We start from the raw sequence: 144,179 nt of genomic DNA, 5'->3' as shown, positions 1-144,179 counted from the left end.
GTTGTAATAGTAGATTGTACAACAAGGGCATAAAGTGACCCACCTTTACCCGAGGCAATTTTTTGGTCTGAGCGAAGCGAAGACCAAAATAGTAGACGGGGGTAAAAATGGACATTTATATAAATAAATTATATTTTTCACGGCAATTTACAACACGAAATTGTCGTAAAGCGAAAGAACATAATACATAACCAATTCCCGCCAACTAACTTTTTAATTTTTTTTTTATTTTCAACATGTGATCAGAGTTTCAGTCGCTTGGTTTTCTGCCAAGTCAAACATTTCGGAGCATTTTTGAACGATAATCGACTCCATGGACTCCTATTTTATGTGATTTCTGATTTACTAAATTTAATGACAGAAAATTCGGATTTCTAATAAATTGTAGCATAAATAAAATAATTTAACAAGTTTTGTCATCTACACAATTTTATTGCTCAGTAAAATTGTGCAATATGTTTTAACTGTTTGGCTATTGAGACCTTAGCCTTAGAAGAAAATTTTACTTTTATGCTCTAGAGCATAAAATGCGATTTTATGTCGTCTACGCACGACATTAAGGTGCACTTTTTGAGCATGAGAAGTGAAAATACATTTTCAATGCAATAAGCACTATTGTTTTGATTGTCAATAAACATAACGTTCCATTTAATCCGCACAGTGTCGCTTTAGTCGGCTCAGTGCTGCCCCCTATAGTTCATGCACGTTCCCTTTAATACTTAACGTAAAAATAGCCATGTCAGATTAACGTCATTCCATATACAACGTAACCATTGGCCGCCTATTTTCGACAGACAGATCGCCTGTTAATGGCTACTTCGTTTGGTTATATCCTCTAAGTTTGAATGGCACAAATGGATAACGTCGGACCAAGAAAAGTCTGCAGCGGATATGATAACCTACGCAGTGCAAATGTTATTAATACTTACGTCATAATTTCATAGAAGTTTGTCATTTAAAATAACACTTTTACTGCGTGGCTATCAAGTCCGCTGCAGACTTTTCTTGGTCTGACTTTGAGTCAGCCCAAGACGAAGAGAGAGATACACGGTTAGTCGTGTCATGTATTCACACGCGCTTTTTTATCGAGCACTGTTGGATTTTCAGCGTTAAGCGTTAGGCGTTAATGAAATTGAGCATACTTATGGAATGGAACTCCGTGATTCTGTTCTGACAAGCGTTAAAAAAGCGTCGGAGCTAGTATTTGAGGGCTTACTATTGCCAAAAAGAATAGATAGTATAGAGGGGTCCTGTCATTGTCAATTTTGTAGTCACGGTACATTTACTGCCATCTATCGACACACGATTAAAACTTAAAATAAAATTTAAAAAGTATAAAATAATCAAAATATGTTTACGGATAAATGATTCTTAATTTTTATTGTTCCATACTGACCCATGTTCTTTCACTGATATGTGTTAAAATTGTTAAATACCAAACGGTGGCGTTAACGCCATCTAGCCGAGAATAGGCCAAAGGTAATGGCGCCATCTAGAGTCTGTGCGGAAAGAGAAGAGTCGTGGCAGAAACGGGAACTAACATTTTAAATTTTATATGGCAATCAAACCTTTGACACCTGTCTTGTAAAAAGTAAACAAACTTCTGTCAATGTATATTTTTATTAACAAAAACCGCAAGTTTTATGTATACAATATTTTCAAAACACGATAAAACCGTACATAAAACCACAAGGAAAATTATATTTAACATTGTTCGGTTTTGTCAGCGAGAAGAAAACGGCTAAAAGCCGACTATCGACTTACAAAAAGTCGCGGAACGTGTTTCCGCTATTCGCGGGTGTTGATGTTGTATTTAATATTAAATAATTACCTATTTAATAAGCCCCCTAAGTAACTTGTCTCCGGTACATAATCGGTAAGTATATTCATTCAAAATATATAAATTTTCATAAATATGCAGGTCATTCATGATCTTTAAAATAACTGACAAATAGTCTTGATACTTGCCATTTTATGCATATTTATATGTTATTTCTTTTTCAGGATTGTGTAAAAGTACCTACGGTATCTCGAATAAAAGACCGCTAAGTAGGTGATATGCAAGAATTCGTAATCTACGTGCCGGATTCAAGCACATCCAGTTCAGATGAAGATAGTTCTATGAGTGTCCCTGGTTGTTTTGAAGCTAGCTCAAACATAAGTGACATTGAATATTTTAATTCAGACTTCGATTACAAAGAATAAACTTTTTCTAATAAAATATTTCTTTATTTGTAAGTTCGTTTACTAGGTTCTGAATAAAACTTTTTCTAATAAAATATTTCTTTATTTGTAGGTTCTGTTAGTTACGAAATTATATTTCATATTTAGCAGTGACTTTTCGACGAAGTAAAATATCGTGAGATGAGAGAACCGGACATATCCCAATAAGGCCTACCTACTTATGCACTATTTTTATTCATATTCATATTTATTATTAATAATGTACACATACATTTCAAGCCAAGTTTACAATAGGTGAAATATATCCCAGATAAAATTACAGTTCTATTGCCCAATTTCTACCCGATCTACCCGGTTTTAATAACTGTTGGACTGCACAGATTAGACAGTACATAAATGAGACTCTATCTTGTTTGGTACTAAAATTACAGTTTTGTTGGGCAGATTCTTAACTAGTTTTAGCAGTTTTGTCAATCGCAGTCACTTTTTAGTATCTGAGACATAAAAACAAGTGTGTTAAAAAAAACTAGTGCCTGCGCTAAATCAGAGGATTGAGTTGACGAGCCGACACCACCACCAGGCTCCGTTTAGTAAGCCGTGGTAAAAAACCGGAACAAAAGGGATTCAAGTATCATGACCTTTAGTGTCGTACTATAATCACGTGACCAGTGTTGTCAGCATATCAAAAACCATAAAATAGCACTGGCGCGCCCTCAAATCCCACGACTCTTCTCTTTCCGCACAGACTCTATTCGAGAATGACTTTTTCTTGGCCGTCCGAGGCACGTTTTTTTCTTAGACTTTATTTATCTTATACGGAGTTATATATATCTCTGCTATTGCCAACATTTCATCATAATACCTATGCTTATTACGATGCGGTTTTTTACGTGAAAGCGAGTGCGGTCCTTGCGTTGGTACAGTTAGCGTCGTAGTAGGTAGCATCCAAAGTATTCAAATAGTTCGGTACACCATATAATATCTATCATAGCTAAGTATAGTCAGCGTCATATTCATATAGTAGGTGGCATCTACCTAAATAAATAGTTCGGTAAACCACATAATATTTATGGCGTACCGAACTATTTGAATACTTTGCATGCTATCTACTGACGCTGACTGTACTTAGCCAGGCGTGTCTCACTCCGCGATTTCGTCGCTTTGCTACAGGTAGCTAAAACTACATCCGTTCGGCCCCAATTTTGGGGTTTGCCATAAGCCGCGCGTGGCGCTGTCGGCACCTAGCGGCCATATCTGTGCTGATCGTAACAGAGGCGTTTTGTTAGAGAGTGAGTCTTCTGTACTTAGTACTATTATTTATTCTGTGACTTAGCTATGATAGATTTACGTGTAGATAGATTCAGTAATTTGAAGAATATCAGCCCTTTTCCAAATTAATGTAAGGAATTTGGCTTAAAATTGTCATCGGCTTAATTTGCCTGGGTTATTTACTTGGTAGAAAAATAGAGTAAAACGAAAGATAGCCATATTATAAACTCTATTATAAAATAAACAAATATATAAGTGAGTGAAAACAATGACATCAAGTCACAACAGTAGTCAACAGACAGCACGCCACCATAACCTCTCAAACGATATCTTTTTAAAGCTTGTTTTATTTACACGAAGTTTATTTATTTATTATGGTTTAGTTTTATTTTTCTAGTATTATTCCTAAATATTTTAGTTTTATGACTGAATGTACTCGTTCACTCTCTTGACCAGAACATTGAACTCAACCGTAGAACATCACTTTTAAAAATAAAAGGCGTTATTTGGACAAACTGCAGATAGAAAAACTATTAGTTTTTACCGTTGCAGGCATATTTATATGCAGTGATACTATGCTAATAGTTTTTCTGTCTGTACCTAGCATCGAAATAACTAAGACTTTTGTATTCAGTAGTTGAATTCATTTTGCATTGCAACATTGACGCTGATTAACTCGCTTTAAACATACATAAGGGTCACAATTAATACTCTTACCAAGACTTCCCTTACCTCCGGCGGCCGGTGAACCGAATACAAGTTTACGGGTCGGCTGGAGGGTGTTTGTTTTTTGACAGGTGTGAGAATTTGTTTTTTTTACTGGTTTTGTATTCTTCAATATTACATGGGCGAAACCCTTTTTTATAAGAGGCGCCTCAACGCACTTATTACATTTTTGACATCTTTTTCTAGGCTTGCACTTTTTCTGAGCCATGAAGTATGTCAATGCCTTTTTAATAATGGGTTCTCGAGCTGGGCACGGTGTCTTTGTTGGACAGCAAATATTGCCTCCCTCTGGAATGGCGCTTTTCGTAGGTAACTCGGCGTAAGGAACGTACCTTGGTGGGGGGGCTGGAGGGGCTGACCTTGTGCCAGGACAGGTTGGAACATTCTTCGGTGGGGGCGCACCTTTGTAAAACTCAAGACAAAAGCTACAATTCGATCCAAGACGCACTGCACTTCGGTCAGAATCCTTCTGCGAAGCAGGGCAAGCAGTTTCACAGTCTTTCATTGTTAATGGTTTAGATCTTGGACACTCCACGCCTTGATTTCTACAGACTGTTTCTCTCCCTGCTCTTTCATCAGGTCCGACCCTCCCGATGTGCTGTATACCGGCTTCGCATTGATTCCGAGGATTAAAAGCAGTGTAATGCATTCTAGTACAACATTTCTCTGGATTAATTAATATCGACACAAGTCTTTTCAATTTCAAGCCATCGCCCTGGCTCCCGTCCGGTACTCGAGCGCAACGACAAGGCGGGACTTTACGGTAATCCTCTTCGCCGGTTCCAATGGTTCTTGAGTTTTGATCATACGTCACTCCTGAACAGCATATTGGTCTTGGTGGTACGGTATTATATAATAACAATCTGCCAAACATTTTTCTTTTTTTATTGGCACCTTCGATGCATCCACACTGTTGCGCTTTAGTCAGCTGGGGAGGTGGTTCGGGAACCACCAATTGAGAGCTATAAAACTTTTTCATAATAGTATCACCACATAAACATCGTTTCGCTTTGGCTTTCTCACTCATATTTATTCTTTCCTCCACTTTTTTGTAATCAAATTCTCCGCTGTTATTGCAACATTTGCAAGTTGTACTCTTTTTGGCAAGGTTACATCTGTTACCAATTTTCTGTAAAAGCATACTCATTGGTTGAACTATACTTCTAAGTTTAGTCTGTGAAGTGATATTGCAACAACAACTTGTATCGTATTTATCCTTAGCGTCAGAGGTTTTACAGTGACAACAACCACCTTTTCTTTGTTCTTGAAATAACGTACTCAATGTTCGACAAATCTTAAAAATTGTCGGTTGTTTCTTACAACGACATTTTATTCTTCTTGCACCACAACATTTACTCGTTTTTTCAATACAACATTTGCTACTTTTTTTAACACAACATTTGCTACATTTTTCACAACAACATTCGCAACATTTTTTACTCCCACATTTGCGACTTTTCTTTCTACAACATTTGCTACATCTGTTTCTTAATTTTTTTTTGCACGGAGCAAGGTAGCTTTCAGGTTCACAATTACACCCAGAATGCTTTACATTGTTAGATTTTCGTCCCGTTGATGCAGATTGATCTGATGTTCTTCGAGAACAAATAATTCCTACGCTGCTCTGCTGATCGGTACATCCTACTAACTTTGGTTTTTTGGAGCAGCGGCAACGTACGGCTTTAGTCTTTTTAGGTTTACAGTGTGACATAGGTAGATTATTACAACATAAATCATTTCTTTCGAATTGAGATTTTATAAACTGACTGAAAGATGACGATTGTGATTGTGAACAACAGTCAATTTGGGCTGGCCTCTGCATGCCCCCACCGAGGCCTGGCCTCTGCGTGCCGCTACACTTGACCTCAATTTTTGGTGCACGATTTCTGAGCAGAACACTGAATACGGACGCTGACTTGGGTTCACGATACGAAGAAGCGTCGCTACAACTAAAGCTACAAGCATCTATGCACGGTTGCACGCTTTGCATGTACGGGTCATAGGCAGGAATATTATTATTAAAAGAATAATTATTATTTGGATTTGGGTTACTGTAGCGCGCAGGCGCAGGTTGGTTATCGAGACATCTTTTGTAAAGACCCACTTGAAAACTAAAGTTTGATCCAATATTAACAGCATCCTTGTCAGGCATTCCTTTCGTTTGGCCATTTGGGTAGTTTGCAGTGTTACAAAAAGGGTTAGTAGGGTTGCTTTGTACTCCTGGACACTTGGGAACACAACAAGTGGTTCCTCTATTTTTACAAAATATATCTCTATCTAGTCTGTGCTGTCGCCTTTCTTTACATCTGCATTGACATGATACATCGTTTCCATGAAAATTGTTACCGGCGTTATTATACCTGTGCTGATAATTCATATTGGTTGGTGGAATATAGTTAGCACTGTTGCTCGCGTATTTATATGGCTTGGGCTTGGAACGCGCTCTACAACATCTTTTGTGTTCCGTCAGCAATGTGCGGAAGTATCTTTTCAAAAATCCTTCGCATTCACAGGCATTACCATTACCCATTTGGAAACGTTCATAATCTGGTTGCTGGGGAATATACGTACAGATACAACCATCTTCATCACGTCCCATTCTTGCCATATTGGTAGGGGAGCAATTTCTTGGTATAGGGACACGCGGAGCATAATTTCCGCACATTTGTAGTCCGTCACCGCCCGTCATTTTACGGTAAAATTTTATATTAAAAGAAGCATTTGATCCCAAAGTATTTCGTGGCTGTGTCTTAGTAAGCTTTTGGTTAAATACAATGTATACAGTTACCGTTTTCGCGTAGGGTGTACTATTGGTTTCTGGAGCTGGAAGGCGACGTGTATGGGTCTGTCTAACTTTATCATAAGGGCTTTGAATTACAAAGTCAGAAATCGAGTTTGGTTTTCGGTGTAACTTCTTTTTTTGTAGCTTTTGTTGTTTATATCTTCTTTTTTTGTCCATATAACTTATCGGAACTTGGTGGAAATTTTGATCTAAGTGCAGATCTAAAAATGAGTTGTTTATAATCGATACCTGTGAGACAAGTTTGTAGGTTGTATTTGGTTGTGCTGTTTTAATTGTATAATTGTCATGCAAGGAAAGCGATCGGGCACCGCTTATTGAATATGGTTTATCACTGTCTGTTACTGAATACATTGGGAAAGGGTTGACAGAATAGGACTCACATGATCTTATAGGAGTAAAAATACGCAACAGATTAGATGAGTCAGTTGTAGAGAACCTAGGTGTAACTGTACTAGAAGGCATGAATGACTGATGTCTTAAAAATTCCATCTCAGCTGCTTTTTGCAACCATTTCGTGATAACTTTATTTTTACTTTTATGGTGTATTAATTCTGGTTGGCGTTTCTTCGTTGACAAGGTGAACGGTACCGATTGAATGGATTCAGATTTCAATCTTTTGATGTGCCCTCTCGTGTCTCCGACTGTATAGTGAACTCCTTGAGAACAGCTTTCTCGATGTTGCTGCCATTTCTTATATAAAATTATCTCTTTGGAATGACAAACGCCTAACCCAACAGGTTGTATTTCTTCTCGATTGAAAATAAGTTTTCTAGAGTATAGAGATTCTTCAAAAAGCTCTTTTTCGCGTGCATGTTCATCACGTGATTGGGAAAATTCTGGCATTATACTGTAAATAAAAAGAATTATTATAAGTGGAAACTACAGAAATACCTAAGTGCTTAACTAAGTTTAAGGTACTACTTGTTTTGTTTTAATGTAACGAAATAATCTTCGTGCGCAACCAGGTGTATGCGTACCAGTGACGAAAGTACCTACTATAGAACTCGATTCCTAGCGGCTTTTCTAATTGTGTTGATTTTTACTGTGGCTCATGCGTAAAAGGTAAGCGCAATCAGCTCCGGCTTCCTCATGACTTATCTATAATTAGATTCATTGAACATAATATTAATTACCAAACGGCGCTGGATAACACTTCCTCATGCGGTCATCCAAAGTCAAGGAACGCTCACCAAATTTTAACTATTGAATAATATGACTCACATTGATTCTAACTTTATAATCAAAATATGGGTTTATAACACAGTTACATGTTAATACTTTTACAATGTTTTAGGAGTTTTGAAGGATATTACGGCATTAATTTAATCATAGTAGTAAACACGGATTGTGGATGATGTCAAGTTGTCACACTTGACTGTGACTTGCCTGCCAAAGAAAAGTTTTGCCTGCCATCAATTTGACAGCACACCGGCCAGCTAAAAAATATCACCGGTAGAGATATTTTTTATTAATGTAGAGTTTTAAAGCGACGTAGAAACCTCTACGTAGTTATCCATGACGCGGAACCGGAACACCTCCATTTCATGTCTAGAATACTATTCTAACCATAGACCTATAATAGGATTCGCTCACGCTTGACAGACAGCTTAAGTGTGCGAAAAGGAAGCCATCACGTATATGAACATCCCATGAGTGTGAAAGAGTCAGACTACCAATGAGAAAACGTAACCACTTTTGAGTTTGACGACGGCCGCGGACGGCCAAGAGCGTATCACGGTATTTTTCAAATTGAAAAATATACACGGATTAGGACGAAAAGTATTAAATAAAGTAATTCAGTGAAGATGGTGTCTTGTAGTGTGCCGGATTGCGGTGTCACAGGTCCAAATAATCCAAGCAAATACTCATTTCTGAGGATTTATGATATTCCGAGCGAAATTTTCATAGCGATATTTTGTCAAATTAACAGCGTAAAAAGTGTAAGAAGCCGGTTTATACAGTTCATTATAAGTTTTTCTACCGTTCCGCGCTAATATTTTATCATATTAGTCAATAATTTAGAATATTTTGTGTAAAAACATAAACTGTTAGTTCACGCTAGGGCTTGACAAAATGTTCATATGACAGTATCGATAACTTGTCGGTATATTAATAGCTATGTAATTATTTCTTCACATGACATCATTAAGATATTATCTTTTATAACCGACTTCAAATAATAACGATTGTTATACTTTTTTGAAGGTGTTCATGTTTAGCGTGTCATGATAACTTCACTTTCCAACACAGTAAGAGTTACATTAAGATAAGTCTGCAACGATTTTTATGGCAAACGCAGTGCAAGTGTTATTTATACGTCATAATGTCATAGAATTTTAGTGTTTAAAATAACACATTTGAAAAAGTAGTCGATAAAGCAATCAAACATCGACAGATTATTAATATGTTGTAACATGACATCACTATTTTTGATCTCACATAGACAATTTACGCATACACTTGCATTTAATTTTTGGTCACACTTTTGAAGATTGACAGTTGTTCTTATTCTAACAGTACTAAGGTACCTACTAACACACTTGTTTATTCTCGCTCCGTACTTAATACCCTTAAAAATAGGACTCGTCAGAAAGCCCTATCCAACTTCTGGCTCCATTATCCTCGGAGTAATTAACAATGGAGCCGCCATTAACAGGCGTTCCCCTCTTTCGAAAATAGGCGGCCAATGTATGGAGTGTAGGCCAATGGCCAACCACATGTCAACCATATGTATGGACTGACGTTTATCTGACATGACGTACCTATACATTTGATGTGCCCCTCCCAGTGAACGCATATATTTAGTATGGAAACCGCCTTTAGGAACATTACCGTTCAAATTCTCGGGCCAAATTAGCACACACACACAATTACGCCTACATTCAAATAGGACGACGCGTTTACAGAGCCTGTAATCAAAGCTGGTAAACAAAATAAGAGTCATCTTTATTACTCTAATGGTACATAGCTAAGTGTAGATGAAATGCATATAATGTCAATAACTACCAATCAGCGACATTAATCCGCTAATAACCTTCTTGCTGTACGTACTGGCCGCTTAGAGTTCGCGGTTCATATTTGATTAGAATATGACTTGGACAGGGATATGCCATACAGTGAAGAACCAGTCAAATAATTCACGTATAATAATTTAATGCAGATTAAAAGATAACTAGTTAAAATGTTGTTATGACATGACAGACTAACTCAACATAAGTAAATATATATCATTGTTGTATAAATGTATTCCGCTATAATAAGTATTTTGTATATTTTATTATCTATCTGTATGGCAGTGCGAAGTCACGTTCAGGTATAGTCTGTCCGTTTTTCTAAGATCAAGTACGCCACAGTAAATGTATGGCGAACTTGATCTTAGAAATCGGACTGGCTATACAGTCTGCAAAATTTACATGGGTACAAGAATCGGGTCAAAAATATTTGAACAGGCGGAGTCACAATAAATCCCCACTTTCAGTTCAGAATATTTTATATGTATATAGCCGGTCAAGCAAGTTTGTCAGTAGAAAAAGGTGCAAAATGAAAATTTTGTATGGGACCACAGCCGTTCGCGCGCTTACTTTTTCTAAATTTGCCGCTCTTTTCTATGTACATTTGTTAAATTAATTCAGTGAAAGCATGATAGGAAAAATGTATTTACATATAGGAGACCGGGTATGATTACCTCACGGGTTATATCTCATGAATAGAACATATTCTAGACGGTTTACTAACGAATGGCCCAAAAACGTTTCCCAAAGTATCACATCCCAAACTATGTTTCCCAAATTATCATTTCCCAAAAAAATGTTCGGCAAAACAACTTATCGCATATTTTCAGTTAGCAATAGTCTTTTTTGGCAAGTTATTGTTTAGCAAATAATTACTTGGACAAGTTTCATTTTACCAAATATTATTTAGTCAAATGTATCATTAACTTACATGTCCCAAAATATTGCATGGCATACAATTTACATAGGTACCAATAGAGAGGAGGCTGCGGAATTTATTTGTCTGGTATTTAGCCGATCATTACATATATGTACATAGTAAAATGTAACGTCAAAAAACATTCCTCAAAAATATGTAGTAAATTATCACTAAAATTAAAACTCCATTTTAATATAAAATGATAACCAAATTTGTTACATCTTGCTATTATATTAAAGCAAATAACACCAAAGTAATAATTGTAACCCAAAAATTGTAAATAACTACCAATTTTTAAACCACATTTTAGTCTAAAATGACATGCAATTTTTTTTACATCTCGTTATTCTATTAAATTAATTAATCCACTTCGATGACCTTTTTCTAGTACACAGTATTTCGTTTCTGTATGGACGGCAGTTCTAACCTAACCCACTTTTCTAATAGCATTTCGATTTTGTGAGGGTCACAGTTCTACTAACCTAACCCACTTTTCTGATAGTGGTTCCGTTTTGTGAGGATCGCAGTTCAAACCTAACCCAACCCACCCAAATTACGTAGAATTTAACGTACCTATATTAACATAACAAAAATTACTTTAAATAGATATGCTTATTTGTCAAATTTGCGAAGTGACAATTTTGACCAAACATCTTTTTGGAATATAATCATCAACTGAAAAATAATAAATAATTATAATTATAATTTAATTTGTTCAAATACTTCATTGTAATATAATCATCATTCTCTTGCCCTTGTTCCATTCACTTGGGGTCGGCGCAGCATGTCTTTTTGGAATATAATATTAGACAATAAAAAACGTTTGCTAAATAAGTTTTTGTCCTAATAACATTTGACAAAGTAAAATCATGCCAAATGATAATTTGACCAAATAAATTATATGCGAAGTGTAACTTTGCTAAAGGTTTCTTTGGGAAATGAAACTATTGCGATAAGTTTGTTGGGAAGTGAAATTTGGCGAAATGTATTTGGCCCAAACGAAAGTACACCATTCTAGATATCTTGCCAGGCATCCACTCAATTTCATGTCTCTCTAATTGGACGCTTTTTTCCATAGTTCTCTGCGAATAGCATCTTGTGGGAATCTGAATGGAAAGTAATGTAAAATGGCAATACCAAATTTGATTATTAATTTGAAATAACTAGGTAGTTTTTTTATAGCTCCATCTCATGAAATAAAAAAGTAAAATACAAATCTGTAAGAAGGAATTTATTTATAATTATATAGAAAATACCTAAACCAAACACAAGTTAATAAAATAGTCTACTTCATTTGGCATAACACCATCCCTATTATCCTCGCAATTTAAAAAGTCGTATGTTGTTATGAAAGTCGTATGCAGTTGTTACGTTTTAGCTTAGCACGGTAGTATTGAAAACAAATCGTCATGTTTTTTCCAAATTTTACTGAAGCTATCTGTTTACTACAAGTAAAAAGTGATTCCATTGTCCTTGGTATGAACTAAAATAACTTCTGCACCACTTCACGACACATGAATATAATTTTATTACAAAAACGTTGTTTTTATAAATCAATTTAGCCATTTGTCGCTGACTGTCATCTCGGTCGCGTACTGAGATTGCCAATCGAGCAGTTTGTAAGTACCGCCTATCGCGGGGTAGTTTGCGTTGGGTCATAATTGAGCGGACAGAATACTTCCATGTATATCATTTCGCTGGCCCCTCCCCCGCAAAAAACGGCAGACTATTTTGTACCGAAAATTTTAGACATGGCGTCTCCGGCCATTATCAGATCAGCTCGATGGTACTTAACAAATTATCGTATTATAATATTAATATTAAGTTAAAAGTACATACATACCTACTTGCAAAGTTTCAAATCGAGTACAAGTGATGTTAGTAGTTATAGTTTCATCTAGCGTTCTGTGTTTGAATTGTGATTGACATAGTAATGCTCATATTTTGATGAATAATAGGTAAAAATTATTACTCCTGTGTACTCAGTTCCTGAAATAGCCGTTTCATTGAAAGACACAACGAAGTAAGTAGACTAGAGTCTAGATAATTAGTTGTTGTTATTAATGGAGTTTGACTTTTATATCTAATATAAAACAAGTAGGTAACTTAACTACGCAGTAAGAGATATTGTACAATCAGTAGGTGTCTGGAAACAGTGGAAACTTTCTTGGAAACTGTTCTACGCATAAAATAAGTTGAAGTGCAATTTAGTTCCACAAAAATGGTTCGTATTCTTGGAATGACAGCTCGATCATGCTTACCTCATACAAAATAGTCGTCACAGGCGTGGGGTCGCCAGTGGGTCAGGCAGCCGCGATAAACAAATTGTGGCAAGGTCATGATCAAACATGAAAATAATTGAGACGCGCTGTCGTAACACACATTACTTGATTGCGTCAATCTAATTTCTAAGAAGGCGATAGGCCTAAGCATCACTCACACAAACAAGCAACGGGGCAAAATTTTACTAATTTTCAAAGGCTTTTTACTTAATAATATTAATCAATTTCTAGAACTTTTTTACTTTGGCGCAGTCAGAAATAAATATACTACCCAAACATTACATATTTAAGTAAAGAAACACTATATAATAGGAGTTCCTAGCCAAGAAAGTTTGTATGAAATTCGAGCAAGTAGAACCACCTTAATGCGTGTCTAACCTGTTACAGCAAGTTACACCTAAATGACAGTAATGACATTTGTAATGGCAATAGGATCGTGTATGTGTATGTGTATGTTTACCTTCGACCGTGACTTCGTCCGGGTAGAAGTCGTCCAATGTGAAAAATTTATACGAAATAGTTCTTCCGCAGTTTGATCTTTTGATCTTTCTCTACAACATTTAAAGTATGTATTAATGTTTAAGATTTCACAGTCCTATCCTATAGTTCGTTTTTTTAGCATTAGAAAGAACTCCACAGAAGCAAGCATGCAGTTATTATCAGGCTCTTTAATTGTTAATAATTATTGAATTATCTAATGTTGCATGGCCAATACATATAATTTACTTTAAATTATTACCGCTAAAAGTGCCGGATTTGGAACCACAAGCTTACTTCTGCGAAGTTCTTTCTAATGCTAAAAAAAAACTATTAAAGGGTTAAGATTGTATACATCCGTTACTTAAAGTTTTACAGATAATGCACAGTCTTAACGTCATGCTCTCCAGCGCCCCACATTGCGATTTGGCATTTATTATTATATCAGGCTTTAGTACACAGTGTTGGCCGTAATGGTTAATTCTAATTAACAATTAATCAATTGCATTAACCATTAATTCCGCAATTAATCAATTGCATTACGCATCAATTTAATTAAAGTTAGTTAGAATTGAATCTTGAGACGTTTAATTACATTGATTGTCAATCTAATTGCCTATTTAATGGCTTTAAATTTTCAAAAAATTAATTAGAATTACTCTCAATTGCATTAACGTTTAATGGAATTAAATATTTTTTTCATAAACTAATAATTAATGTTAATTTTGCTTGAAACTATTAAATGGGAATACACTCATTATTGGTGTATTTTTATTTGTCCCTGTCATATGTGAGTTGGAGACAAATGGGAAACGGGGACAAATGGGATTTATTCATTTATATGAAGCGCTTATTCGATTTGCTCCAGGCGGGGACAAATGGGAAAATATCGGATAATGATGTGTTCCCATTTGTCCCCACACCAATAAAGTGGGGAAAAATGGGAATAATTTATATGCAAACTGCACATATATTTCCTATATGTTCCCCGTGGGAACAAATGGGAATACACCCATTATTGTTATAATGGGTGCTCATAAAATAAATAAAATAAATAAAATAAATAAAATAAATAAAATAAATAAAATAAATAAAATAAATAAAATAAATAAAATAAATAAAATAAATAAAATAAATAAAATAAATAAAATAAATAAAATAAATAAAATAAATAAAATAAATAAAATAAATAAAATAAATAAAATAAATAAAATAAATAAAATAAATAAAATAAATAAAATAAATAAAATAAATAAAATAAATAAAATAAATAAAATAAATAAAATAAATAAAATAAATAAAATAAATAAAATAAATAAAATAAATAAAATAAATAAAATAAATAAAATAAATAAAATAAATAAAATAAATAAAATAAATAAAATAAATAAAATAAATAAAATAAATAAAATAAATAAAATAAATAAAATAAATAAAATAAATAAAATAAATAAAATAAATAAAATAAATAAAATAAATAAAATAAATAAAATAAATAAAATAAATAAAATAAATAAAATAAATAAAATAAATAAAATAAATAAAATAAATAAAATAAATAAAATAAATAAAATAAATAAAATAAATAAAATAAATAAAATAAATAAAATAAATAAAATAAATAAAATAAATAAAATAAATAAAATAAATAAAATAAATAAAATAAATAAAATAAATAAAATAAATAAAATAAATAAAATAAATAAAATAAATAAAATAAATAAAATAAATAAAATAAATAAAATAAATAAAATAAATAAAATAAATAAAATAAATAAAATAAATAAAATAAATAAAATAAATAAAATAAATAAAATAAATAAAATAAATAAAATAAATAAAATAAATAAAATAAATAAAATAAATAAAATAAATAAAATAAATAAAATAAATAAAATAAATAAAATAAATAAAATAAATAAAATAAATAAAATAAATAAAATAAATAAAATAAATAAAATAAATAAAATAAATAAAATAAATAAAATAAATAAAATAAATAAAATAAATAAAATAAATAAAATAAATAAAATAAATAAAATAAATAAAATAAATAAAATAAATAAAATAAATAAAATAAATAAAATAAATAAAATAAATAAAATAAATAAAATAAATAAAATAAATAAAATAAATAAAATAAATAAAATAAATAAAATAAATAAAATAAATAAAATAAATAAAATAAATAAAATAAATAAAATAAATAAAATAAATAAAATAAACAAAATAAATAAAATAAACAAAATAAATGGTGACGCGTACTTTGTTGATATTTATGACTTTATGAGACATTATCGGTTGTCACTATTACATACAAAATAGCCAAGGCGGCACTCGGGCCGCAAGTGATAGGTTCACGAGCCGCATGCGGCCCGCGGGCCGCAGGTTGCCGACCGCTGCACTAGACCTTTGATCCCTTGGACGTCTTTATAAAATTACGATATTTATTCTTGTTAATTGTTAATTATCAATCACATGTTTAATTTTCATTAAAAATTGTTTTAGTTTTTAATGGTTTGTAAAGCAATAACCATTAATTATTTTTAATTGTTAGTGGTTCGTAATAAATTAACATTAATGCAAATTGATGTTCAATGCAATTGATAATTAATTTTCCTTCAATGGTTAATGGCTAATGGCAATTAACCTTTTCAATGGTTAATTTTTAATGGTCAATTGCATTAACGTTCGGCCAACACTGTTAGTACACAATAAAATTGGTACCGGATATACAGGACGTCCCAAAACTATGGGACATCAAGGGAAAGTACCTACCTTAAATATCGTACATAGAATATTTTACTGAAAGAAGACATTATTTATACTTACTTGAAAAAAAGTACCTCTATAGTTTGGGAGTACCAGCTGAAGTTAGAAATGCTGTAGAACATCTCTCCAGTAACTCCTTCTGATTGTGCATTTACTGTAAAACTTTAAGTAGCGGATGTAAGTATATCAAAGGTCCTTAATTTTGTCATACAGTTACATCAAGAAGACCTAGGCTTGAACCAAATTAGTAGGCACATATTAAAACTATAAAGCAAGAAAAACTACTGGCACCAATCAAAGTAACTTTAAAATCTTAAACAAAACGCGATCCCCAAAAGGTGGCCTATTCGCCGGTCCCTATCCATTTTAAAAACTTTTGGAGAAATCGGTATACCTAAGTACATTACTTGTACTTATACCATTTAAATTTTGTAGTAGGTAGAACATAAATCCCTGAAAGTATACCAACATTTTGAAAAAAATCCGGTGTCCGATCGCTACCCAACATACCTTATATTACTTATACACTGCGTCGCGTGTAATCACAGCAACACTAAGGCCCACTTGCACCATCCCACTAACCCGGGTTAACCGGTTAAATCTGCAATTACCATGGTTACCAGAACCATTTGACAATAAGTTAACGCTTTAACCGCTTAACCCCGGGTTAGTGGGATGGTGCAAGTGTCCCTAAATACACCATGGGTGGGCCTTATATCGTTGTAGGAAGGATTACAAATCGTCAGTTAATAGAGTCACCGATAGTGTATTTGTTTACACGCTTTAGCGATTCTTTTATCGCGTAGGTATGTTTAAAAATTTGCCAGCGGTACGTGTAGTGTCCTTCGGAGATCAGGAGGGCAAGGGTATTTAGATTCATATGTGATGTCCCACGGGTAAAGGTACCTTATGACGGTTGCCGCTTACGCTATTATTAACGCCGCTCCAATATTATTGCAGGGCTATGCGACGTAAGCGCCAGCCGCCATAAGGTACCTTTTGCCGTGGAACGTCACATATGCTTATTAGATACGATTTATTGTGAAAAATACTTAGTGTGATAAATCGAGCCAACTATTCTAGTTAAATTACGCGTAATTGTAACGGAAAGATTTTAAAAACGCTATGCGTTACATACTCGTATCTTGGGCTTATATAAAAACAAGGCATACATACCTACCTATACCTTCCGGAATAAATAATAAATTAATCAATCAGCGTTATCTATTTGAGATTAACTTGAATATGGATCGACTGAATTTGATGTAATTTTATGATATGTTTGGAAGTTTTATGGTTGGTATGTTTGGAAGTTTTATGGTTGGTATGTTTGGAAGTTTTATGGTTGGTATGTTAGGAGTTTTATTTAATTTTATGGAAAACTCTGATGATATAGAGCTGGCCTGGTTCTTTACTGTTCGAGTCTAGGACGGTGCGTAAAGATATATTAAATCCCTAAGGCAGGGCTGATTCCCCTAAATTCATGCGTGCAGGATTCCCCACATTATGTAACCGTGTTGTTGTTTTATACTTGGCATGTCTGGTTACTCGTGACCGGCGCGTACGTTTATCAATAATCACGCACTGGTATTTAAGCGTCGATCCCCGCCGCTCCGGTCGAATCTTACGAGAACCCGCGTACTGTCACATCGCACCCGGACTTATTTCTACAAAATTGTAAACATTAAGCAAACATGTATCTGAAAGCTCTAGTGCTCTGTGCTCTCCTTCTGGTTACTGTGACGCCAACACCTGTGGCGAAACCGGCGAATATAGTTATTTTTGGTAAGTAACTATGTTTCCACTTTGAGAATATTTCATTCATTTATTGCATGCACATATTCATACATTACCTACCACTGCACAGTTGGCATGTATGTGTACTTCTTACTTGGCCATGTTTTGTGACTGCAATGTATAGGGGGTGGAATTTCATTAGGAGAAAAGTTTCCTAAACATATGCTGCTCTGCATTACCTTAAACGTACCCAGTATACCTATCAATTATGGTATATTACGCGTCATTAATATAAGAACTGAATGACCGGTAAAATGTACTTATTTTGTCAATGAAGATCTGTATCTGTATTAGTTATATAAAGACAAGACAAGACAAATTATTTATTTGTAAACATAGGTCACAGTTTAAATTAGGTGCTAGCTTCTGCTCCCGAATTCGTCCGCGTATATGTCCATTTACCAGTTCCATAATAATTCCCAACCCAGTTTTACCCTTAAGGGATGGTTTCCGGGATGAAAACTATCTCCATACGAAATTTCATTTAAATCGTTTCAGCAGTTCAAGCGTAAATTAGGTAATATACAGGAAGTTACCTTCGTATTCATAATAATTATAGTATGGACAAAACGCTAACATAGTAATAGTTAACTATTTGTCTAGGTAAGTACTAAAACATATTGGGACTAATAAATTGTTCTTAAACGTATCCAACATTAGTACACATATTTTTGCGGCCCTAGTTGTGTAAGATACTATTGCTGATGACTGTACATTTATACGTACTTATGTGAGTGAATGCGCAAAAGCGAATAACCGAAAAGGAATGCAGAATACAAGAAAAAATATTTATAATATTATCAGTGGTTAATTTTATAGCTCTACAATAATAATGAAGGTCAAGCAAAGCACCAATTAATGTAATTCTACTTGTAATGTATATCAAATTAGCGACATTATATAAAGGTCTTTTATTTGATGAATAGTTCCAACTACGAAGGTGAAAGATTACTACGTAGCACATTTTTAGAAAAACAGAAGTAATTGAATGATTAATATAATAATTTGTATCTGTAATTTAATTGGAACATAATATAATTGTATTTTATTCGTAACAGACAATACGATTACTGAGAGCCTACCGCGAACCACGTTCGACGTGTTGCCTCCTTGTCGCACTTGTAAATTCGTACGTAAGTGTGAGAGAGAGAGGCAACACGTCGAACGTGGTTCGCGGTAGGCCCTCTGTATAGTCGCCATCGGATTAGAGTTAAAAATATTACAATTTTAAAACCTGTTTATCGACAGAATCTCTGGAAGAACCGTGCGCCCGGCAAGGGGGTCTGTGCCGCCCGACCAGCGAATGCGACCCCGAGAACTTGTCACAACTGCCGAATCTGTGTCCAAATCGACAACACCTGGGCTATAAATGCTGTTACTTCATTTGGTAAAATTGACGCTACTTTCTCTCTCTCTCTTCCTTCCTTGCCGTATCCGGCAATGGCGACTCTATCAACAATTCTTAACCGGATTATGAAATGCCCTGATATGGCTCGCAAAACCAAACTTTGTCTTGAAAATGCGGACGCTATTTGAATATACTGCTTTAATATATATTTATAAATATATATTAAAGGAGCATTCGACGGACTGTCCCGTACAAACGCATTCTATTTCCTGTGTTGCGACTTTTTTTTGGGCATTTAAAGCAGGCGATTATTTTTCTGCCCATATTTTTGACCATTTGTCATTGAAAAGGAAACTCTTATACCTGAAAATCTTCAGAAAATTCGCGTTTGTACGGGACAAACCGTAGACAATTTCATGGAATGCTCCTAAAGCAGCTGCATAAATGCAGCGTCCTAGACTTAATGCTATTGTTCGTTTTTTTTAGCATTAGAAAGAACTCCGCAGAAGCAAGCGTGCAGTTTTTATCAGGCTCTTTAATTGTTAATAATTATTGAATTATCTAATGTAGCATGGTCAATACATATAATTTACTTCTAATTATTACCACTAAAAGTGCCGTATTTGGAACCACAAGCTTAATCTGCGAAGTTCTTTCTAATGCTAAAAAAACGGATTATAAACTTGAACAGAACAATTTTTTTTTCATAAGTATGATAAGATTGATGCGTCAGTGGAATATATGCACGTTCGGTGCCCAACTTAGTGGATACTTATGTTAGGGAACCGATTGCACTCTACACCGTTATACCTACCTACATTTTTGAGAAGAGTAGGTAAACATAGAGAAAAGTTTACTTAGCCTTTTACTTACGATGCATTTCTATATAGGTACATACCTATATAGGGGTACCTAATGATTCTCCGAAAAACTTTTAGCAGATCATCGATTCGCCGACAACGATTCGCCGAACATCGTTTCGCAGAGTCATTTATTTGTCAGTGTAACTTTTGGTCGACTAACGTTACGTAGACTCTTGGTTCACATACCGTTCAGTTCGCTTCTGTGTAAATTAGCAGTAACTATTATTGGACGATTTCCATTTAGCAGAGTAATCGTTTCGTTTAAGCAATGTTTAGTCGAATAACGTTTCACATTTTATACATAAGTCGTTATTTTCGAAACAAAAACTTTTTGCAGAAATAAAGAAAACCCATATCCAAAAGGATGAAATAAAATATTATCCTTTTTTAAGTAAATTATGGTTTATAAGAATTATTATATTTATATGGTTTAGCTTTGTTTTGCCGGCAATTTTTCTATAGATTTTTGTTTCACAGAAAATTATTCAAGTGATTTCAAATGGCAAAATCTTTACTTCAAATAATTTTACTTCGGATTAGTTATGGTTTACCAAAAAAATTTAACATTGGTTTAGTTTCAAGGACAATTTGTTCATGTAATTTCATTTCACAGGTTCATGGACCTGTAGAAAAGTTACTTCTTATAAATACGGTTTTTACCAAAATTTTTATTTATTGAGTCGTTATTCGTCAATTAACGCAATCTACTTTTCTGGAAAGAATAAATTTTATAGGGGTCGCAGTTCTAATCTAACCTAACCAACTTTTCTGGAAAATGTTCTTTTTTTTCGGGGTCGTAGTTCTAACCTAAGCCAATTTTCTGGCAACAGTTCTTGGGGGTCGCAGTTCTAACCCAACCTAACCCACTTTTCCAGCAACGGTTCATTTTCTTAAGGGTGCAGCTCTAAACTAACCTAAACTGCTTTTTTAGCAATTTCAATGAATACTGCGAGTATGTGAAAGTTAATTTAGTAAAGTAATAAATTAGAGAGAAGTTTTTCTAGTCAATATTAATGCCAAATGAACATTCGACCTATTGTGTTTCGACCAATGGTTTCTCGGGTAATTATGACAATTACTAAATGATTATTCTACGAATAGTAAATATGCGTATCAATGTTCTGCTTATTGACTACTCTCGCAAACGACTATTATGCGTAATGAGATTCGGCCAATCGTTACTCTGCCAAAGAACCCGTCGGTGAATCGTTGTCGGCGAAACAAAAATCGGCGTATTTTTTTTCGGAATATCAATAGGGCACCCCTATATAGAAATGCATGCAAATCTACATTTACAAAATATTCCAAAGTATTTTTATAAAATGTTTCGTTAACAGTTTTCTCATAGATGATATTTTATGACATTTTTTGTCTGTTTCAGATTCTACAGCAGCGGAGAGTAAATTAAGTTTATTATTTAATGAATATTAAGATAATTAGCATGTTTAAAACTCCATTGGTTACGAACGATAGATTGCTTGGGACAAATAATAAGTAATAAAGAATGAATGATCCATTCCAAGAATCCCCCTTTTGCATAAAAAGTTTTCTAAGTTGATATAGGCCATTGTCATGAAAATAAGGGGTCATCCTTTAATTACATCACCCGAATTTCAAAGTTTTTTTGACCCCTCTCCCCTCGTCACATTTGGCAAACCCGTTTCCCCTGGAGTGACGTCACATTTTTTCAACGTAATCGGCAAATCGAATTGAGTACGTATCATACATTTTTACACGAAATATTTTTTAAATATATATTAGTAAATTCACTATCCAAAACTGATTATGAAAGAAAATTAAACTAATAATAAGTGTTCCGTGAACAAAGTTTTGTACGGAACACTAAAAACGATTATCGTTCCAAAAACTTGTTTTTTTACTCTACAGTAAATAAACAAATTAAAATAAATTTTCAATTACTGATCAAGTTATGGTGACGTCACAAGGTTTGTGACTCCCCCCTCCCCGTTGTCACAACATGTCACATTTTCTTGGCCCCCTCCCACCCTAAACGTGTGATGTAATTATGGATGACCTCAGTTCTCAGCTATAGGTAACTGTTAAAAATCGATTTGTTTATGTTTTTTTTTACAAAATTGAACCGGAATGGGCATTTTAGTAAAATGACATATTGCAAACCAGACCACATTTCTAAACGGGACGTTAATGTAATGTCAAAACTACTGTACCGATTTTGATAAATAAAGTGTCAACTACACATGCTCCATTGTTACATTGCAAAAAAGAAATAATCCGGTCTCCGGTTACGTTTACAAAGGCATTGAATAATTTATTAAAATCAGGTCTTAATAACTGAATTATTTTTAATAAAGCCAGAAGTGAGTTACCGGCCGCCTACTGTACTGTCACTGTTGCCGTTATTAATAAAAAGGCATTCTGTACCATGAGTGTACTGTAAATAAAGTAATTATTATTATAATATTTATAATATATTGTTAATATAGTAAAACAAAATTAGATACCTATACGTATTTTCATTTTATTTTGTTCGAGATCTTAACCACTACAAGACTGCTCTACACTGTAAGTATCTTGTTTTTATATCCCACATAATAAATGAGTTAGTTATTTTTTTGTGAAGTTTCCGAAATGTGAAATGTCAATTATAGCCTACAGTCATCATCATCATCATCATCTCAGCCATAAGACGTCCACTGCTGAACATAGGCCTCCTCCTTCATGATGGGGGGTGAATGCCATAATCGCCACGCTTGGCAGGCGGGTTGGCGATCGCAGTCGAGTACACCGAATTTGAGGGACGCTGCTGCCCGTCCATCGGTGGTCTTGGACGTAGTTTAAGGACATACCCGGGTCCATAGTCTACAGTGTCTACACCTATATATTTAAGTGCCTCTCCATCAATGAGGGTTTTCCGTGATCGAGTTTTTCACTAGATGACAGCACCGTGGCGAGAGGTCTAGCTGTCATAACCAGGCGTGGCTCACTCCTCGATTTCGTCGATTTGCTACAGGTAGCTAAAATTACATCCGTTCCACACCAATTTTGGTGGCTAGCCATGAGCCGCGCGTGGCGCTGTCGCCACCTAGCGCTAGCGGCCATATCTGTCCTGATCGCAACAGACGCGTTTTGTTAGAGAGTGAGTCTTCTGTACCTAGTACTATTATTTATTCTATAACTCATAATCCACCAATCATGTTTAACCATGTTTTTTTTTTATTGTTGAACTTTGACAGCAGCTGTCAAAAAGACCTCTCGTTACGGTACTGCCATCTAGTGCAAATCATCGCGGAAACCCTCATTCTACTTAACACACTGAACAGTCTACGTAACGGTCGTTTCAGTAAAAGTTATTTTATTTGTAACTGGCTATGAACTTTTTCCAGTAATATTACCGTCGCTTTTTTCCACCATGCCCGCGGCAAACAAGCGTACGAGCCGTCCAAAAAATGCAAAGAACCGTAGTTCATTAACGTTTTTAACGGATGTTACCGGTCTGTAAAAGGTGTAGGGACACTCACTCCTTTCTTGAAGGATTATTTGAATATGATAAATGAGGCGAGGGCTCATTTTAAAATTTAAGTACTTTTGAAAAGATACTCCTTAAATGTTCTGGGATTTGAAACAATATCGCTAAGCAGAATAAGTGTATAAGGGCATGCTAACTTGTTTTGGTATTATTGGACATTTACCTAACTACCTATAATAATGTTGTTACCTAACAAGCGTTGCATTATTTTAGTGATGGCTAGTGACATTCAACACTACAGATATTATGTACCTACCAAATTTGAGGAAAGTTTCCTAAAAGTTCTAGGTTTTTTACAGGAAACTTTCATTTTCGTAATGGAAAATTTCAATTCTCATACAAAAAAAGGTAAATACCCGAGTTTATCCGTATAATTATGGGAATAACTGTTCAAGAAGAGGTTTATTTTATTTTAATAATTTAATGCACTTACCTATAACATTAAAACATTATTTATAAATTACCTAGGTACTGACATGAGTACGCCACGCGCCACCAAAAAAACTGGTCAAGTGCGAGTTCGGACTCGCGATTCAAGGGTTCCGTACATCACACAATTTTCAACAATTTTTTTTTGTACATGAAACGTGACGTGAGTTTGGACGTGAGTGAAACGTCTTGAAAAACCCGAATGGGTCAATCAAAAACCAGATGTAACATGAAGTTTTCTGGCGTGGTGGCTTATATCTCTGCAACTATGCAAAGTAGCTTAGATAGGAAAATTAAATGCCGAACAGTAGTACAAGTGTCCAAATGCGAAGACTGAAGACCGAGCTCCGCCTAGGGCTGATAGCTCGGAGCGTCCGACGGGTCGCGCTTCCTACAACTTCCGCAAGTGTTTCAAAAGCGAAGGCCGAAGAGAGATAATACCTACAGGGTGGCCAAAAAATAAGTGCATTCCCGTAGCCGGGGAGGTTTTCAGATTATACTGAGCTTTACAACTTTTACTATGGGACCAACCCCGAAATCTCGAAAAAAAATTTATCCTCCCATAGAAAACGGACCAGCCAAGATGTACGAAACAGCCAAAGTTTTCCTCGCAATTTCGGGGCTGCACGTTGGCAACGGGAATACACTTAGTTGATTTTTTGGTCACCCTGTATAGTGCTTTTTAAAACACGTAACAATAGTAACCTAATCAATCAGTACTACACTTGTACGAATGCTTCTGTGTGCCAGATACAGCCTATAGTCACACCAATAAAAGTATGCAGCGGATTTGATAGCCCACGCAGTGTAAGTGTTATTAATACGTCATAATTTCATAGAAGTTTGACGGTTAATATGACACTTGCACTGCGTGGGTTATCAAAATCGCTGCAGACTTTTTACGATCTAAAGACTATAGTCTCATTTTTTGTCGTCATTCCGACTCACGCTTGAAGTTAGCTTTAAGCGTGAGTCGGAATGGCACGCCTCTTCGGGACGCTTCGGGCCTTCGGGCCTAAGCGGATATCAGCCTAGGGCCTTCGCAATACCTGTCTACATCACGTTTCACTTAAACCGCAATGGTTGTGTCCCTAAAAAACCTAAACCGCATTTTTGGTCTTAAATCCGACTCACGCTTAACTGTAGATTTCTAATAGGTTTTCCTGTCATCTTTAGGTAAAGGACTATTTTGTGTATTTTTTTTCAGAATTTTAGACCCTGTACTTTCGGAGATAGAGGGGGGGGGGGTGTCATTTTTTGTCTATTTTCTTGGATAACTTCTAAACTTTTTATCGTAAATTCATAAAAAAAAATATTTTAGATTCTCACAATGAGCTCTTTCGCTTGATATGTAACACGATATAGTTTGCAAAACTTTGTTTTTAAATTTTATCTTTTACCCCCCAAAAGTAGCCCTTATGGTTAAGATTCATTTGTTGACGTTACATATTCGTCTTTGGGTCACAGACTTACACATGTGTGCCAAATTTCAACTTAATTGACAGACGGACGGACAGACAGACGCACGTGATCCTATAAGGGTTCCGTTTTTTCCTTTGTAGGTACGGAACCCTAAAAACAATAACCATTGAGGAAACTATGGCGTTCGCGTTGGCAACACCATGCAAAAGCTCAGAAGGGGTTGGCGCGAACGCGAAGTGAGAAGGTCCCGAGTTCCGAGTTAGTACATTCGCCAGTCCCGTGCCGTGTGGTCGCGCGATTGCCGTGCCGATTGTACTGCCGTCGTGCGTGTTACCGGACTTCAAACGACCGCCACAAACAAGGTAACCGGCTAACTAATTTATTATTTTCACTTATAACCTTAGCTTATTTTTAAAATAGGTACTTAGATAATTGAGGCAGCTTATTATCGAGATAAAATTTAATTATTTACCTACCTACCTACTTCAAGTTTTATATTAATCCAAAAGTACGAATATCTTATAGCGAATATCATATGGCGTTTTGATTATTATATCCATTTTTTTGGCTACAATTGTAATTTTAAATTAAAATTCATATTAAGCTCTTGACAGCCACCGACCGTAAATAGTATTTAACGACAAACCTGTGTCCCTAGTGAAAAAAGGTATAAGTCTCGGGCAGCGCGGTTGTAAATGGGTATAAGTTCCAAGTAACACCTATGCCCTTTTACTCCTAAGCTGCGTGAGACTTGTACCCTTTTTCACTAGGCCCACAGTATTTAACCTATTATACATCAAAATTGAATATTCGTAGCGTTGACAAGTACATTTGTATCTCGTAATTACCTATAACAATTTGCTATTGCATATAATTCTGTGCGACTGTATTTATTTGTCATTTAATTATCCCCCCATAATGTAGGGTGTCGTGTTCTAGTATTTGAATACCGTTTTCGCTTAAACATGTAGCTCATATTGTATAAGATCATTTTGATCGCGATCTGACGATATGCAATAGGCGTTTCTCTTATTGTAGGATTAAATGCAATATATATTATGCTACTTCTTTTTTTTAAGGATATTACATATTTATTTAATAACATTTTTAAAACATGCTACTTCTCAAATTATAAATAATAAGAATGCAGTATTTAATAAATCGTCCCCAACCATTTAAATTAAGGGATGGAAGTTTGAATGGGTTTTCACAGAACATACCTACTTAATTTCATGCTAGATAAAATAATAGATGACATGCAAAATATAGAGAGTGTACAAGAAATACACCCCAAAAAGATAAAGCAAACATGAACAAAAAAAATAAAAAATATTGTCCTAAACAACTTTAATCCCAGCGAAAACAATTTCATGTAAAATGTTGCCAAGACGAGAATATAATAATTATATACGGCTCGCAATGTCAAAAAGTTATCAGATCTCAGGTAGAGCCAAGATCTTCTAACTCTACATGCCCTAATTTCACTTCTAACTCTACATGCCCTAACTTCATTACTTTTTTCTTAGGTATACAATATTCTTGTAGTAACGAATAATTATATAAATTATGGCGGTTAAATCAATAAGTTCTATCGTGGTACCGAGCTGTCAAAATACTACCCTTTTTAATCGACTTTTCAAGAAGGAGGGATATTATATGTGTTTGATTGTACAGTTAAGTTAATCAGAAACTGCTAACCAGTCGTTATTTTTACAATAACATGGACACCACTGTTTCGTTAAAAATTAGAGCGAGTGTGTACATCTGTAATTTATGGACAGCTGGCCCGTATAGCAACTTCTGTTGCTAGTAGTATTATTATATCTATTCGTGACCAAAATCATATCAGGATATCTAATAAATTTTTTTTTATTATTAAGTTAAGTACTGGCATAAGGAAGTAAGCGTGGGAAGATCAAATGCTTTCTCGGATTTCTGCGATAAACACCTTCGTAATATCGTGGCAATGGCAACGGAATAATGATAAGCCACGGCGTAAAGTTTTAGGTGAAGCTACCTGCCTAAGGGGATAACAAATATTTTTCGAAATGATTGTTCTGTAGATGAGAGCCCGTCGGGGTAGCCCGAGGTAGCGAGCGTTAGGTGTGCCATAATATCGTCGGCGAGCGCCCGAGGCGGCGGCGCCGCGCTGCGGGCTACGCCGCCCGCGCCCACTCGCGTACCTACCTAGCGAAACTCCCTTAACTCTTGGCGGAGCCGCCTACATTTAACTACGGCAAACCCTTATTCTTAAGACGTTAACAGGGGGAAAACATTTACCTTAAAAAACTAATTTCGTCGTCACACTGTTAAATAATAAAAAAAACTATAAATATGTTCCTGTATGTATTTAATATTTATGCCAAAAATCAGTTGGAGTTAATATGCAATATTCCAGTAATATGATAAAGGTACATGGGCAATAAATAGCACTTCGAAATTAATGTTATAATTTTAATACAGTGTGTTTTCTGTAACAGGAGCAATAAATTAAACTGTGGGCTGTACTCCTCAAACTGACCAACATTTGTTCAGCAACTTTTGAAAATAACTCATGGTTTGATTTTTATTATACACTTTAAAGTTTATTCTAAGACGCAATATATTGCAAATTTTGTCATGTTTACAGCACGTGACAAGCAACGTCAAACACACTGATGTCAGCGTACATTGAAGGCAATATTTATTTTGTATGAAAAAGAAGAAGTCTAAACAATTCATAATTTTTAAAAGTTGCTGAATAAATGTTGGTCAGTTTGAGGAGTACAGCCTTTAGTTTAATTTATTGCTCCTGTTACAGGAAGCATCCTGAATAATATATTATATTAGTGTAGGTATATGAAACCTTATGCCCAGGTAGTTTCTGTGGGGTAAAACATCTGATTATAGTCGCCAAGAAATTGCTTTATCGGCGTCTCTGTCGCGTCCCAACTCGTTCGTTATACCACCACGTTAAGATCATGTTACATCGAACAGAATTAGATTTAAATGAAGGGTACAAGTACCTATATCGATATTGAATCGAAACTCTTATAATAATTATTTGTATGTATCGTGTAAGCATTGTAGCTAAATCATAATTTATGACCTCTCAACGTTCGGATGTATTTACATAAGGTACTGTTGACATCAAAGATTCTGTTGAGGCGTTTGTGCCTTACTCCATGGTTATAAGAATGAAAGACGTATACATCTTTGACTTCGGTTGTACATCCGTGCAGTATTCGTATAGAGGCCCACGGCGATCGTGATGTAGCACATGGCCCATGGTCTTCGCTTCATTTATTGCGTTTAAGTATTAAGCGAGAATTTTTTCGTAATCTTATAACGGAATGCATGTAAAAAACTGTAGGTAAATGATTCATAAAGCTCATATTTGCTTGTTATAATTTAACTACAAATAATTTCTTCAAAGAACCAGCAGGCGTGGCTCACTCCGTGATTTCGTCGCTTTGCTACAGGTCGCTAAAAGTACATCCGTTCGACCCCAATTTTGGGGTTTGCCATAAGCCGCGCGTGGCGCTGTCGCCACATGGGCGGCCATATCTGTGCTGATCGTGACAGTCGCGTTTTGTTAGAGAGTGAGTCTTCTGTACCTAGTACTATTAATTATTCTGTGAAAGAACTATAAACGGAGTTCAGGTTAGAACATACGAGTAGCTACCTACTACGGAACCCAATCAAGATTTTTGTGTCCAAACATACGATGTACCGACGCTTTTATTCTGTCAGTACTTTACCAACTTCCTCGCTTTTGAACGTTCAATTCTAACCGTTTCTGTAAATGACATAAATCAATTCAAAAAATTGGCTCCGTGTAGCATTGTGAAATTTTAATACCGGCACGGTTTTGCGCGATTGTACAGTTGCCACAACTATATCAAGTATGACACAGGTTGGTTTAAAATATATGAATCAATATGAATATTCACCCTGACGCCGCGACAACAGAGTCCTATTTTATGTACATCTTCTTTGTGACGGTTTATCTCAATACTACTGTACCTGTAGATACGGTAATGCTTAGTAACTAATATCAAATAAGTGATTGGCTCTTTTGTTCATTAATCTGCATGTATACACCTCAGCCGGGGATTGTGCAAACTCGGCTTATACAAATTTAGGCCCAAATGGAGGTATTAAAACGGTTTCCAGCTTGCTGGGAAGTAATACCTCAAAACTCTTTTTTTTTATTCAAATGGGTTGGCCTAGTAGCTGACAAGTATGGTGCAGGGGGGCCATTTCAAATGCGGGGTTATTCAAATAATCGAAATATGTTCCATGTTTTACATTATTACCTAGAGTGCACCTCTGAGTCGCAACCATTTCGTGACCATTATGTTATTGTGTTACTTGTTGTTTTATTTTTTGTGACGAATAAACGCTCTCTATTCTCTATTCTCCAGATAGCAAAAATAGATGTGTTGTTTGTGTAGTGTGTGTAGTGTGTAACTCTAGTTGATAATGTAAAACATGGAAGATATTTTGATTAGTTGAAATTATCCCGCAGTCTAAATTGTCCCCCTGCACCTTAAATTAATTTCAAAGCCCTCAGCGCTAATACAATACTAAATCCAATTGAGAATACATCTATCAGCAGCGTTATTAACGTATACGTATATAGTGTTTCTATAAGTACTTACCTATATACATATCATATACCCGATCGTATCTAGATACGTTGGCAGTGTTGGTACACGGAACAAAAACTAAAGTCGGGTGAGCCCGCTCCAACAGCCACGCTCGAGGCGCCGCCGCGGGCGCGAACCTTCCAGGCATCCATTCAAATTCGTAATTACTGGCTCCGGGCGCCAAGCACACAGATACACTCCGCTCTAGAAATATATACGCAATTTTGTATTTTATACCACTGCTAGAAGCTCAAAAATAAAACCGTGACTTTATGTCTGCATGATTAATAGGCGCCTTTGAGACACATATAAAAGTGTAACTACAATTTACTTCTTTTCTAAAATGTAACAACTCTTGTGTTATTTCGACTCAGAATCATAAGGGCCACTGATTAAAAGAAAGAAAAAAGTGTTCAGTTAAAGCAAGGTAACTTATGTAAATAAAATATACTCACCTGTGACGCTTAAAAATAGTGAGTACAATGGAAATTTCAGCTACAAGCACAGAATTAATAATAGTACTAGGTACAGAAGACTCACTCTCTAACAAAACGAGTCTGTCACAATCAGGGCAGATATGGCCGCCAGGTGGCGATAGCGCCACGCGCGGCTTATGGCAAACCCCAAAATTGGGGTCGAACGGATGTACTTTTAGCTACCTGTAGCAAAGCGACGAAATCGCGGAGTGAGCCACGCCTGCTACAAGCGGAAAGTAAACCTACAACAGAAAGCCCATTGAATTCGTGAAAAGTCAGAGGGCTTACCGCAAACGCTGAAGTTCGCAAATTGCCGGCATCTTTCTCTAATTAAGCCGTAATTGGAGGGACAGAGAAAGATGCCCGCAATTTGCGAACTTCGGTGTTCGTGGTAGGCCCTCAGAACTGGGTGCCTAGCCAAGATGGCAATCGCTTGCGCTACGATAGCGAATCGCTTTGTGTTTCTCTAGCCTCCCAAGTCCTGGGTTCCTTTAAAAAGAACAAATTAAAATCGAATTTTGAACCAAACAACGGAATAAAAGAAGGTTTTAAATTCAAAACTGCAAAAAAGACTTTCGGTCTTAGGAGGCTATCACTCTGCGACAGTGACAGTTGCGTTTCGTTTGCTACAGAGCGTAAACGATTGGCATGTTGGCTACGAACCCAGGTCCCAGGACTTTAAAACTCTTAAGGCCCCAGTACACAATGGGCCATTGCCGGCCACTCCAAGGGACGCATTTATGCGTTAGAGGGAGCAAGTGATATTGCTATCTCATTCTACCGCAAGGCTGCGTCCCTTGGAGTGGCCGGCGATGGCCCATTGTGTACTGGGGCCTTTATAGGTTGAATTTAATTTTATTCACATAGTACACAATTGAATTGGTACACAATTTAATTAATTTCATTGTGTGAGGCGCATTTATTTGGGTTGGGTAAATCTGTTGGAGAATGAACGTCTCAACAATATATATATTTTTAGGGTTCCGTAGTCTAAGTGGCGAAGACAGAGTCCTTAGTATGTATAGTTCGTTTTTTTTAGCATTAGAAAGATCTTCGCAGAAGTAAGCTTGTGGTTCCAAATCCGGCACTTTTAGCGGTAATAATTTGAAGTAAATTATATGTATTGACCATGCTACATTAGATAATTCAATAAATATTAACAATTAACGAGCCTGATTAAAACTGTACGCTTACTTCTGTGGAATTCATTCTAATGCTAAAAAAAACGAACTCTAGTAGGTATGTCCGTCCGCCAGCCTCTATGTCACAGCCATTGCGAATTTTAACAATTTCAACTAGAGTCGGACCAAAAAAAGTCTTCAGGGGATTTCATAGCCCACGCAGTGCAAGTGTTATTTACACGTCATAATTTCATAGAAGTTTGACGTTTAAAATAACACTTGCACTGCGTGGGCTATCAAACCCGCTGCAGACTATTCTTGGTCTGACTCTAGAGGTGTGCCCATAGAAAACTGGCGTTTAGGGGATTCAGAAATAAATTAAATGTTTTCATCTCCTAGTGCAGTGGTTCTCAAACTTTTTTGGTGATGGAACCCTTTTGGAAAGCGAAATATTTGACGGAACCCCAAATTAAAAATTTTCCTTCGTCACTGTGGACCAGATATACCTATAGAAGTGCTGGTTTTTTTCTTATTATTACAAGTATTTTCGCGGAACCCCAACAGAGGCTTTGCTGAACCCTAGGATTCCGCGTAACACACTTTGAGAATGGCTGTCCTAGTGGAAAACGCACAGAAAAATCAAATAATTTTAGCCGTCCACAAATTTCTAATAGGTAGATCGGTACAGTTAAATTGTAAACGAATAAGACAACAACCATAGTGAAAACTGGCATAACACCATAACGTGCTTCATTCTAGAAATTTGGCATTTAGATTTTTTTAATAGTATACGTTCGTGGTCGTAGAAGGCTAGTATTACGGCGGGCACAATAGAGGGCGGCCGACACAATGTGCGGCCGGCGGCGCGGCCCGCGGCGCTGAGCGCCCTTTCCGTTTTATCAATAGTTTATGAACGGGCCTGAGGCCCCAGCGTCCCAGGGACCTTTACACTATATGTATGTGTAAGTGCTACATATGTATGTCTTGTCTATAATGCATCAGAATGCTTGCCTTGCATTTCTAGAAGGAAATGAGTTCGAATATACAGTGTACCTAAACTAAAATTACGAAAAATTGGAATAGAAGTTGCGGTATCAATTTCAGTGTGTAAGCTTCTCTATGTATTTGTGCAGTCGACATTCATATTATCATTGTAACATTCATTCATTTAATGCCTGATAGTCTGATTTTTAGTGACTACCTCGGCTTCGGAAGCCGGTGTTGCTCGTAGACCTCGGCAAACAAACTCGGCAGTTTATATCTAAGTCATATTTCATTTATTCATAAAACCAATTTATGTACACGTTATATATAGAACATATTTACAATATGCCGTGAAGAAACAAAAACTCAATTTGAGATAAATCTAACATCACATCATTACATTATTTGTAATAATTTAACACTAAGAGTTACTTGACATCCCTTTTATGAAAATCTATTGAATCAAGTTAGTCCGACTTATGGTTGTGTCGTCGTCGCTTTGTCGACACCTCCGACTCCTTTGAGATCGACACGGAGAATAGAATAGAAAATAATCCTATGAAATATGAAGTGTCACAAAATAAGATTTCGTAGATTGTCTGTTCATGGTGTTCACACTTCACAATATTATCAAATAGGTAATTAAGTCTATACACGAAAATATCGAAATAAATATTTATTGTTTGCATAGGTATAAGTAGGTACATCATATACCTACATGTAATGCATTTTTTGTTTGAAAGTACCTCTAAACTTATGATAGCTTAGTCTAGATGAATTTCAAGCAAGAAATGCGTTACATGTAGGTATATGATCCGTGTAACCTAAGTCTACAGTACGCATTTTCAGGTAAAAAGGCCTCGCAAATGTTTTCTCGCGGGATGTTCGTCCACAATGTCACTAGTACACGCAACTGTTGCAGGTGCTCTCAGAAAGCCCTTAACAGCTAGGCTTGTACTTTATGTGAAGGGAATAAGCCACAGTCCCCCCTCGTTTATCGTTGGAGACTGCATTGCCAAGCCTCGAGCCCCGAGGGCCTTTGCCGGACAAAGTCCAACTTCAATAATTTTTTATCTCTCGAATGCATCTCCCGCGCAGCCGCCTGGCGGCGGGCTATCTCCCTGGATTCACACCTGAGGTCTTTTCACGTGTAGATTTATGCATTTGTAAGGCGAACAGGCACTTCTATATGCTGTTTGTCAACTGAGAAGATGTAATGTCATATTTAGTAGAGTTATGTGGTCTTACATACCTATACATACAGTATGTAACTGAACAAAAAGCAATTACTCAAACCCGTTAATGTTTAGGTCATACTGAGCAACTTTTACTATGGGACCAGCCATCTCTTCCACACCTGCAGGGTGGAAGAGATTAATCAAGAGTTGGAATTACCATTGCACGTAGGAAACAGTTTTATTTTCCTATAAGAAGGATTAAGGTTGGCTCACGCTAGTCACGCTAGACAGGGCCGGAGATTCCGGCGCGTCGTTTTCTATGGAAAGCACCACGTGACCGATCAGCCGTCATAGAAAATGAGATGTTCGACGCATCGGCCCGGCCACGGGCCACGTCGCGGTCTGGCGTGAGTAGGGTTTCTGCTCGAGCATTCCCGAGGCGAGAAATCTCGAGAAATTTGTCATAAGTCGAGACGGGAAAAAAATATTCAATGCCTCGAGAACTCGAGAAATAAATCTCTTGTGATAAATAAAAAGAAAACACGCGTTTAACACATGATATGTCTATAATGTATTTCTTTAGGTAGTTAAATAAATATGAACAATGTTTTTTTTACATTTTCTGGTAGGAACGTACTTAAAACATTTATTACCAACCAAATAAAAAACTACCTTGATCCGTCCCCTATCGTTCTAGCTTTAACCGGTTTTCATGTTTTGAAACTTTTGAACTATCATGATTCATGATTTTCATGTAGTGTCTTTTTATTGAAAAACGCTATAAAAATTTGTAATGAATTATAAGACCATGTAATAAGTGTAATAACAAATATTACAAAAGTAAATTACTATGATAAATCAAATCATCCCGATATATTCCTTATTTTAGCAGCTTATTTATTTATTTTTCTTCTTAGGCTAGGTCATTTATAACATGAATATAAAAGTAAAATACAAAAACAGCAGCTTTATTGTTACGTTGAGTAAGTACGAGTAATTAATATTACGTAGTAAAACTTCTGTAAGTTTTGTCACATCGAGTTAAATTTATTGACTTGAATCATCATCATCATCATCATCATCATCAGCCTACTCTCGTCCACTGCTGGACATAGGCCTCTCCTATTGCACGCCATTGAGCACGATTTGCGGCAACTCAAATCGTGCTCAATGGTTGGATTGACTTGAATATTGCTGCCTAATAAAATACCATGTTATGGTTTGTTTACATTTTGTTGAATACCTAAAGAAATACACTATAGCATATAGTTTTTGTTGTTGTTGTATTTTTGATTATTAAGTGCAATTTATGGTGACTAAAAATGTACCATATGTTTGATTATTGATCTCACCTACGCTTCCTACGAGTCTCATTTGTAAAAAAGCAAAAAAAAATTTAATAACATAGTATTTTTCTCGAGATACTCGAGAAACTCGAGAAATCTTGGTCGAGAATTCCCGTGCCTCGAGAAATTAAAACCAGAAACCCTAGGCGTGAGTCATCCTTTACTGCACCCCCGGTTTGTGTAAATAATGTCTGGAAAATATGTACAGTCGCCATCAGATATATCGGGGCGGCCAAAGTGCTCACAAATATCTGAACACGCCTCTATTGTCAAGGCGTTAGAGTGCGTGTTCAGATATTGTGAACACCTCGGCCGCTCCGATATATCTGACAAGGACCGGAAAACCCCTCTTTACGCTTAATCCTTTCAATTCGGTAACCCAATCGATTCGGTTACCTTATCATTCGGTAACCCTATCATACTGTTACCTGATTGTAATGGTACCTTATTGAAACGGTAACCCTATCTTTGTTAAGGGTTTTTAACAGGTTTTCATTCAGTTAAGGTAACCTTTATTATCGGTTGCTTGGTTTGCTACATTTAATAGTACATTATTGTCGAGGCTCGGAAGTAGCTACTTGCGGGCTGAGGATTAGTTTTAAACGGACGACCTTGGGACCTTTACTTTATTTATTAATTTTATTAATTTTATTAATTTTATTAATTTTATTAATTTTATTAACTTTATTAATTTTATTAATTTTATTAATTTTACTAATTTTATTAATTTTATTAATTTTTTTAAATTTATTAATTTTATTAATTTTATTAATTTTATTAATTTTATTAATTTTCTTAATTTTATTAATTTTATTAATTTTATTAATTTTATTAGTTTTATTAATTTTATTCATTTTATTCATTTTATTAATTTTATTCATTGTATTCATTTTTTTTTTCTTAGTTTAATTTTTTTTTCTTATTACTTTAATTTTTTTATTTATTTTATGATTTTATCTATTTTATTTTAATATAAACTAAATAAATTAAAACTAAAACTAATAAAATAAATAAATAAAACTTACCCACCTACCTTAGGTCCCCCAGATCTGATAATAAGATTTATAATAAGAACACACCACACAGGTAGGTATAAAGATAAACAAAGGAACGGCAAAAAACTTGTTTGTGCTGGCTTCATAGACCGCCCATGCCAACCTCGGTTATTCAATAACAAGTTGAATTTAAGTGTGCGTAAAGATTACAATCGTTTGAACTGGTCAAAAACCTTATAATATATAATAATAATATAATAAATCATTTATTTCAAGTAAGTTACACTCATATCTTGGTTAGTAAAAAATATTCTAAAATAATAATGTATTAGTACAGTACTTAAAAACTACGAATTAATATTATATACATCTATATTTATAAACTATGAACTACATATTACATATTTTTCTTATCCGCTGAGTACGGCACATGTAGCCGACTGCAACGCAGCAAATAAGGGGAGTCCAGCCTGTCCCCTATCATCTTCATGATGATGTTGGGGCTGGCGCGAGTCCGGCGCACCAGAGATGCGGCCCTCTTGCGGATTGTGGCATAGAAGCAATCCACCCTGGCTTCGGCGAACATCCCTGATGCGCTACAGAAGCGCGGCAGCCCCATCATCACCCGGAACGCATTATTATACTGGACGCGGTATTATAATGAGGTAACCGTAAGACTGGGTTTTTATTTCGGTTACCGGTAACAGAGGTTAACCGTATCTGATACGGTTACCGAATCAAAGTGTTACCTTTTCAGACGGTTACCGTTATGGTAGGGGTTTTTATAACCGCTTCTAAATTAACCCTATGAAAAACCCCGGTTAAGGTAACCGGTTCCTGTCCCTGATATCTGATGGCGACTGTACAGTCATTTTCCCATTAAGAATCAGAAAGATAGTCGTGTAGTCTTTTTCTAATGCTAAAGTATCCGAGATCCGAGTCATAAACTTTGTCTTTATTATTTGGGTTTGTAATACGTAAACGTATAACGTACAACTTATTGTCAAGGTGCTGTTTTATTTGTATTTTAATCCATTAAAAGTAGCAATAAATACGAGTACCTACTATTATGTTCCGTGTAAAACTTCAATATCAGCGTTAGAAAATTAGAAACAAGCACCGACCGTAAACATACGACGTAAGGTACCTAAACGTATTTTTTTATACTAGTGCTTGACATGCTAATGCCCAATAACACCTTGCTGTCACCTCTATTGACAAAGACTTAAGTTTCAAGATGTCATGTATTGGGACCGCGTCGAGCACCAGTACGTTTACCTTACCTTTTTAATATTCTATGAAAACATTCGTAAAAGCTCTGATAATCGGCGAATACGAATATTCGGCAGGAAAATGGGGCAGCTTTAAGGTTATTGTCTGTTTAGCAGCTTATAAAAGCGTTAACAGTGACGTGCGGCGTATCTGGCACGATCTGCAAGCTGCGTGTGATTGTCGCGGCTGAGTCGGCATTCCTGGTGGGTATTTAGTCGACGGCGCTAGCCACACAGCCGGCGGCGTGTTTATAATGAAACCAGACGGGTGCGTCCTTCCGCTACCGACTTCAACGCGTATTTAAACCTGCATGCGACCTGCTACTGGGTTCCGCTGTTAACGGTTTTCTTAAGGGGCCCACTGATTACCAGTTCGCCGGACGATATCAGTCTGTTAGTTGTTCGGAGCTGTCAAATTTTGCGTTTAACTGACAGGCTGATATCGTACGGCGAACTGGTAATCAGTGGGCCCCTTTATCGATATGAATAAAATAAGGGTACTTAGTGTGGACCCTAATGAACATATGTGAATATGTGAATGTGAGCGTATGTACGTTGCGTAAATTATTGAAATACTGAAGTCAAATAAGGCAACCGACACATACTAAGCTTATTTCTCTACGGTTAAATGAAAGACTTTTGTATATAATAATTATGTACAGGATGTGAATGTGTTTGTTAAGTGTTTAAACATAATAATGTTCTATAATAAATAGGTACTCGTAAAACAACGGAAATGTTCAACATTATTCTGAACTTCGTTAATTTCAAGTGTGCATTTCCTGAGTTTCAATTAAGATGATTCCTCAAAGACACCCGTATTCTAATTAACTCCATTTTGAAGACAGTCATTTGAGTCAATAATTTAATTTTATCTGATAAAGAGTTACGAGCATTTAAACTTGCCTAAGGGCTTGTTTACGTATTGATTAGTGTGTTTGACTTCAGGGAGTTAAAGGAAAATGTCGTAATTAATTAACATTATAAAGAAAAACGACAACCCATTTACATTTATTAAAAATACAAAAGGTAATTAGTTAATTGAGGTCAAGTTATATTCCTAAGTTGGCGGACATTCTTCTCATTTTATTACGAGGGTTAGTTGTAGATGAGTGCTGCGAATAAGCATAAAGGATGACTCACGTTAGACCGGGCCGTGTTTTATATTGAAAGCATCACGTGACCACCTGTGATGTCATAAAAGTAAGCGCCGGAAGCTCCGGCCCGGACACGGCCCGGTCTAACGTGAGTCATCCTTTATTCGCCTAGAAAGTCCCAGAAGTGTGTCGTCGCAGCAATACTATTGGTTCCAGCGTTTTCCCCAAGATAGCTGTAGGTACCTATTTGAAGTTAGGTACCTACTTAGTGCAACCAGTGGGGAGATATTGCTGATTTCGGACAAATTGATCGGCTCCGTACGGCTCAACATTGCTCCTAGCAATTATTAGGGTTGACACAACTACCCGTCCCTTTGCATGCTCGACCACAGATAAGATAATGACTTGAATTTTGACAACCCTAAATAGCCGAAAGGGATACTACCATAAGTTAGAAAGGGATATCATTATTCGACCCCGAATCGCTGTCAGACTTCGGTTTTGTAGGAAGTGTCCTTTCTGTACGGTAGTACTATTACTTATTCTGTGATGTTTTGTAAAATTAGTTTTTGTTCTCCAGTCTAAGATGCTACCCGTGAAGCCGGGGAGCCCCGCGCCGGACGGCAGCTCCATGGACAAGAAGCCGATCGCCGGCATCCCGCGCGTGGCGCCCACCACCAAGTTTAACGCGCCTGTGCACATCGACGTCGGCGGCACCATCTACACCTCCTCGCTGGAAACCCTCACCGCGTACGTGCACGACTTACTTACCGCCGCGAGCGCTTTTTTACTTTTTTAGTGACACTTCGTCACCTGTGGCGGATTTATTGTCCAGTCTAGGATGCTACCCGTGAGGCGGGCAGCCCCGCGCCGGTCGGCAGCTCCATGGACAAGAAGCCGATCGCCGGCATCCCAATCAAATCAAATCATCAAATGTTAAATTTCGCTCTTGCGCTCTCTCGACAGTCGCATCTGATCGTAGTTTCCTTTCGCCTGCTGTGAAATTCAAGTGAAGTCACGTTGTACATGTTTTATATAGAGGTATGTGCGTGGGTAGGTCTGATAGTAAATAAGCACGTTTTATCTGCGGGGAGTGTTGTTTCTGCGAGCGAGCGAGCGAGGAGCCGGCGGCGCCGCCGCGGGCGTTGGGCCCCGCTCCGGCCGTGCCGCCGCCCGCAGCCCGCCCCCGTTCGGTTCTTTTAATCAACTCACTTGAGGGCACAAAAATAAATATCCTGCCAATTGTATATCTGAGACCGTTACTCATGTTTTCGCTTCGACAAAATCAATCTAACAATAAATTTACAAGCTGAACGGCCAAATCACCTCCCTCTCGCAGTAATGGAAGTAAGCACCAAAGAATATATTGGACATTCAATAAATGAAGGGATGTGTTTTCACTCGTAATACCTAGGTAAATTATTAGTCAATGTAATCCTTTTCACGAGTTCAAAACAGATAGATAGTGACGTAATAATTGTTGATGATATTAGTTGGCTCACGATATTATTTAAGATTATACCTTAAGATGAAAAACAATTTACTAGTGCTTATCAACAGCCTGTAACCTACATTATTGCTTTTCAATTTTGCTATCTATTGATGCCAATAGTTCGTACAGGTTCGTTGAGTCGATTCGATCCAATGCTATCTGTGTTGTTAATACTTTATAACTAATATTGGACGGACACAACATATTTATCTAGACGTATAGTTTAATAATAAACCTTTACATAACTAAATACCACTTAACTTCATGGTATGTCTAGCTTTGAAACGAATGAATAAATAGATAGTCTAACAAACGAAAGCGAAAGAAATTTAATTCAATAGTAGCTTAAATGTGTAATTTATAAAATGTGGTAATACAAAATTAAAAGTAAAGTTATAACTAGAAAAAAAAACTAGAAAATATACTTACCTACAAAAAACCAAACCAATTACAAAAAGAACACCACCCCGTCCGGTCGGACTTTTAGTAGCGCGTAAGTTAAATTTCACCTGATATTTCCGACATAATTTTAAAATTGTTATAGAATATAAACTATCTTATCTTAATGTTATTCCTTTATCCATTACAGTTACCCCGAATCGCGTCTCGGAAAGATGTTCAACGGAACCATCCCCATAGTCCTGGACACGTTGAAGCAGCACTACTTCATCGACCGCGACGGCGGCATGTTCCGGCACATCCTCAACTTTCTGCGCAACAAGAAACTGTTGCTGCCCGATGACTTCTCCAACTTGGATTTGCTGCTACACGAAGCATTGTACTTCGAGCTGGACCGTAAGGGCTGATTTAGACGGCGCGCGAACTCGCATGCGAGTTTAGTTACATTGCGGACTGTTTTTTTTTTCGATGTGGCGCGCGTACAGCTCTTGTGAGCAAGGACCCCGCTAAGGATACGGGCGAGCCTTGCTCATATGCATATCTGTCGCCAGTTTTCCCTTAGTCGCCTTATACGACACCCACGGGACGAGATGGGGTGGTGCTATTCTTTTCTGATGCCGGCACCACACGGCACCATTGCGGACTGTTGGTTACGTCCAATTTAACCGACCGATCAAAAACCGCAATGTAATGAAACTCGCATGCGAGTTCGCGCGCCGTCTAAATAGGGCTTAAGTTAATCGTCATTGACATAGATATCTAGGGACTGGCTTTACGGGCAATAATAATGAGGCATGACAGGGCCAGTACAGCCGTGTGACACCGCTACAACGCGATTGGTTGATGTGTTCGCATGACGCGCGCGATTGTTTGATGAGTTCGCATTACGCGCGCTATTGGTCGCAACTAGTTGCGTTAGACTGCACGATTGGCTGGAATTCGTGAGTAACACCGCTGAACTAGTACCATTTTTAGTGCCCGTATTGCCCGTCCTTATGTCAATGGTTATCGTAGTCAAGTCAGACACATTTTATAGAAAACTCGTTCGCGTCTTTCCAGTATACATCACAAATTTAGGGAATCTAAAGCTAATTTTTACGCTGCACCTTTACAGGCGGATTACAATAATTAAATGACCTGTAAAATACTAAATTTTAGTAATAAATATCTGAATCTGAATCTGAATTACATTTTTTCAGTACTTGAGACTCAAATAAGAATATCGGGATCTATGTGTACCGCAGTCGTTAACTTTTATGGTATTGTCAACAGAAGTGATGAAGAATCATTTTCTAAAATGTGTGTTGACATTAATGCATGGCGTGCAAGAAGTTGCGCTGGTGGTAAAATTAATGAAGTCTATCGACCAATAATCGACTAGCGCAAGTAGTGCACATTTAGAAATTGCATTAAATAGGTCTACTCTCCCGGCGATACGTGGTAAACCCTGATTTAAACTTTCACGATTATTAAACATTATCAAACTGCACAACGGGACTTAATCGCGTATTTAAGTTTTAAGATTTACCTCCGACGTTTCGAGGACGGCGTTGTCCCCGTGGTCTCGGAGAAGACTGGCTCAAGTTGACATTAACATCTTCTAGCCGCGCGAGTTTTTCGAACTACCCGCACTTGGTCTTGTTTATCAGTTTGAACGTTTTGCGCACTAGGGATGTCACTCTGTCGACACACAACACTAACGATATTCGATTTATCGACTGTCGATATTCGTTTCCGCTTACATTTACTAATGACTGGATTCCATGTGGATGAGATCTTAAAACCCTCGTCCCGATTAAAATTGCAATGTTTTTTGATTTCAATGGCTTCCCGCACTTTTCTACTGTAGAAATGGCGATCCGTGGAGAGGATTTTAGGGTTATGCAGCTCAATCCAGTGGTTTGGTCCTGACTCCAGCAAATGCTCAGCCACCGCAGACTTGTTGACCTGACGATTTTTGACAGCTGCGATATGTTCCTTAACTCTTTCTGCTATGGTGCGCTTAGTTTCTCCGATATAGGAACTACCACAACTGCAATCTATTTTATAAACGCCAGGTGACTGGAACGGAATAACGTCCTTCGGTGACCTTAGGCTCCCTGCTACTTTGGATAAAGGTGTGTACGTCGGAGGTAAATCTTAAAACTTAAATACGCGATTAAGTCCCGTTGTGCAGTTTGATAATGATACGTGGTAACTTGGTAATTAATTAAAAAGGATAATAATTAATTTATTGATTTTACTACAACTTATTACAGAGTGTGCCACCTTTTTCAGTAATAATGTTTTTGCTATATGTATAAATAAAGGTACTAATAAGTTTTAGTGGTGACGTTAAACTAAACAGGAACATTTTTTTCATCACATCACTTTGTTCATAAAAGGAGTAGGTAGGTATATAATGGGTAAACGCTTTCCACAATTTGAATATTTCATTCCTCTTCCTTTTTATTTTCCAGCTGTGTTATTGTTATTTTAGCAAGAAACTACATTTTAATTGTAGTCTATGAAACGCAGCGACGGATATATGTATTTATTTCATGAATACCTAACTGTCGCGGTTACCAAAGACAATATTAACTACCTATAGTTTGCTATAGTTAAGTCTTATGGTTATACACTGAGAGAAAAGTACAGCAAAAACACACTTAGAATTACAAAAATAAACTTAATCCGGGGACAAGGAGAGTTAACTAATAGGAACAAATTGACTTTTGCAATTTCTATTAGTTCTTGCAATTTCTATTATCTGTTTGTTGAAATTATATTTGGGATTACTGAGCTGTTTGTAGAAATAAATAAACTTTACAGAAATAGTAAAACATCCATAATTATTACTAAAACTTCATTTTTTCCCCCAGTACAGAACTGTTTTTTAATTCCTGGTGATGATTTTTCTCTCAGTGTATCGGTTAATTTTTAGTTGTATCCAGTAAAATGGCCGAATGCCGATTAACATTAATTATATTTAGTCGTTAATTAACATACGACAGGCTTTCCGCAAGTTACCACCATCGCTACCTTGTCTGGTCATTTAATGAATTACCATTCTCAAAGTACCTTACAAATGTTACAATTATACCTTGCCCGTAAGGTTGAAATATTTCAGTAAGCTATATTAAATATGCACCTGCAACGCGAGTGAGCTGGTAAATTTGCATAGCGATTTGTAAAATTAGCGCAGCGAAAGCGAGCTCCTGCGATACGCGCGTCTTGCTTAATAGTTATTCATTCATACCCACAGATTATACCCATCAGATCCTTTAATATCAGGCATATATGACGGCTCGAGGTTTTTTCGGGTAGTTCTCTTGTGACGATCAGTCATGACCTCAGTCGTGCGTTTTGGGTACTATAAGATAGATATGCGAGAGGCCTGAGTATACTGCGCAGAGTACCGTGCCACCACCAAACCAATGGCAGAAAAACTAGGTTAAACAGGGAATGTGTTGTATCTACAAATCATAACAGTGTGGGACGCAACGACATGGCTCGCGGTGTGGTATTCTGTCGCGCACATAAGGATTTCATGCTAGAACGGCCCGGGTCTGGGCCGAGGCGTTCAATACTTCTGTTTTCTAAAGAAAACACCACGTAATCACTGATCACCCTTCATAGAAAACGATCATCCTTTGCCGGCTAGATGAGCCATCCTTTTTGGATAGAAAGCAAGAAACAAACAATAACTTAAAATACATAGTTATTGCTTCATCTAACTAGAAAGCATCGAGCTGTGTTCATACCGTTGCCAACGAAGAGAAACTTGTAACCTATTTAGGTGGTTTGGTCCTTATAGTATCCAAGTAACTTACACTTGTCAGGTTATGCTAAACAATTTGAATGACATTATGCAACGTAGAGAAGCTGCAATATGCTCGGTCTTTGCGAAAAAGCATTTCCTATTATTGGACGCACTCTACATAAGAATCGATACTTTATTATGTACCGTTGCTTTAAGTGGTTGCTCATTTTTATGAAATTAAATCCTTCACTCGAATTGGAAAATTATTACGTGTGAAAATCCTACCTATAAAGTTGTACATTCTAATCAATAACCATATAAATGGCCAATAATTAAAGCAAAGTAAAAACGCTATGAAAATTAGATGCAAGACTTTGTAAGAATTAAAGATTCCTGCTCAAATTACATATTATTTACATGTAAATAAATCGCACAATTTTTAACAAATTATTACCGAATCTAGTGACTGGTTGCTAAAAATATAATAAATATTTTAATTCCACAAGATGAATATCTACCTACATATGACTTTAAATAAATTTCAGATATGGTGTTCGTCCTGACGAAGATGAAGAATAACAAAGAGGGCGTGAAGCAGGACCGCGTGTGGCTGAGCGAGGCCACCGAGCGACTCAAGCAGGAGTCGGAGCTGCTCACGCAGGAGCGCGAGCGCCTGCAGCAGCGGTGGTCGTGAACTGAGGTAACTGCCGCTGTTTCTTACATAACAACAAAGAGGGCGTGAAGCAGGACCGCGTGTGGCTGAGCGAGGCCACCGAGCGGCTCAAGCGGGAGTCGGAGCTGCTCACGCAGGAGCGCGAGCGTCTGCAGCAGCGGTGGTCGTGAACTGAGGTAACTGCCGTTGTTTCTTACATAACAACAAAGAGGGCATGAAGCAGGACCGCGTGTGGCTGAGCGAGGCCACCGAGCGGCTCAAGCAGGAGTCGGACTTCTCATGCAGGATCGTGAACGCCGGCAGCAGCGGTGGTCGTGAACAGAGGTAACTGCCGCTATTTGTTGCCACAGTTGATATAATCCTTTTTCCATCCACTAACCAATGTAACCATGGCAGTAGCCTTTAATTACAAAAAAACTTTTTTTCACCTTTTCCAGGTTAGCTGTACAGATGCTGAAATAAAACGGCGACGCACTACGTAAACGTTATTTGTTTGAAAAGTCATTGTTTTTATTTCAATTTTGAGTAGTTTATGAATGAGTTAACTATAGTATTTAAGCTATTTTAATTTATCGTAGAATCGGTTATTAGTAGGTACTATAAGGTACGATCCGAGGCCATCAACCCAATTACCAAGGGTTTTCCTATTTCAAAACAGTTACTAGTGTTTAAAGTTTAAGTGTGTTCTAAACAAGTACTAGTTTTTGAAAAGTGAGTACCTATACTATAGCTTATGCACAAAAAACTATTGCGGTAGTGGCACTAGTATCTATCGTATCGTATAGATACGTTAGTCGCTACAATTTTGCTCTTTTTTCCTCACATTTTATTTGATGATTATAAGGAATATTATACTTTCTTAACTCAGATATTTTCAAGGTTATTAATTTTGTAAATACATTATACATTATTTAAAAATGTAGATATTTATTAAGTAGGTAGGTATTACCTCCTAAGATAAACTTTATACATATAGGTATTACATACAGTGTTACGCTTTATTTTAGACAAAAGAGTATGATTCCTATGACTTTGTGATTGACTATGTTTTGTGAAAGGCTTTCTTCACATGTATCCCTCATAAGGCCTACCATGCATAATTTTCCCATTATTAATTTGAAATAGTTGTTTGAGAAAGAAATAATATAGACCTTTTGTTTGCGCACTATGGTTCTAATGTATTAGTATATATTTCAATCGAACTGCACGTTAGCCGAATGGGCAACGCTTGAGAGAAGCCGGTAATAGTTGCAACTGAGAATAGGGTCAGTGCGGCCAATTCCGTTATAGGGACAATTCCGTACACGAGCGTTTTATTTAAACAATGATACACAATTGATAATTTCATCACAATCATCACAAAGGAGCGATTGCTTTTAGGTTCAGCAATCAAAAGCATATGGGTTATTTTATGACGGAATTAGCCATATCGACCTTTCGTTGGAACACTAGCAGTTAAAATCAAGGTGCTCAAAAATAATTAACTAAGTATCAAAATCCTACATTTGTAAGGCATTTGTAGTAAAATTAGAAATATGGACTTACTAGTCGGAAATAAGCTCGATATCTTGATGTTTTGTCAGTTATATGCGATCACTGGTTGTCAGATAGTCGATAAAATAATAATTAAAAAATAAAACTAATTTGTTTTTCTCTCATTTGTTTTATTACATCAATCAAAATTATAACACCTGTAAACATTAATTATCGTTGATACATAGGTCACTTAATATGATTTTAAGATTTTCAACAAATATTTATTAAGCTACTATATAAAATGTGCGGAAAGAGAAGAGTCTTGGAATGTAAGGGGCCCAATACAATACATTCTACGTCTCTTCTCTTTCCGAACAGACTCTACCTCTTTTTTTCAACTTTGGCTGCCCCTGTAATATAGGTACACGACATGTTTTTTTAATCATTTAATCTACTTTTCCGGGTTCCATTTTCAACTACGAACCCTTATATTTTTACCATGTCCGTCTGCGTATGCCCGAGACTTTGCCCTGTGATCGTAAGTGCTAGAAAGCTGCAATTTAATATGAATATAATTATAAATCAATCAATCTGAAAAAGTGGTGATATAAATTCTAAAATAAAAATGTTTCTAGGGTGCCTCCCCTACACGTAAAGCAGGGATGAATTGTTTTTTCGCTTCTGTATGTATTCCTAACTTTATCAAAAAGGGCGCTCGTCACTAATGATGGAAAATAAACAACCAGTCACAAATAAAGCCAATATATTAAAAATAATTCCCAACCCTTATATACAATCCCAATAAAAAAGTCGTTAGCGCGATGTAGGAATCGCCGCTTTTGGTACAGCGCCATCTCGCGTGATATTTGGTAAACGTGTTTAGTATAAAAGTTACTTCACGGAAGTATGGACGCGAACAGCTTCAACCCTATGGTGTGGGGATGGGGTGTCGTTGGATAGCCGTTTTTTGAGAGAAGCAGCTTTTGCACATCATATTTAGTGATCCACATATAGTTTGATAAGTTTTTGCATGCATGGGCCAGTTGCACCAACCATATTTAACGGACTGATTAATGTCAATCAACAGTGTAGTATGAAACTTCTCATACAAAAAAAATAGCGAACGCTTTAACGGTGACAGGCGGTTTGGTGCAACCGACCCTAAATGTAATAAATAATGTTCGGAATCTAGGATTAGGAAATAGACGAGTCCGTATAGTTTACGTGGTGTTACACTGGCGTTCAAAAGTACATGGACCTGTTTCAATCGTAATATTAACCTTTTGAACGCCAAACGGCGCATCCATTTGCCATGCCACTGACGCCACGGTGGTAAAATTTAGTTTTGTGAATAAATAATGTTAACTTAAAAGTGGGGTGTTTTTCAGTAGATTTTCATCAAAAAACGATCGACGTCAAATGCCGTCTTTGGCGTCGTTGTCACGATTTTACGTTGACGTCAATTGCCGTCTGTGGCGTTCAAAAGGTTAAGACATTACGTTCGACATCTATCCATGCACTTTTGAACGCCGCTATACTTTAGACGCGGATCCGCGTCCCGCTCCGGTACGATGTCGCGTTCACTCATCTGAGCGACGTCCGAATAAACGCGTATGCCAATATCTTCCGTACGTACGAGTATGCCAATACTTAACCGTAATGGATAGGCGTTTATTTTTATCCATAATATGCATAGTTAGTTATAATATATACATATCTAGTTGAAGAACATCAGACGGACCGGCCCAGGCTACTCGAATAATCAAGTCTGTAGATCCACTTTAAATGACCTGACTGGGATTGCGACAGTATTTTTATATTACAGAAACTACAATCTTAATACACATACACACATAGTAACCTACACACTAGAACTAATAACAAGTATAGGTATTAATGGCAACATTGACTACGAAGCAGTTCTGCACCTACTTGCATATCACTAAATATTATATCCGTACACGGCGGGAAAAAGTTGATAACTCCCGGGAAAAAATGGAAGAAACTTGAACCTTATGCAGTTTTATTTTAAGTTCAAATTTCTTCAACAAATATCCCGAGATATCAACTTCTTACCGCCGTGTACCGATATATTTTCAACTGATTTAACGTGCTTCGAACGGCCAATAAGGCGATCAAATACGTAGCGTAGCATAATAATAACATATACACTACCTCTTAGGTATTTGTCCATTTGAGGCATTTCTAATTTAAATCTAAGTAATAAATGGCACAGTTAGTAAAGTACCATTTAAAATACCTACTTTACATGCCTATAGAACATTTTTTGCCGATTTTTGAATTTCGATCACTCGATTTCGTCACTCGAAAATCGGTGGAAAACGGCGAAATGCAAATTTTTGAAATACGAGCGATCGAATTTTGGAATCTAGTGGTATTGACCACTCGATTTCAATTCTATTAGTAGAATTTAAACGCCTAGTAGTGGAGATATCATTTAACAAAATACACGAAATCGAGTGGTCGAATTTCAAAAATCGGCCCCCTGAGTCGGTATTATAATAAAACTGGCAAATACTCGTAAGTGGTAGTGCAGGTAGGAAAAGGTATGTAAACATCATAAAAAAAAAGATAAAAATTTCAGTCCATAAATACATGTTGTTTTATAGAGATACATATTTTTCTATATTTATTCAGTAGAAAATATAAAACTACATAACTAGTACCTACCTATGTTGCGGCTTTCACGTACAGTCGACGTCAAATATATATTTACACTTTTGCACCTTACCTCACTTCTGTAATAAGGCGAAAAATGTAAAAACATATCTTTAACGTTGATTTTACGACACCGTAAAAAGGTGTGAGGAAGACTCACGTAATGTTAAGACAACCCAAACCACGCTCGGCACGAGTGTTGTGCTACTTATTAGAATTAAGGGCTCATTTAGACGACGCGAGAATTCGCATGCGAGTTTCATTACATTGCGGTTTTTGTTCGGTCGGTTGAATTAGACGTCACCATCAGTCCGCAATGTAACTGTAATCGCATGAGAGTTCGCGCGCCGCGCCGTCTAAATCAGCCCTTAGTTTAATTATTTCACATTCGGCTTGACCTTGACGTCCAATTGCATGGTGCAACTAGTGCAAGCAAGAAAATGGTGCGACTATAATAGTCATAATCACGACGTACACACAACATTAAAAATATCTGCGATGTGTGTGACTTGGGCTGCCGCTATTTTCAATTTATATTAGGCGATATCTTACGAAACGAGAAAAAATGAGAGGAAATCGTAACGTGAGTCAACCTATAAATTTAGGTACTTATAAAAAACCTCATTCAAGACTTAGTAGAAAAAATAACTTTAGTTACCTCACCTAGAGAGTACAAAAGTCTTTATTTACTTAATTTTAATAATAATTTTCAAGGATTAAATAACGGCCCCAGAGGGAACTCTAGCTGCTAAACTTATAGAACATATCCACTAAAATACTCAGTCTCACGATATGCATATTTTATTTTTCATGCACGTCATCTACTATATAATGTAATTTGTGACATTTGGCATCGTGAACGATTTATGTCAATAAAATAAAATCAAAAATACCTAAAAACCAAATTATTTTTAGGCATTTAACATTTTTGTGACGCATTTGACCAAGCATTGTTAGCGGGTACGTTGTTATAATTCGGATTCTGATATTTTTTGTTATGTTTAAGACTAGATTTTACCTTCTGACGTGCATGAAATATTTGGCACCGTTTTAATATAGATCCAAAACAATAATGTCAACATAATTATACAGGGTGCTCTTGGAGACGTGAGCAGAATCAACCCTACAGATAAAGTACGAGTAAATTATAAGTTACTGTTTCGTACCAGTGTTAGTGATATTAACGTTTATTTTTTAGTGCTCCGTACAAAACTTTGTTCACAGCAGTATGGGATCACTATATATGGTCTTGAAAATCGGTTAAATGCGTTTTTTAAGTTAGCGTAGTTGTTTATGTTTAACCTAATTGCGATGGTACAGTCACCTGCAATAATATGTTACACAACATAGGCCGCAAAAATATCTGACACGATCTTATTTATAGAGCCGTAAGAGCGTGTCACATATTTTTGCGGCCTTCGAAGAGTAACATATTATTGCAGGTGACTGTACACGATTCATTAACTCGTTGGTCTTGCTCATCTCTCCCGAATTCCCCTGTAGAACGTTAGATACTACTTATTTATTATGCTTGTATAGTTCCGTTTGGAAAGTCGGCCCGACTCCTGTACGTAGCCAGAAATAAGAAAGCACATATAAACTTCTTATTTTAGGCATTTTAACCAGTTATTGTGCATATCTATAACACCTAAGATTAGCGGTTACGACTAAAAAAATGCTTTTAATAAGCCACCGGAGTCAGCCTCACTTCCCAATCGGAATTATACCCCTCAGTATGGAAACAACATAAAGTTCAAGCCCCTACAAATAAGGACATGCAAAAAACCTTACTAAATAATCTTTAAAGTGATCCTAACGCACTCATTTTCTGCTTTTATACATTTTGGGGTAGTATCAGCTGAAACAACGTAGTGGTATATGTACGAGTATGTAGAGTTTTGGCCCCCCCCACATCTGGCGTCTTTCGAGCGTCGGCGTCTGTCGGCGTCGATCCAGCGCTATGGAAAATGACGTCGCTGCGCAGTTGCGTCGACGCTGCGTCGACGTCGGCCATAGAATTGTAGACGCCGACGCTCGAAAGACGCCAGATGTGGGGGGGGGGGGGGGCCTTTGATGCAACTCATCAACACAATGGGACCATGTAAATAGAGAATTAATTAATGTGTAGAATAGTACACAACCCTTGTATTCGTACTGTACGGCTACCACCAGTTTTGACATTGACATATGCCCTCACGTCTACGTAACTTATACTTTATATGCATCTCGCTCATACTGGCATATTAGTGCAAGCGAGATATACAGAAAGTAAATTACGTAGACGTGAGCGTTATATCAACGTCAAAACTGATGGTAGCCGTACTGAACGTAACGTACTTTTACTGTATAAAAGAGGTAAATCTATTTATTCAGACAAATTTTTAAAACTAGATGGCACTTTTGTTAAACAATTTACTCCTGGACTGGGTTATAGAAGTGGCTAATTAACACGTCAATAAATATTAAACACCTAGTTGTATAAAATTCATTTAAAAGTTATAAAACAATATTGAATCCTTAATCTATTGTATGTGGTTATAAGAATGTCAAAAAGGGTGACGGAAAACTGCGCACAAAAATATTTTTGCAGCCATGTAAAGCTCATATATACTTCTCAATAGTTAACACCTATCTTATACCTACGAACAACTTTGCTTTTCAGATAACGTGTATGGTATGTACAGTCGCCACACGATATTGTTATACCATTCGAGGTTCTTGCTAAATTGGAAATTCTATAGCGTATTCAACAACCAATTTAGCTAGGACACTGAATGGCGCAACAACGCGGAGCGTGATGGTACCTATTGATTCAAAATAAATTGCAACTAATCAAAAATCGTAATGCATAGGTACTAACCTTATTTGCTACAAGTGGTACAATGCTATACCGGGTGTGGCCTGTAATACGCGCAAAAAATTAAACTGTAGGCTGTACTCCTCATACTGACCAACATTTGTTCAGCAACTTTTAAAAATAACTCGTGGTTTGATTTTTAATACACTTTAAAGTTTATTCTAAGACGCAATGTATTGCGAATTTTGTTATGTTTAAGGCATGACAAGCAACGCCAATCACAAATAATATGGCATGGCGATGGCGTCCATTGAAGATTATATTTATTTTGTATGAAAAATAGGAAGTTTAAATAGGTACTTCATCATTTTTTTAAAGTTGTTGAACAAAAGTGTCACCGTTTGAGGAGTACAATCTATGTTTTAAGTATTTGCTCGTGTTACAGGCCACACCCAGTATAGCAAATTTAACATCGTTCGGCAACTGATATACATGTTCGAAAATAAATTCACTCATACGAATTTAAAGGCAAAACGTTTATATATAACCATATGATATATTATAACCAGTGTTTGATAACGGTGTTCGATTTTGACTGCACTGTCAACTTCAATAAATAGTAGCGGATAACACAACTTGCCAAAACTATTCTGCAACCATAAACTATAGCTTGGCAAAAAAGAGTAGAAATTAAAAAGTGGCAACATTGTAGTGTCGTTCCTTTCAAATCAATTTATATAAGAGAATGGGACGACACTACAGTGTTGCCACTTTTTAATTTCTACTCTTTGTTGCCAGGCCTTTTACATATATATAATTACAAATAATTATATCTCTTCAGTTCGAGTTCAAAAGTATCTGCTCCACATTAATGGTTCTTTTTTTAAACTATTAGATAAAAAAACATAATCTACTTAAATGAATACACCCCCTTCCTTAAACACGTAAATACCCTATACTTACCTATAGCTGTGTATTTTAAAGAAGATGGGGAGAATTTGAAATAAATAATTTAAATTAGACATTAATGATGACATTGCCAAACTTCATTTCATAACTTGTAGAGTAACTATTTTTATTTACGTGCTTGCTACACTTCTAAATTATAGTTTTTTTTATTTGTTGCTATACTTCTAATTTACTTTAGTAAATAATTTTAGCTTTCTGCCTATAATTATTAACTTTTTTCTATTGAATGCTACAAAAACGAAGTATTCAATTTACTCTTTCTAATTCTGGATATTAGTATAAACATGAAGGTAAAGTTTCTGTACGTATAGGATTTTATTTCACGAGACTGTGTACTTCAAAATATACATAGCTTTTAATAATGTTCCCCAATTATAAAATAATGTCCCCCCTCTATTAAAAAAAAAGATAATTTGTTGTACACTGGAAGGTTTGAGATCATATTATGTCGATACTAAGTGTTACTAAATAGTAACCTACTTACGTTCGGCTACACTTCACCTTAAACCGCTCGCAGATTCGATTATCTAAGTACCTACATGCTTGTGTAAATAAAGAGTATTAATTTTTTTTTAAGTTCAATTAGACTCGCACGTGTTTTACTTAGAAAATAATTTCGTTGTGTTATTTGGACACATTACCGAGTGGAAGTTTACTTTTTTGGCGTAACTTTTAAGAGCCCTTCAACGTGCACACTAGCGCCACAGCTAAATAATCGTGATTATTTTAATTTAACGAAAGATATTGAAAAAAAGGGGCCGCTACGGACTGTATTGTGTATTTAAGTACCTTTTGAACACATTAGACTAGTTTTTATGTTGCTGGATTCATCAATCTATGGGTCCAAAGTTAAAACGGCTGTTTTTGTTTTGAGGTCCTAGCTAGATCGACGAAACCAGCAACATAAAAGGTACTTAAATACACAATACAGTCCGTAGCGGCCCCCTTTTTTCAATATCTTTCGTTAAATTGAAATAATCACGATTATTTATTAAGCTGTGGCGCTAGTGTGAACGTTGAAGGGCTCTTAAGCCCCTATCTCTTTTCCGAGGCAAAAGGCACCCATTCTGACTTCGTTTGAGCGCCAAAATAACTCATCAGCATTGGGTGTCCTTCGTCCCTTGGTTAACAACCTACATTTACTCATAAATAGCGCACGCAACTCGCGCAGGTTATGTTATAAGTTACCAACAAAGGTATGTAAAGTATTGTGTGGGTCTACGAACGTTTAAGCATGTACGCGAGTTATCTACACGCACAAATAATCCACGTCACCAGCGTGGCTGAAATAAGTAAAAACGCGGGTGAATATTAACAGCGTGCGCGTACCATTTGCGCAAGTAACTTGCGCCATGCTTGCACCAGTTATGTATATGCATGATATACCTTTGTAGGAATATCATGTATATACGAGTACATAACGCATAGGCGAGTAAATGAAGAATGCTGTTTGCGTACGTAGCCCGGGCTTCAACTAGTGTGGGTTACTTGCGCCATGTGCGAGCCATAAGGGAAATTGGGTTTTGCGTATCGTCCCTACAACGTACGAGTAGTATTAGGTAAGTAGCATTGGTATCGAGATTTTTATTTACATCACAATGCAAGGAAGTTTTCATTTTCACATTATCAAAAAGCTATTAACAAATGTTATTGTAACCTACATACGCAATACTTACAAAACTAATGTAATTAAAGTAATCAAGACTTTCTTTCATAACTATGAACTCATTCATCAAAATCAATTAGACACCTACATAAAATTATATAACTTGCTGTGTACATGCCAAGAAAATGGAATTAGTATCCATACTATGCGTAAATTGGACATTAAGTTACGATTACAATTATAATAACAAGTACTTTAGCACAGTGTAAGTATTTAATGTGTGTGTCATGATACAGTCGTCCATATCCTATATAAGTGTGTATGTGCAAAGTTCACTCATGGGTTGTCGAAATACTTAAGGCTAACCTTATGGCAAAGTATACCCGTTCACGAAGTTATGCTACTAACGGATTCCGGGGAACTACATTACTACTACACATTCACTTTACTCTTTATATCAAAAACTACTCAACATTTAGATTAAAAATATACTCTTTCACATTCAAATTCATACTTACTTATTTATATATACGTTCAGTAGAAAATATGAGTTCCATACATAATTTACACCTAGACTACTTACTCTTCAACTACGTACTTTATACTATACAATTTTAGATATTGTTTCTTTGTATTACATACACGCCTCGTCAGGTTACGTTCTTCCAAAGTTTGGTATCGTGTGGGTGCCGTAAAGGTATTCAATATCCAAGCTCCACTCATTAATTGGTTTCTGAAAGGAGGTGAATATATTTAACTCCCCATTTATAATATTACTACGACATCAAGTTTATAGATTTATTTCATTCAGAAGCAATTATTTACAGATACACATAAACTTTTCACTTATTTTCTGTCCCAAACTCTCTCGGAAACACTCGCATTTATTACCTAAATGAAAATCAATTTTTCTTTGCTACGATAAACTTCTCTCGAAAATTATGTAAACAGAACAGACAAGATAATGGAACAACTTGTATAGCCATGCATAATATATTACACATAAAAATAAACAATACACTGTACATTTACGTGTGCCTATATAAAAATAAATTAGCATATCAAGAATATAGATGTCTACGTAATTAAAATATTTATTTCTACCCGATAAACTGGGGCTCATAACACCGTACTCTAGAAATTATCTTACACTTACTAAGTATTCGAATAATATAAATCGTATATATATACATAATATATAACCTCAGACAATAAACATAATATTGATATTACTTAATAAACACAATAAAGAAGATCATGGTTGAAATTCTAGAGATCTCCGACTAAAAACTACGTAAAACAAATACACTACTTCGCTAAAAATTCGCATAAAAGCACATCATTTATACAACGCACAAAAAAGCCCACTTAATTATGTAAAGTATATATATACATTATATGTGTCCCTTAACTTCAAACTCGGGTAAATCCATTCGACCCTCTCAACAAATATCTACCTTTTTACCTTGTCTTACTACCTAAATCGTATAATCTGACAGATGGATTTTTTTACCCGAGTTTTGAAGTTAAGCGACTAATATGAGCAGATTATATACGGAATTTCCCAAGTCGCAATGCTTAGTTGTGTTTATTCGTGATTTTTAGGCCATTCCTTATTTAGGTACATATTATACGTTTATTTAGAATAATTCTTAGTTCGTGTTATCGTTTCTGGAGGATTCCACGGGACCATCAAATGCATGTTTTTAATTTTGTGATTTGTCACAGATAGAGCAATTCGTTCGCATGGGTATGAACTCCTATGAATCATGGGGTCTCTAGAAAAATCTTGTTTATATGGGACATTACCTTTGAATGCTCCTTCTACAGTATACGTACTCGCTGTAAAATATTATTCACTCATGGAATGTAAGTACGGCCAGCTACAGAGAAATGTTTACCTTTTCATAAAATCTGTTATACTGACTACTTTTTCCTGCAGAAAACTGTACATTCAATACAAAAATAGCATATTAACATAAGTTTAAGAAAAACATTATTATGAATAGCATTGTTACCGAACTCAGAAGCTATGTAATCGTAGGTAGGTGCATTAGGCGCGTGGCGTTTCAGAGAATCCTAATTATATATGATAAATGATTATGTCAGGTCTTGATAAGTAGCAAGATACTGTATAAGAAACAGAGTATGTCTGGGAAAAAATGTTATTGCGCCCTAGTTGTTTCAAAACCATTTTGAACTCACAATTATGATTATAATGAATTAGGTATAAAATATAAGTAGGTACACTTATCAAGACCTAGCTAAACGTTTAAATACATAGACGACAGATTTACCATACCATTTTTTACATGTACGATACCTGTGGCCTATTTTATAAAGCTACAAGTTACAATTTACAAGCGGAAGTCTCTTTCTAACCCTATGTGTTAGAACGAGACTTCCGCTTGTAAATTGTAACTTGTAGCTTTATAAAATAGGCCACTGGTATAATGGATATCGAGTGCGTGGCAGCAAACTACATACTTAATCGAGATATTATCATAATGGCTTGCTCTAAAGTCAAGATTATCAATTTGCATTACCTTTCACGGAAAATATGATTTCACGTGTAACTGGCGTCATATTTACAGGAGATCCGGTTGGTGCCGCAACTTGGCTGAACGGTTTATTGTTAATTTGGCTCAGGCTGCTCGTCCGGGTCTAGGCCACCTAATATATCTTGCACGTCCTGAGATATCTGCAAGTCACAACATTTCAATTTAATGTAAATATAAAACATCCTTAGAGTCATAAACATACATAGAGTCATAAATATATATCTTATACGTTTGAACGAGCAATATTTGTTTGTTTATTTATTTTATTATTTATATATTTCGGTTAAATTTGCTATATGGGGGTTTTCGGGGACGAAAAATCGATCTAGCTAGGTCTTATCTCTGGGGAAAATTAATAACAAACTTGTATAGGTATACATATAGGTCAAAGAAATAAGGGGTGTAATTTTACGCTATTTTAGTATGAGATAAACGCTACGCGAGAAGAAAATCTCACTTCCTGGCCAAGGCAAGACGTAAAACTTTAGACAAACCACGGATGGTAATTCGTAAAGCCCCAGATCGCATATATATTACACAAACACCTGTGATCTGGAACATTTACGAATTCACCTCCCTAGGTATGTAACTATTTTGAATCGAAGGTAAATTTTTCTATTAAAGAATATTATATTATTTATTTATTAACTTTTCAGGAACTCACCAAAAGATCGGGGAATGGATCGATTGTATCTTCCAAAGATATCAGGGCATCATCAAGCTGGGAAATTTGTGTGTTTAGAACTAAAACAGAAATAGTTTAGCAATATTATTAAATGTCAGAACAATTATAAATACAATGACCTAATCTTTTGTTTTAAATTTAATCGACATTTCGTGCAATAGTCCACTTATCCGCTAAAATGCATACTCGTAAACAATTGAAGTCAGGCGTAGAACAGATTTTTTTAAGCTTGTCGGCAAACTGGACATTTTTTATAATATAAGAGTATGGATTTGAAATCCTTGTATGTATTTGAATTCGAAACTATGGCACTCAGCGTATCAACGTAACAACAACGTAAAAATAGCGTTCGGAGCTGGAATGATACTTACTGGCATCATTGAAGAAACTCTCTAACGTTGGAGAGCTGCGGCCGTTTACTGCTTCCTCGGGTTCGTTCTGAGCAGACTTCTTTTTCGAAAAATCGGCTTCAGCTGAAAAATCCATAGAGCGTTTCGTTCCAATGACGCTAAAACTAGAACCGGGCTCTTCCAGGTTTACAATTTCGCAAACTTTTCCCGTTTTTGTAAAATTAAACTTGGTCTGTTTGTTAGGTTGTTTAACTATATATTCAGCGAAGGACGTTGGTGTTTTTACTTCACGGCTTTCTTCTTTTGGCAGAGCAGGTTTAAGGTTCTGAAATATTTCTCCAAAGTCGTTCAAGTTTGATTGTGTGCGGTAATGTTTATTGGTGATGGTCGAGATTGTAGGAAGCGTCGCGGGGGCGTTTTCCGGGGATGCATCCTGAGTATCATGGGAAGGCGTGGTTGCCTCTACGCTAGAAGCTCTTATACGCTTAACGTCAACATGTTCGTCAATGTTGGGATTGTTGAAATTTTTAATGACGGTGTATATTTTCTCTATACCCATTACGATGCGCTCTTTGCGGGGCGGTATTATGGCCAAGTGAACGTGGGGCCCGTCTCTCTCGGGCGACAAGCTGTGGTCCTTCTCGTCGGACTGGGGCGAAGGTAAGTTGGTCACCAGGTGGAGGATGACTTTCTCGAGCTGTTTTGGATCTTCAACCGGTATTGAATCGTCGTTTGTCTGCAATGGTAGAGTATTGTTGTCAACTCCTGCAAGCTTTTTAAGAATGATTGAACATAACATTCATATGCAGTTAATTATGGCCAATGGCCAAGGGGAGTGGGAGGGGCATACATCTAGTTAGGGCATTACTTTAGTTTAGGGAGGAATAGAAGGGGTGGGGGGGGGGAGCTGCCTCTTGGTGAAGCCCCTGAGAAAGTAAATAATTAATGATGTTAATTTTTGTGGCCTTTTAATACTTACTATCAAAAGTAACCTCAATATTCTAAAGTAACCATTTTACGAGTTTACTTGAAATTCTATTCCTATAAGAGCTCTTTCCCACTGACGGGTCGTTTTTTTGTGGGAACGGTTTACTGTGTAAGTATTCGTGCTAATATAGTAACGTTCATACGAGCATTCTGTTACGGGATACTGCACGCATACTACTTACAGAAAAAGGGATTCTGCAGAAAACCGTACCCGCAAAAAACTGTAGGTACGATAGCGGGAAAGAGCTCTATAGACCGACCGATTAAATGAGTCCTCGCCTGTGCTACACGCGGGGGGTGGGCGGCAGGCGTACGGCGGCGCCCGCACCTTCCCCGCCGCCCTTGGTCGCCCGCCCCCGTACCGCACAGGCGAGGACTCATTTTTAGGGTTCCGTACCCAAAGGGTAAAACGGGACCCTATTACTAAGACTTCGCTGTCCGTCCGTCCGTCCGTTTGTCCGTCTGTCTGTCACCAGGCTGTATCTCACGAACCGTGATAGCTAGACAGTTGAAATTTTCACAGTTGATGTATTTCTGTTGCCGCTATAACAACAAATACTAAAAACAGAATAAAATAAAGATTTAAGTGGGGCTCCCATACAGCAAACGTAATTTTTGACAAAAGTTAAGCAACGTCGGGCGTGGTCAGTACTTGGATGGGTGACCGTTTTATTTTTGCATTTTTTTCCGTTTTTTTTTTGCTTTATGGTACGGAACCCTTCGTGCGCGAGTCCGACTCGCACTTGCCCGGTTTTTTTTTAAGCGGTCGGTCTATAATCCTATTAATGTTAGAACTCACCTCAGTGACCTCAGGCTCCTGCGGCGGCTCCTGGTTGTTATTGACGAGCATGGTGAACTTCATCTTCATCATCTTGATGAGGTGCTGGCCCTCGTCCGGGTTCATCATGGTGTTCGTGCATACAAAGCTGGTCACCGCCTTAGTGCCGGTCTCCACCTAGAAATTATTAAAAATATCTGTTTAAACATGGCAGCAAATCAAATTATTTTATTTAATAAATATGTTTTCGCTTGTGGTCATGACGTCTGCCGCTAATGCAAAAGAAGCTGGTTTTACATATTGAATTACACAAACGGGTCTATCGCGATATAATTTCATTGTTTTTACCTTTAATTCCGACGTTTAAGCTGAGTTGCACCAGCTGTGGCCACGGAAAGACTCTGTATGTCTTTCACGATCAAATTAAAACAATGACATTATATCGCGGTAGACCCGTTTGTGTAATCAAATATGTGTACAAAACGCGAGAGTTTAAAGTGGTTTTATCCCAGCCCTGGCCACCGGAGGTGACGCTAATAATCAGGACTAAGTAATGTATGTAATTAGTAGTAATGTAACTTTAGCATATAATTGTTATGGTCATAGCCGAGGGATTTGACTATATAGTCAAGCTTTAAACGGAAGTATAGGTACCTACTTTCATCTTCAGTCACAAATATGGCTCGGTGCGCTATATCTTTTGTTCCTTTCTAATTTCCAGTCTGTAAACCCCCGCTTAGCAAGTGTATTATACATATGTTTACCTCGAGAGCGCCCCTGGTCCTCATGTAGATGAACTGGCCGTTCTTCATCATGAGACGATAACACGACTCGCCGTAGAGGCGGTGCTGGTCATACACTGAAATCAAAAGATTGTACATACATGTAATGTAAAATATAATATACCTAAGGATCACGTTAACAGTAAAGTTAGATTTAAACAAAACATAAAAGAACGAATATGAAATTAGATATTTTTGATCGCATTTTGTTTATGCGTTTAATTTCATCGCATTGCGTCCCGTCCCTTACGGGCGCACGCGCTGCATATAGAAAATATACTAAAAATATGCACTAAAGTGATTATTTATGAACGCAAATGCACGGTTTACTAAAAATCACAAAAGAGGTGCCTTTAATATTTGAAGATCCCTTTGATTTTCACCTTTCATCCAATCTTGAAAACGGCATAAAAAAACCTCAAAATGTACCCAGCCTTTAGGGTCAAACAGATCACTGTGTTACGTTCTTTCCTGTGGACATACACAAAGTTAAGGGCTATAAAGATTAATTATCTTATTTAACCCTTATCCACGTAAAAAGGTCCTCCTTTTATTTACAGAACTATGATAAAATCATTACTTACATGCCCACAAGCTGTTAACTATTGCCCACAGGAGAGAAAACTAGCGTGTTCGCGCGAGCTGTACATTTTTCTCCCCTGTGAGCAATAGTTAACAGCTTGTGGGCATGTAAGTAATGATTTTATCATAGTTCTGTAAATAAAAGGAGGACCTTTTTACGTGGGTTAGGGTTAAATAAGAAAATTAACCTTTATAGCCCTTAACTTTGTGTATGTCCACAGGAAAGAACGTAACACAGTGATCGGTTTGACCCTTTAAGAAATCGAGAAGTTCCTAATTTTTGGGTTCGGTTCGTTTAGTTTAGTGATGGTTCGCTTAAAATTTCAATAGGCCTGATGACAAATTTTGAAATCCCTTGTATTATTGTCGGTACACCTGTATTGGTTCCGAAAAACACAATATTTCAGCTATACACATAAGATTTAACATAGATGATTGCATTTTATTATAGCTAGTTTAAACTTCGCGCGAAAACGCCTCGCATGCCATTTGTGACGTCATAATTTAGTTGGTGGTAGGGTGGTAGACAATGTTTACATACTTACAGTTACGAATTTCCCTTGAATCCGAATGATATTGTTAATTCAGCACCATATATTACGATTAGGGATGACAAATACATTACAATAATTTATCACAATAACTTATTTTACACAAAAAACTCTCACACGGTTGCAGTTTAAAATGAATTATTTAGATACATGTAAATTTTGAGTGAAAATCACCGAGCGCTGGTTTACTTTTTAATTTTTCACTTTTTCTAGTTACGACAGCCAACATGGCAATGATAGTTCCATTCAGCCAAATAATTAAAAAAGTTTGTTGTTGAAATATCGTATTATTTAGCATTTTATTTAAATAATAACAAATAGATATCTACTTTATATCGTGTAATAATATTTTTTGGACGTAATAAATGTTTAGTGGCGAAATAATATTTTTTTTTGCACCTTTCGAACTCTTTGGTGAGGACGTATAGATTTCGGTCAATGAGGTTGTGTATGTTGCTCTAAGAAATATGTTATGGATTGATGACGTCACTGTTTAGAACGCTTCTGATTGGCGTTTCAGTAATAATGGCCGATTGGAGAATTTTGCACTTTTATTTTATTGAATATCTTAATAATCCTTCAGTTTATACTGAGATTGGGCCATTTTTTAGAATCATATTAACATAGATGTTTCTTTGAAACCATTATTTCCACTTCCACTTCTTTGTTACTTGCAACAGGCCTATTCTTTTTCTACATTTTTTATTTTAGAGAACCGAAACGTTCACTCCAAAAATCGGTTGTGAGGCTTAACATAGCATTGAAAAAGAAAAAGTTATGTTTTAACAAAGCCACATCGTAACGATTATACTCAGGTTCACGACTATACCAGTGCATAACATGATATCCGCGTAGGCGGCCACGCGTGATACTACAAAAGGATTTTTAAGACATTATTGGAAAATATTATTAACGTGTATTATACCGCAACATATCGGCATTAGGTATTTCTCTAAGATTCCCACGTTACAGGCTGAGCTTAGGCACTGCTTCTCTTGGAATGAAAATTTATTGAAATCTTTGCTCTAAGCTTGAAATAAAAATTAGATGTTTGTTTTATATGTTACTGGCAAAGTGCATAATGCAGCGTTGCAAGTATAGAATACTTAAGCATTATACACATACAATAAAGCAATAAGACAAAGCATACACAATAAAAATCCATAAAACAAACAATGAATATAAAAAAAAATTAAGAAATCCGACAGAGTATTTTTAGCTTTAATTACGTTTTTATTGGTCCTAAATGGTAATTCGAAAAGAAAATTTATAAAGAGAATTTACAAAACGCTAAAAATTATACTCCAGCATATAATAAATATAGTCCGTCGTTAATTCCTTTATTCACTGAGAGAAAAGTACAACAAAAATACACTCAGAATTACAAAAATAAACTTAATCCGGGGACAAGGAGAGTTAACTAATAGGAACAAATTGTTTTTTGCAATTTCTATTAGTTCTTGCAATTTCTATTATCTGTTTGTTGAAATTATATTTGGGATTACTGAGCTGTTTGTAGAAATAAATAAACTTTACAGAAATAGTGAAACGTCCATAATTATTACTAAAACTTCATTTTTTCCCCCAGTACAGAACTGTTTTTTAATTCCTGGTGATGATTTTTCTCTGTGTTCCTTTTCATTATTATGACGTGACCACGGACGTGACGAATTGTGACCATATTTATTGTTTATTTTTCACTGACTTCAAAATTCCAAAAGGAAGTTGTGTATATATTTATGTGCTAGAAAATACATATTAGAAGAAATTCGGATTTATATAAAAATTAATAAAAATAATAAATTTATTCTAATTTATTTATTTCCAAGAGTATTTTTTTTAAATGTACATATACTTAGGATGATTTTGCTTTACCTAATTAAGTATTATTATTTAATAGCAAATAAATCAGTTACGGTCAACTTTAGTCCGGTTTTTAATCCTTGCTCCCAGTTTTAAATACGTCCGCGTAAAATAACGCCCGTTACGAGTAAAAGTAATACGATGATAAAATTTTGTTTTGTAATTCGTAGGTTTTTTTTATGTAAGACTACAAGTTTAGGGCCACCCCACATTTAGCGTTTTACGAGCGTCGGCGTCTACAACTCTATGGCCGCTGCTCGACGCAACGTCGACGCAACTGCGCAGCGACGTCATTTTCCATAGCGCTGACCAGACGCCGACGCTCGAAAGACGCTAAATGTGGGGTGGCCCTTAGTCGTAGGTTAAATAAATGTTTAAGTAACGTCACGACTTAATGTACTATCCCAGTACTTATGACATGTCAGGGGTTAGACATAGAAATGATAAAGTGAATTGTAGGTATGTACCTATGTACCTACTTATAATTTGTCGTTATGCAAAGCAATGGAAATGTAGAAAATGTTTATCAAAAGTAATTACCATGAAGTGATAACATGCCAGATGCACAGACAGTAAACAAGTGGTATCTATGAATAGATACTTGTTAGTTGTGTTGATGATAACTGTTCTACACCGTGTTTTTTTTTGTTTTTCGTTAATTTCAAGGGTGCATTCCTGACCTTAAATTAAGTAACTTTCTCAAAGACACCGATATTCTAATTAACTCCATTTCGGAGATAATCAATATTTTATTTTTTTCCTATAAGACCTCTACAAGCGTGTACACTTGCCTTAAGGCCGGTTTACATATTGATTAGTGTTCAGAATGACTTCATACATTTGCTACTAAACTTAAGTACAATCTCGGTCGATCGATGTTCGAAATGACATTGATATGTCACAGATTTCAATTGTTTGGTTGAGTTAAATGTAATGCCCGTCTTACAACGCTACATGCTACATTTAATTACTTTTTAAACTTAATTTTTCTGTTTAAAAGCAAAAAAAATTTTTTTTTTTAAATTAACTATGCCATTTAGTTCTCTTAAACGTACTTAACCATACCCCGAAGTTAACGGAATTCAATAAAAACACGGTGTACTTATATAACAACTTTTTTTACATACTTATGTAGGCACCATCTAATGGCTCTCGTTGTGTTAGTAGAAACAATAAACATAAGGTTTTGTCAAAACATGGTTCCCAGGAAAAGCCTTTATATGGTAAAAGGTATAATTGATACCCTGCACCAGTAGCACGGTCGCATTTTTATCGCTTATCACCATTACTGTCACGTTCTAACAACTAACAAGTATGTAAGTGCGAAAGTAACGGACATAGTGACAGGCGATAAAAATGGAACCATGCTGCGCCCGCTGCTCCTGTTTTTGAAGTCGGTTAAAATACTCGAATCAAAGAGAATACAACCACATACTGCCGTAATCGAACTTCAAGATATTCACAAGAGACGACACGTACTAGATCCATTCTAGATACGTTATAGTTTAGATATCAACTAGTTCTCTTTTGCAGCGCAATTCGGGCAACCAATGTCACTTTTACGTTAGATAGAGTAAGATATCTATTAGGTGTGAATTGGATCTCTAAGTCATATCCTATGGAAATCGTTCAAGAGTATCCCCAGAATCGCGCAAATGTCAAATTTGACAGGTTACTTAGATCTTAAACATATCGTTATCGTATCTTGGTGATGTCTAATAGATGTCTATTTCAAAATCCGAGTCGGGCCCATAGTTACGCACAAATCGATTGAGCGTAGTACGGTCACTTGAAAATCATCAATAACATAAAGGTAGTATCCGTATAGATATACAAAATTAGATGGCGTTGTAGTTGAAGCTTATAATAACAGGCAATTCAACTGATTACTTAATTTATTTTGAATATTAGGTAAAAAAATAAAAAATACGACATAAACTATTTTTAATTAGAAAAAAAATTACAGTACACCGACTGACTGAACTTAATTAAAAACGTTTTTTAATACACTTAACTGGGTATATTTAATAGCCCCTGTGTACACAGTGTACCATAGCGTCAATACCTACTTAGAATGAACTGAAGAGATTAGAGAGTGTACATGATATACATAGTATGTAGTTATAATAATTAATTTCAATCCATCATAATAATCGATAAGTAACTTAACCTACAGAACACCAGGTCAATGTAGCATCTGTTGAGGTCAAATCGATACAAGTTTAGTTAATATATTAAAATAAGACTATCCTCCAGGTAACTACTAAAAATTGAGTCTTTTAAGAGCGATTTCAGAAGACAAGTCGAAATAATGCAAAATTGATACTTAATACAAAATTACATGATGAAATTCAGGACGTTACACGTAAGACAGACATTCCAGTAAGAGCGTCTTCTTGTCTTTAGAAATACAGTGTGTGTCTGACCATGGGGCTTTAAATCCAGGGCTTGATTCTACTCGCTAAACTGAGCTAGTTTTACTATGGCACCAACCTCGAAATCCCGATTTTTTTTTACTTTTTCTTTTGATTAAATGTCGTCGTTTTCTATGATAAAGCTAAAAAAAATTCCCCGATTTGAGGGTTGGTGAAATAGTAAAAGTAGCTTAGTTTAGCGAGTAAAATCAAGCCCTGGATTTAAGCCCCATGGTCAGACACACCATGTATAGTTTTAAATATTAGTAAACCACCACGATCCTATCTGCCGCCATATAATAGAAGTTACGTAAGTTATTGATTCGTCGGGTACGAGCGTCAAAAAAAAGGAATTATCATAATAAAATATTCTCATGTTTGACAAAAGTTTTAGATGTTTTTCTAGTATCAAATATTGATACAAATAACTTGGTAAAATAATTTTGGACGGAGGAATTACTCGGTTCAATATATAAACTGATTTGTATTTTTACGTATAAATACCTAAGTTAGGAGTGTTTTTTTTTTGGATATTTATATTATTTATATGTTAATTTCGGCTCATACTATACAATAACCAAGCAAAATTTCATCGACTGAGAAAGTAATGCATGGGTCTCCATACAACAACTTGCTTCATTTCCTACACTAGGGAGTCCATTTCAGAATTCGTTCCCTCATCCGTCTGTTTTCTCTTACAAACACTAAGTATCTAGTTTTTTTCTTTTTAAAACCACTGGGTGAACCAGCCGTGGTACGGTAATCGAGTTTATGTGCACACGATACGTCTGAGACGCATCAATGTATGTTTTTTTTGTGCCGTTGAAAATACTAGCCTAATATGACGGTCATTGGATGGTCAGTTTTGTAATGGCTCCTCTACACTATCGGCGATGATAGACGATAATGTAGAGGGCATACTCGGCAATCTCCGCCAGTGTTCGTCTATCATTGCCTGCAACCCGTGATTTGTCGTTTTTTGGGCACACATCAAAGAGAATCGTCAGGCTGTTGCTACTACGGGCGATAGTGTGGTTGCTCGCACGATGATACTATCAACGATCATCGCCGATAGTGTAGAGGTGGCATAATAAAAAAAAACAAACATCTTTCACTCACTTTCCCGCAGAGCTATGATGACCCAGCGCACGTCATCACGGTGCATGAAGTTCATAGCATTGACGCCCTGCACCTCGTCGGTCATGTACCCGGTCACCAGGCCAATGCGCTGCTCACACTGTATGATCTGCCCGTCTATGGAGTGACGAGTGCGGTACTCCATGCGGAACTGCTCGAGTTGTTGCTCCTTCTTGAATGTCTCCACTGTGGGACGCACGATGCCGATGAATACCTGGAGGTTGATTACCGATTTGCTATATGAGTGTCTGGGAACTGTACAAAATAAACAAATTAGGGTTGTATTTGGTTAGGACAAATTTAATGCTATTATATTAACCCTTTGTATGTCTAAGCACTGATCAGTGCGAGTGAATTTAAACCTATTGTATTAAACAAAGAATTTAACATACGAAAGGTTAAAGGATGACTCACGTTAGACCGGGCCGTGTCCGGGCCGGAGCTTCAGGCGCATCATTTTCTATGGAAAGTATCACGTAATCGCATGTTATGTCATAGAAAAGTAAGCGCTGGAAGCTCCGGCCCGGACACGGCCCGGTCTAACGTGAGTCATCCTTAAACCGACGTGTACACTACGTACACCGTACACCCTTCCCCACACACCATTCTCCGAAAAAACAACGGATCAATTAAGAAAAAGAAATGATAAAGCCAAAGGCTGATGGTTTTGATGTTCAAGAATATTTTAAAAACCACATCGTATAATCGCGAAACACCTTTCATTTAAAATTTTATACAGGTTTAGTAGTAATGGAGAAAGCGTGGGTAACAAATATGTCTTCACATTATTCTCATATAAATAGATGATGTGTAACTTAGCTTGTTTGTCTGAGTAGATATAGCATTGATGGGCTTTAAAATGCGTGACGTGGGGGAACTACGAACTATGATAGACTCAACGGTTAGTCAATCTTTAAAGCAATTTCACCGAACGCGTAAATTTAAATATACTTGCCAAATGTAACTTTATTTGTAAGAATAAAGGCTCATGGGAAGAAATGTTTAAAATAAAATTAAACTCTCTCAGGGCACATATCTATTCGAATTGTTCTATATATGCTATTTTTAAGACAGTAGTGTGTTGGTTGCAGGTGCATTGGAACTAAACAGTTGAAAAGCGTGGATTTAAATAGGTAGACATTTTGTGACGTTCCACGGCAAAAGGTACCTTATGGCGGCTGGCGCTTAAGTCGCATAGCGCCGCAGTAATATTGGAGCGGCGTTAATAATAGCGTAAGCGTCAACCGCCATAAGGTACCTTTACCCGTGAGACGTCACTTTTTATCTCATTTGCGACGTGCCTAATCTCAAAATTATTAAGTACAAACCCAACAGCGAAATTCGCTAACGATGTCTTAAGTTCTAACATGACTCTGAAAAACTTGTCTCTCAAATTTCATAAGTATTCTGATGAAACGCTCGGTAGTTCGTTGTAAACTTTACCGGAATGAAAACGCTTTGACTTGCGCGCCTGAGAGCTTGAGTGCATTCGATGTAGTTTACGTTTTGTGCAATTAACTCGGCGTTTTACATCACTTTGACCTAAATTATAAAGGCGACATGCATTTGCAAGTGATTATATAACATGTCATATTATTTCGCACTGAAAACACATATTTTATTGTCTAACAAATTAGGTACTATTTTTACTTAAAGACTTGCTAAAAAAATAGCACTGACTGTTAGGTCTATGTAGGTAAGATCTGCAGTATTTTTTCCAGCGTCTATCTCAAACTTGGTACCAGCTTCAACGAGCAGCACCTATCCGGTGTCCGCACCGTCTGGCAACAGAGGTTGCCACGTCAGACTCGAGGGGTACTCACGACGTCATTGCCGCTGGAGCACGGGTTGTCGCCCCTGGCGTGCGCGCGGCGCACCATCTGGCAACAGCGGTTGCCACGTCAGACTCGAACATGGACAGGGCACTAACTTCAATATGGGGCACTCACGACGTCATTGCCGCTGGAGCACGGGTTGTCGCCCCTGGCGCGCGCGCGGCGCACCATCTGGCAACAGCGGTTGCCACGTCAGACTCGAACATGGACAGGGCACTAACTTCAATAAGGGGCACTCACGACGTCATTGCCGCTGGAGCACGGGTTGTCGCCCCTGGCGCGCGCGCGGCGCACCATCTGGCAACAGCGGTTGCCATGTCAGACTCGAACATGGACAGGGCACTAACTTCAATAAGGGGCACTCACGACGTCATTGCCACTGGAGCACGGATTGTCGCCCCTGGCGCGCGCGCGGCGCACCATCTGGCAACAGCGGTTGCCACGTCAGACTCGAACATGGACAGGGCACTAACTTCAATAAGGGGCACTCACGACGTCATTGCCACTGGAGCACGGGTTGTCGCCCCTGGCGCGCGCGCGGCGCACCATCTGGCAACAGCGGTTGTTGCCGCGGCAGGCGCCATCCGACTTGCGCAGGGAACCCTCCACTAAGCACGCGACGTACTGAGTTGGCTCTGAACGCTGCGTGTGCTTCTTAAACCTGTGTCGTGCGAAAATTTAATAATATAACAGTGTTCTTACGTGTATGTTTTTTTCTATACACACACTTTTTTGCTGACTGTAATAACTATATACCTACTCTTTCTAATGATGTCTATCAAGTACAACTCAAGACCTTTCTAATGAGCATAATGTCGATGTGTTAGTCCTTCCCGACTGCATACTACATACGTACATACCTACATACATAGATATTGTATTTTGACTACGGAACCCTGATAAACAGATAACTAACCTCGGATATTTGAAGATGAAAGTTTGTAATCGCAAATTTTCACATTTCTTATTATGGAGCATTCCATGAAATTGTCTACCGTTGTCCCGTACAAACGCGAAGTTTCTGAAGATTTAAAGGCATAAGAGTTTCCTTTTCTATGACAAATGGTCAAAAATATGCACAGAAAAATAATCGCCTGCTTTAAATGCCGAGAAAAAAGTCGCAACACAGGAAATAAAATGCGTTTGTACGGGACAGCCCGTGGAATGCTCCTTATACTTATTTTAACTAATCAACTCATCCTTTTAGGTGTTCGTACCAAACAAAACGGTAATAAATGAACCCTTATGGTGTCACTTTGTCCGTCCGTCCGTCCGTTTTTCTGTCACATCGCTAAATATCTCGAGAACTACTCAAGCCATCTAGTAGCGATAGCGGTACAACCTGAAATTCGGGAATCAGCTGCAAATGGTGTTAAAGGTATGAAAATCGGCACGATTAATCTTTAGGCCATTTGAATCAATTTGACCCGTAGCACCAAAAAATAAAAACAAACGGAAAGGAGTTATGACGTCATCTTTTTTTGTATGGAAAAATAAAAAAAAATGTTCAGAAACCTATCGTGTGTGGTATTAAATGAAAGGGCATTTTGAGCCGGTTCTAAAAATATATCACATTATTATATTTCCGTCACTTGCATTCAATTAAAATAAAAATAACTTTCAAAACATACCAAGTTTGGGCTCCTCCAGATACGAAACCGTTGAATAATTTTTTTCAAAATATACCTCAAGTAATACCCAATATCCTCATATCTAACCCCAAGAAATTAATTTCGAAAATATTTAGTTTTAGTATTATTTTAATTTTTTTTATTATTACAAATTGTGATCTATCAATCTATCAATGAAATGGCCTCTTAGCCTAGTCAATAGTGACCCTGCCTATGAAGCAGGCAGTCCCAGGTCCGAATCCTGGTAAGGGCATTTATTTGTGTGTTCATCATCATCATCACACAAATAAATGCCCTTACCAGGGCTTGTATATATTTGTATATGGGCATTTATTTGTGTGATGATGATGATGAACACACAAATAAATGCCCTTACCAGGATTCGAACCTGGGACCTCTTGCTTCATAGGCAGGGTCACTATCGACTAGGCTAGGAGGCCGTTTCATTGATGGATTGATAGATTACAATTTGTAATAATAAACATTTAAATAATAATACTAAAACTAAATATTTTCAAAATTAATTTCTTGGGGTTAGATATGAGGATATTGGGTATTACTTGAGGTATATTTTGAAAAAAATAATTCAACGGTTTCGTATCTGGAGGAGCCCAAACTTGGTATGTTTTGAAAATTATTTTTATTTCAATTGAATGCAAGTGACGGAAATATAATAATGTGATATATTTTTAGAACCGGCTCAAAACGCCCTTTCATTTAATTCCATACACGATAGGTTTCTAAACATTTTTTTTTATTTTTCCATACAAAAAAAGATGACGTCATAACTCCTTTCCGTTTGTTTTTATTTTTTGGTGCTACGGGTCAAATTGATTCAAATGGCCTAAAGATTAATCGTGCCGATTTTCATACCTTTAACACCATTTGCAGCTGATTTTGGTCAACCGCTACTACTATAGTAACCGAGTATCGCGTTCAGAGTGTAAGGGTGACATCCCATTTCCAACGACAGCTGCACTACTGTCAATTTTACTATGGAAATTGACAATGACAGCGACGCCTTCAGTACCAGTAGTGCAGCTGCGGTTAGAAATGGAATGTTACCATAAGATATTAACAAAAATTATCAGTCATTGTTCAATCATTTGTGTTGTCTAAGTCCAACGATGTAAATATCAAACACTATAATTGGCTACTTTCATTCTTTTTTAGAACTGTCAAAACGATTTGCTAATATGGAATTTATATGAAAACTTGTGTAGTGACGTCACAGTCAACTCACCTACTTTTTATACTTCCATCCGATTTATTAATTATAAATCTATGTTTTTGTAATAATTATCTGGTGATTTATTTTGTGCACGGTGTGAAATAATTTATATAGAGTATAGGAAAGTACCCAATTACGAAAGGTCAGTTTACAGCTGGTCGATCTACTTCACAATGTAACCGGTATATGTGAAACGCGTTTTGTTTGTCTGAAAACTTTTATAGTAAAAGTTGATTTATTACCCAACAACAATTTTCATGTTTAACAAACAAACTACGCTGTAGAGCCATGAAATGGTCCACGTGTCATTGCAGAACAATTTGCTAAAGCATTTGGTTATAATCGTCAGGTATGCCGTTAAAATAAGGTACCTATCTACTTTATAATTGATTGTATGGTTATTTTAAGCAATAACCGGTATGAAGTCATTAGTTAATATTGAATTACGGCTGGCCTAAACTCTATCACTGTTAGTTGTTTAATGCACAGATTTAAGTATTAGTATTTTTTAAATTTAATATTATTATTCTGGCAAATATCATATTATTAAATATATATAAACGTTGACTCACATTTTAAAAGTCGAGAATGACTCGTCATTCTTATTTGGATTCGTTCGCTATGGCTGGTTTCCATTGGCCGGGTATCAGAAACCTTTTTTTAACGTGGAGTAATGGATTTAGGCATTCCGTCTAGCCGGGGAACTTAGAACTTCGGACTCGTGGCCAAGGGGCCAAATACCGAAACCTGGAGGCGGTTGTGCGACTTGTGCGTACCTTAAGACGAATCGCCTTTTCTCGCCAGCCAATGCTTTGGCCACCAGTGATTTCCCGTCCGGCCGATCAGGGATCAGAAGTTCCCCGTTGGGCCCCAAGATTTGGCTCCTGGGCTTTAATTGGTAGAGAAGTGTCTTGTGGTCGTCCTTGTGAGTGATTGTGAATAAGTTCTGGCCGAGGAGTTCCAACTGTCGGCAAAAAATCACACAATGAGCCTGAGAATTTTTTAGCGTGACCCGTAGGATACGGCGAGTACCTAAACATATGTTACTCGTAATGAAACAGCCTTTAAGCTGCTAAGCTAAGCGCTTGGATTTAACGGCGCGCCGCGGCAGTATCTAACCCGCGTAATAGAATAACCATCCCTGTCTAATTAATACAGTTAAATACTATACGCATATCAGCTGCAATTGACATTGGAAAATCAGTTGAAAGTTGTGGAAGTAAACAGTAGGTTTTCGAAAGAACGGTAGGTCAATTCAAACTTACATTCTGACATCTAAATGATGTCAGTCGCGCATACATTTCACTCGTTCTTGTCCATACATGTATAGGTATGTATATATTTTTATTTATTGGAGAAGTGAAATACAGGAAAATATTTCATAATACAAAGTATGAATTCATGATGCACTGGAGGATAGCTAGAGCAGCAGTAATGGCGGCCGACACCACGAACCGCCGAATGGTGTCCAAGAATTGGTTATTCTTATGTAATTATATATGAACGAGATGCCCGATCGACTGACATCATTTTGATTTTGATGTCACTATGTAAGTTTCGTCCTCGTATAGTCACGCGTGGCATGGCGGGGCGGAGATATAAACACGATGTCATTGGCTCCTCTACACGATGGGTCAACGCCGGCCACTCCAAGGGACCATGGAGCCATGCGGTAGAATGAGATAGCAATATTACTTGCTCCCTCTAACGCATAAATGCGTCCCTTGGAGTGGCCGGCGCTTGGCCATTGTGTAGAGGAGCCATCAGACGACGGGGTAGCGAAGTTTCACATGCATTTATAGGTACCTATATTTAATTGATACATACCTCAGTATATCCAAGATACTGCTGCACATTTTGGGACACGACTACTACGATTCCCTTGTATGTGGTAGTGAGTAAGAATCCGTTGAAAAACTGCAACAGCGCTTGTGCAGATGCGCTGTTGATCTCGGTGGGCGCACGACCAATCGTCTCACCGAATACTGTAAATTAATAGATAGCATTCAGTAAAGCTACGATCCAAAGAATATATGTAATACTCACTACTACGATCGCCCAGCTGAACGTAGGTGGCGCTGCAGTGCCAAGTTTTGAGTACATTATATACTCGTACAATCGAAACGTTTGAAACTAGTTAGGTTAAACTAGGTACGATATTTTTAAAAGGCCATCTTTTTTAAAATTCTGTAAAACTCCTCTTTAATGTGGGATCGAACCAGCGTCTTTTACAAGGTAATTGTTAATTTTGATTTTTTTTTCTTTGCGTTAATAAATTATGTTAGAATAAATAGTTGGACCAAGCTAACACTGTGTGTCATTTGCAATGACATAGTGTGGCTATGCCATCATTAATGGCAAATTCATATGAAATATGACGTTTATAATGACACTCCTTCACTTTGGTGTATTCAAGCCGATTCAAAGTAGTTAGCTTAGGCGATTCTATGTGGATCAAAGATGTGGATCGACTGCACCATAAATGAATGGCTGATAAGAGTGATAAGTGATAAGAAAAACCTAAACGTTTTTGACAATTACGATTTCACCAAAGACTATAGAGTATAGAAAAAAATTTGAGTATAGTAAGTATATTAACCCTTTAACCGCCAGAGTCTGATATATAAGATATTACATATCCAGCTCATTTCGCCACAGTCTGATAAATAAGACAAAGATCTGATTTGGTTTTTACAGCACATTTATAACTCCCGTAACTATGCCAACCTTACTCTGCGTGGTACGATTACTGTCGGTGGCGACACAAGCACGCTCGATCAAAAATGTATGGCGGTTAAAAGGTGTGTGTGTACCCACACTAATAGATAGAATACCCACAATATAATTTTGACAGTTTTGACATAATAATATTAAAGGTACACATCAGATAATACAAATTTAAGTATATATTTACATAGGTTTTTATTTCTATTTACTGCACATAAAACCGCACAAATGGCGGACTTAAGTCAACCGTTGGGCTATAAAAGACGTTCGCCGCTCTACTGCTCGACACAGACGGTTTCTGAAAAGTTATTGTGTGATTGACCACGGTGTGTCAACAACACCTCAGATCTGGCTATAGTCGATTGATTTTTATCGTGCTTAAAAACTAGAATTATTCATAGAAAGCCACTGATCTATCTACCTTACAAAACGTTTCAGCAAAGTGGATGAAAGGATGTAGTAAATATTTGTATTTACTACGCCTATAATTACACAGTCGTTCCATCCATTCGCGCCAGCTATTGTATTTTTTTATTGCGTACTCGTACTTTGAATTAGCGATGCAAAAAATCAGGTAGGTGATTGATTGAAATCGTTCAGGTTCACATTAATACAAAATCACGTACTTACTTACCTACCTAGAAATCTCAAATATAGTGTCTAGGTACTTAATGTTGGTCTTGTATGGTATATTCTTTAACTTATCTATTTGTATTTTTGTTATGTATTTGTGCTTTCGTATGTTTTTTGGCAAACCTCAATTTTGCTTTCACCAATTGTACTTGACACCATACTTCAAGTCAGTGACTCTTTGTTTATTGTCCTTTTAGAGAACTTATTGACGTGTGTTCAGTTATTGAGCGTGTTTTTTCTCAAATACATGAACTAAATTATTTTCAATTAGGTACATGTACAAAAATTGATCAACAGACAAAGCCAAAGAGAAAGTGACTATCACACGTAAATTTTTATTTTACATTAAAATTGCTATTTATTTATACATTTATTTACTATTTGGCGCCCACTTCACATTTTCGTGAGAAAGGTTGAATGTTCCCTAGTTAGTTGCTACGAGTAACATCTATTAAAAGCTACAGTTACCAGTAGGATGCCAGTAGGCTATAAGTACATTAGTACCTAACTTGTTCCAAAATATAGATTTCTTATATTTGCACATTAGGTACCCTAATAACGTTGTAAAAGGATTATTTCTCGGTCTCGGTCTCGCTTTATAATAGAAAGACGACTCTATTGTACCCGTATAAGGCATACGAGTAAAGTGGTCACGTGTATAACAAAATGAAATATGCTGTAGCTTAGCTTTTTCACGAGATTAGCTATTTCATGCGAAGGCCGGAGATCCTTCTTATTGGTGGATAAAGTACATAACATCTTTGGAATCATTAATTTGTAATTTGCACATAATTTGAATACTCCTATTACTAATGCACATGCACAACCTTACTGTTAGAACATTGGTAAACAATACGTACATAACCTATCTACAATATGACATTACAAAGTAGCATTGGATAAGGTTAGGTCGGCGTCACATGAGTTACAAAAGCGCGGCTGCCGTTTCGCCTATGAGAGTGACGCATCTTTCGTTTGAATATAATTGGCGAAGGCAATACAATATATATTAGGATGTCGGCTCGGCGCGGCGTGTCGCTCGGTGCATGTGTTGACACCCTAAATGCGAAAAGCATGTCTGCCCACGTGCTTGGTATTCATAATCATGTGACGGTACACGATAGGATTTTAATATTTTATGTCGATGAGACACTAAGTAATGCGATACGGCGCTGCGGTCTAAGATTGCAGACCGATTCTTACAATTCGTACGAACTCGATGCCGGCAGTCACGTGTTTCATGCTGCTTAAACTCTTGGATTCAATTTTCATTGGCCTTCTATTTATATAAAACACACTTTTCCTATAAGGTATGCCTAAAAATATAATTTTCTATGTAGGTATATTTGCTTAATATCAGGTACCTAATATAATTAAATATAATAAATACTTTTACTTTACTATTATTCCGTGACTATTGCACTATTTGCACTCTATAAAGTAACTATCAAACTCCACTTTACATTATTACCTACTTAAATAGAAGTAAAAAACTGAAACCATTAACTAAAACGTTATTATTTACTATTGTTTACTAGTTAATTAAGTATCTATCACTAATTAATAATAAGTGAGAAAAGTAATTGATGCAATAAATATAAATTGCGTCCTGCCATAAGTATACTATTACGATGGATCACATCACACCTGCGGCGCGGCTGCGGCGCACCCTGCCGCGGAGGGTGTCCCTCGGCCAGTAGCGGCCACAGGACTCGCCACAGCTTCTCTACTCGGTCGGATACTCGGGTAATTGGTATGGGTGTAATATTCCGCGGCATATACAATTATACAATGGAATGTGGTGAAACTAGAAGATTTGCAAATTAATATAGTGGAACTAGATCACTACTGCGTAGGTATATGGGTCCAAAAACGTATAAGACGTAAATTAAAATTTTATATATTAACGATCACATTATTTACAATTTACTAACAAATATAAAGTTTTATAGAATATGGTAGCGTTGTATTGTACTAGGAAAATTATATAAAACAACAGTATGAGATTATAAACTTTGAGAATTCCATAACGGTGGTACATTATCTATTATCAACATCGTCTTATACTTGTTAATAAGTTCTATTTGTTCTCTCACACTAACTTACTATAGCCATAATTATGTTTGTTATGCAACTTACAAGTAGTATAATGTAATAGTTTAGTAAACGATATTCGAGCGCGGCATACAGTGTTAATATAGTATACCGGGTGTTACCTGTAACGGGAGCAATAATTTAAACCGTATGCTGTAGTTCTCAAATTGACCAACATTTGTTCAACAACTTTGTATTGCGAATTTTGTTGTGCTTGAAGTGTGAAAAGTAACGTCAATAACATTGAATAGAAGTCAATATTTGTGTCGCTTAACTTCAAACTCGGGTGAATACATTCTACCCTCTCAGCAAATATCTAACCTGCCGGCCTAGCCAAGGTTACAATCGCTATCGCTTCGACAACAAAAAGATTTATGTCTCTCTACAACTCTTCCATATTAGTGCGACAGTGAGTTGCGTTTCGATCGCTACGGAACGTAAGGGATTGGCATTTTGGCTACGCGGCCTATAGGTAATAACCTATCTTTTCTTAATACCAATATTGCATAATCTGACAGATGGATTTACCCGAGTTTGAAGTTAAGCGACTCTTTTATTTTCTGTGAAAAATTTGCTCCTGTTACCGACCACACCCGGTAGGTATGTATAATGGCGTCGGATCGTTGATTCAATACCACAGAATAACAAGTCGCTCGATCGCGAAATCACTCGTATGTTCCTGAAAACACGAATCCTTTCTAGGAGAATACTGGCTTATTGCGTTTGCTTTTTTATTGTGGTGTGATGTTGGTATTTATATCAACACAGTAAAGTTCAAAATTAATAAAACTTTTGTTTATTTCTTTGACTTGATCTTCAAACTCTGTGCAAAATAACCACCTACAGTAGATATTTCATCTCGTGAACTTTTAACTTACCGATCAGTTATTGCACTTAAATGAACTACTGAAAGAGTACCTACCGGTATAGGAAAGCAGTACGGAATAAAGCCTATCATAAAGTTAAGCGGTAGCTAACACGATTTTTGAGAAAAGTTATTGTTAGAAAAGTTGCCATGATATTCAAGGTACATTTTCAGCTATTCAGGAAGGTTGTTCGAGCATCGAAGCACGTCAGGAGTACAAAGCAACGGGAGTGATGTGAAAAATAAAACGGTCTTTACCGGTGTTGTATACAAGGAGTTTCAAGTTTTTTTTAATGTTTATTTTAGTGCTCATCTGCAGTTTTGCTAGGAAACGTTGTTTAGTTATACTAGTTAATAAACTTGTGTAGGTAAATATGATATTTTTTTATGAGAGTCTGTATGAAAATCAAAAATTATAGAAGGCACAGAAAATTTGCGTACAAACCTTTGTCGGGTTTTCATAAAGGATATTTAAAGTAAACATATCTTAATTTCTTGGTAATCTCGCACTTTTTGATTTTAAAATATTTATGTTAGTTATTAATATTTTAGTGAAAATAACCTTCCTGAGATTTTAAATAGGTTATATGTTAAATGCCAAGAATAGCTGAAGTACTTTTACTCGGTTATCCTTACCGTACTGACGCGACCTCAGAAAGTGCGCAGTTAGCTTTTTCACAGCGCTGAGTTCAGATCTTTTGCATATATTTCGAGAGTTTCATAAAAAAAGGGCAGTCCGTACCGTACCGAAGCCACCTCAAGAAGAGTGCAGCACGTTGATCTTTTCTTAGCCCTGTTGCTGTTACTTCTAAGTTTTATGAATATGAGGTTTACGCAGCGTACTACGTAGGCGAACAACACGCGAACGCGAAGCGAAGCGGCGCGGCGTGAATAAATCCTTTGATACCTCTAGAAGTGTCCTACGTGGGCGATCTAGTTGCGAACGCGAACGCCTTGGGCCCGCCGCGCCGCGTTCGCGAGTTGTTCGCTTACGTAAGAAGCGTCCGTACCGTACTGATGAGATCTCAAGAAGTGCGCGGTGAGGCGCAGCACGCCGGTCTTGTCGATCTTGCGGCTTGAAGCCACTACGGGCGGCACCATCGAGGCGAGCTCGTAGATACTCTGGTTGAGCTTGTCGCGGCGCTGCTTTTCGGCCCTGTTGCGGACCTCCCGCGGGTTTTCTCTGTTAAAAAAAAACAACTACTCAGTACCATCGTCCACACTGTTAACTTTATGCCTTTTGTAATAAGGTCAAGATTTTGGACTTTATGCCTTTGTAATGAGGTCAAGATTTTATATTAAAGTAAAGTTTATGAAACCTACCTACGTAAAAGATGACTCACGTTAGACCGGGCCATGTCCGAGCCGGAGCTTCCTTTTCTATGACATGATCTCGTGATGCTTTCCATAGAAAACAAAGCTCCGAAAGCTCCGGCCCGATTATTTATTTACTCGACGATTTTTAATCTCTTCAGTACCTAAGTATTATTGGTATTTTATATGAATGACACTTTTACTACCAAATATGTCTTAAATCAATAAATCAATCTGTAATTATATTCAAATGTGTAGGTACCTAAATAATAACCCAGATAACATAGAAAGGGGCGTACTCATGACATAAAGTATTATGCCCGCTATCCGTTTATGTAAGCCATGCAAGGTGATAGTTTATTTTATGAATGTAGACAACTATTAAAGAGATATTCAATAGACAATACGAGGTACAACAATGCAAGGAACCTTTATTCCAGCCCAGTTATGTAGTTAAGTTATTCTTGTTACATAAATAGATAGGACCCCATTTCACAGAAACAAAATTACCTACCGTAAAACGGGGTGAGTAGGTTTCGCGGGGAGAGTTGGGTTATGAATGGGGAAAGAAGGTTTGAGAGGAGGGTGAGAAGGGATTTTTAGGCTACTGCTACAAAAATAATGTAATCCAATTTAAAATGGGGCTATAGTAATATGCATAATAAAAAAAAATCGATCCAACAATCTTCCAAAATCACCTTTGTATGAAAAACCCTCTCACCCCAAATACGAGGCACTACGGGGTGAGGTGGGTTTTCCTCTTTATCGTCAAAGTTAAGAAATGGAACTACCCAAAATAAAATACATACTCAAATACAAACGACATATAAAAATGTATGAAAGAAATACGTCGAACAAATGAATTGCAATGTTTAGTAGTTGTGCCAATTAAAATAATTTGAAACGAATCAGCGATCAAGTAATATTCGTTGAATAGTATTTCTACGCAGTAAGAAAAATTGAAATAAATAGTACATGAAACAAAATAAAGCCAAACAATATTACTAGTACTAACGTTTCGATGAATCGTTGTCGATGAAATAATATTCGATGAAAAGTTTGTCGGCAAAACAAGGGTACACCAAAATTTTATCGAAGTTTGAAAGTCAAATTTCGCCCAACTCACCCCATTTTACGGTACTAGAAAATTGGCAGTGAGAATCAATAGTTTTAAACTTTTAAGGGGCTTACTGATTAACAGTCTGCCGGACGGTGTCGGCCTGTCAGTTGTTCGGGACTGTCAAAATTTTGATCTAACTCACAGGCCGATACCGTCAGTTAATCAGTGGGCCCCTTTAAAACGAATAGGATTGTACCTATATAGTAACAGCACCAGTCATGGGACATTTAAGAGGGAATTTGGAGTATTTGTGATATTTCCCTAATACATGTGAATGGTCTACCGCTTAGCGTATTGAAAGATGAAAGTCCTACCCGTCTTTCATGTTTCAGGCGTGTTGTATCAAAGATACTGCAATGAGTTTCCACATACTTAACAAATTAAAACTATGCTATTTTTCTCCAGTCATGGACACCAAAGCTCCAGTAATGGGCCCCCCAGTAATGGACACTGCTCTATCAGTATAAAATAGTGAAATAGGTCATCAGATCTGGTCCATGTTATCATAATATTGCATTATCATCCGATTTGCATATTTAATTACGAATACAAAATTTCAATTCAATCGGAAAACGGGAAAGTGGCTCAAACTCGGCTACCAAGATTTGACCCACACTAAAAAACGATATTAATTTATCCGAAGTCCGAGCATACCTCCTGGTTGACATATTTCGTAACTAAATTTACTTCTGTATTGTTTAAACATGAAATGATGGCATGGCAAGCATCATTATGTAAATTGTCCCATTATAGGAGGTATGCAGTTTTACAGCTCCTATAATGGGATTGGGGCAAATACCACTATTTTTTTTACATCTGTGGAGTCACAACATAGTATGTTGTATACCTTATCTCATGGTAAATGCAATTAACAAAACACATTCCAGTTTTCATCAAGTATTAATTAATTAAAATTTAATAAATTAACTCACCTCTCTTAGCGAAGTTGTTAAGAATTCGTAGTGGTATTTTTTTTCAGTGACACGACAACTTTTGGGTTGACGCCAATTTCTTAAAAAACAACCAAATTTAATAAAAATTCAAACTGAAACAGCTCTAGGACTCTTATTTATGATAATATACAGGCAATGTTTATAAACTACTTTTAGACACTTATTTTACAGGATTTGTGGTTTTTTATCCCATTACTGGTTCCACGCCCATCATAGGGTACACTACTATACTCGTTTTGTTTTAAAACCCAACGAATCTAAACAAGTGCATCTCTGTTCCCATCCATTCCATTCAGCGCTTATCGTTTTACTTCTACCAGGCGTGGCTCACTCCGCGATTTGGTCGCTTTGCTACAGGTAGCTAAAAGTACATCCGTTCCACCCCAATTTTGGGCAAAGCCATAAGCCGCGCGTGGCGCTGTCGCCACCTAGCGGCCATATCTGTGCTGATAGTAACAGACGCATTTTGTTAGAGAGTGAGTCTTCTGTACCTAGTACTATTATTTATTCTGTGCCTCTACGAAGCATTTTCGCTATATACCGGGAAATCGATGTTATCGGCTACGACTTAGCGCTACGACCGTAGCTCAGTGGTGAAAGTGTTATGGCGGGATTCCACCAGTGTGCCGCCTTTAATAATGATTTTATTTTTGAAGTTCATTAGTACAGTCAAATGTTACAATATGGGTGTAGCCAACTTATTTAAAAATATGGCCCATAGTTCATAATTCTGTAAAACTGTACTAAATCTCATATTCGTGCTAGAACCGTAGGTAAGTTTTCATTATTATGTTATGAAAAACAATTATGGCATTGAAGCAACGCTTGGAATCTATTTCTGACGTTCCTTTTGTGCAGTTCATGCACCTTTCTGTGATTATACATCCTGTTTAATAATAACTACAATGTTCTGAACTCGATTTCTCACGAATAAAACTGAATACTTAGAGTATTTAATAACTGAAGTCGCCTTTAAGAGCTTACCCCTCTTCCGAAAACCTTGCATAATTGTGCAAACTTTTATACACTTTACGTATAAATAGCCATACATTTGACGTGTCCCTCCCCCGCAAAAATCGGCAGACTGTTTTGTACAGAGAATGACAGACAAGGCGTGTCCAGTTACTAAATGCTCTAAGACTGAATACCTTCCTATTGGTAGATTCTGACCAAGAAAAGTCTGCAGCGGATTTGATAGCCCACGCAGTGCAAGCGATATTTTAAACGTAACTAACTTCTATGAAGTTGTGACGTATCGTGGGCAATCAAATCCGCTGCAGACTTTTCTTGGTCAGACTCTATTAGCATTCTGCATTCTAGACTGTATCCGTTGCCTGCAAAAATCAAGCAGTAGTGTTATTTGTTAAGGGTGTGTTAAGGGGGAGGCCTATGTTCAGCGGTGGACGTCTATAAAAGGCTGAGATGATGATGATGATGATGAGTGTTATTTGCTGTGTGTGCCAAGTTGCCAATCTTTAAATGGTAGTTGCTTCTTCTCAAAATTTAATTGTGTCAGGTACCAGTCAACTGTACAAATATGGGTGTAGACAAAACACATGGGTTACTCAAATATATGCCCCGTAACTCATTATGTCAGTGAGTTAAGAACTATAATGGGACTTATTTTTGAGTACCTAACCCATGTTTTTGTTTACACCCATATTTTTACAGTTGACTGTACTTCAATGTTGGTTCAAAGACACTCTTCTTCCTCGCGTTATCCCGGCATTTCGCCACGGCTCATGAGGCTGGGGTCCGCTTGACAACTAATCCCATGATTTGACGTAGGCACTAGTTTTTACGAAAGCGACTGCCGTCTGACCTTCCAACCCAGAGGGTAAACTAGGCCTTATTGGGATTAATCCGGTTTCCTCACGATGTTTTCCTTCACCGAAAAGCGACTGGTAAATATCAAATGATATTTCGTACATAAGTTCCGAAAAACTCATTGGTACGAGCCGGGGTTTGAACCCGCGACCTCCAGATTGCAAGTCGCACGCTCTCACCGCTAGGCCACCAGCGCTTCAAAGTTGGTTCAAAGACACTCCAGTAAAAAAATTAACTACCTGACAATTTCAACAGGTATTTATTGTCATAAAAAAAACTGTCATGCATTTACAGTCGCCATCAGATATATCGGAGCGGCTGAGGTGCTCAAATACATCTGAACACGCACTCTAACGCCTTGACAATAGAGCCGTGTTCAGATATTTGCGAGCACCTTGGCTGCTCTGATATATCTGATGGCGACTGTACATACACTTCTTCCTCTATCTGCACCTATCAAGCGGAAATATTAGTGGTAATTTTAACTAGGTAATAGTTTTTAGGGTTCCGTACCTCAATAGGAATAAACGGAAACCTTATAGGATCACTCGTGCGTCTGTCTGTCTGTCCGTCTGTCACAGCCTATTTTGTAGGAAACTTCTGGACCAATTAAGTTAAAATTTGGTACACATATCTGGTAAATTAGTAACCCAAAGATGGACATGTTTTTTTTTTATTTTAAAATATATAGGTTTGAAGTTACCGGTAGGTATTTAAGAAAATTGCCAAAAAATTACTATACTCCCCCTCCTTTATCTCCGAAACTACTGGGTCTAAAATTTCGAAAAAAATACTCAAAATAGTTCTTTACCTATAGATGACAGAAAAACCTATTAGAAATGTGCAGTCAAGCGTAATCGGACTTATGTACGGAACTCTAGAAACGCGAGTCCGACTCGCACTTGGCCGGTTTTTTTTACTAGGTACGTAAAAGTCCTTTCTTGATAAACATGTCCAATACCAGCAACATGTCCAATTATAAACAAGATACCAAAGAGAAGTAGATCATGCTCTCAAATGTCGCATTTAATACGCGCATACTTCGCGATATACGAGCTGCGCTGCGACGGCCGCCCCTTTATCGTCTGGCACTATTGCTGCCACGTTCTAACACGTTTATAACGAGTGTGATGCATGACACGATAAGTGTAGTACTTTAATAAAAACGCGACCATCCTATCGACGCAGGTGCGACTACCGACAGTGCCGAGACTCCCTGCCGTATTCGAACTTCAAGATATTCACAAGAGACGACAGGTACTAGATCCATTCTAGATACGTTATAGTTTAGATATCAACTAGTTCTCTTTTGCAGCGCAATCCGGGCAACCAATGTCACTTTTACGTTAGATAGAGTAAGATATCTATTAGATGTGAATTGGATCTCTAAGTCATATCCTGTGGAAATCGTTCAAGAGTATCTCCAGAATCGCGCAAATGTCAAATTTGACAGGTTACATATCGTTATCGTATCTTGGTGATGTCTAAAAGATGTCTAATAGATGTCTATTTCAAAATCCGAATCGGGCCTTCCGTCGCGTGCGAAACCGGAGCGAAGGTTGGACTGTATGAAACTAGTTACCTACTATGCGCAATGCGCATAGTAGACAGCGCGTTTTTTTGTGGACTTTGCGAACGATTAGCTCAAACCGTCAGGGTCGCGTTCACTAAGCTAATATTACAACTTGTAATTATGCTTTTTTCCTCTTTCCAACGACCATATTTATTATTAAAGGGTAAATTACCGTCAAACTTAAAACATAATCGTATTTGTTTTAATTACAAAGCGTTAAAAATTATTTCAGCAAAGTTACACAGACGTCAAAATGTTTAATTTTTATGAAAAAACTAGTGTCTTAGCTGAAAATAAAGTTATTATTTATAATCAGGAACAGGTACAGCTTCGGTCGTTGCAACTAACAATGCAATTTTATTTGATCGATAGCTTATAAGCTAATAATCAGACATCGTAATACGTTTTATAGCATTTTCGGTGCAGCGGAGTGTTAGTATATAAGTTAACGGAATTGGTATAAACAATTTCAACCTTAATGATTAATTATCGTTAATTACGTTAATATACCTAAACCTTAATTTATCATTTCAATTGGAATTATCTATACCAGTTCCGTTAACACCACTCCACTGCACCAAAAATGCTATAAAATGTACAATGTCTGCTTATATTATAATAATATATAATCGGCGTATAGTTTTAGTATGTAAATAAGTTAATTTAACTCCACTTTTATTAATCTACTATCACAACTGAAAATTGCATAATAAAGTTATTACGAAGGCATTTTTAAAGTTAGATTATTTGTTATTTCTGCCTAACTAGAACTTTTATAATAACAGAAACCCCAAGTGAATTAACTCCATGCACTGTTACATCGACTAACACAATGTATGTACATATACGTACATAAGCAGTATCGAGCATGTACTAACATTATTATAATACAATTATATTTGCAACTAAAGGATTAAAAAATATACGTCACGCATAGAGGCTCCAAATCGATGCATTTCGATCGCATTGATACCTATGCTAATACGCTAATTTTACAGATTTTAAATAAGAGCCCATCCACTTGCACACTTTCGTCACTGCTGACTGCTACGTAATGTAATGTACTTTGTATTAAAGTACCTTTTAAATACATCAAACTGCTTTTTATGTTGCTGGATTCCTCGATCTATGAACTAAAAACAAAAACGGCCGTTTTCACTTTGGACGCGGGTGACCCGTTGACCACGATCGCTGTAAAGGGTGCAACCCCGTCTTAAACTATGTCGGGGCCCTTTATTGGGCACTCAAAAATTAGGGGGCCTTTTTGGAAAGTAAAGAAAGCCAATTAAGTAAACTATTTTTTTACTATTTATTATGGGTAATCAAATTTACTGTCACTGTCTGTCCTTCGGGGCCCCCTGAGGATGGGGGCTCTATACATGGGCCCTGTGCTAAATTGTATGATGACTATCAAATTCCCTTTTTGTTCACTGATGATGTCACACTATGATGTGTAATGTAGAGCGGTTAAACTTTAACCCTCTTTTCTCTAACCCTTTGAGGCTATGGCGCCTAAATGATTAAGGCTGAAATATTTTACGATAACATTTTGCTCAAGGTGTATTTTGAAATTGAGATACGAGTATAACATAAAACGTAAAAGATCAATATTTGGACAGAAATTACATAACTTACAATGTTTTTTTTCCGTTGCCATGCTGTTAACTGTTGATGTAATTATTTTGTCCCCAGTTTCGAATTTTTTTACGTTAATTAAGTTCCAATATAGGTGATTACGCTACGTCTTACGTAGGCGAACAACGCGCGAACGCGGCGCGGCGCGGCGCGGCGAAAGCGGCCGCCGCCGCGCCGCGCCGCGCCGCGCCGCCTGACATTCGCGTGCAAATCGCGCCGCACCGCGTTCGCAACGAGATCGCTTACGTAGGACACTTCTATGGGCATCAAAGGATTGATTTCGCCGCGCCGCGCCGCGCCGCGTTCGCGCGTTGTTCGCCTACGTAAGACGTAGCGTTAGTAACTTTTAACTAGTTCAGCTGTTTCTTTAATTAAAATAATTGCTAGCGATATCAGGCACTTATTTTCAAGTTTTTCAGATTCTGTAATGACAGTTAAGAAGTGGGTAGGTATGTTCTATTTCGTGTTATGTTGACAGAAAAAAAACTAAGTCAGGTCTCATAATTATTTTTACAATTGTCTCGAAGGAATTTTTCTAAATGGTATTCTAAGAATTATAACTGGAATCAGTTTCACGTTCTTTAAATGGATACTACTACTTATTTATAGGTTAGGTACAACATGACTTAAAAGTGAGTGCAGCTAAAATAGTACCCGGCGCCTCCGCCGACCGTTTTATCGGATCGAAATAGAAAAGTGCATTAACATTGACCTACGATGGCTACCGGCTTTTAAGGGCCCGAATAAATCTATTAATAGTTGTGTGGTTAGGTTCCTGGCCCGTCCCTGCGCCGGGTGGTATGCGTAAAGCATTTCCACTCTTAAAAAAATTAAAAAGTTATAAGAAAATGTATAATGTCGGTCCTGTCCTGTACAAAAGCACACCTATTGTTCGTCCTCCACCGTTCTTAGTGTGAACATATAAGTAAGATAAAAACTTTCTAAGTATATTATTAGGTATTCCAATTACTACTTAGGTATTCCGTATTGCCGTGATTTTGCCTGCTCTGAGAATTGTAAGAAGCGCCAAGCGGGATGAACAAAGTGTATTGACGGTAGCTACACTTTCTCTACTGTTACCAGGGGTAACAACATTAGAGGTAACAGCTGGGAATAGTCCACATAACTCGGCTTTGGTGTACCCATGGTCATTTTATTAATTAGTTCTAGTTAAGTATTATATATTTCGTCAGTTAAAATTTCGTTCAAGATGCTGTTTAATATTACGCGATTATTCATAGTTATCAGCTATGTTATTTTAATAATAGATAGTATTTTAACATTTACACCCGGCGTATATATAACTTCAACTCACGTTGTTGTCAGCAGGTGCGTTGTTGACGTCATCTGTATTTGAAATCCACCTTCTATAAATTATGGTGCATAATCAGACCATTGTGGGGTCTATTGTTTGAAATAATATCGCATATATGAAATAAACCAGTTGTATGTTGAGTGAGGTCGCGTATAACTTGAATACGTGGGAGAAAGTAGTATTATTATGTAGGTATGCAACTAGAACGCCGGTGATCGGATGTCCTCTTTTGTTGAGTTTTATATTTTTAACAACTTATTGCCGTTTTGACCTTGTTTTGATACAACCTTGAACTCTGAATGTTGCACGCGAAATGAAGTGAAAGTTCCTGCGTGAGATGCACGCCAATCACCAAGACGATCCAATGGCATGTCAAAACCAGTTCAAAACGGTAACAAGATGTTAAATCAGAATCGGGATCCTATTTTAAATTAGAACTTAATTTGTTATTGATATGATTATAAGAACGTGACACGACCCAAAAAGTACATCGCGGCCTTACAATGCATCGCGCACCAATGAGCGCGAGCGAGTTTCCACTATAGGTATACGTCGTAAATTCTGATTTTAATGTTCGAATAGGTCTTCTCACCAATTGGCTTTAAGTGAGTTTTTGTCAAGAAAAGAGTGCATACGCCGCCCGGTCTGCGTTTACGCAGAGTGCATCTCATTGCCATCACTGCCAAGATTATATATAGCCCGCCACTCGCTATCGCCGTTTACGATCGCCGATCGCCAAGTCACATGGAAAAAATAGGTTTTCAGCAACTTTGTCGTACATTTCACATCCGATTATTGGCTGTAGTGAAATTAACTAAATTCATGCCTCCATCATAGAATGTAGAACCAATTGGACTGAAATTATAGGTACCTAGATGTTTTTTTATTGCAATCAATTAATGTTTATAGTTTCATCGTTACGGGTAATATACTAGGAGCAATACTAAAACGTGTTAATGAGCAATAACTAATATAGATGATCATTGTGTTTGTAATTTTGTGTCTGATGTTAAAATTGGGTAAAAGTGGCTGCGGGATATGTAATATTTCGAGTGTGTACTGTCTCTTCCGAAAATCGTTTTTTCCGGATTGATATTTTTGCCATTCGCAATTTTTCCCATTTTAATTTTTCTCGATAGCTTCCTTTTCCGAAATCATATTTAACCCTTCGCATATTTTCCCATTATTTTAATTTTCCAATAGCTTAATTTTCTAATAGGTTTTTTCACCATTCGCGTATTTTCCCACTATATTTCATTTGTTTACAAGCACGGAATAGATAGGTGCGACGACGAGCGAAGCGAGGAGGAGTGTGTTAGGTGAACTGCGAGCAAAACAGTGCGCGAAGCCAAGCGAGCGAAGCGAGCGTGCCGCGGCAGCGGCCGGCGAGCGCCAGAACCGACTTATTATATTGTACGATATTGATTTACAAAAATAAGTCATGTTTTAGTTAGTGTCCCGCATAATATAATAAGAATACATATCCAAATTATGCGAAAATAAGCTACTGGGAAATAAAATTAATGGGAAATTATGCGAATGGTTAGACAATCTATTAGGATAATAAGCTACTGGAAAATAAAGTTAATGGGAAAATATGCGAATGGTTAGAAATGCTTTCGGGAAAGGAAGCTATCGAGAAAAAATAAAATGGTAAAAATTGCGAATGGGAAAAATATAAATCTGGAAAAAACGATTTTCGGAAGAGACAGTACACACTCAATATTTCTGTCCTTAATACTGGGCCTGTTTACACATTGATTAGTGTTTCTTAGTGTCCAAGCAAGCAGCAATGTATGAACTCGCTATAAACACTAATGAATGTGTAACAGGGCCCAAATGTGATGCCTCCTCTACACGATGGGCCAACGCCGGCCACTCCAAGGGACGCAGCAATGCGGTAGAATGAGATAGCAATATCACTTGCTCCCTTGCGTAATAAATGCGTCCCTTGGAGTGGCCGGGGTTGGCCCATCGTGTAGAGGAGCCATGAAGGTCAGCCACACTTACCACGCAGCCACACTTAGAGCCACCCCACACTAGCTTATCCCGTGCGTCTAGTCAACTCTATGGGTGCTGCTAGACGCAAAGTTGGCGTAACCGCGCAGGGACGTCATGTTCTTTAAAGTGACATTCCATTTCCAACTGCAGCTGCAATACTGTTCATTTTACTATGGAAACGCGTCGCTGTCATTGTCAATTTCCATAGTAAAATGAACAGTATTGCAGCTGCAGTTGGAAATGGAATGTCACTCATAGAGTTCTTTACTCTTGATTCTTTATTCAGGCAAACACTAAGTATAAGTTTACAGCTATAGCCAAGACACTTATAATGTTAATACATATGTAGTGAGTATCATAAAATTAGTACACTTGTATTACACACATTATACACTTTTCGAACTATCTCTTGACTAAATACTGACGCTCGGGGTCTCTATAGTCTGGGGTCTGGGGTGGCCCTTACTTGTATTGTCCATTATACCTGTTTTTACCTATCTTATTCGACAGGTATTAAAATAATTGTGACGGACCTTATTGGTTACAAGTTAATAATTAAAACGCAGTTTCCAAATACATACGTGAGATGTGTTAAATATCAATCTAAATACTTAACATATCAGAGCAGTACAATATGTCATACGTATGAACAATATAATGTTTTTATGAGTACGATACCATTTTTCAATTAAGTAAATAAGTAAGTTATAACCTATACATGCCTTTAACGCAAATCTAAATCAGTGGTTATTTGGAGGGTTGTGTCATGTCATCCATATTTTGATTTAATTTAAAGCCTAACAAGTTCCTTTTTAGCCCTCGCCACGTTGCGGATTTTCGATGGAACTAATTTATTTTAATGGCAATTATTTTGTTTGACATCCGACATTGAAAGTCATTGAATGTCACCGATGTAAACAAATCGAAAATGATTGTAAATACATACTATTCTTCATCTTTGTTTCTAGATAAGTTCTCTTTTGGTTTTCTAATACACTGCCTACAATATTTTCTGCTTGGCGTAAGGTTGACTTGTAGAGACATTAAGCTCGCCCATGCTCCCATGGCATTAAGTTCGCCTTTTGTACATTAAGTTATTCTTTTGTGCAATAAAGTTTAAATAAATAATACTCGCTTTGATTGCATAATGAAGTATTCTTGTCGCATTTCTTTGGGGTAGTTACTCTCCGACCGCAACACCCACTCACTGACTGCGTCGTTGCGTTATGCGCCTCGACGCCATCAAGCATTTTATCTGTCACGCCGTCTCTCATAGGCGCCGTCGCCCTTCATCTTTCACTCTATGATACTCACAGACACGGTAAAACCATTGAAGTTTCTCGAAATTTGAAATTATTCTCGTAGAGCTCTATAGAAGAAGGATTATTGGTTATTCAAACATTTCAAACCCGGCCCACTTGCACCATCACACTAACCCGGTTTAACTGTCTACCCAGTGTCAAATTGTACTGGTAACCATGGTAACTCCAGGGTTAACCGGTTAACCCTGGTTTAGTGGAACGGTGTAAGTGGGCCTAAGAGTAGCAGTTCAGCGGGAGAATGCTGCAGGCATTACGCCTTACGGGGACCTTTGAGCCAGGTACGGTGCAGGGGGGTTATTTTAGGCTAAGTGTAGACTTTTTTTACGGTATGTTTTATGTAAATTACTTTAATTAATTAATTTAACCATTTTATCGAGTTTTACACCGACGTAAGGCCCTAAGGCCGCGGCTATAAAATGTATTCGTATGCAGTGTGTAAGCTTGGAAATAAGCTGTCAATGTTGTAAAGGGTTAACACGCTGCAAGCAGAATAAATGGCAATACTATCGGGGCGAGGGCATTTCAGATTTACATTCTATTATTTTCATAGCGGACACGAACAGCGCATTCACTCGATTGTTGAAAATAAAGGCTAATATACAGGGTGATTCCGGGGTCGTGGAGCAAGCGATCAAGGCATGATACACAAGCCCATACTGAACAACTTTTACTATGGGACCAACTCCGAAATCGCGAAAAAAAAAATTGGTAGTTTCATACATTTCGGCCGATCACATGTTGTCGTGTTCTATGGGAAGGCCAGTTTTTTTTCGCGATTTCGGATTTGGTCCCATAGTAAAGCCAGCGATCAAGGCATAATACAGTGTGTATATAAAGAAGCGATTTTGTGATATTTCGTATTTTGCACTATTATTAGTAGTAGTAGTCGTAAAGCACTTTATTGCACGAAACAAGTATGCACATAACAACCAGAGAATACAATAACGAAACAAATACGAATATTTGCGTACAAAGACGAATTTATAAGCAACTGAGCTAATCTTTAAGCAACTGAGAGAGATAAATTGTTAGAATATAGAAGACGGTAGTCCAATTAAGATTTGTTGTACTGCGATTCGGATAACCAAGGCAATCAGGCGTACAAAAAATATGGCCGTCGTATTACGATCACATGACTATATATATTAATTGTATAAATAACGTTGGAATAATATATAGATAATACCGAAATAACGATAAAATTCTCCTGGCTTTAAGGTTTACCGCGGCTAGTGTAACTCTGACCTAATGTTCGCATTCAACCCTCTGTCATCACCATCGCGAGCAGTCGAATGCTAATTGGTCATCTCATCAATTACGCGCATTGCGATGATAGAACATGATAATTAAAGATGTCATACAAGCATGTTAATTTAATGCTCACTGAATCTTCGCCTGATCACTTGCAAAATTTGGGATAATATCCTCTAGCCGCCCAGAGACCTATAAAAAGTTCTCCTGTTCCATTCTAATTAGAACTTTGTGTTTACAAAATAAAATTTCATTTGGCTTGGCAAGGTTTTGACGTATGGGCGGCTAGAGGATATAGCGATGGCGGTGTGCCGTCATTCCAGGTCATTTCAGGACATATTCGACTAATATTTGGGCGTTTTCTAAAATAAATATTGAAAACCCGATTCTCACAGATCCTGGTGTTTTTGGGTTCTTTCAACTCAGAGTCACTAGCATATTCAATCCTGATGATAAAAAACTTGTCCCAAAAATTTGTATGAAAATTCCACATGACCTGCCGGCCTAGCCAAGGTTACAATCGCTATCGCTTCTACAACGAAAAGCATTATCTCTCTCTATCACTCTTCCATATTCGTGCGACAGTGACAGTTGCGTTTCGATCGCTACGGAGCGTAAGCGATCGGCATCTTGGCTACGCGGTCTGGAATGGTCATTCCACTTGGTACGTCATGTCCATACAAGTGAAAATTTTTCTCATAATAAAATGTGACGTAATGGAATGGACATTTTGGGAAATCTTTTTTTAATGGAAGGATGGAGAATGCTGTCGATTCTGAGAATGAGCCCAAGAATCCAGATTTGAAAGAATTAGGTTTTCGATATTTATTTTAGAAAACGCCCATTTCGACGTATAAGTCTTTATTAATCCATTAAGACCTTGGAATAGTATGCTAAAAATATAAGCTACATAAAGCGATTTAAAGCGTTGAAAGAAGGCAAGCATAATTCACGCGATATAGGCGCCAGTCGTCAAGTTGCGGTAATCTGCCCGTGCTATACAATTTAAAATACAGGATAAACTTGGAAAAGTTAATCTATTAACCTACTAAGCCCCACTTGCACCATCCCATTAACCCGGAGTTAAACCGTTAACCCAGTATCAGATTGTACTGGTAACCATGGTAACTCCCGCGGTTTAACCGGTTAACCCCGGGTGGTGGTGGTGCAAAGTAGCCCTAATAAATTAAGCTGTGAAAATAAGTGGTAGATTAAGAAGAAAGGGGGCGACGTTGCGTGACCTCTTCTCCGTAAAAAACGTAGTGCCCATTTTCCTCCCTGGATATGAACATTATAAGAAAATAATTTTACGTAATTTACAAACCACAGATATACTATCAAACTGCACAACGGGACTTAATCGCGTATTTAAGTTTTAAGATTTACCTCCGACGTTTCGAGGACGGCGTTGTCCCCGTGGTCTCGGAGAAGACCACCACCGAGACCACGGGGACAACGCCGTCCTCGAAACGTCGGAGGTAAATCTTAAAACTTAAATACGCGATTAAGTCCCGTTGTGCAGTTTGATAATGTTTAATAATCGTGAAAGTTTAAATCAGTGTTTCACAGATATACTGTTTATTTAATCCCTGAAACAAATACCTGAGGGTTTTTAAATTTTTAGATATGTGACTGTTTCAGAGCTATACAACCTTAGCTACGAGTATGTGGCTTAGCATCTCGTATGTTGTAGATACAGTTATTTACTGGTAAACCATTACGAAAGACGTTCAATCTTATCTGACGACAATAAATAACATTGGAATTGATCAAAAACGCTTAGAATGTCCTAGCGATGGGCGAGTCGAGTTATCTGATTCGAATAATCCGAATCAACCTACAGGTAAGTTGATTCGAATCAAGACTATTGGCAATCCGAATCAACTCGGCCACTAAACTGACTGGTAACTTGGTATCCGATCCGCTGACTCGGCGAATGAATCGCCAATTCACCAACTCTCCGAGCCGAGTCAACGCTACGCTAAGGCCATTCAAAAATAAACCTTAATTCGATAACCCGAAGGTTCTTTTTACAACAACTGCCGCTTGATTCGCCCGTTTCAATGCCGACTGGTACTATGACCATTCAAAAATAAACCGTAGCCCGAAGGTTCTTTTTACAACAACTGCCGCTTGATTCGCCATCCCGAGTCGAGTTCACTGGTAGTATGGCCATTGAAAAATAAACCTTAATTCGGTGTCCTGAAGGTTCTGTTTACAACACCTGCCGCTTGACTCGTTTGCGGCTCCGCGGCCCGTGACCTTGTCGCGAACCACGCAAACCGTCGAGTCGAGTCAGTTCGAATTTCAACTCGGATCAGTGGCCGAATCGATTCGAATGATTCGAATCGAAAAAAAGTGGACTCGGCGCATCGCTAGAATGTCCTAGTTATTAGCACAGAATGCGCTTGTTAACTATAATTTTTACCTGGAGGCTTAATTGGCTCTTATGACTCAAAAGAGTAGGAAAAATTGTATCATAATAAGAAAATTGAGTTTAATTGATCAATCTAAGCAGGTCATTTATAAACGCATTGAAATGATGGACTGGGAGTTGTAAAGTGTAATGGCTCCTTTACAGGTTGGGCCAACGCCGGCCACTCCAAGGGACGCAGCCATGCGGTAGAATGAGATAGCAATATCACTTGCTCCCTCAAACGCATAAATGTCTGTCCGTCCCTTGGAGTGGCCGGCGTTGGCCCATCGTGTAGAGGAGCCATTAAGTTGTAAACAAAGAAACAAACTTAGAGTGATTGGTCGGGGATTTACTGGTCAGGGGGGCAACGCCGAGGCGATGAAGAGTGCACATGCATGTCATTGTAACACGTTATATATATGCAAACGTTGCCAGGTAGACTAGACAAAAAGATTCAAAATCGCTCTCCTTCTTGATGCGACTGGCAAATCATATTACTTTTTGGCAACCGGGTTTTTTAACCTAATTAGATCCAGCTGAATCCGAATTTGCCGGTTGCTCGATCGAAATCTTGACCGGAAGTGAGATATTTGACATTAAAGGTCCCTTTTTTTCGTTTTTCGTAAATAACTCTTAAACGGTGGCGCATAGCAAAAAATGTTCCATTACATTGTGTTGTATGCATACTGCATGTAGGTTATGATAAGTCTTGCATTGACATGTGTCTATTTGCGATGTTCATTCCTTTAATACAGATAGTTTTGTAAGCACGTATTTTCAATGTTATTCCCGTAGTAGTCCCATATTTTACATTGGCGACGAGCTGAACTCATGTTATTCTCGATGTTGGATTGTGCATAAGCGTGTGGTGTCGTGTGGGCGCAATGACGGTCGGTAAGATTGAACCATTCGACGCGAACAAAGATAAGTGGTCGTCATACGTGGACCGCCTCGAACAATATTTTATTGTTAATGATATCGAGGAAGCAAAGAAAGTGGCTACACTAATTACGTTTATTGGCGGCCCTACATATGAACTGCTAGTGACTCTTTGTTCACCAAAGAAACCACACGAAGTGAAATATGATGACATCAATAAAATTATGCTACAACATCTGCAGCCAACGCCTAGCATATTAGCTGAGAGGTACAAGTTTCGGCAGAGAACGCAAACTAAAAGCGAGTCTATATCGGACTACGTGGCAGCTTTGAAAGAGTTGGCTAGAACGTGTGACTTCAAGACGGGATTAGACGACAATTTAAGGGATCAGCTTGTCTGTGGCTTGTTTAGTGAGGTGATCAGACAGAGACTTTTTGCGGAAGATGAACTTAGTTTTTCAAAAGCTTATAAACTAGCCACCGCCTTAGAAGCGGAGGAGGCGAACGCGGCGGCAGTGGTGAACGGCAAGCGGCCGAACGACGACGGTGCCGTGACATGTCATGCCGTCACCAGTGAAACTCGCCGCAGCGAGGGACGAGCGGGACGACACGCGACAGCGGCGAGCGGCGAGCGAGCGCGCGGCCGCTACAGCGAGGGCGCGGCCGGCGGGAGCGGCGCGCCGGGCGCGGCGGCGGGAGCGTCGGGCGCGGGCCAGGCTGGCGGAGCGGCGCGCGGGCGCGACGCCGGGCGCGGCAGGACCCGCTCGACTTGTCGGGCTTGCGGCGGACAACATGATGCAGCTGGGTGCAAATTTCGCGTATACGTGTGTCGTGTATGTAATCGAGAAGGCCACCTTAAAAGAATGTGCCCTAAACTTGGCGCGGGCGGCGCGAGTTACGCGGACGGCAATTACATGGAAGAAGTAAACGATTCGGACACCGACGATAGCGTCGAGGTAATTACTTCAATTTACAACATAAATCCCTCAAAAGACTACAAACCATATATGTTAACATTACTTGTTAATAATAAACAGTTGGAAATGGAGGTAGACACCGGTAGTCGCATATCGTGTATTAGTCTTGATTGCTATCGTGAAATGTTTAAAGACTGTAATTTAATAGATTCCAATCTGTCTTTGCGATATTTTACCGGCCCGCCTGTAACAATCGTAGGCAAAATAAGGCCTGTTGTTAAATATAAGGATAAGATACGGGAATTTACCTTGTATGTCGTGAAGGGCGGGCGGACGACTCTAATCGGGCGCGAATGGTTAGAGGAGCTGGGTATTGTAGACCGCGACAGTTTCCCGTGTAATAGTATAGTCACGGGAGGGAAATTTGATTTGCACTCGTTCAGTTCCAGATACGCGCAGGTTTTTGAAGACGGGTTGGGGTGCTACACGGGTGAGCCGGTGAGCTTTCGGCTGCGAGACGGTGCGACGCCCGTGTTCTTGCGCGCACGCCCTCTGGCGTTTGCCTTGCGCGAACCGGTCGACCGCGCGCTGGACCAGCTGGTGAGTGACGGCATCATAACCCCGGTCGAGTGTTCGGATTGGGCCACACCAATTGTACCAGTAGTCAAATCGGACGGCTCGATCCGTATCTGTGCTGACTATAAACTTACGCTCAACAAATGGCTAGAAATAGATAGGTATCCTCTGCCTATAGTCCGTTTTTTTTAGCATTAGAAAGAACTTCGCAGAAGTTCGCTTCTGGTTCTAAATCTGGCACTTTTAGTGGTAACAATTTGAAGTAAATTATATGTATTGACCATGCTACATTAGATAATTCAATAATTATTAACAATTAACGAGCCTGATAAAAACTGCACGCTTGCTTCTGCAGAGTTCTTTCTAATGCTGAAAAAAACGAACTATAGGATAGACGATTTGTTGGTAAAATTAAATGGCGGGGACAAGTTTTCTAAAATCGATCTAAGTCAGGCTTATGCGCAGTTTCCGTTGGATGATACCAAGAAATTTACCACAATTAATACCCATAAAGGCCTATTTCAGTATAATCGCCTCGTCTACGGGCTCGCGTCGAGTCCTGGCATCTTCCAACGTAAACTTGAACAAATGTTTGCTGACTTACCCTCGGTCGGAGTCTATCTAGATGATGTGATCATAACGGCAAAAAATGACGACGAACATTTAAAAATACTTTGTCAGGTTTTTGATAGATTACTAAAGTACGGTCTGAAAATAAAGAAAGAGAAGTGTACTTTTTTCGCAGAGTCGGTCACCTATTTAGGGTTTGTAATTTCGAGAGATGGAGTATCAGCATGCTCAAGTAAAGTAGAAATTATCAATAAAATGTGTAGTCCACAGAATGTTTCAGAGTTGCGATCATTTCTGGGAATGATAATGTACTACGCAAAATTTGTTAAAAACTTGAGCACAATATTATCTCCGATGTATGAATTACTCAAAAAAGATGTCAAGTTTGTTTGGAGTAAAGAGTGTCAGGCCGCATTTGAGAAAATAAAAAAGATGTTGCAGTCGAGTGAGGTGCTGGCGCACTACTCGAGCGAGCTGCCGCTGGTGCTGACGACGGACGCGAGCAGCACGGGCGTGGCCGCCGTGATCGCGCACCGCCTGCCCGCCGGCGAGCGGCCTGTCGCCTATGCGAGTCGAGTGCTAAGTTCAGCAGAGAGACACTACTCGCAGATTGAGAAAGAGGCACTTGCGATTATATATGGTGTTCAAAAATTTCACCAGTATTTATATGGAAGGAAATTTCTCTTGAAGACGGATCACAAACCCCTGGTAACCATTTTTGGAGACAAAGCCGGAATACCTGCTATGGCTGCGAGTCGACTACAGAGATGGGCGGTGATCATGTCTGGGTATAATTTTGACATAGAGTATGTTCGGAGTGAAGAGAATGGAGCGGACGCCTTGTCGCGATTGATAACCGGACCCGATAGAGCAGTACGGTCGGAGGTGACTTATCTTAATTACGTGCAAAACTTTTTACCTATAACAAGCACGGATATTAAAAAAGCCACAGACAAAGACTCCATTCTGGTAAAAGTTAAAATGTATATTGAGTCGTCGCGCGAACGCTGTGAAGTGCGAGCGTGTGTACAATATGGCGGGCTCAACGATTGTGAAGTGCGCGAAGTGCAATATTGTTATTAACGAGGTGTTAGCTTTTATGCAAAACAAGCTAGAGGTGATGGATAACGAAAGCTTAATACGAATATGTAAAACAGGTTTTTCGGAAGAGGCCATCGATGAGGCAAAAAAGCTACTGTTTGATGCAATATCAAATAGTGGAAGATTGGTATCTAGAAGAAACAACAAAGCTCAACGTGACTTGGAAGATATGCTAAACCTGTTTGCAAACACGGACCCCGAAAATATCCCAGTGTTCGTAGCAAAGGATCTGCATAAACTTCCTCCGATCAGTTTCGATCATGTGGATGTGACAAGATTATTAAAGGACTTATTATTATTGCAGTCGCAAGTACGGGAGATCAAGGAGACATATACCACGAAGGAAGAGTTTAAGACGTTAAAAAACGAATTGCAAACTTGTAGCATTACAAATAATACCTTGACCACAACCCCGGCAACATTTGTAAATAATAAACGAGGTGCATACTTGTATGATAGTGGGCCGTATGGCATGACTTTTAATAACGAAGCGAGTGCATTGTCCGAGCGAAATACCACTGAGGTCACCGACCCATCCCGCGCGCCTTCTCACACGCATGGTGCGGACAACATACCTTCCGTCGCACTCCCACCTATGTGCGAACCACCGCGGACGTCGGAACAGGTTACTGATAAGGAACAAAGCACTCTAGTTAGCGGGGACGCAGCTGACCTTGGCAATGAATATTGCTTAGTTACAGATAAACAAAGGGAAGAATTTATGCCGTTAGAGACACATGACGCGGAAAATAAATCTTATTCTGACATTTTAAAACAGCCTGTTGATTCGAAAGGCAAGACGGATGAGGGTCAATGGCAAACACAGGGACCTCGTAAACCTAAGAAGAAAAGTTTGTTTGTTGGCAATATGGGCAAAGCGAGTCTGGCCGCCGACGCGAAATTTAAAGCGGCGGAAACTAAGGTGCCGGTCTTAATTTCAAATGTGCATAGGGATGTGACAGAGGTCGATATTACTGATTACATTTATAATAAAACTCGAGAGAAGGTGGTCTTATGGAAAATTGCAATGAAAAAGGACAAAGGGTATAATTCATACAAAATTTATGTAAACCAATCAAAATTGGAAATATACCTCAATGATAGTTTATGGCCGAGTGGGATTCGGTTCAGGCGATTTATTACGTTTGCAAATATAAGTAAAGCGAATGTGGAAAAAAGCCAGAGCAATCGATTAATCGAGCAAACGAGTAGCCAGGTGAATATAAATATTGGAAATGGAAGGAAATTGTAAAATAATTACCTATAACTGCAGGTCCTTTAAGAGGGCAATTGATGGTATAAGATTGCTGTGTCAGCATGCCGACATTTTAGTGGTTCAAGAAACATGGCTCATGCCGTTTGAGATCCCACTCCTGGGGACGGTGGATGCTGATTTTGGATGGACGGGCAAGTCGGCGGTGGATATATCAACGGGTATGATCAAAGGGAGACCGTACGGTGGAGTAGGTATCTTATGGCGTAAAAGTGCTTTCCAATCAATATCAGTTGTAAACTGTGATAGTGATAGAATAGCGGCTATAAAAATATCAACCGGGTACAACGTTTTCATGGTAATGACTGTGTACATGCCTACTAACTCACAGGAAAACCTGCCTTTGTTTACCGAGTGTCTCAGTGCGTTATCAGCGGTCATAGAAGACAATAATGATGTGCAAGCGGCTTACGTATTAGGTGATTTCAATGCTCACACAAATGAGTTATTTTATAAAGAAATGATGGATTTTTGTGAAGAGCAGCTATGGCAATGTGCTGATGTCGAAAAACTAGGACTAAATTCCGATACTTATACATACATAAGTGAGGTACATGGGTGTAGGAGGTGGTTAGACCACTGTCTAGTAACAAATTGTGCGTGGAACACGATAAGTAACATTTCTGTTATGTATGATGTATATTGGTCTGACCATTTTCCGATGCTTGTTGACTGTTGTTTGGATATGTTAAAACCGGTTCATTACACATCTGTCAATGTAGATAACAGAGTAAAGTGGGGGGTCAGAACGCAGGAACAAGTGGTGGAATATCACAAGCTTTGTCATAACAGCCTGAAAGATGTGGATTTTCCTCACCAATTGCGTGAATGCGGTGACAAGGCTTGTGATAATAGAGAGCACCTTCTAGTGATTGATATGTTATATAGTAAAATAATAAATTGTCTTTCTGATGCCGCGGTCTCCACATATACACGTACTAAATGTAGACCAGGTGGCTATGTGACTGGGTGGAATAAATATGTAGCTCAGTCGCATAAGGAGGCGAGGCTTCACTTTCAGCTGTGGGTATCAGCGGGTAAGCCAAGGCAAGGTAGGTCATATAATGATATGGTAGAAAGTAGGAAAAAGTTTAAATATAGGCTAAAGTGGTGCCAAGACAGGCAAGAACAACTTAAAATGGATAAACTGGCCTTGGCCCACAAAGAAGGTAATTTTAGGCAGTTCTGGAAGCAAACTCAAAACCTGAACGTGAGGCCTGGTCTACCGGGAAATGTGGGTGGTAAGAATGGATCAACTGAAATCGCGGAGCTGTTTAAAGACCATTTCAGGGTCAAATCTATGCTGGAAACGCGACGTAGAACTGATGTGGTGCGTGATGCGGAGGTCGTCGGGGAGGGGACTACCGTTTCGGCTAAAGATATTTTTATATTGATAAATAAAATGCAAAGAGGTAAGTCCCCAGGTCATGACGGCCTAAGCATTGAGCACTTTAAAAATGCAGGTGTGCACTTGCCGCGTGTACTTGCAATGCTATACAGTTTGTGTTTGAGCCATTCTTATTTACCTGCAGCTTTGATGAGGACGATTGTTGTGCCTGTTACCAAAAACAGAACTGGAGACCTCTCTGATAAAGACAACTATCGGCCCATCTCGCTTGCAACAACCGCTGCAAAAATACTCGACGGTCTGCTGGACACAGTTCTTAATAAGTACCTGAAAATACAGGATGCGCAGTTCGGTTTTCGAGCTGGGCTATCCACCGAAAGTGCTATTCTGTGTCTAAAGCACACGGTCGGGTATTATACGGAAAGGAAGACTCCAGTATTTGCCTGTTTCCTCGATTTGTCAAAAGCATTTGATCGCGTCAATTATGACATTTTGTGGCAAAAGCTAAAGGAGACAGGCACACCGGTGGTATACACAAATATACTGAGATACTGGTACCAAAATCAACTGAACCAGGTGAGATGGGCGGATAGTATGTCTACAGAGTATAAGCTTGAGTGTGGTGTGAGGCAAGGAGGGCTTACGTCTCCTAAGCTTTTTAACCTCTATGTAAATAAACTGATAGACGAACTGAGTAGCACATATACAGGCTGCTATATACATGGTGTTTGTGCCAATAATCTTAGTTATGCAGACGATATGGTGCTGCTCAGTCCGTCTATCAGTGCCCTTAGGAAACTGCTTGCGGTTTGTGAGACGTATGCGGAGACACATGGATTGCAGTACAACCCAAAGAAAAGTCAGGTGCTAATGTTCAAGGCTGGTAGTTACACGCCAAGCTCTGTACCCCCGGTTGTACTGCATGGAACCACACTGTCTGTTGTGGATAAAGTGAAATATCTAGGGCATATCATAACGCAAGACCTTAATGATGACCTAGATATAGAGCGGGAGCGCAGGGCATTGGCTGTAAGGTCTAACATGCTCGCCCGCAGGTTTGCTCGATGCTCAAGAGAGGTAAAAATTGTGCTTTTTAAAGCTTTCAATCAATCATTTTACTCGAGCAGCCTGTGGGTGAAGTATACGAAAAAAGCCTTAAATGCCCTGCGCGTGCAATATAATAATGCACTCAGAATGTTGTTGGGGCTGCCCACATGGTGTAGCGCATCGCGCATGTTCGCCGAGGCCCATACAGACGATTTCCATGCGGTTATGCGAAAGAGAATCGTCTCGATGATGGGTCGGCTTAGGAGCAGTACCAACAGCATTCTGGATGTCATTGCAGAAAGGCCTGAGAATCCTATACTGGCGCATTGGATTCGCCAAGTTATAGGCTTTCTTAAATTTAGAAAATAGATTAGGTTATAGTTTAATGTATGTACATATACTAGGTGTAAAAATTAACATTAGTTCCTAAGTTATACTAACAAATATGGATGCAAATCTGAAATAAATATTTTCAATTTCAATATTGCTTCGGGTTGGCCGACTTACTGTGATGATGAGAATCTTAAGCCATATTACACCCGCAGAAACGAGCTGTATATGGAGGCCGGGTGTATACTATGGGGGTACAGGGTGATAGTACCAACTGTTTTTCAAAAGAAGATTCTACAAGAGCTACATGTTGGCCATGTCGGCATGGTTAAAATGAAGAGCACGGCCCGCAGCTACGTGTGGTGGCCCAGCATCGACGCGGACGTGGAGCGCGTGTGCCGCGAGTGCGCCGCGTGCGTGGCCGAGAGCAGCGCGCCGCCGAGGGCGCCACCCAAGCCGTGGCCGTATATTACAGAACCTTGGACGCGTTTACATGTTGATTTTTTAGGCCCTATTGAAAACGAATCTTTTTTTGTTATTGTAGACTCGACGACAAAATGGATCGAGATTTTTCGAATGTCAAGGACAACTGCGTCATCGGTAATTAAGGTTTTGTGTGAAACTTTTTCTAGATTTGGTTTGCCTAGGTCGATTGTTTCAGATAATGGCCCTCAATTTTGTAGCGCAGAATATGATCAATTCTTGCAATCAAACGGCATTGAAAAAATACTTACACCGACATACCATCCCGCGTCCAACGGTGCTGCCGAAAACGCCGTGAAGCTCTGTAAAAAAGCAATCAAGAAAGCAAAGCGAGAGGGAGTCGATATCGACTTAGCCTTGCAAGCATACCTGATGTCCTACAGGAACGCAATCCATGGCACGACGGGCGATTCACCTGCGCTGTTGCTTCAAAAACGCAGGCTGCGCTGCCGATTAGATTTACTTCGTGGGGGGGAGGAGCGTGAGCGTACTGTGCAACGCGCGCAGGAGCGGCAAGTTCAAGCGGCTGGGGGTCGCGAACGTCAATTTCAAGTTGGGGACCTAGTGCACATGCGTGAGCAGGCCAATCCGGATAGGCGGGTAAAGGGTACAGTTAAAGAGGTAGTAGGCTCTAGGAATTACATGGTGGAAAGGGCGGATGGTACGCTAGTCAAAAAACATGTTGACCAAATTAAGCACAGTGGTCACAATAATCGTACTGGTACTCGGTTGGTGTGGCCTGATTGGGATACGTCTGGTGGTGAGGTGTCTGGTCCAGTCGTCGCGGCTTCCGCAGGCGCGAGTGTCGCGGCCGCGCATGAGCACGGGCCCGAGCCGGCCGCTGCTCAACAAGCGCTACCGTTGCCGAGAGCTCAAGCGGGTACTAGTAGTTATGGTAGGCCCTTAAAACCCGTTAGATACTTCCCTATGCCGGAAATTGATTAAAACTGTTGTGTTATATTTCTATGAAGATTATAAGGTTCTGTTTATTAATGTTTAAGTAGTTATAGCTCTAGGATGCAGTATACCTACTTAAAAATAAGTGTGAGGGTGTGTTGTATGCATACTGCATGTAGGTTATGATAAGTCTTGCATTGACATGTGTCTATTTGCGATGTTCATTCCTTTAATACAGATAGTTTTGTAAGCACGTATTTTCAATGTTATTCCCGTAGTAGTCCCATATTTTACAACATAAGTAATCTACATAAAATTGGCTATAAGAAAGATTCAGTACAATTTTTCGCTAGGATCAATATTCAAAGAGATTTCAACGCGGGAAATTTAACTATAATCACTTCTAAGGTCCCGTTTTTTAGGTTTTCGTAAATAACTCATAAACGGTGGCCAATATCAAAAAATGTTGTTAGACTTTAATAATCTACACAAAATTTTAAATAAAAAAGCTTTAGTACACTTTTCGCAGGGATCAATATTAAAAAAGATAATAAAGAGGGAAAGTTAATTATAATAAATTCTAAGGTTCCTTGTTTTTATTTTTTCGTTAATAATTTGAAAAGTATGACTCATATCAAAAAAAGTCTTATACATAAATAATAAACGTAAAATTTCCTACAAGAAATATTTAGAACACTTTTCGCTAGGATCAATATTTAAAAAGACAAAGCAGCGGGTAAGTTGATTATAATCAATTTTAAAGTCCCTTTTTAGTTTTGTGTAAATAACTCGTAAACGGTGTCCCATAGCAAAATAGGTTTTTAAGAACAAATTATCTACATAAAATTTCCTCCAAAAACATCCAGGACACTTTTCTCTAGGATCAATATTTCAAGCGATATTAAAGGAAGAAAGTTAATTACAATCAGTTCACAAGTCACTTTTTTTTAGAGTTTCGTAAATAACTTGTAAACGGTGGCCCGTTGCAAAACAATATTCTACATAAATACTAAACATAAAATTGTCCACAAAAAAGGTTCTGTACACTTTTTCGCTACGATCAATATTTAAAGAGGTATTAAAGGGGGTAAGTTAATTATATTCAATTTCCAGGTCCCTATTTTTAGGTTTTCGTCTATATAGGTAAAGAACTATTTTATTTTATTTTATTTTAAAAATGTAGACCCAGTAGTTTCGGAGATAAAGGCCAGACCATCCCCCCGATGGTAATTTTTTGTATTTTAATGTTTTATTTTGGGGGGAGGGGCTTTATCTCCGAAACTATTGGGTCTAAAATTTTGAAAAAATATACAAAATAGAACCTCTATAGATGACAGGAAAACCTATTAGAATTATGCAGTCAAGCGCGAGTCGGGCATTACTTCGTTTTTGAACCGATCCTGACAGGTTTTTTAAAGGCAATCACTCGCGTTTCACATATACAAAATACATTGTTAAAAATTGGGTAATGTACGGAACCCTTGCAACGCGAGTCCGACTCGCGCTTAGCCGGTTTATTTTCATTTTGAGGTACGGAACCCTAAAAAGAGAAAAGTGTTCCATATGTTTTTCGTAGAAAATTTTATATCGATTATTTATTTACAAGAACATTAAGAACTTATTTTGCTATGAGCCTTATTTTACGAGTCATTTACGAAAACCTAAAAATAGGGACCTGAAAATTGATTATAATTAACTTACCCCCTTTAATACCTCTTTGAATATTGATCGTAGCGAAAAAGTGTACAGAACCTTTTTTGTGGACAATTTTATGTTTAGTATTTATGTAGAATATTGTTTTGCAACGGGCCACCTTTTACAAGTTATTTACGAAACTCTAAAAAAAAGTGACCTGTGAACTGATTGTTATTAACTTTCTTCCTTTAATATCGCTTGAAATATTGATCCTAGAGAAAAGTGTTCTAGATGTTTTTTGGACGAAACTTTATGTAGATAATTTGTTATTAAAAACCTATTTTGCTATGGGACACCGTTTACGAGTTATTTACACAAAACTAAAAAGGGACTTTAAAATTGATTATAATGACCTTACCCGCTGCTTTGTCTTTTTAAATATTGATCCTAGCGAAAAGTGTTCTAAATGTTTATTGTACAAAATTTTACGTTTATTACTTATGTATAAGATTTTTTTTTGCTATGAGTCATACTCTTCAAATTATTAACGAAAAAATAAAAACAAGGAACCTTAGTATTTATTATAATTAACTTTCCCTCTTTATTATCTTTTTAAATATTGATCCCTGCGAAAAGTGTACTAAAGCTTTTTTATTCAAAATTTTGTGTAGATTATTAAAGTCTAACAACATTTTTTGATATTGGCCACCGTTTATGAGTTATTTACGAAAACCTAAAAAACGGGACCTTAGAAGTGATTATAGTTAAATTTCCCGCGTTGAAATCTCTTTGAATATTGATCCTAGCGAAAAATTGTACTGAATGTTTCTTGTAGGTAATTTTATGCAGATTACTTATGTAATAGAACATTTTTTGCTATGCGCCACCGTTTAAGAGTTATTTATGAAAAACGAAAAAAAGGGACCTTTAATGTCAAATATCTCACTTCCGGTCAAGAATTCGATCAAGCAACCGGCAAATTCGGATTCAGCGGGGTCTAATTAGGTTAAAAAACCCGGTTGCCAAAAAGTAATATGCTTTGCCAGTCGAAATCGATTTTATGAAAAATATGACCAGTCTAAGGTACCTACCTACTATCGTCATATACTGTTACAAAGGGCTATTATTATAAAAACCATACATGAACTATGAAAATTCTATAAACGCCATGGCAAAAAAATCAAAGTCTGTTCTAATTTTTATGATATGAGTGTGTAATATATTCGGACTTAAAATTTCATTTTAACGATTTCATCATAAGTTTACGGTCACCGGTTCCAGTAGTTTACCCAATTAGTATTAGCGTTCAAATTTTAGTAAGTAAAAAATTTATTCAATAACAAAACTTATACAAACTATTATTAAAATTAAGTAGGTATAGACTAAATAAATTAAAATTAAATTAATTTTAGTTGAAAAATGAAAATAAATTTTTTTATCGAAGCTTTAATTTACTTGAACTTAACTCGGGAACAATAAGTAAGTATACCAAAAAATTATAGAAATCCAAGATGTAAAATCAAACCGTCTTTAATGGGTTAAAAGAAATATTTAAATAAAAAGTAAAAAAAATACTTACGTATGTATTACAGCGGGCCAGTTTTTTAGTTCCAAGGATACATATGTGGAGATAAATGAACAACAAAGTAGTACGAGTAGTTATTCGTACGGAAACTGGTTGATATTTAGACTTATAAGTTAAACTTATTTAAACAATAGTCCTGTTAATTTTTAATAATTAATGATAATAAAGTATAGGTAGGAGATAATTTATTCAGATGTATTTAAAAAGGTTAAGAAAGGTAGGTACCTAATAAAACGAGTAACATTAGTAACATATGAAATAGAACAGGAACGCAAGGTGCCACAGACCGTGCGAGGTGCATATTTATTTCGCGACGCAGCAAAAGCGCGAGCCTTCCATCGACATTTCACCTGCCAAAACAAAGCTAATCGCTTCAGCAAAAAAAATATGTAGGTAGGTACATACCTACGGGTAAACCTGTAGGCCTGTAGCCTTTGTAACGAAGACCATAAAAACTTAAACACTTAAGGAGATATAATATTCATTAACGCGCTACAGGCCTGTACTTATATAGACTGTCACATGCAATGTCATTTTGACTTATTTGTAAGAAAGGGATATAATTAATTTAACAAAAGGCCCTTAAAGTTTAATGAATAAAAGGGTAAATATCAAATTTAATACACATAATTGTTAATGAAAATGATACTTAAAACATAATTAAATAACTAACCTACAAAACTTAAAAACTAAATCTAAAAATAAATAAAACTACTCTAAAAATAAATAATTACAAACTATCCTGCGGAATGGTGCCGTAGATGCTGGCAGCATTTCCCCGCTGTATCGCAATACTTAAAAGGGTTAGACATCAAATAAGCACCGATATAAACTGCTAAAATATAGTCGGATAACAGTAAATTAGTGTTGTGTTGACCAATAAATAAGTTTATATAGGGTAATTTTTGGACCGCCATATTGTGCGAGGTGATTAGGTAGTACTGAACAACTTTTATGGCCGTTTCATACGTTTTGTCCAAACGGATGTCGACGTTTTCTATGGGAAGGCCAAATTTTTTTTGGGATTTCGGGGTTTGTCCCATAGAAAAAGTTGTTCAGGCCTACCTAAGCACCTCGCACAATATGGCTAATGGTCCAAAAATGACCGTTCGTTATTCTTATCTAACGTGAGTAGAAGTTGTACGGAACATTAAGGGCGAGAATCCGTCTCGCGCTTGGCAGTTTTATTAATCAAACTGATTGTTTACCACCTGCATTTGCTGCTGTTTTATTCAACGCAATTCCATCAAACGGTTTATGTCCCCGGGAAATCTACGTGCATTTCCGGAGCATTTATCTATTCCTGTTTTTTGATAGATAAATAAATATATAAATATTATTGTGGGACAATCTTACCCATTTCGACCTAGCCTTAGCTCAATAAGGCTTGTGGGTACCTACTAGAGGACCATATTTAAACGGTGTTTTTTCAAAGTCCGTTAATTTCAAAGGTTTTCTGAGCTTAAATTAAGCAATTATAGTGATAATCAATGATTTATTTTTATCTGATCCCCTACGAGCGTGTACACTTGCCTTAAGGCCGGTTTACAAAATGATTAGTTTACTATGAGTTTATACACTATTAATTACTTTTTACGAAAAATAATAAACCCTAAAAATTACTATGCCATTCAGTTTCCTTAAATGTACTAAGTTCTCTGAAGTTAACGATTTAAGTAATATAAGTAACGATTTAGTAAGTTTGAAAAAAACAACATGTAGAGTAGGTATATACTTAATAGATAGACGTAGATAAAAATTTAAATATCAATAACTCAGCAACAAATATCTGTGATAAACACACAAATTAGTAACCCATTTAGCCTTGGCTTGAATACATTTTAGTTATTGCTTTTACAGCAATTTTGTTTCAAGTTGAATGCACCTAATTATATTGACAAGGCATGAAAAGCAATTAAGGCGTAGCATCAAGAGAGATGGGGTATAAATCCAAAACTAAATGTTATGCGGATTACTTGTATCTGGAAAATATTGGCTTTTATGTGGTTCGTCTTGAAAACAAGGTTAATACCCATTCCACATTGATTAATCGAGAACAAACTAGAAAGTAAATTTAATTTAATTAATAAGAGTTTGGACAGTTTCTTTCTCTACATATATTCACCCTTTAAAAGTGCGTGTTTTTTCCTTTTTGCCCAAAATCTATTTAAGTGACATATATTATGTATATCTAATGTAGTAATATATGTCATAAAACCCCTCTCGCGCGGATGAGAGGAGGCCTGTGCCCAGCAGTGGGAGGTATAAGGTATATAGGCTGAATTAATATTATTTATCGTTATTAATAAAAATACAAGAGCGATAGAGAGCCATACGACATATGTACTTATTTAGAAAATCGGTTTTGATTTCGCTGTAGGGATTTATACCACTGCCAGTCAATTGTAGGGTCGTGATACAAGTACGCAGAACAAGACTGTTGCTACATGCCGGGATTAGCCTGGGTCGATAAATTTTATCACATTTCTAGGTTACAAAGTAAGACTAACTTTCTAGAATTCGTAACGCAGCTCGAGCCAATTCAATTAAGTGAGTAAACAAATTGTATAGCATAGACAAATGTGTAGAAGCTTTTAATAAGGTATTGTCAAAGCTGTGAATTTACAGCAACAGGTTTATTGGAAACTTGAAATAGATATCATGTAGGTGTATCCAAGGTAATCTTTATTCCTCTTGTAACAATGTATGTACTTAACTTTATATATCAAGAACAAAACTGCATTAGTAGTAAACGATATCCGACACCGAGTCGTTTGGTAACGAGCGGCATTTCTGTTACAAAAGCTATTATATGTTTATCTTCTTCTTCTTCCTCCTTGACCTTTTCCCATTTACTTGGGGTCGGCCTTTCTTGTCCTTATGTCTTTGTCTTTTTTGTCTTTCTTGAGCTATTATATGTTTATGTCAACTACTATTTACTGTACTTAAGAGCCAACAGGAGTGGTCATTTCTCCATACAAACGTACTCGACTGTTTCCTCAGTGGGTTTTGATGCTAGAGCAATGATTTTTTCAACATAGATTGATGTTGTCAATATCCGTGCGATCACCAAACCTTGGGTCGTAAGTTTCGCGCGGCGTTTTTGAGATTTATAGTTTTATAGAAATAACTTCCTACCATGTCGTAATAAAAGAAGTGTACCTACCTAAGTAATAAACTATTGGTAGACACATTTTAAATATAGGCTATATTTTGTACATATTTATTGTTTAAATCGTTTTTTTGGATTAATAAGTAACCAAACTTGCTATACCTAAATTACCTGCAGCAACATTTGTCTACAAGTAGGTACCTACTCTATATTTCTAAACATTTAAACATAAAAACTTTCATAGTTACCTATAGTAGGCACTAGTACTTAGTAGGATAAGTAGGATTGCACATTGCAATTTCAACAATCCGGAACTTGTGTGGCAATCACACGGGGTGGATTGAAGCGTTAGTCAGAATTCATTAATTTCGCCGACCCACGCCTGTTGTTTGTTCACGCGACAGCCGCTCTGAGGGCCTACCGCGAACACCGAAGTTCGCAAATTGTGGGCATCTTTCTCTTTTACTCCAATTGAGCCGTACCTAATTAGAGTCACAACAAAGATGCTTGCAATTTGCGAACATCGATGTTCGCGGTAGGCTCTCTCTGCGCCTAAACTATATGGAGGCATATTTGGATTCAAAATATGATACCGCCCCTCCCCCTCACACTTTTGATAGCTAGTGGTGGATTGTATAAGGTATGTGCGAGTATGATGATAAAAACGCAAATAAACGACTAATTTATTATTTACTTTACGGGACTACGGGTCGGTGGACCCAAACCGTCTGTGACTGTTGAAGCGTTCCCTATTTATTATTGTATGTCAAGTTTCATAGTCCTCTGCTGCGTGACGTCGCTCAGTCTGTTAAACGTGGTTGGTGCAACTGGCCCTTAATCGCGTAGATATACTTTAATTGTCACTTTGTTATATACTGTAAAACAAGGTATTACTTAAAGAAGTTGCATGCCAGCCAGTCATTAAAATCTTTTGAGGGTCGCACTGGTATAAAACATGATACTAAAATTTAGTATCATATTTTTTTTATTTGAATACGCCTCCTAGTATCAATATTTATTACGGATAAATGGAAAGTGCTAAGTAGTTAAGCTAATCAATCAAATGATATCTATCATTTTCGGTTGTGATTTGAACATTTGCCCGTATTCGAACTTCAAGATATTCACAAGAGACGACATGTACTAGATCCATTCTAGATACGTTATAGTTTAGATATCAACTAGTTCTCTTTTGCAGCGCAATTCGGGCAACCAGTGTCACTTATACGTTAGAGTAAGATATCTATTAGATTGGAGCTCTAAGTCATATCCTGTGGAAATCGTTCAAGAGTATCTCCAGAATCGCGCAAATTTGACAGGTTAGATCTTAAACATATCGTTATCGAATCTTGGTGATATCTAAAAGATATCTAATATATGTCTATTTCAAAATCCGAATCGGGCCCATTATAATAATTAGATAAAAATAAGGGCAAGCACAATAATATATTATCTTTAATTAATAATTTCTTACAAAAACCGGTCAACAATTTAACTTTGGTTTTTAAACGCCACCTTTATGTTGAGTCTGGGGGCCTAGTTAAGATAACAACCGTTCAGTCATAATCAAAAGTAGCGGATCAGACTAGCGTCAAAAGTATCTACCATTCGCTAAGTAGGTAACTTAACAAAAAGAGATATGTCTTTAAAAGTACAACTTTTTGCCGCTATTTTGTATTGGCGGCAAATTTTACTTTAACGGCAAAATTGTTAAAGATCGTTTTTCCCTTGAATATTGATTGAAAGACATGACATTCATATTGATTGGCCACCAAGATCCCCAGATTTAACTGCTCCTGATTTTTGAAGTGAAAACTTCTTTAGCGGCGCTGAGCACTTTTTGAGGTGGGGAAAAAATGATAAACTCGAGACAGCGTACCTACCTAACGCGTAACGCGCTGACGTTATGTGTGACGGACAGTCGGACAATGTTATTCACCAAAGAACTTTAGTCATAACGTATCATAATCAGGTCAATTATTTAAAACTGGACTTTTATATTAAGCAATAAAGCTCAAGGTACAGTTGTACGGGCTGAAATACGAGGATCTCACACTTACATAACATTATATCACTCCAATATAATTCAATAAAGCTACATCTTGATGAAATCGCTAATAAAAGTGAACTCTAGTACTGGTGAATAAAACTCTGAATATCATGACCAAATATATTTAGATGCGAGGTCTGCAAGGTGACTTTACAATTTCTATTCGAATCTTAAACAATTAACGCTACAAATTTAAGCTCACTGGCCATGTCGGAACTAAAGTTTTTCGATAAAAAGGATGATGGGTCAATTATACATAGTGCTGCAGACATTTTGGACTAGTCATTGAGTTTTCACTTCTGTCGGCACTCCCGGAGTGCAACCGTTGTTTTTTTTTGTGAGGTTATCTGAATGTACGTGTCTAAGGCAACATGCCGATAAACCTTCAACGGTTAAAACAAAATATCCCGGACACAGTCACAGAGATAACGCTGGAAATGTGTGAAAATGATGAAAAACGCGATGAAAAGAGTTCACATCTGCCGTGCAGCTAGAGATGGCTATTTGGCAGACATTATTTTCCATTTGTAATTGCCAACCCTAAATAATATATTTTTAAGAAATACTTTTTATTGTACACGTATTCACGGTCACGATTAAAGTTTAAAAAAACAAAGTGTAGGTGTATACTTCTAATTTGGCCACCCTAGAACAATTAGAGTTAGCAGATACTTTTCAACGCAAAAGAGATACATAACATACAATCCCTATTTGTAAATGTCTTCCCGGATGGCAGACAGTCCCGGGTTCATATCCTGGCATTTATTCGTGTGTTTATATCAAATATTTGTTCCCGAGTTATGGATGTTTTCTATGTATATAGGTACATAAGTATTTATATATAATTATAATATTATATATATCGTCGTTTAGTACTCACAACACAAGCCTTTTAATGAGCTTACCGTGGGACTAGATTGATCTGTGTAAAATTGTCCTATAATATTTATTTATTCATCATCATCATCATCATCTCAGCCAATATACGTCCCACTGCTGGGCACAGGCCTCCTCTCGAGCGCGAAAGGGCTTGGGCTATAGTCCCCACGCTAGCCCAATGCGGATTGGGGACTTCACATACACCTTTGAATTTCTTCGCAGATGTAAGTATGCAGGTTTCCTCACGATGATTTATTTATTATTAGGTATTTATCTTGGCTACGTTCCCTGAAGTATGTTGTTGTTTGGAAATACAAAACTGACCCAATAATAGTAGAATAGAGTCCGTCCAAGCTAACTTTGCAGTGACTTGAACAAAAAAACCGGCCAAGTCGGACTCGCGTTCCAAGGGTACATTACACAATTTGTAACAATGTATTTTTTTATTTGAACCGTAAGTGAATAGTCTTAAACATCTAATAGGTTTTCTGTCATCTATTTAATTTTTTTCCAAATTTTAGATCAAAGTGCTTTTGGAGATAAGAGGGGGGGGGGGCGGTCATTTCACAACATGTAGGTGGCTAATACTCATAACCCTTATCTATAACCATCAAGCTATGAGTCGTTAACTTATCTACCAAATGAAGCCTCGTTAAATACCTACATAAGTTGCATACCGGGTGGGCCCTGTAACACGAGCAAATATTATTATTACTACACTACAAACATAATTTTGTACTCATCTAATGATAAAACTTCTGTTTAAAAACTTTTAAAAATTATGAAGTCTGACTTCCTATTTTTAGTTAGTACAAATTAATTATTATCCTCAATGTCCAGTTGCCATCAGATATATCGGAGTGGCCAAGGTGTTCACCATACCTGAACACGCGTTCTAACGCCTTAACAATAGAGCCGTGTTCAGATATTTGTGAGCACCTCTTCCGCTCCGATCTAGACACGCGGCAGCGTGTCAAGCCAAGTTCAAGCAAAGGAACTGGCTAGCCAGCGCCAAGTGTAATATTACACGAACCACTTGGTGCCACTTTTGACCCTTCTATAACTCAAAACATCTTTAACGTAAACACATAAAACTACGTGTGTTTAATTATATCCATAAGGACATCTAGAAGCCCAAATTTCATGAAGCTAGCTCAAACGGTTATAAAGATATGAAGGTCAAAAAGTCGTAAATTTTAAGACTGACTGACATACCTATAGTACCTAAACCTAACCTACTTCCAGATGACCTAGAAGGATGAAATTTGGAATCCAGCTCAGTTATTGTGTGAAAGCGTAGGAAAAAAATCTAAAAATTAAAAAAGTTATAAAATAGGGGGGGTCCCCATACAAAAAAAACCATTTTTTATTGTGACTGACATATAAGTACCTAAACCTAACCTACTTCCAGATGACCTAGAAGGATGAAATTTGGAATCCAGCTCAGTTATTGTGTGAAAGCGTAGGAAAAAATCTAAAAATTAAAAAAAGTTATAAAATAGGGGGGGTCCCCATACAAAAAAAACATTTTTTATTGTGACTGACATATAAGTACCTAAACCTAACCTACTTCCAGATGACCTAGAAGGATGAAATTTGGAATCCAGCTCGGTTATTGTGTGTAAGCGTAGGAAAAAATCTAAAAAAAAAAAAGTTAATAAATAGGGGGGGTTCCCATACAAATTTCTTTTTTATTGTGACTGACATATAGTACCTAAACCTAACCTACTTCCAGATGACCTAGAAGGATGAAATTTGGAATCCAGCTCGGTAATTGTATGTAAGCGTAAGAAAATATCTAAAAATAAAAAAAGTTAAAAAATAGGGGGGGTCCCCATACAAAAAACCTGTAATACGCGCTAAACAACCGGCCCACGGTGTGTCGTTGGCGGCGCGTGGCACCACATAATTAATACAAAGAACAGAAGTAAAAAACATGCAGCGGAAACACAAGAAAAAACATTAAATCTCAATACCTGCCTAGTTTTCTTTACAAAAAGTATTGATATCCCATCAAAAACATAAATGTAAAAAAGGAGAGCCAAGTTCAATACAAAAATTATGCTTGGCTGTGGGGTTCGCCGCAAAAAGAATGGAGATTTAAATGAGTGCCAAGTTCTATGCAAAATCCAAATATGTATTTATAGGAACAAAATAACATTATAAACAAGTATTAAACTCTATTTCTTTGCTTTATTGGATACCTATAACAATTGCTGTTATTTAAAAAAATGTGAGATCTTAAAGTAGGTTAGATTTGGCTTGGCCAGTTTTTATCAGAATTACAAAATATATATGTTGAATAACTTTATAAAATGATTGATGTAATGAAAACTGGCCAAGTCAAATCTAACCTACTTTAAGATCTCACATTTTTTTTTAAATAACAGCAATTGTTATAGGTATCCAATAAAGCAAAGAAATAGAGTTTAATACTTGTTTATAATGTTATTTTGTTCCTATAAATACATATTTGGATTTTGCATAGAACTTGGCACTCATTTAAATCTCCATTCTTTTTGCGGCGAACCCCACAGCCAAGCATAATTTTTGTATTGAACTTGGCTCTCCTTTTTTACATTTATGTTTTTGATGGGATATATATCTCACGGCGACCTTACGCTATCATCATTGTAATTGACGCTTTAAACATAAAATTCATCATACGTATCGTCTTAGAACTTTAAAGGTAGGTACTAAAAATCAAAACAAGTTATTTGTAAAACTCGCTAAACAAATGTTGGCCAGTTTGAGGAGTAAAGCCTACAGCTTATTTTATTGCTCCTGTTACAGGGCACCCGGTATTAGTTAGGTAATAAGCATGACAAGACAACAGATAATTGTATGATTATATATTTAATGACACAATTGCTTATATTTTAATGTTTCAGTTTCATTAATTAGCAAAATTTGTAATAATACTAACATTACATTATTTTATTAGTTATCGAAAATATCAGTCAGTAAACATTTATGATGTGAAGAGATAAAAATAATAGGTATTAAAATTTATGGTTATGGCTACTCGACTCTTACGGGTTACCCGTATGCATATCTATAACTATGAGATACTACCTATATATGTAGGTACCTACATATATCTACTCGTACGTACCCTAATTTGTTAACTAGGTAATTTGTACCTATTACTAAATATAATGATAAGTTAATAAAGTTTAGCTATTTATTCCCATTGTATTAATATATTTGATAACTGTATCGAAATGGTGTGTGATAAAATATACGTAATAGCGGGAGTTGGCAACAAGCACAGGCCAGTTTCGCCTAGACGCCGCGTCTATGCACATAATGGTCTTCCTGTTTTATACTCACTCCGATTTCTCACCGTGATCATATTAACTTTGCTCGACGGCATTTCTAATACGACATGCGCTACACAGCCTATAGTTTACCTCTAGTCTTTTATATTTATAACTAATGGCTATAATAAACCACACAAACTCCCAAGGCGCCATTTCGAAAAAGAAATTAATTTGACAGTAAAATTATATAAAAATATGGAGCCAGCTCACAAAATTTCACGAACATCGGTTGAGAAATGTGATCTGTAGAGTCTGCTCTACTCGCATTACTCGACCGTTAGGGATGTTAAGGATGGTTTACCATCCTGTCCGTATATGAAACCATTTGTGTTTAAGCCGAAACGAAGATCTGCCGTATTCGAACTTCAAGATATTCACAAGAGACGACATGTACTAGATCCATTCTAGATACGTTATAGTTTAGATATCAACTAGTTCTCTTTTGCAGCGCAATTCGGGCAACCAATACGTTAGATAGCGTAAGATATCTATTAGATGTGAATTGGATCTCTAAAAAGAAATTAATTTGACAGTAAAATTATATAAAAATATGGAGCCAGCTCACAAAATTTCACGAACATCGGTTGAGAAATGTGATCTGTAGAGTCTGCTCTACTCGCATTACTCGACCGTTAGGGATGTTAAGGATGGTTTACCATCCTGTCCGTATATGAAACCATTTGTGTTTAAGCCGAAACGAAGATCTGCCGTATTCGAACTTCAAGATATTCACAAGAGACGACATGTACTAGATCCATTCTAGATACGTTATAGTTTAGATATCAACTAGTTCTCTTTTGCAGCGCAATTCGGGCAACCAATACGTCATATCCTGAGAAAAACCTTTCAAGAGTAGGTATCTCCAGAATCGCGCAAATGTCAAATTTGACAGGTTAGATCTTAAACATATCGTTGTCGTATCTTGGTGATGTATAAAAGATATCTAATAGATGTCTATTTCAAAATCCGAATTGAGCCCCTACGCTCCGCTTGGTTAACAAAAAACAACATAGGTAATGAGACACTCCAGGTAAACATTCATAACAATATTAGAATAGTATTGTTAGGTACCGTTAAATTATAAACACCATACTAACCTAAGCCACACCGTAGCGACTACTTATCTAGCTAATTCACTGTTGTACATACTTAGAGCTGATAATTTATGGGACATGTCGTTATAAATCTATTATATATATATTTTTATGACTGAAGTAAAAGTAATTATGAATAAATAAGTAATACAAAATACCTAGGTATACCTATGTACATGCATGGAATAGCAAAAACTTAGTTTATTAAAGTAAGCGCTTGTTCAAACATTTGTAAAAATAATAATTATACGTCAAGTCCGTAAGACAATTGATTAATGATTGTTAACAATTGGCTCACATTTAAGAGTAAAAGAGAGATAGTAAATATAATATATCTATACAGAGTTACCTTTTGAGTACCTATACGATGACAGAATTTCATTCCAAATTCATTTGCTTCGGGAAAATCGGAGTGTCGAATGAAACCGCCACCGGGAGGCCTACGTAGAACTTACCCTCTGGGCTGGGCCGGCAGCATGCCGGGCGCGATGAAGCCCGGCAGCTGGCCGGAGTGCTGCATCGGGGCGAACGCGTGCGCTTGCGACTCGAACGGCTGCGGCGGGGGCTGGAAGTAGTCGTAGCCCTGGAACTGAGGCTGGCAGGACCGATCGGGCCACTCGCGACTGAGAGCCCACTCGGCCATAGTGTGCCCCTCGTGGTGCAAGGAATACTACGCAGCGGCGGGCGGCACGCGTGCATCGCGGGCAACTCGCGCGCGCACTGCCGGCTCCCCGCCCGCCTCCTCTCCCCAACGCATAAACATACTGCAAATCCTTTATCTGGCCACGATGCACTCCTACGTACACTATGTATTTACGTAGTTAGCCGGCGACTGATAAACGGCTGTCATACACTGTTCACACTTCTATTAATTATTGTATTAAGAGATGTCAACGCCGACTTTTCGCTTGACCGTTGCGACACGCGATGCACTTCGACTAATTAAATCGGAACGAACCGTTTTCGCTTAAAGCGGGTTCCTATGCACTTGCGAAACAAACAAATGGTTTATCCGATAGCGCAGCGTTAAAGCACTTTAAAGTATGTATCACTCCTACGAAATTGCAGCGTCCACTAAGAAGCGTGATGAGTCCCTAGTCGAGCATGATCAATATTTTTAGTGAGAGTTGGCTGCTAATTGGCAACTCGCTACTAACAAGTATAATAAGTAAGTTGGTAGTTATTGTGTACTATTTGACTCAAGTGCCTAGAGTTGCAATTTTGTTGCACATCAAGTCGTACTATAATGCCTACCTACGCTATTATACACTCAAGAACAATGTTTGCAGGTTTTCACACTTGTTGAATTTATTTAGTACCTCTTTAACTAGGTTATGATTTTAGTTCAGTTTAGGGATAGATACCCACCCATATTGAAACGTACAGTGGTTTATTTCTTGCTTCACTCTTGTTGAAAAAGTTTAAATAATATTATGATTTGTATACTTATATATTTATTTATGTAGTTAATATACAGAGGTATAGTATACTTACATAATAGTTATTAGCACCGCAAAACTCAACAATGAGTTTGACTGTGGGGTCATCAGTCTCTAGTTAGGTATGTAAATGCCTCACGTCGTGGGCTATCAGAATATGTATGCCCCTCCCCCCCCCCCCCATGTTTGTTAGCCGATCTTTCGTAGTTTTCGAGTACTGATTTTTTCTACTTTTAACTTTTGTTATGAAATTCCCGGGTTCCATACAGGGTGGCTAAAATGCATACCCGTAGCCAGGGATTTGGGATTATACTAAGCAACTTTTACTATGAAACTAAACCCGAAATCGCGAAAAAAAAAATTTGGATGTTTCACGTTACATTTTGGCTGGTCCATTTTCAATGGAAGGGTAATTTTTTTTGTTTGTCAGTCAGTGACATCCTTAGATGGCAGAAGAAAATAACTGAAAAAAAGTACATAAGTTCCTTCTTAATAAGTTCCAAAGTTTGACGTTTAAAATAATAGTTGTACCTATGTACTGCTAAATCGTCGCAATCTTTTCTTGGTCTAACTTTAATAAGAAGACGACATAATCGCCATTAAATAGATATAGTAGATTGAGATATATATGCTGAAAATGAAAAATATTTATTCAGTTTCATCATCATCATCATTTCAGCCTTTATACGTCCCTTTATTCAGTTTAGGTTTCTAATATTCATTAATTCAGTAAAGTGCTCCAAAACATTTGAACTGAATATAATGTTCCCATAATATTAAAAAGAAAATGATTTCGTCGGGTGACAAGCAAAAGTCACTAAGTAACGCCATTGAAATGATTGGACAATAAACCGTGTTACAACTTACAAGTGTAATAAAGTGCATTGTTACTTAATTCTTTGATACTACTTAGTGACTTTTGCTTGTCACCCGACGATTTATAGTATTTAAAATAAAATTACTTTTCGGAACTAACAAATTATGAGTATATAAAAGCTGTAATCTTTATATCAACACCGCTATTGCTACACTTACCGTGCTATCAAAAATCCGAAGCGTGTAGGTACATTACAAACCGAATCGAAATTAACGATTTTTACCTATTAATATTTATTCCCATTCAAAATAAGCGTGATAAATTTTACTAGAACCTGTTACGCTATAGCGTGCATAAACTACTCAAAGAGTGCGTTGATGGTAATATTACATACTTCTCAATAACCAACTACTCATTCATAACTGTCATAAGTGCCGTGAAGATTTTTTGTATTGTGTGAAGATATGACATCCACAATTATGCGTGGTCCGACGCGTCTTTGGCCGGTTTATATGCGAAAAAATCATATGGCAAGAAAGTAGGTAATATGTATAGTTAGTAAGAAAGACATTAAGTAAAAGGGTTTCTTTGTGGCCGCTTGTGGTCAGTTGCACTTTTATGTCTTTCCCATCACGGAACAATGGTGTTCCGTACCTTTGGGAGGCGTGCGCGGAGCCGAAGCCAACACGTAAAGGCCCTTTTGACACTTTAATGAAATGTAAGGGGTACACCGAGCGGATGCTGCTGCCCTTACCCGCGTGTCATGGGACGCACGCAGAGGCAGCACCCGCCAGGGTGTAAGGGCTATTGAGAGTTGATGAAATCTAAGGTGAAAGCGATGGACTAAGTACTGAGCTATGGGATAAAAAACCGGACGCCTGTCTAATAAAACGGTATGCAATTATATTTCCGGCAGACGGTGACTATTATCATTCATGCACATATCGGCTTTTATGAGTGAATTGCAAAAAAAATGTACGTAAAAAGCGCAGTTAAGAAGCTGTAATTACTTGATTAGTCTTAACTTAATTGATTCATTTGTGTTACGAAAATTAACTATGTAAAAAAAATTGTAACATATTTGCTGTGACTTATATTTCACTATGTAAATTGTATTGTATAGTACTTAATTCGTACACATGTAAGTCTATAGGCATACGCTAACGCAGTTTCATGCATTTAACTAAAATAGAAATGGCTTAACTGTGGTAATGGTAACACAATGGAATTAATTAACTTTAGACTAATGTGCTAAACTATGTACTTAATTTTTTTTAATTCACTATTATAGTTTAAAATAGTGGATTGTTTCTCTGTTAGACCCAACTACCTACCCTAACTGTAGATACAGTCAAGGAATTTAAATTCCGACCCATTTCGTACTTTGTCACAGTGACAATCAATATGAAAGCCGCTAGAGACCTCATACGGTTGTCACTGTGACAAAGTACGAAATGGGTCGGAATTTAAATTCCTTGACTGTACCTATTATTTACAATTGAAGTAATTTACTATGGTGCCGTAACCGCCTGACTAAGTTTCGCGATTTGTCTAGGTACTCGTGCGTTTCAAAGTCTGGACCTGAACCCATCAAGTTTTGATGAATTCCCTCAATGGAACTCATCAAGTCAGAACTTGACTGATTAAGTGAGTACGAAGTAATGAAGGTAAATTGGTTTGTTTGACATTATTGGCAATTTCTATTGATTTTTACGAGGAATATAGGCAACTACAACAAATTGAAAATGCAATACTGCGTCAATTTGGTTACTAAAGACGGCGTGACTGATAAAACTGCCTATTTTCATCGAGGCGTAAATAAAGCTCAACGACAACGCTGTCTGTGACAAATTCTGCCGTCGGAGTGTAAACCGTGCATTTTTAAAATGGTTTCAAAGTAGAGTATAGGCCCCGTGCATGAACTATAGGTGGCAGCATAGGAGACGTCAGATTTTTGGCGCGAGGCGTAAATGTGTCGTTTATGCTTCCGATGTAGCCCACAAGATGGCACAACCTAATATGCACAAGAAAACGTACCGACGAGAACGGTAGATGGTAGCACTTGCTTTGGCAATGTACATGTGCATATATGTTTCCGATGCAGGTCACAAGATGGGAGTCCCTCCAACGCGCACGGTCCCTATTATAAGGTATGTATATGTACTTTCTCTTAAAATAAAACGCGGAAAATTAACATTTTCCACTGGTGACGAGCAATCTCTTGACCCCACGTCAGTCCACTGCGCCGCGCCTCGAAGAAAAAGGTAAACAAAACGTCCAACTGCCTACTAAGTTGCGCGTGATGTTCATAAATCCTCAGCAAAGTAGATAAAATGTATGTTTAGGGTTAGAAACAGAGAGCATACTGATACGATAGCAGACCCATTAAATTTTATGAAGGTAGACACCTAACTTCACTTCATCTCTATTTATAGGACTTAATTTTGTAAGCATGATCTGTACTTGAAATGACTTTCATTTGAAAGTAGTAAATCATAATATATCTGGGAATATGAGTATTAGGATTACTTTCTCCCCTTAGCAGTAAACAAGTATATACGATAATACTTAGTTATGACATTTGTTTCAAGTACATAGGTACTAATGTTTTATATAACCTATATATAATTTGTCTTCTTATTTGTTATTCGTTTATAATGATGCGTAGAGTTAGACCAAGAAAAGTCTGCAGCGATTTTAATAGCCCACGCAGTGCAAGTGTTATCTTAAACGTCATAATTTCATAAAAGTTTTACGTTTAAAATAACACTAGCAATACGCGGGCTATCAAAATCACTGCAGACTTTTCTTAGTCAGCTTTACTTGATGTTAAGAAAAAATATCTGGCGTAGGATGCGGAGGGCGAGGTGGAATGGAATTGGGCCACCAGGTTCTTGCCTGCTTTGGCTCACCCCGGCTCATGATTGCCATCTTCGATCAGAGATTGAGCCGTCTACGGTATGATATGAGTTATCAGAGTTGAAAGTAGAGGGAGAGAGAGAGATTAAATGTCATCTAGTAGTATCTTAATTCTTTCGACACCCCCTTAATGGGGGGGTGTGAGGGGCCTATTCAGCTTTTCAGCTGCGGAGGCTGTGTCGGGTCGCGCCCTTTATGGGGCGGTCGTTCGCGCGTCTTTTTGGGACCGACTGTGTGTCTGGTGTGAGCCAGCTTTATCACTACTGACCATTATCCAATCCCGCGACCACTAGCCTGGTGAATGGTGATACAGTTTGAGCGAGGCCAGGTTTCGGGGCCGCAGTGAAGTCGACCGGCAGCTTAGGCTGGCGTGTGCTTCGTGCCTCTGAGGGCGACATCCGTGTGTGTGTCGGAGATGTCATCTCCGGATAGAGTCGGGTGGCGTTGCTGTCGTCCACACTTTCCTTAACTCTTACGTGCTGATCAGCCCGACTCTTGGCGTCTCATATACGGTTGAGAGTTACCTGGTATTAGAAGCGGTGGGTGAGTCGTCATCTCCGGATAGAGTGGATATGGGCGAAGTGGCCGGCGACGCCTCGATGAACTCCTGTGTGCTCCGGATCACGCCAGGCCTGCGCGCCTCCGTCATGGATGCCGGTTCTGTGGACAAGCACTCGAATTAATTGCAGTATTACACTGGGCAAATGTATCAGAATAAATAAAATCCAAAGTAAATACACGCCATATCAGATCCCGAAGACAAATCTTTACTTATAGCAGTACAAAGTCTATCAATAACGCTCATTTCTTTTTATAAGTTCATCCGTCTGACTCAAAGTTCATAATTTTGAGTCGGACCTTCAAAATTGAGGACGGTGTTTATGAACTCTAGTCTTGTTGACTCACGACCCCAAAACTAACTAACAGCTCAGACTTTTAATACAATGAATCCTAGTCTTTTAAAATTTAGTCTTTGATTTTTGCCAATCTAGGTCACATATTACATTGGATCTGCTTGAAATTGCAGCCTGAAAACTAAGCTCCCTACGCGCCTATCAATCCATCTCCGGATTTGACACACAGAACTACCTGTAACCTGTAACCATCCTGTAACGTCAGTCACATGTAACCACGTTTGCTACATATGAAACGCAAAGTTCCCAAAGGCCGTAGGTATTAAACGTCAAAGGCTTATACCAGGACCTAATTCAACACGCTTCAGTGACATGATGTAAGTGGTGTTGTGCAGGTACTTGATTCACAAATATTTGGTATCAACTGCGAGCCTATTATTAGTATAAATTGAACTCTTGATTCATAACAGCTTATACGTATTCGGAGATCACGCGATCATGGTTCGTTTAGAGGATTCATTCGAAATGCCTGGTGAATATCAAGCTAGGTAGAGGTGTAATTATTATAAATACTAAATTGATCAAAATATTTTAACTCCGCAACGTCTAGTTTACTTCAAGTTACATGGCCTTAGTTTGGATGAAGGCTGGTAGAAAAGCCCCACATTCGTAAGTGACTGCAACCGCTTTCTGTGCAATGGTGGGAGTATCAATTATTAAGGGTCAATTTATAAACTGTCAATTTAACAATTCTATGTCAGGTACGTACTATCATTCTAAATTTTGCTCAATAAACTTGTTCGATTGAAATCCTATAAAAATGCCCAAAGCATGGACACGGCACGGCACGTCGAGAGAGCGCGCCGCGGCCGCTGACTAAAGCCGGAGTAACCATGACAACGGCTGCACCGTGCGCCCCCTACTCGGCTCTACACCAAAACATCTATAATCATACGCAAAGGTCGTTCACCCCGCACTGCACTTGAACTTTTACAACACTTCTATCCCTACTTTTATTTAGTTAAATACTGAGTAGGTCTATAAAAAATATATTTTATTATAAATTAACATGCATTGCTAAATGTTTAGTCTTGATAAAGTAAATACTAAGCTCCTTACCCTGTAGCGGCATAGCTTCATAATCATCACATATTTATTTTAAAATACGGTCCACAGTTTGTTTTTATTATTGCGTACGCTGCATCACCCATCGTGATAACACCTGTCGCAGAGGCTATATTTAACTTGCATTTATTATAACACTATCCTTTTTTGATGCCTACACAACTCTCACAAGTAAAGCTATTTTTTGGGGAAACATAAGAAAGACAAAACATTGTATAGCTATATAAACAACTACACTAGCGCCGCTTAGCGGAGAAGTGATATTTCTTTATATTTAAGTACCACCTAAATTTGGTTGTAGTTTCTTTCAACACCGATAGATGCCACTAAAATCAAATCTAGTTCAATAGGTCATGAGGTCATTCAAAGTTTTGGTTTAGTATTTAACAACGTCAACGCCATATATATCATTACATTACTAAAATGTAAAACATACAAGCTACATAATGATAATTTAACAATTAAATACAGAACGCGCTTGTGGGTCGCTACACTCGCTACCCACTCCAAGCTCACTAACTCTTCTGAGTGAACTAAGAATGTAAACAGTTCTCAACATAAATGCTAGATGGCGCCAGTAACGCCCATTAACTTATAAAACAATACATACATACATCATTTCAATTTTGCTCCAAAGATATTAAATACTGATCATGTCCTATATTTATATATAAGTTACACAAAGAAACACGCAAAAATATCTGATACGATGTTATCAGTATCTTAGCCATAAGGCAGGTAAGTATAGCTATATACTCTGGCAAATCAACTCTGTCAGTAGAAAAAGGCTCGAAGTTTAAAATTTATATGAGAGACCGACGTTTCACTCCTAAATTTTAAAATTTGCTGCCCTTTTTCGACTGACAAAGTTTACTTACCGAAGTACCTACGTATATTAATAAAAATGTGGGTTGATTCGACTTGAACTGATGACAGCACGTGAAATGACTTTTGCGAAATGTGGTAGGATGCGACACTAAAAAACTAATCTTAATAATACATATATATTAAATTAAAACATGGAAAGTATTATTATACCTACCTATATTGTAATATAACATGCCGTACGTAGTAAGCGGACAAGTGACCGAAATAGGTAATTATGATGAATGTGACAACGAATCCCAAAACGCACTTTACCCCTCGGTCCTTTCTGCAGGTGTATGTGGGACGACGATGTCCACAAGATAAAATAAACCTCACTGTTTAACACCGCGCGATTGAAAGAGACATACGCCGTAATTATCAAGCTGTCACAGATAAGTGCAACCATCATATCCGTCCTTGACTCAGAATAGTTCTGATTATGGTTACCCATCACTTAAAAGTTAAATTTCGCCGACTAAAGTCGAAAATGATTTTCCTTCGTATTGACTCAGTAAGGTATTGTCATCAGCTAGAGTCGCAAATCAATTAAAAGACGGCTAAAGTCTAACCGTCGTTTTAAAAACTGAGGGCCTACCGCGAACCACATTCGACGTGTTGCCTCCCTACCACACTTACGTACGAATGTACAAGTGCGACAGAAAAGCAACACGTCGAACGTAGTTCCCGGTAAGCCCTCTGAATGGAGTGCAGAAGTACCTCCCCCTTCCATAGCCCTCTGATTGCCATTTTAATCTTGACCCCTATTCGACAAGTGACGTTTGACGTATCGTGTTGATCTTCCATTGATGTGGGAAAAATCATAATTTCTCGAATAAGTACGTATATAATGTCAAAATTTGACATTAGCAATCCACAGGTGACAACCAAACCAAACCACCCCGAGTTCAGAGTTGAGTTTCGGCTGTACCAAATGATTATTTTCACAGGTAGATAGAATCAACATGCAATAAAATCAACTGTTTATTTGACGTGGATGCGAAATCTGACAATTGTACATGTCGAATTTGGCCCATTGTGTGTCAAAAATATCACTTTGTATCATGGGCAGTAGCCCATGGTATAATAATGTACTCCGCCTGGTATACTCTCTTCTCTCTTCCCGTCTTTTCGTGGTCACGTGACTGTCATGAGCCTACGTCATCATGCGACAGCGCTATATGATAATATGCGATAGCGCTATTTATAGCGGCCATATTATTGTGACGTATAGTCCGTTTTTTTTAGCATTAGAAAGAACTTCGCAGAAGTAAGCTTGTGGTTCCAAATCCGGCACTTTTAGCGGTAATAATTTGAAGTAAATTATATGTATTGACCATGCTACATTAGATAATTCAATAATTATTAACAATTAAAGAGCCTGGTAAAAACTGCACGCTTGCTTCCGTGGAGTTCTTTCTAATGCTAAAAAAAATGAACTATAATAGGCTTGTGTCACTCTGGGAAGAGAAGACCATGTTTTATTACTGTTACTGCCTAATTTCTACTTGCAATGTGACGGCTAAGGAAGTTAAATTATATCCGAATCTTGCCGGTTCATTGTTTATGAATTGCGATGCAATCTAAAGGGGAAATGTCGCCAGCATTTTTTCGCCAGTTTTTGTTGCCTGTTGACGAACCATAGAACACGTGAGAGCACTCTGTGGAACCAGAATTTTGTACTTTTTGCCTGTAAAATCCAACAGAGTGGAAAATTTCCGAGTATCTTTTTGGTACGCACCAAAACCCAACTCAAAATAGATACTTGATTAAATAAATAAATGAATAAATGATATTTGATTTGATTTGATTTGATTTGATACTACTACTTACCCTACTATACTTACTACTACTTATACTTAACTACTTAGTTAAACTTTTTGAACGGTAAATGTTTGCTAGGACACTTTTTTTTCCGGATTGCTAGTTTTAAACCAAGCCAGAAGTGTCTCACTCCGCGATTTCGTCGCTTTGCTACAGGTAGCTAAAAGTACATCCGTTCGACCCCAACTTTGGGGTTTGCCATAAGGCGCGCGTGGCGCTGTCGCCACCTAGCGGCCATATCTGTGCTGATCGTGACAGACGCGTTTTGTTAGAGAGTGAGTCTTCTGTACCTAGTACTATTACTTATTCCGTGACCAAGCCCAACGATTTACAGCGTACATTTGTATCTAATATTAAAATGAACGATAGCTCTGAGGGGCTACCGCGAATACCGAAATTCGCAAATTGCGAACATCTTTCTCTTTTACTCCAATGAAGGCATAATTAGAGTGACAGAGAAATGCCCGCAATTTGCGAACTTCGATTTTCGCGGTTATAACCCAGAAGGCCTAACGCGAACCACGTTCGACGTGTTGCCTCCCTGTCACATTTACGTACAAATTCACAGGTGCGGCAGAGAGGCAACACGTCGAACGTGGTTCGCGGTAAGCCCTCTGTTCCGGTGGTCGCCTTGATCCGCGCTATCAAGATTTTATTTGGAATAAAGACTTTAAAGATTCCATGGTTCTTGAGATTTTAGATAAAGGGGCCCACTGATTAACAGTACGCCGGACGGTATCTGCCTGTCAATTAGAACAAAATTTTGACAGTTCCATACAACTGACAGGCCGATACCGTCCGGCGGACTGTTAATCAGTGGGCTCCTTTAGTCTACGAATAGGAATCGCATGCTGCGGCGGTAACATGGTCGCGTTTTTATTGCCTATCACGTTCTAACAAGAATGTAAGATTGTAAGTGCGATAGTGATGAATGACACGAAAGGCGATTAAAACGCCGCTGGACTTTAGGGATAATTATTCTAGACATCAACTTCTGACAACATAAAGTGCCTAATGTCATATGATGTTGAGGAGGAAATATGACCAATTTCGTAATAGCACGGCCATGTAACAACATAATATGGTTGGATAAGGTTACTCAGATGGAACTGGGCCGGACACATCTGCATAACCATATTAGGTGGTCGAAAAAAGTATGCGAATGGACCGAGAGACAGAAAAAAAAGGTGGAGGCCAAAGGCCCAAAGATGAAAAGACCAGAGAAAGGCAATTGTGGAAAGAAATGGGGGAGGCCTACGCCGTTGAGACGACTTCTGCCTAACTAATCGATCGAAATATTATAGTGTAATAGTTAAGTAAGTATGTATTGAAAATTTTATGGTACTTAGTAGAAATAAAGGCTTTATTTTTTACATGTAACATAATCTGCCATGTTATGTTCCCATTTAAATGTACATTGTTTTTTTTATAATAATGGAAACATCAACTTAGCCTAAGTATCAAGTCTATTATAAGATTCATAAGTAAATAACAACGCAAATTTAGAATTTGAACAATGTCATATAATGTCACTTGTAATACAATGATAATAATAGTTAATAACCGTATATGTAGAGCCTTGAGATTGCATTGTTACTACCGGTTAAGTGTAATAAAGTACCTACCTAATAATAAATAGTGGTCTTCAGTGTTCAGACTAAAGGTTCCGTGCGGTTCCTACATTTGGTAAACGGATTTAATTTTAAAGAACTAAGTTTATGTATTATCACCTTTTTTCTTTAAGTATATAACTTCAAAAGTATTTAGGTACCTACCTTACCTGATCGTAAAATTAACATACTTAGGCCCACTTGCACCATCCCACTAACCCGGGGTTAAGCGGTTAAACCTAATAACCTAATGTCAAATTGTACTGGTAACTCCAGGTTTAACCGGTTATCTCCGGGTTAGTAGAATGGTGCAAGCGGGCCTTATAGGTAAGTATTATTAGGTATGAGATTAACAAAGCAAGCTTTTTCGTTGCATGTCTTACAAGAACACCGATTATTTAAAATTAGAATGTATAAATCTGTCTAATACCTTTAAAACGTGCAGTTCTTGTTATGTTATATAAGTATATTTTTATTTCGGGGATCTCGGAAACGGCTCTAATGATTTTTCGAGTTTTCGGGGGCGATAAATCGATCTAGCTAGGTCTTAAGCCGACCACTGACTAACAGGCCGCCGGACGGTATCGGCCTGTCAGTTAGAACAAAAATTTGACAGCTCCGAACAACTGACTGGCCGATACCGTCCGGCGGACTGTTAATCAGTGGGCCCCTTTATCTCTGGGAAAACGCGCATTTTCGAGTTGTTATATGTTTACCGAGCAAAGCTCGGTCTCCCAGATACTTGCATTTTAATTGATGATAATTATTTTAATGATTAAGGCCCACTTGCACCATTCCACTAAACCGGGGTTATCAGGTTAAACCAGTAGTTCGCATGGTTTCCAGTATATTTGACACTGGGTTAACGGTTTAACCACTTAACCCTGGGTTAGTGGAATGGTGCAAGTGGCCGTTAGATGTCTACACTGCTTGTACATTAATTATTTGAGAGCCATTTCATAGCATAAGTCTTTTTTGACGCTGTAGGCTCCATCGCTCATGGCCCCTTTAGAAGTACTTGACGTTGAGTACAGGTTAATGTATAGGCTCGTCATGTCGAGATTTTTTTTTGATCTTGTTAAAGTTTATAACTTATTAATTAACCAGTTTGAAGGACTCCATGTTAAGAAGTAAAGTAACATTACAGATTTTTTAATCAATATTTTTTGCAGTCAAGCGCAAAGTGTTTTATCACGTCAAGCTCTGATAGGAGTGGTCGTAAAAAGTGTACTTAATACCTACTTAATTAATCTTATTCTTGTCACAAAAACGAACCAATTTAGATTGCGTATCGTGACAAATTAAAAGTCATCCGTTATATTTAGATAGGTCGCAAAACATAAAGACACGAGCGGTACCTATTACTGGAATCAGTTATGTAACGCTGCCATACATGACCCAAAAAATTTTTATTAAGCTATGAGCTTCATCACATCTGATATTTGAGTAATTCTAAGCATTTCTAGCCTGGGGTGGGGGGGAGGGTGGGGTACAAAGACGGCCGCCACCCGTCATCTTTAAAAAAAATCTGTTCTGATCCTGGTGGGTACTTGGGCAAGTTTGGTATCATTTTCGTATAAACCAAAGACGTAGAATTCATTGCTGATATTTGTTTTTTTCAGTTTCATAGTAATTTTACAAGAAAAACGTAAAAAGGTGAAAAATTTGGTTGGAGATTTTTGCTACGCGGAGCCGAAACTACAAAAGATAGAAAGTTGAAATTTGCACACTAGATTACATTTATAAAGTGTACAAGAGATAAGAAGCGATTTTGGGAAATTCAACCCCTAAGGGGGTTAAAAAGGGGATGAAAGTTTGTATGGGGTTCAAGTTTTATTTTAAGCTAGGAATTTGAAACTTCGTAAAACGATATATTATAAACATACAAGAAAACTAATTTCAGCGTTTTTGAAAATTCATCCCCTAAGGTGGTGAAAAAGGGGTTGAAAATTAGTATGGATATCAAAAAATTTTTCGAACGCGGGACTTGAATCTTTGTATTTGGGGATATTATTAAAAGACAGGAAAAGTAATTTCAGCGTTTTGTAAAATTCATCCCCTAACAGGGTTAAAAAGAGGTTGAAAGTTTGAATCCATTACAAATCCGAGTAGACACACATTTCTTATTGCCTCCCAGGCTTGAAATGCTTAGAATTACTCAAGGAACATATATGATTAAGCTCATAGCTTAATAAAAAATTTTTGGGTCAACTTTATAACTGCCTCCGCTACTATGTATCAAATTAAAACATGACAAATTAAAACATGACTTCGTTACCTTGCCAACAAATATAGGTACATTAAAGATAATCGATTGACTATCAATTTTAACTATCATAGCATTATATTTTTTTACCCTTTGTGTCACAAATTTTTATTAATTATACAATTTTTAGTAATAAAAGCGTGCAGTAGTGTATGGCTTATGATGATTAAAATAAGGGAATTTTTTTTTGTCAATTTTGAAGGGGATGTATGTATGTAAATAGGTGGTTGGTATTGGACCACCAGGACGAAAAGAGTTAAGGTACGGTCATAGTGTAAAAAGTAACAGTGGACCGACGCCTTTGATGTTTGCGTAAATGCCTACACCGCACAAGAACACAATAGGGTTGTCTCAGACACACCAACACAAACATGCCAAACATTTCAAATAAGACACGCTAGCGCTGTAAGTAGTACCGAGCTCGATATATACAGGGTGTGGCTTGTAATATGAGCAAAAAATTAAACTGTAGGCTGTACTGCTCATACTGACCAACATCTGTTCAGCGACTTTTAAAAATAACTTGTGGTTTGATTTTTAATACACTTTATTGTTTAAAGACGTAATGTATTGCGAATTTTGTCATGTTTAAGGGTAACATTCCATTTCCAACGACAGCTGCACTACTGTCAATTTTACTATGGAAATTGACAATGACAGCGGCGCGTTCAGTACCGGTAGTGCAGCTGCGGTTAGAAATGGAATGTTACCATAAAGCGTGACAAGCAACGTCAGTCACAATGATATGTCGTGGCGATGGCGTCCATTGAAGATAATATTTATTTTGCATGAAAAAACCTAAAAAATTTTTTGAACTTATACTTCATAATTTTTAAAAGTTGTTGAACAAAAGTGTCACCGTTTGAGGAGTACAATCTATGTTTTAATTATTTGCTCATGTTAGAGGCCACACCCGGTATTTAACAATGGCGATGTATACAGCCCGAGTGCGCGCACCCCGCATGATTGCCCTGTCTAGAAGGCTTTGTCGAATAACTGTATTGTTGGTACGGTCAAGTCAAGGAATTTAATTTCAGTAGGTACCATTTCGTACCTTGTCACAGTGACATTAGTATGAGGTCCCTAGTGACTTTCATTATCGATTGTCACTGTGACAAGGTACGAAATGGTACGGAACTTGACTTAATTCACCGTCTGAATGTTGGACTGGTAAATGGCTACAAAAAATGTCCAAGTTAACTTTACCTTTAGCCTTGATGGCTATTCTCATCAAGGTACCAAGATTAATTAAATTATTTAGGCACCAATATTTCTTCTCTTGAGTTAAAGTTGACTCACGCTAGACCGGGCCTGGGTCGGGCCGGAGCTTTCGGCGCTTTGTTTTCTATGGAAAGCACCACGTGATCACCGATCAGCCGTCATAGAAAATGTCATGTCGGACGTCTCGTCACGGGCACGGCCCGGTCAGTAATCCTTTATGTACTTACTTGTGTGAGTAATCCTTTATGTACTTACTTCTCTTACTTTTGTCTTTCTCCCAGTCTACATCGATAAATAAAGCATAAGGATATGAAGTAACTCGAAATCAATCATTTATCAAGCCCATAAAACAAGTCACACATACGCATCAATAAAAATCATTGGTACCTATCATTATATTTCCCATTTTTCAAAAGAAATTGACTAAGAGAACATAAGGTCAGTATTCAGTAGCCTTACCACGACTAGCAGTGTCAAACTGACATAAGGTCAGTATTCAGTAGCCTTACCACGACTAGCAGTGTCAAACTGACATAAGGTCAGTATTCAGTAGCCTTACCACGACTAGCAGTGTCAAACTGACATAAGGTCAGTATTCAGTAGCCTTACCACGACTAGCAGTGTCAAACTGACATATTTTATTAACGTCTGCGCTAAGCGTCTGCTTAACTTACGTTCTTTACATCTCGATTCACTCAACCGGGGTTAAACGGTTAAACCTGGAGTTACCATGGTTACCAGTACAATTCGATACTAGGTTAACGGTATAAACTGGTTAACCCCGGGTTAGTGGGAAGTTGCAAGTGGCGCTTAATGTCTCTTCGAATTACTCTATCTACGAACTTGACCGGGCACACCGCCCGGGCGCGGGCGTCTCATCATCATCATCATCTCAGCCTATATACGTCCCACTGCTGGGCACAGGCCTCCTCTCGAGCGCGAGAGGGCTTGGGCTATAGTCCCCACGCTAGCCCAATGCGGATTGGGGACTTCACATACACCTTTGAATTTCTTCGCAGATGTATGCAGGTTTCCTCACGATGTTTTCCTTCACCGAAAAGCGACTGGTAAATATCAAATGATATTTCGTACATAAGTTCCGAAAAACTCATTGGTACGAGCCGGGGTTTGAACCCGCGACCTTCGGATTGCAAGTCGCACGCTCTTACGGGTCAGGCTAGGCTACCAGCGCTCTTAACCGCGCGGGCGTCTATTATAGATGAATCAACCCACAATGCGGTACTTCTCAGAATTAAAAAAGTAAACAGCCTCCTTCAATGTTTGAGAATAAAAATGGGGATTTCCTTAACTATGACGTCAAATGTACTTTTTGGTTTAGTTGAGTAGGTACATATACATAGGTGCGAAATAAAGCTAAGAGCAAAACATCGTTTATGAAAGTGTAACTAATTCGACTTGTTTAAATCAATTACATATGACGTAACAGAGTGAACTCGCGTCGTGAAAAATACTTTTACGAAAGTTAAAAAGAAAATGAAAATAATGTTGTGATTGTTTCCGGAACAAGCCTGGAATTTTTTTTTTGATAAATTACAAATTAAGCAGTTGGTAGGTATATATTTACACAATTTATTATAATTATATATTTTTGTTAGTACTATCACCTGCAATAATATCTTGCACAACGTAGCTTGCAAAAATATCTGTCAATTTACATTACTTACTTACCCTGTCTTGTATGTAGAGCTATTATGCGTCTCATATATTTTTGCACGTAAAATTGTGCAAGATATTATTGCAGATGACTGTACTAATACGTACTTCACTTTTTGCCTATTTTGTTTTTCGTATTTGTATTTCGAAGTCCCCTTTGATAGTAATAGGTACTGTAATGCTGTGTAATTACTTCTAATAATATAAATATATAAATTGCGAATTGATCACTTTTTATTGCAATCATTTTTAATGGGACTATGGCGTGACTTCCTATATTGTATAATAAAAATCTTCATCCATTAAATTAAAACGCATAACTAATAGGTATATTAAGTGTTCATATAATACGAGTAAGTGCAAACAAGGGGCAGAAACCGAAACCATTACATCGCTGGTACTGTGTGGCTACCACCTTCTTGGTACTGACAATAAACGCTAGTGAGAACGTAACTTACTTAATATGCATCTCGCTTGAACTCGCATATTAGTGCGAGCGAGATGTATAGAAAGTAAATTACGTAGACGTTAGCATTTAAATCAGTTTTGACAATGTCATGCAGTGACTCATGGTACGGGTACTTAAGGTGGCCACTTGACGAGCCAAAAACGTACAACCGTGAATGTCGAAAACGTACAATGTTTAATATTAGGATGCCGTCCATTTGGATGAATCCATTGTAACGGCATCCATTTGGAAGGCTCGTCAGTGGCCTGCTTTAGGTAGTGCTTTCGGATTCTCAAAGGCGAAGTTAGCGTAAGTGTCACCGTAAACAGCCGTAAAGGTAACTTTTCAATAGTAACTTCATTGCTCCAGACTGCAGTTAGTGTCAGAAATAACAACTATCCAGGACATCACATCGGCTCGTAAAATACATCTTGACACTTATGTAATAATAAAAGACCTTGCGCATTTGCATCAAAATGGCTATCACCCTTAAATATTATAAAGTATACAGGTACACAAGTATACATTCATGAGACGTGAGCAGGACTAATCCTGCACACTCAGTAACTGATAATTGATCGATCACCGTCGTATTTAGGTGAAACAACGACACTTTTTCCTATTTTTTAACTTTTTGGTGAGGGCAAATTTAACTCTCTACAATCATGGTTACACTACAAGTCCTAATTAATAAACATAAAACCTCTTTAACCGTAATGACAGCATTTTGATTACGAAGAAAATAAACTGTCAAACTTGAGTGAGATACGAGTTTTCAAAAGTAACCAGTCCGTGATGACATTCAATTTGACACAGAATATCGGTAGTTTAGTATTCTAATTTTAGGGTGACTTTGCATGTCGTAAATTAGGCCAAGCAATAAGAAGTTATAGAGGGAAATGCTAGGAACACAATTTTTGACTACGTAACTTTGTTTGGACTAGTTAGGAGGTGAACATATCAAAAGTCCCCGGCCGTAGCCCCGGTGCTGGGGGGTAGAGGGGGGAAATAAGGTCTCATTTTTCGGTTTTTCACTTATATCTTGGAAACTTTGCGTCTTAGCGACATGACTACTAAAACAAACCAAAAGCTGATAAAATTTGTTACAAGTTTTATTCAGTCAAGTTTTTCGATATCTTGAATAGTTTTTGAGATATCCGCTCTTGAAAGTTTATTTAGGGCTTATAATTTTGTCTTGATATCTACATTAGTGACGCTGCTAGACCGTGTTTGGTATCATTTTCGTATAAATCGGGGGTGCTGAATTCAGTTTTGGTATCACATCGACACCATTCCTAAGAAAAAACATATAAACTTTAAACAAATACCTTTTTTTTTAAATTCCTCTTCACGCTTAAACCGCTCAACCGATTTAATTGAAATTTGGTATACAGATATTTCGAGTCCCAAGACAGGACATAAGATACTTTTTATCTCAATAATCATCCTTTAAAGTTGTGAAATGGAGTATGGGGGGAATTCAACTTCGTCGACGAAACTGAATTCCTGAGGTTAATACTGCTCAAGGTAAGGTTTGAAGTCATGTTTGGTATCATTTTCATCTAAATCACAGATGTATTCCGTCCTAAATTTCATTTAAACCGGTTCAGCGGTTATTGACTCCCCATACAAACTTCCACCCCACTTTTCACACCCTCAAAAGATGCTTTTGGTTATTAAAACTATCCTATGTTCTGTGTCCAGACTGAAACTAATTCTATACCAAATTTCAACGAAATTGGTTCAGCAGTTTAAGCGTGAAGAGAGATTTAAAAAAAAAATATTCTTTTAAATTTTGGTTTTACTTCGGAATAGTGTCAATGTGATACCATAAATGAATTCAGCACCCCCGATTTATACGAAAATGATACCAAACATGGCCTAACAGCTTCACTGACGTAGATATCAAGGTAAAATTAAAATCCCTAAATAAACTTTCAAGAGCGGGTATCTCAAAAACTATTCATGATATCGAAAAACTTGACTGGATAAAACTTGTAACTAATTTTATCAGCTTTCGGTTTGTCTTAGTAGTCATGTCGCTAAGACGCAAAGTTTCCAAGATATCAATGAAAAACCGAAAAATTCGACCTTCTTACCCCCCTCTACACCCCAGCAGCGGGGCTACAGCCGGGGACTTTTGATATGTTCACCTCCTAACTAGTCCAAACAAAGTTACGGAGTCAAAAATTGTGTTCCTAGCATTTCCCTCTACAACGTTTTTTGAGCATTCATTTCCTGACCTAAATAAATTTATTAATTTTTTTTCAACACGAGTAGAAAATTAACGTTAACCCACTAATACTGATACGAAACAGTTGCTTATAATTTACAAAATGCGCAGTGTTAGTCCTGCTCACGTCTCCTGAATCACCCTGTATAAGGTAAAATGACTATGTAGTGATCTATTAACAATGAATTAAGTTTCAAGATGACGTACTGGGACCGCGTCGAGCACCAGTACGTTTACCTTACACCTTACCAACCTACCTACCTATAAATTTAAATGTATCTGGTGAGTGGTGACACTGGCGACGGACGGTGGTGAGATTATGCGGGCGGCAGCGGGGAACTCCGCAAGCACGTAGGCTAAAACTATACGCTGGAAATACCCACTCCAAACGTTTGCGAGCCAGTTAACAGGTGAAAATGTCCAGGAAAATGTAGTGCATAGCTATAGTTCGTTTTTTTTAGCATTAGAAAGAACTTCGCAGAAGTAAGCTTGTGGTTCCAAATCCGGCACTTTTAGCGGTAATAATTTGAAGTAAATTATATGTATTGACCGTGCTACATTAGATAATTCAATAATTATTAACTATTAAAGAGCCTGATAAAAACTGTACGCTTACTTCTGTGGAGTTCTTTCTAATGCTAAAAAAAACGGACTATAGGGGTTTTTAAGGCTAAACGTCATAATTTATGCTAGTTTATTTTACCTTACGATAACCTTTCGCTGAGTGTGGTAGATTAAGGGTCGGTTGCACCAAACTGTCTGTCGCCGTTATTAAAGCGTTCGCTAAATTTTATTGTATGGCATGTTTCATAGATCTCTGCCGCGTGACATTTGTGTCTGTTTACATCTGTATTACCCTGTACACGTCTGTTAACTGTGTTTGGTGCAACTGGCCCTAAAAAGTCCTATTTTTGGAACTTAAACCCTACAGGGGAAAGGGGGATAAAATCAGATAGCGAATAAACCAGATGACTTTCTGATCACTGACTCGCTCTGGCAAATTAGATCTTGGTACAGTCGCCATAAGATACATCGAAACGGCTGAGGTGCTCAAAAATATCTGAACATGCACTCTAGCGCCTTGACAATAGCCGCCTACCCAGGTGCAATTGGTTGTTTTTGAAATTGGAACCCTTAGTTACACAATAAAAGTACAAAATAGATTTTAGAATATGTACAAAAAATGTACGCTTCCCCAAAAAATTTTACGCTTCCCCAAAAAATTGTAAGTCCCTACTTAAGAGTGATCAGATATTTGTGAGCACCTTGGCCGCTCCGACAGATCTGATGGCGACTGTATATAAGAACGACGCTCAGCTCAGTAGATAAATAAGTGAAAAGGGCGAACCGTACCGTACTTCGTTTAACCGGAGTGTGATAGAAATAGAAAAATAATGGGGTTTTATTACCTACATAATGTTAGCTCCTTGTAAGAAAACCAATTCCATATCGGTCTCGGCCCACCCCCTTCCCTTAAATTGAGGACATCATGATTTTACTTTGGTTTCGGATATTCAAAGTTTTTGTGGCGCATAAAATAACATAGTTATACGTAGCTTAAATAAAAGCGCTGAACAGTATAAACATCTTTGACAATTTTAATCAAACATTACCTAAATACCTGGTAGGAAGGAGCTAGGAGCTTCACTGGTGCCTTGAATTAATAAATTAGCCTAAACATAACTTACCTTTTAATTACAGTTAAAAGAGTTTTGTTATTCGAACTCCTTAAATCCTCTGTACCTACCTAATGTGAACCTTCATTATACCGATCGCATAGGTTTCTTCAATAACCATTTTGTATTTTATTTTACAAGAGACTACTACAAAATTGTTATAAAAGAGGTAGTTAATTGCTGTGCATAATTGATCATCTCGCAGTGATTTGTTTTCATAGCGCAATTAACCTCTTTTGCAACAGAATACAGGAGTAAATTATATAGTATTTCTGCATTACATCATATATCCGATTGTTCTTCCGCATAAATAGGTTATCTTACACATCTTAGTTATGTAAACGTAATAAGTATCAGCACTAGGATAGGTAATAGTAGTTTATGTGACTGCTACATAATGAAAGGCATTAAAATACGAGTGTGGGTTTATGAAACGAATGAAATGAGTTTCATAATAGTATCACACGAGTGTTTTAATGCCTAATTATGTACAGTTACATACACTGCTTTATCTACACACATATTATAAACTTTCTATGATATATTCACTAACTTCATACTACAGCCGACTTTGCTCTCTGGCGGAACTCGCGGATATGCGATGGCGTCTCCCAAATATCTTTATCGCACATTTTACACGAAACATTTGTTATAGTTTCTTTAAAAACAACAAAACAAATTATTTTTTACTTATTAACTAATTAAAAGATAAACTGTACGTCAAATGGCGGCAAATGAAAACTTTTTTCACGCAGGTCACGCATCCGTAGTTGTTTTTAATTCAAAGACAAACTAGAGTCTGGGTCGATTACCATATCGTCCGATACCAACTTACATGCGAGATTTGTCAATATTGTATGCAATTGTCATTTGATTTCGAATAAAACGTCATCTCAACTGATATGAAAATAGGGGTCCAATCAAATTGCTTTTTTTTCAGAGATGTTCGAAATTTGAAATGCATTACCAAATCGATTTTGATATAGTAATGAAGCTATTACCACATTTTCACAGATAAGAAATTTGCTGTAACAAAATAGTTTATCGTAATGTGGGCCATTATTTACGAATTTTGAAGGCATCATAGACAGTTTATGATATGTGTGTAGATAAATATGTAATACCATTACCTACCATGAATATCTACTATAAATGTAATATATACTTGGTCAAGCAAATCTTGTCAGTAGAAAAATGCCTACCTACTTTAATCACATTTATTCATAAAGATGTTATTCCATTGGTTATTCATGTTACAAGATTTGATAAGTAGGTAGGTAGTTAATTAAAAAAAGTGCGCGTTGGACTCGCCCACCAAGGGTCCCGTACTTTTTAGCAGGTAACTATTTGTTGTTCTAGCGGCAACAGAAATACATTATCCGTGAAAAGTTCTATATACCGTCTAGCTATCACTTTTCATGAGATACGGCCAGGGGCCGATTTTTGAATTTCTATCGTTCGATTTCGTCACTCTACTCGAAAATCGGTGGAAAACGGCGAAATGCTAATATTTTAAATACGAGCGATATAAATTTGGAATCTAGTGGTATTGACCACTCGTTTTCAATTCTATTAGTAGAATTTAAATGCCTAGTAGTGGAGATATTATTGAACGGGGGGCGATTTTTGAATTTCGACGGCTCGATTTCGTGTATTTCGTTCAATAATATCTCCACTACTAGGCATTTAAATTCTACTAATAGAATTTAAAACGAGTAGTCAATACCACTGGATTCCCAATTTCTATCGCTCGTATTTCAAAAATTAGCATTTCGCCGTTTTCCACCGATTTTCGAGTGACGAAAACGAGCGCTCGAAATTCAAAAATCGGTCTCCTGGTGACAGACAGACGGACAGTGGAGTCTTAGTAATAGGGTCCCGTTTTTATCCCGTTATGTCCCGTGTTCGGGTACGGAACCCTAAAACGTACCTAACCATTTTTAATTCTAGGACACCGCAAAACAATATTCAATTGACAAACAGTATGAGGTAAATTACTATTTAATTTACTTTTATGTCCATATCCTAATCGATCTTAAACATTACAAGACCATAGTAATACAGGGAGATAAAATAATAATTAGCGTTAAGTAGACGATTATATCACGTGACAATTAGATCATTCGAGATAGCGTTCCAGTCTGCACGGAGCCAGTTAAATCACTCTACCCAACTCCGCTCCATAGTCCTTCCCCCGTTAGCATAAGGCACATTTTTCTAAGACTAAAGCACTTCAAACCTATTGCGCTTCCTTTAGCTACGCCACAAAAACGAGGTAAACTTAATAGTTTTAAGTACTCGGACTGAAGGTAGGATGTTGCTTGAATGAGACGCCGCGGCTCCTCCATTGACCGCGGGGGCGCGAGACCTTAGCCTAAATGTGCACGAACTAGAATGCTCGCTACGTGCATGACTTGATTTTTTTTAATGCAAAAACAAAGCTCTGTTTACTTAATTATGGGAGGATGATTGCGAAAAATTCGTTGATGGCAAAAATACCTTTAAGTATCTCTAATATTGTGTGCGTCGGCCGTCATTCATGCCAATATTATCGTGAATGATGCTCGCAATGAGTGGTTCTCAAATTAAATCACTGCGATCAGTCTCAACTCCGTCAAACTTTTATGATTTCATGGAGTTTAGACGCAGGCCAAAAATCTGGAGAATAACCCTAATCATGATTACGCTAGTAATTTTGTAAGTTAGTCCCGGCCACAGACAAAACATCCTCCAGACTGAGCATAGTCGCGCTACCCCCTCTGCCACGCATACGGTAATATTACTCCATGTTCGAGTCGAAAGTGTCTTTGTGTGACGTCCGGGTCTTTGAACGAACCAATCACGGCACGGGACTTCGCTCACCTCGTCCCGCGCACTCCCGCATTTTTGGCATCATCGGTTGCATGAAATAATTATTGCTCTAAACTCGGTCTAGAGGATTCCTAGTCTATGGTCTCGGCGTGACTTGTAGAAGTACAAATGATATTCTTGTTTGAACTTCAAATGCGGTTACCACGTTGCTGCACACATATCAAGGCAGAAACCAAATCGAGTACAGTCACCAGTAATAATATGAAGGGTACATGTGAAGAACATGTCGAGACATACTGACAACATTTGTGACGATGCACGGCAAAAGGTACCTTGTGGCGGCTGGCGCTTAAGTCGCATAGAGCCTCAATAATATTGGAGCGGCGTTAATAATAGCGTAACCGCCAGCCGCCATAAGGTACCTTTACCCGTGGGACGTCACATTTTGTCATGTCACAGGCTAAGCCTAGTGTGAGCTGAACTGTATCTCTTGTAATATTACATACTTTATGAAATAAATATAATTATTTTGAAGTTTTGTGTTATCACGGTTTGAAAGAAACGATGATGATGAGATGTCTATAATTAACCATATTATTCTCGTGTATAGGTGATATTAAATTTAAAAAATAGGAGTTTTATTTATGATCATAGATCTAACAGAAGCTACGAATAGTTCATTGATAGCTATACATTTTCAGTCTAAATTCTCATTTTTCCAAAAAGGGATTAGACATGTTTTCTCAGTGTACTTACCCTTCATATGTTACCTACATACGAAGGCTGAAACCGCCGAAAAATATCTGACGCGATCTTTAATTATTAGTAGAGCCATAAGAGCGCGTCACATGTTTCTGCGGCCTTCGAAGAGTAACATGAATACCTACATATTATTGCAGGTACAGTCAAGGAATTTAAATTCCGACCCATTTCGTACTTTGTCACAGTGACAACCGTATGAGGTCTCTAGCGGCTTTCATATTGATTGTCACTGTGACAAAGTACGAAATGGGTCGGAATTTAAATTCCTTGACTGTACAAAGTTGAAAACCGCAGCACCGGACGCTGCTCTGAGGAGCTACCGCGAAAACCGAAATTCGCAAATTGCGGGGATCTTTCTCTTTTACGCCAATGAAGGCGTTATAAGAGAGACAGAGAAACACGCGTATTCGGGAAACGAGATAATCACAAGATCTAGAAACGATATAGAGATCAACTAGATTTACATTAGATATCGACTAGATGTGACTTGGATATCTAAGTCATAACTTGTCGAAATCGTTCAAGAGGGCCTCCAGAATCACGGAAACGTCAAATTTGACATATCTATCTTACAAATATCTTTAAATTATCCATATCGTAACTTGTCGAGGTGTAGTAGAGATCTAATACATTTTCAGAATCGAGCCGAAAGATGCCCGCAATTTGAGAACTTCGATTTTCCCGGTTATAGCCCTGTACGGTTACCATCAGTTTGTCACTGACATAAACGCCGTCGAGAACGTAATTTACTTTCTATACATCTCGCTCGCACTCGCATATTAGTGCAAACGGGATGTATAGAAAGTAAATTACGTCCTCGACGGCGTTTATGTCAGTGACAAACTGATGGTAACCGTACTGAAGTGCAGTGCGGAGCAGTGTGATCAAGAATGTAACGACAGGTGATGAAAAGACAATAGATGATGAAAAGTTATGCTATTAAGCACGGTTTCCTTAAACATAATAACGCAATAAGCCTATGCACAATTGCACAGCACCTTCACACCTTGCAATATATATACCAATACAAACATAGTTGTAGTTACCTGCAATAATATGTTACTCTTCGAGGGCCGCAAAAATATGTGACACGCTCTTATAGCTCTACAAATAAGATCGTGTCAGATATTTTTGCGGCCGTTATTGTATTATTATTGCAGGTGACTGTACTTATATCAATACATATTAAGACTATATAAAAGTTGTGATACGGTGCTACCAGGCCGATTAATTATTACGTCGTCAAAATTATTTAAAAATACTTTATCTAACCCTTGTACAGTCGCCATCAGATATATCGGTACGGCCAAGGGCCTCACAAATATCTGAACACGCCTCTATTGTCAAGGCGTTAGAGCGTGT

At 37.5% G+C, this 144,179-nt stretch overlaps 2 protein-coding genes across 5 annotated transcripts; one reads left to right on the top strand and one right to left on the bottom strand.

The window, feature by feature from the left end:
• The first annotated feature begins 26,084 nt into the window (after nucleotides 1–26,084).
• Nucleotides 26,085–45,950, top strand: LOC134678696 (BTB/POZ domain-containing protein Tiwaz). Of its 3 annotated transcripts, none has more exons than XR_010100226.1 (5): nucleotides 26,085–26,172; nucleotides 39,490–39,659; nucleotides 40,991–41,196; nucleotides 45,088–45,539; nucleotides 45,653–45,950. XR_010100226.1 is itself a non-coding variant. In XM_063537351.1 (5 exons), the coding sequence occupies exons 2-4, from the start codon at nucleotides 39,496–39,498 to the stop codon at nucleotides 45,234–45,236; spliced, it is 519 nt and encodes a 172-aa protein (XP_063393421.1). In that variant the 5' UTR covers nucleotides 26,085–26,172; nucleotides 39,490–39,495; the 3' UTR covers nucleotides 45,237–45,242; nucleotides 45,653–45,941. The 3 variants fall into 3 exon arrangements, 1 of the variants encoding a protein (XP_063393421.1); XR_010100227.1 differs by having other exon boundaries at nucleotides 45,088–45,391; nucleotides 45,653–45,946; XM_063537351.1 differs by having other exon boundaries at nucleotides 45,088–45,242; nucleotides 45,653–45,941.
• An 8,623-nt stretch (nucleotides 45,951–54,573) lies between these two features.
• Nucleotides 54,574–124,106, bottom strand: LOC134678671 (neuronal PAS domain-containing protein 2-like). Of its 2 annotated transcripts, none has more exons than XM_063537318.1 (12): nucleotides 123,974–124,106; nucleotides 79,459–79,631; nucleotides 73,957–74,114; nucleotides 72,906–73,093; nucleotides 69,760–69,928; nucleotides 67,415–67,646; nucleotides 60,868–60,962; nucleotides 60,125–60,280; nucleotides 58,360–59,074; nucleotides 57,968–58,047; nucleotides 57,289–57,443; nucleotides 54,574–55,475 (listed from the first exon to the last, which is right to left on the bottom strand). In XM_063537318.1, the coding sequence occupies exons 1-11, from the start codon at nucleotides 124,096–124,098 to the stop codon at nucleotides 57,378–57,380; spliced, it is 2,157 nt and encodes a 718-aa protein (XP_063393388.1). In that variant the 5' UTR covers nucleotides 124,099–124,106; the 3' UTR covers nucleotides 54,574–55,475; nucleotides 57,289–57,377. The 2 variants fall into 2 exon arrangements, with proteins under 2 accessions (XP_063393388.1, XP_063393387.1); XM_063537317.1 differs by lacking the exon at nucleotides 123,974–124,106 and adding an exon at nucleotides 118,730–119,286 and having other exon boundaries at nucleotides 54,575–55,475.
• Nucleotides 124,107–144,179: the final 20,073 nt, after the last annotated feature.

The sequence above is a fragment of the Cydia fagiglandana genome, chromosome Z (genome assembly GCF_963556715.1).
Source record: "Cydia fagiglandana chromosome Z, ilCydFagi1.1, whole genome shotgun sequence".
Taxonomy (NCBI): domain Eukaryota; kingdom Metazoa; phylum Arthropoda; class Insecta; order Lepidoptera; family Tortricidae; genus Cydia; species Cydia fagiglandana.
Note: the sequence above shows the minus strand (reverse complement) of the source record. Positions and strands in the feature narration are given on the sequence as shown.

What these genes read in the sequence shown, in the direction of transcription:
- LOC134678696 (XM_063537351.1), top strand. Translation starts at nt 39,496, where the DNA reads ATGCTACCCGTGAAGCCGGGGAGCCCCGCGCCGGACGGCAGCTCCATG. An exon ending in TCGCTGGAAACCCTCACCGC is followed by an intron (nt 39,660 to 40,990) that starts GTACGTGCACGA and finishes TATCCATTACAG; the next exon opens with TTACCCCGAATCGCGTCTCG. An exon ending in ATTGTACTTCGAGCTGGACC is followed by an intron (nt 41,197 to 45,087) that starts GTAAGGGCTGAT and finishes AATAAATTTCAG; the next exon opens with ATATGGTGTTCGTCCTGACG.
- LOC134678671 (XM_063537317.1), bottom strand. Translation starts at nt 118,917, where the DNA reads ATGGCCGAGTGGGCTCTCAGTCGCGAGTGGCCCGATCGGTCCTGCCAG. An exon ending in CTGCCGGCCCAGCCCAGAGG is followed by an intron (nt 79,632 to 118,729) that starts GTAAGTTCTACG and finishes TTTTTTTAACAG; the next exon opens with AGAAAACCCGCGGGAGGTCC. An exon ending in GGACCAGGGGCGCTCTCGAG is followed by an intron (nt 60,281 to 60,867) that starts GTAAACATATGT and finishes AATAATTTCTAG; the next exon opens with GTGGAGACCGGCACTAAGGC.